This window comes from Nelumbo nucifera, chromosome 1, assembly GCF_055504915.1.
Source record: "Nelumbo nucifera cultivar China Antique chromosome 1, China Antique-T2T, whole genome shotgun sequence".
Classification (NCBI taxonomy): domain Eukaryota; kingdom Viridiplantae; phylum Streptophyta; class Magnoliopsida; order Proteales; family Nelumbonaceae; genus Nelumbo; species Nelumbo nucifera.
Genome location: NC_142649.1, coordinates 37,194,230 through 37,301,796, shown reverse-complemented (window position 1 = coordinate 37,301,796; position 107,567 = coordinate 37,194,230). Strand labels below are relative to the sequence as shown.

General features: G+C 40.8%; 1 protein-coding gene across 1 annotated transcript; it reads left to right on the top strand.

The window, feature by feature from the left end:
• Positions 1-5,172: 5,172 nt before the first annotated feature.
• On the top strand, positions 5,173-88,437 carry LOC104608324 (RING/U-box superfamily protein). The gene is given in 13 exon segments (XM_088896421.1): positions 5,173-5,535; positions 12,773-12,923; positions 21,877-21,974; positions 27,955-28,016; positions 28,115-28,206; positions 28,289-28,412; positions 30,447-30,533; positions 53,173-53,266; positions 58,599-58,706; positions 60,416-60,516; positions 63,238-63,303; positions 63,385-63,472; positions 88,373-88,437. Coding segments are annotated over 13 exon segments (1,194 nt in total). The 5' UTR covers positions 5,173-5,477.
• Positions 88,438-107,567: the final 19,130 nt, after the last annotated feature.

Below are 107,567 nucleotides of genomic sequence, written 5' to 3'. Positions count from 1 at the left end.
CAACATTTTGTCAATCAGAGTTGTAGGTGTATGATGGTCACCTAGACCATGAGAGCACAAAATGCGCTAAACCAAGACCACATGAATGTCTGCAATGAGTTCATAACTCGGCACACATCTACGATGAGCTTGAAACTCGCGTAGACATGTGATGAGCTCATGACTCAAAATGAGTTGCGATGAGCTTAAAGCCATTACACAACCGAGATGAGCTTGAGCTCATCGTAGGTCAGAAACGAGTAAAAGAAACATGTGCGCCACTAAAAACGCGCGTGACGAGATGCCTCACAGGATTAGAGAGGACACACGAGATAAGTAGTGACAACATCCACGCTACATCAGTTTAAGAGGCTCGCAAAAGGAAGTACCACACGTATATTATAAGAATCCTCAAACAAAAGGAAAGTTCATCTTTGAGATATCTCATAAGACACGTGGTGAAACCCTAGTGGTGTTCCGTGACAACTGACATAGAATCCAAGATTCCCTTCCCTAATGGGAATCAAACACTTCTAGCTCATTCCTTTCGGGACCTTGGGATCTCTCCCTATAAATAGGGGTCCAACTCAAATGAGATCATCATTCTATCATTTCATTCACCCTAGCCTTTAGCCTACCTCCTACTCTCAGCTTTCCTTTGTCCTTCAAGGAGAGACCCCCGCACGTAGCCTTATCGCCCTACTCACATTAGAATCTCTGGTTATTCCTTGATCACAGAGGATCGCCGCTCGTAGGATTAACCTCTCCCCTATTACCGAAGAGCATATCAATGAACAAGAAAACATCAACCTGGAGACCGAAGATCAGGTTGGCCCAAAATCGGCTGAACAAGTCGAAATCGAGATACTTTCCAACTAAGTGTATGAGTTTGAGTCCTGTTTCGAACGAATGGAGCATATGTAAAATGAGATGAGGAGCACCTTACAACTACTACTCCATCGGTCATCCGGGACTAAAAGATCCCCTTTCACTCCAGTTGTCCCCTTTGCATCCATTCCTACCAATCACCAGTTTGCTAACCAAAACCTTGTCATTCATGAGTAGCCTCCCAGAGTTGGCCCTGTGCCCATAAAACTAACCTCCCTACTGTCGAATAGCCCCAAGCCACACCACAGACAAACCCGGTAATGGAAACACCATTCAGTCGTGACGAACTAAAAGAGTATGTTCAGGGGCAGATGGTGGAGAACCAAAACAAAGCCTAGGCCTTGCTCATTCTCCAAAAACCTTACTCTGACCGAATCCTATACAAACCATACCCCACTGGCTACGTCCCTCCTCAGTAGTGGCCACAATATGATGGGTAGAAAGGAAGCACACAAGAACATGTGAACAAGTCCAGACCGGCCTACACCTGGTTCGTCAATCTGATCGCGGATAGCATAGACTCGTGGGAAGAGTTGGCGAAGAGGTTCTTATCCAAATGGTTCACACTAGAGCGAAGGCTGACAATGTCGGATTTGTGCAACACAGAGCAACGCACAGGCGAGGACCTCTTGGCCTATGTAATGAGGTTTTAGAAGTTAACTCACTCAGTCTTCGATGAGCATGTCATTGAGAAAAGCTTCGTCGAACAATGCATGCAAGGCATGCAACCCGCTTATTGTATAAGCAACGAAAATATAGAAGTTGAGACTTTTAGTCAGCTGTGGAAGGGCACAGAGAGAACAGCGTGCACCGTTAAGAGCACTACATCCCCATCTACCATCTCTTCGTTGCAATACAAAAAGAATGAGGCTTATGCTGTCAACAGGAAGCCTTGGAACACCAAAGGGCCTAGCTGGGGGCCCTATTACTACAACAACCATAACAGAAGGAACAAGACGTTGCCACCACCCCCTCCTCCTTTTGCTTGCACCAAGGGGGAGGTGATAATGATAATGATGTTAGATAGTGTATGCCCTTAGCTCCAATCAGATTGATGTGCATATACATACATTATTATTTCATGTTGACATTGGTATGTTTATGTGAAATTACCTCTTAAACTAGACATTTATGAGACTTGTGTTACTTTAGAATATTTTCAACCGTTGGATAGACTTGGGGAGTTTATCCTACCAAGGTTAACACTGATGTGCTGCCAAAGAAGTTGGGTTAGCTTATCTCAGCTGCTAGGGTTAGACCCAAAGCACATGTAGTGTGTGTTTGGTTGAAACACTGAATCTGGACCATTTTCCAGTTATGCCCTAGATTAATGGGCAAAACTGAAAAGTTACACATAACCCCTAGACTTGATTATGGTATTGCACTAAGTGTTGGATTGGATTATCTTTGATATGCCAATCAGTGAGATCCATTGAGGGTCAAAATCTGGGTATGTTGAGGCAGTTTAAGAATTCATCTGAGTGGATGATCATAGTGATATGATTGGTCCCTTTGTCAAACAAAGTAAATGATAGGGCTTACACTATCTCTGATGAAAACCTAAACTGTCAGCAGTGGATTTTAATTGTATTTGAGATTTGGTTTTGTAAAATATATTTATATTATATTATATATATATTATGTTTTATGAAAAAATGTTTGCAAAATGTTTTAATTCCTGGGATCCATCCGAGAAAAGAGTGTGACACTGTACCTTGCAACCAGGGGAGAGGTCTGCCATTGTCGAGTAATTTTGATCATTATGGGCCGAGAGGTTAAGTGTAAGAGACCATGAAGGGTTGATTACTTGATGAACTTTATCTTACTTAAGTCCATTATCCTTGGGTCTTAATAGGATGGCTAAATTTAAGGATCATTTAAGTGTAAATGTTGGACCCATATTGAGCCCATAGTGATGTGCTCAAGGGTTCATTGCAGTTAGCAATGAATTTGGCTAAGCCTTTTCACATAGGCTGGGCCGAACCCATGTGGACTTATGTGAGGTCATTGTGGGGTCCCACACCATACAAATCGGGCCTAATTTGGCCATGCAACACCCTTGGGTCGTGAGCCTTATAGCTGATGGTTCTAAGGCCCATGATTAATAAGATTAAGTAAGCATGTGCTTTGGGTTAAATCTTGGTTTGGAAATGGGTATGGAGCACCCATCCTCTTAAGAGGATAATGCTTATCTCTTAATAGAATCCAGATCCAAATTAGATTTGGATAATCTCCTAATTTGATTAGGAGAAGTGCTCTATAAAGAGATAAAAGAAGAAGAGGGTGAACTAGACTAGAACACCACTCTCTCTTGTTTTCTCTTCTTCTCTTTTGTTTTCCAATAAACCCTATCACAACCTAGGCTTTCAAGGACTAATAAAGATCGGTTTTCTTCTGATTTTTGCAAGAAAAATTTGGAGGAACTTTAGGCTCACCTTTCCCGGTTCGATCCAAGTAGTTGGGCTGCAGTTTTGCTGAAAACTATGTTGTTGAATTGGCTTCAGGAATATACTGCGCCATGTTCAGTGGAGGCTGGTTTTAGGACTGATTTGGGTGTGAACTTCCACCTTGGGATCTGTGTTTGTGGTATTTGGTTCAGTGCAAGCATTTCCCATCGATAACTGGGGGGGTTGGAAATTGAACTACTCCTTAACAATCGTCTTTTAACAAGTTACATTCTATCGCGCAACAATGGGGGGCTGAGAACTTCGCCAATTGGTCCAGCACCCTGTCAAAAATGGGGGTGGGGGGGGGGGGGGACTGAATCTAAACAACACAACCAATCCAAAACAACCAACGCCAAATTACAAAGAGCACGAGAGATTAACTCAAAACAACCATCCCCAGTCTCCACCCAAATTGCACCAAGACATAACTAAAAAAAAAAACAATGAATGCTTATTGATAAGCTCACACTTATCAATAAGCAGGGGGCTAATAACCTACCAAAATTAAAATTTCCTATATACACAGCTCGTTACACATTTCATCTAGGAACATGAATGATCACTAGACCCAATACTACAAATACAAAGAATCGAGGTGCCATGACACCTATAGTCCTCATCTCACAGACCTCCAAACCGGACCCAACGACATAGATTGCTTATCAGTAAGCTCCCATTTACTAATAAGCAGGGGCTAATGTAGGTATATGTTGATCGCTACGACTATGGGGGCACAAAAGGTGCTAAAACAATGCCACAAGAATGCCCACGATGAGTCCATGACTCGGCCACATCTGCGATGAGCTCAGAGCTCAGAGCCCGATATGAGTTGTGATGAGCTCAGAACCCGCATAGACATGCGATGAGCTCAAAGTCCGAAACGAGCTACAATGATCTCAGAGCCCAAAATGAGTTGTGATGAGATCAGAACCCGCATAAACTTGCGATGAGCTCAAGTTCATTGCATGTCAGGAGCGAATAAAGAAACATGTGCTTCACTCACACTGCACGTAATAGAGCGCCCATTGAGATTTAAAGACACGTAAGATTAATATTGATATCATTCGTGCCACGCCAGTCTAAGAGACTTGCAAAAGGAAGTAGCACATGTGTATTATGAGAATCCTCAAACGAAAGGAAACTCGTCCTTGAGATATCTTATAAGACACGTGGCGAAACTCTAGCTGTGTTCCCTGACAATTGACATCAAATCGAAGATTCCCTTCCCTAATGGGAATTAAATACTTTTAGCTCATTCTTTTCGGAACCTGGGATCTCTCCCTATAAATAAAGGTCTGATTCATAACGATAACATTATTCTATCATTATACCACTTTATTCACCTTAACCTTTAACCTACCATTTGCTATCGGCTTTCCTTTGTCTTTTAAGGAGACCTTGTACATAGTTTTACCTCCCTACTCACAATAAGGATAGTTTAAAAAAATTACCCAATTCTAAATCGCATTTATCGTTATATGATTATGTGATATATATAATTGACCACTGATTGACCATGACAGACTTTAAAAGTTTTAAAATTTGGAGGCCAAAATGACATTAGGCCAAAGTAAAGGGTTCTTATAAACAGTTTCCCCTTTTGGAAGAGAACGCCCCTAAAGTTCAAGTTCGGGCATCCATCTTTTAACTCAAAAACAAACCTAGATAAACTGTGACGGGATCTGCTCCTCACAAATGGGCGCCTCACAGGCACATCCACTGTGTATTGAGAACATCTCCCGTGAATAATAACTAGGAGATATTCCCAATGCATAATAGGATGTGTGTGTAAGGCGCCAGGTGTGAGGAGCAGATCCGGTCTCAGATAAACTTCAATTTAATGCGTAGCATGCGATTACTTGCTAGTGATAATTTAAAATCAAATGGTCTCCGGTCGATATGATGATGACTGAGGATTCCAAATCCCTTCTAATCCCTGATCTTTGAAAGTAGTGGGCCCTCCACCCATCCATTTTCCGGGGTCGATTGTAGGGCAAAGGTGGGTCCTCCACTCTTCCCGTTCGGCGTTTGGCGGTTGCAAGGATCTTCCCAAACAAGCAACTTGAGTTTTCGCTTTCCACTAATTCCCCGTCTCTCCCTCGCTCGTTTGTGAAACTCTACCATTCAAAAATCAAAATTGTGCCGTCTCTCCTTTCAACAACAATGGAACCTGGAGAATGTTCCGGGGCTAAATGCTCGGACGAACCTTGGGCCAAGCTTAGTAAGTATTTCCTTTCCTCCCCTCGCCCCTTCTGACAATTTTATCAATAAATTTGTTGTGAAATTTATTGCTTGTTTCTGGGTTTAGGATGTATCGTTGTGTGTAGTTCCTTGACCTCCCTTTGCGTTTATTTCTTCTCAGTAAAAGTTTTATAACTATCTCAGCTTCTTTCTTCTTATTATGTTTTTTTATACCGGCTGTGAAAACCCGTTTTGAGCTGAATGTGAATTAGTAGGAAGTTGGCATAGTTACCATAAACATACTTGCAGTTTCAGGGCGCCGCTTTGCATTCTCGCATCCCAAAACTGTTGAAGGTTTTGAGCTATCCAGGTTTCTCTTAGATTCTCTTAGATTCTCTTAGATTAAATTCTGGAAACCCCTCTGAAATGAATTCTAATCGATAGGAAGTTGGCGCAGTTTCCCGTTCACATAAATTTGCAGTCAATGGCTTCCCGTTGTGTTTTTTGTTTCCCACTACTGTAGAAATTTTAGAGCTATCTGGGCTCCTTTACATTCTTTTAAACTAATTGTGGAAGCCCTTTTTGAACTATGTTATTGGGTAGGAAGTTCTCATGGTTTCAAATCATAAAGATTTCCAAGAAAGGATGACTAATGATAGAATGAGGAGTGAACTATGTTACTACTTCTCTATTATACAGTGTTAAGTGTTTTCTTCACTTTCCCACCTGTAATTTATATTGGTAGTTGTTCAATGTTGATGACTTAAAACCAAAGAAGACGAGAAAAGTTGGCATAAATGTTGAGCAGCATCTTAGTTTGAGCACAAGCAAAATTGCTTAGCCATTAGATGATCTTTGTAGTGCAAACAAATAAGTGTTCATTTTATTGGGGCTTCTGACCTTCCAGGTTCTAATTGATGCTTGATATAACATTTTAGGTGTTATCATCAGAAGTTCGCAACAATGTGTTTTCATTTGTAGACTATCTAAGGGCTGTTCTATTTTAGATGGTTCATATTGAGATGTTCAAAGCAATGGGAGATGCTTGTGGGAGTTTCATATTTGTTGATTGTAGAACGATTTCCTGGAGAAACCTCTCTGCGGCTCATATCTTGGTTGAGGTGTGTGAGATTCATTTTTGACCCTTATATATGTTGGAGAGAGCTATGAGGTGAGATTGGTCATTGAAGGTTCCTATCCACGGAGGTGGGTTGAGTCTTTGCTATCGTAAAAGAAGAGGTTTAGGGAGACAACTGAGTCAAGTAAGGCAACTGCAAGTCACCTGAGGGACAGGGAAAAAAAGTCAAAATCCCACCTACTCTCAACTAAAACCAACCCAATAAAAGAAAAAGAGGAAGGACTCCATTGAGGTGCACAAGGGCTGCAATAGTTTAGACAATTTGGGAGGAAGGAAATGTCAGAATCTTTAAGGAGGGGAAGAGAAAGTCAGCAGGTAATCTTTGAATGCATAATGGCTAGGGTAGTGCATTGGGCTATCTATGGTGTTCTTCCCACCTTTTTCTCATGATGGTTTATGGAGAAAGGTTGGGGTGGTGGGGTGGTGGCTGCATCTTCATCCAAGAAACCAAAAATCTGTATTCTATGGAACCACCTGAGGAGGGTTTTGTCAAGCTTAGCTTTGATGGGAGTAGTGTAGCTAATCCGAGTCCATCAGGTGGGAGGGGCTTTTAGAAATGCACAAGGACACATTGTTGCTTTGCTTTCAGGACTAATTGGCTATGGGGACTATGCACCGGTGAAGGAACACTAATTCTTCAAGTTTGCCCAAATCCATCACAGAAACACCTTTCAAAGTGATCGTGCAGCATACACTATGTTTAACTTTGTTTTACTCAATGATTTGAGGTTGATCTTGAGCTAGCTGCTTATAATCTTCCTTCATCGAGTTGCATCTCCATAGGGCTTTGTCGAAACCTTGAATCACAGTTAACCAACTTGTCAATCTTTTATCTATCCTCTTAATATCTAGCTGCCTAGTCTGCAATGATGGTGCTTTACCTCAAATTGGAATGCCTCAATAAGAGAGGAGGATATAGAACATATAGAGTGAAAGGAAAGTCTGGCATATGAGATAGAACTAGTTCTTTACATGCCCCCACTTGTATATTAGTAATCAATTTATGTAAAATGGCCATTCTACAATTTTGGAGTAGGACAAAGATGCAATACTGCCTAATACAAGACAGAATAAACTACTTCTAACACTCTCCCACAAGTTGGAGCCAATGTTATAGAAGTGCAAGGCGCAAAAAAGCGCATGGGGCAAAGCTACACTACTGTCTAGTGCCTACTCCCATCTGCTAAGCACAAAAAGAAGAAAATATGCATAGATTTTCAAAAGGCGCGTGTGCTTGGGCTGTGTTAGAGTCGATAGTATAGGGGTATTTTGGTCTTTTGGTTTATCTAGTTAGAAGTGAAAGGTCTGTTTTATTCAAGTTTAAGTTATGTGTCTCATCACTTGTAAGGGACAATATAGTCTTTTTGTAGCTCAACTTATTCAGTATAAATACGAAGTGGGTCGGCTAGAGAGAGGGACTTTTCCTCTATTGGCCGAACCCTTCTCAGACTTCGAACCTAGGACTGAATATGATTATTTACATGGTATCAGAGCAATAAGAAACCAGTTTTTTGCTTTTCTCATCGCCCTTCTTTTTCCTGAGTTCGCTGCCAGTCGTATCCGTTTTTTTTTTTTCAAATATCTTCTAGACAGATCGGAAGTTCGATAAGGGGCCAAAAAGGAGTGGTCGTTTTTTTGTTCTTGGAGGTAAATATGCCTCCGGTTACTGTGGTGGTGATCGTTGTGGTGGTGTACTAGATACCTTCTATTCGGTGATACGGAGAGGGCTAGTTGTGGACAGGTATGAACAAAAATATCTATTCGCCCAGTAGTGGACTGTGGCTGCTTTCTTTTGGTCTAGATTTCATTTATGTGATAGTGTGAATCGATATAAGCCTCTTTTCCTTTTGTTTATACCTGGATATATGAGTTGAAAGTAGGGCTTTCGAATGCTGAATTCGTGACAGTAGTAGTGTGGTCATAATTATATTCTGTTGAGTAGTGTGTACTGTGGTGCTGAATAGTTGAAGGTGAATACTCTGTTTATAATAGTGATTCCTTTGTGAAGTGAGGTGAATTAGTTAAGATGGCATCAAATGAAGATGAGAGTGACAATAAAACAGGTGTTGTGATTTCTCCAGATTACTTAAATGTTCAAATGACATCTATTAAGTTGAATGGTGAGAACTATGTGGGGAGGTGTTTCTAAAAGCCAAGAAAAAGGTAAAACATGTAAGAGAGGAGAAACCCCTCTCTGATTCTTTAGGGTCAGTGATTGGGAACAGGAGGATGCACAAATCATGACTTGGTTGTGGAATAGCATGGAACCTAAAACCAGTGTGAATTTTATGTTCCTAGATACAACTAAAGAAATTTGTGACTATGCTAAGAAACTTTATTTCGGCCAAGATAATACTACTAGCATATATTAGCTGTGCCAAGTGTACTTTAATTTGAAGAAAGGTAACCAAAGCTTGGAGGAATACTATGCAAGCATGAGAAATATCCGAAATGAGCTTAATGTATATCATCCTCTGACACCGGATGTTCAGGTTCAGCAACAACAACGAGAGCAACTTGATGTGACAAGGTTTCTAGTGGGTCTGAAGTCTGAATATGAACCTGTTTGAGCACAAATACTGAGGGGGGGTCTGCTCTCCCCTCGCTTGAAGAAGTGTTTGCCCGTCTTCGGACAATATCTATTGATTCTATAGAGTCTTCTTCTCTCTTGGACAAATATGGTTTTGTGGTGACTAGAGGGGGAAGTCATGGAAATAGAGGTGGTGGCCGTGGGTTTCTAGGAAACTGAGGTGGTCCTATGTTTAATCGTTCTAGTGGCCGTAGTGGAGGTCGAGAGTCAGGGGGAGGTTGTGGTAGAGGAAGAAGTAATGCACCTAGAAAATGCACATATTGTGGATTAGAGGGGCACATTGTTAATTTTTGCTATGATTTACATGGTCCACCTCACACTTGGGCTAACCATGCTGGTCCACCTCAATGGTCTTACACTTAACCTCTCAGCCCATAATGATCAAACACTGCCTGACAAGAGAGGACCTCTCCCTCGGCTGCAAGGAACAATGTTGCACTCTCTACTCATATGGATCCCGGGAATTAAAACCTTTTGCAAACATTTTGAAACCATAATATATATGTATATCTTTATATAAATATATTTTGCAAAAACAAATTTCAACGATTGAAACGGCTGTTGACAACTTTGGTTTCCATCAGAGAGAGTGCATCCTCGATCATTACCTTCGTTCAACAAAGGGGCTGATCTTGTCACTATGATCACCCACTCTGATGAATTCTCAGACTGTCCCAACATACCCAGGTTTTGACCCCCTCTAAGGATCTCACTGATTGGCATATCAAAGACAACCCAATCCGACACCTAGTGCAGTATCATAATCGAGTCTATGGGTCAGGTGTAACATTCCAGTTTTGCCCACTAATCACCAAGGTCCAGGGCAATACTGGAATTTTAGTCCGGTTCAGGGTTTCAAGTAAACCTACACTGCATGTACCTCGGGTCTCACCCTGGCAGCTGAGACAGGCTACCCCAACCAACTTGGCGACACATCAGTGTCAGCCTTATCAGGATAGATCTCCCCAGATCGATCCATCGGCTGTGAACATTCTAAACTAACACGAGTCTCATATGTGTCCAGTTTAAGGGTATTACACAGAAACACCATAATAACACAAATCAAATATGTATTTTATTCATTTACATTAAATGTCATAAGGTACATCATTCTGATTGGAGCTAAGGGCATACACTGTCTAACACCTGCCCCTCCAATTTAGTCATCGTTGACAGATCCTATGGTTGCACCTCCTCCTTCGGATCTTGATCTTCCTATTGCATTGCGGAAAGGTAAATGTAGTTGTACATCTCATCCTATTTCTCATTATGTTTTTGTTGCTCACCTTTCTGCTTCCCATTGCCATTTTAGATCCTTACTATCATCTGTTTCCACTCCCAAAACTGTCTAGGAAGCTCTTACCTCTCCAGGGTGGCGACAAGCAACAGAAGAGGAATTGTCTGCTTTACAACACAATCACACGTGGGAACTTACTACTCTTCCTTTCGCTAAGCATGTTATTGGGTGTAAGTGGGTCTACACAGTGAAGTGTCTTCTAGATGGCAGTGTGGAATGATTAAAGGCCAGGTTAGTGGCCAAGGGCTATTTTTAGTTGTATGTGTGGACTATATTGGAGACATTTTCTCCTGTGGCTAAAATTGGCTCAGTTCGGGTATTGATTTCATTAGCATCAATGTATGACTAGCCTCTCTTGGAACTTGACATCAAGATTGCCTTCCTGCACAGTGATCTACTTGAGGAGGTATATATTGGAGCAACCACCAGGGTTTATTGCTCAGGGGGAGGATGGTAAGGCGTGTAGACTTAAAAAGGCAATTTATGGGCTAAAACAATCTCCTCGTGCGTGGTTTGGTAGATTTAGTGAAGTAGTGAAGAACTTTGAGATGAAATAGTGTCAGGTAGATCATTCCATGTTCAACCATGTCTCAAAAGATGGGAAAATCTTGCTAGTGGTGTATGTGGACGATATTGTCATAACTGGGAGTGATAGTAATGGGATTAATAGGTTGAAGAACTTCCTATATGATCACTTCAACACGAAAGATTTGGGTAGGCTGAAGTACTTCCTAGGAATAGAAGTTGTAAGGTCAAGGCATGAAATTAACTTATGTTAAAGGAAATATGTCCTTGACCTACTTGAAGAAATAGGGCTGTTAGGTGCCAAACCAGTCGAGACACCTATGGAACCAAATGCTAAGTTGAGTGTTGATGCAGGTGAAGAGTTTGGTGATCCTGGAAGGTACAAGAGGTTGGTGGGAAAATTGAACTATTTGACTAGCACACGACCTGATATTTCATTTACTGTAAGTATGGTGAGTCAGTTTATGCAACATCCTAGGATTCCTCATTGGGAAGCAGTTCTAAGAATTGTTAGGTATCCGAAGGTTGCTAGGTCGTGGTCTATTATACAAAAGTGGAGGAACTCTTGAGATAGAAGGGTATACAGGTGCTGATTGGGCTAGTTTTGTGTCAGACAGGAAGATCAACTACAGGATATTGTACCTTCCTTGGTCGCAATCTGGTAACTTGGAAGAGCAAGAAACAAACAACGGTGGCAAGGAGCAGTGCAGAAGCTGAGTACAGGGCTATGGCTCATACTACATGTGAACTAGTATGGTTAAAGAATTTGTTACAAGAGATGGGGTTCTCAATTGACAGACCCATGAGGTTATACTGTGATAATCAAGTTGCTGTACACATCTCTTCTAATCCAGTCTTCCATGAGAGAACAAAGCATATTGAAGTCGATTGCCACTTTGTAAGAGAAAAAGTGATTAGTAGAGTGATAACTACATCTCATGTGAGCTCAGGAAACCAGTGGGCAGATCTCTTTACAAAGGGGCTGTCTCGGGGTAGAGTAGATTACATATGTGACAAGTTGGGACTATATGACATATACTCTCCAGCTTAAGGGGGAGTGTTAGAGTCGACAGTACAGGGGTATTTTGGTCTTTTGGTTTATTTAGTTAGAAGTGAAAGGTCTGTTTTATTCAAGTTTAAGTTATGTGTCCCATCACTTGTAAGGGACAATACTATTTTTTTGTAACTCAACTTATTCAGTATAAATACAAAGTGGATCAACTAGAGAGAGGGACTTTTCCTCTATTGGCCGAACCCTTCTTCTCTTCTCAGACTTCGAACCTTTTGAAAGTGCTGCACCTGGGACCTAGGCAAGGTGCATACCCTACAATGCTCGTCGCCTGTGTGCGTAGGCATGCTTGAGGCGCGCCTTTTAAATCAATGGTTGGAGCATATATATCATACAACTCTAGCTTGTTAGAAATATTTGTCATTTTAACTTAAATTAATTTTCCATTTCTGTTCACTACTTCACCATTTTTTTAATAGATCCTAAAAGCAAGGAAGATAACCAGTCTTATAGTAATATTTTCCATACTTTTTGCCCTGCTTATGGTAAGAAATATTTAATTTTGATTGATTTGAGGAGTTGTGAGAATATGATGGCTAGGGAAATGGTTGGAACTCACTTCTGTTCTTTTTTTTTTTTTTGATAAATGAAAATCGCTTCTATTGTTTTTGTAAACAAGATATTCATATCTTTTTGGATTTTGTTTGGTTTGTTGCAGTACCATCAGACTCAAGGTACCCAGATGTTGAGATAAGGTATAGTGAAGTTGTAGTATGCTCAGAGATAACATATTCTTCACTAGAAAAACATGGGTGGTGCAAGATAACAAAGAATCCAGATGAATATTCGGCAACGATACAGAATATGAGGTACGATTAGTGACTTTTTTGAAGTGGTTGATTTATAGTAGTTGTTTGGGATTGCCCTTGAAATCAGAAATTTCATCCCAAGAACCATTTCTTGCGAACTCTTGCAAAAGGAATAACTTTGTCCATGATGAGATTTTCTAGTTTGTCTTTTTTTTTTGTTTTAAAAAATAGTTTTAAATAAAGGGTTTGAGAATTGAGCCATATGTTATTCAAAAGCCAAATGAAACTTTAGTGGGTTAATTTTTTCTTCTTTTTTGTAGAACAATGTCTGTATTTCATAGAAAAATGTCTTTATTTCATCAATTACCAAACACTACTAAAATGTGGTGTACACACCTCTCTTTTCTAGGTAGTCACAGGTGGAGCCAGGATTCATGATTTGGGAGGCCACTCTATTAGGATAGGGGCTGTATCCTACCATTCCTTCCACATAAGAAGTACTTTGGTGGGGCCATAGCCCACCTACTACATGGTTTAAAATGCCCATAAATTTCCTAATATTTCCATGAGATATTTCCATTTTGATGGGTACTGGCATGAAACTTTGCCCTCCTAACGGACATAATTACCGCTTTGAGCCGGTTCAATATTCTTTTCAAATATGAGGCTTGTGTAATTTGGTTGATATATTAGAATCATTTGCATTTTTTATGAATTTAAATTTTTCTTGAACTCATTCTATTTTGCAATTTTGACTCTTAGGTTTACAAGGCATGATGACAACATATTATTTTTGTGTATAACCTTAGTTTCTTAGCTATATATAATAATTTGGTACAAGATAATAATTTAAAAATGTTTACCTATGTTTTTTTTTTATTGTTTCATTATCATTCTATATTTTTGCATATTTCATAATGGAGTTAAGCTAGGAGGTGCTGGTAACACCTAGGGCAGTTATAGTTAAACTAGGTGGTACAAACCATCTAGAATGGGCTAATTCTTTGAGAATTGATATTGGTGAATGTAGTAAATTGGGTTATACTGTTATTAGTCAGTTGAAGCTTAATATTTTGGATCCTCAACATCCATGATGGACTTAAGAAAATTACATGAAAATGTTGTGGTTGATCACTGTGGGAGGCCATTCATGAGATCCTTCATCAATTCCTCAGATTGGTCAGGTATGATTTTTGTTCAGGGAACCATGTTAAGTTTTGGGAAGATGCTTGGATTGGTAATGTCCTTCTTAAGGACTTGTTTCCCTCTTTGTATACCATTTTTATGTTAAAAAAGGAGTCTATTTCAAAATCCTTACATTTCCTTTGTTTCCTTCAGGACCTAATTGGGACTTTGGTTTTTGAAGAGGGTTAAGAGATGATGAGTTTCACTCCGTAGTGAGATTGTTGCACACCCTTGAAAAAGTTTGTTTGGATCTTTCCAATTTGGATAGATGAGTTTGGACATTGCTTCTCAAAGGTTTCTTCACTTGTGTATCCTTTTCAAGTTTCTTGTTCAGTCTAGCAACCCTCAGGTTTACCCATCCATTGAAATTTGGTGCAAGTCCATTTCCCCTAAATAGAATTTTTCTTTTTTCTTTTCTCGGAAGTGTACTATGGGAAGATAAATACAATGGATATTGATAAAAAAAAGATAAATACAATGGGTAATTTACAAATGAAGACCGCCTTTCTTGTGCATTTCCTCAAACTAATATATTCTTTGTAAATCTAATGGGGAGAGTTGTTACCACTTACTAGTCTCATGCCCATTTGCTGCAAATATTTGGGATTGGCTTTTCTCTTTGTTTGGGTGCAGGTGGAATTTGCCAACGGAGGTAAGTATGCTCTTTAATTTGGCTATATATGCTTGGCCCAAGAAAAGGGGAAGAATCATGTGGAAGTGTATGAAAGCAGCACTAATTTGGACCATTTCTGAAGAAAGGAATGCAAGGATATTCTTGGAGGAGTGAAGTATGGAAGTGGTGGAAGAATGTGTGATGAGTAGAGTAATACAATACATCAAGTCTATGAATATATTTTATCCTTTCTCATTTGACGATGTTTGGACAAATTAGTATGTGGTGGTGAGTAGTTCATCTAAGAAGGAAAGGGTAAAATTGGTGTGGATGCTCCTAAAGGATTTATAAAATTGAACTTTGATGGGAGAAGTCAAGGTAACTTGGGTGAGTTGGGTTGGGTCCTTCTGGAATTAGAGGGGTTGTTGACTGTTGAGAGATGGACTTATGAAAGCATTATTCTTAGGGCAGTGGGAGTAGGGGTCTCTAATCTCTATTAGGGTGGAGATGCTCAAGGAATAAAGATTGCTAATGAATTGAATGTGAGAAGTTCGGTGATTGAAGGGGATTCAAAACTAGTAGTGGGCTGGCTAAAGGATCCAATGTTAGACAGTGTATGCCCTTAGCTCCAATTATCATGATGTACATTATGACATTTATTGTAAATGAATAAAGTACATATTTGATTCATGTTATTGTGGTGTGTTTCTGTGTAATACCCTTAAATTGGACACATATGAGACTCGTGTTAGTTTAGAATCTTCACAGCCGTTGGATAGATCTGGGGAGATTTATCTTGCCAAGGCTGACACTGATGTGCATCCAAGTTGGTTGGGGTGATTTGTCTCAGCCGTCAGGGTGAGACCTGAGGGACATGCAGTGTGAGTTTTCTTGAAACTTTGAACCGGACCAAAATTCCAGTATTGCTCTGGACCTTGGAGATAGATGGGCAAAACCGAAATGTTACACCTGACCCCTAGACTCGATTATGATACCGCACTAGGTGTTAGATTGGGCTGCCTTTGATATGCCAATCAGTGAGATCCTTAGAGGGGGTCAAAACCTGGGTATGTTGGGACAGTGGGTGATCATAGTGACAGGATCAAACCCTTTGTCGGACAAAGTGAATGATCGGGGATGCATTCTCTCTGATGGAAACTTAAATTGCCGACAGTTGATTTCAACCGTTGAAATTTGTTTTTGCAAAGTATATTTATATAAAGATATAAATATATATATTATGGTTTAAAAATGTTTGCAAAAGGTTTTAATTCCCGGGATCCATGTGAGTAGAGAGTGCAACACTGCACCTTGCAGCCGAGGGAGAGGTCCTCTCTTGTTGGGCAGTGTTTTATCATTATGGGCTGAGAGGTTAAGTGTAAGACCATTGAGGGTAATTCCTGATGGGCTAATCTTGCATCTGCCCACAGCCCTTGGGCCTTCATAAGATGGCTGGACCCAATGACCATTTAGTGTAAATGTTGGGTCCATTAAGAGCCCATTGTGATGGACTCAGGAGTTCACTGTATTCAGCAGTGAATTCGTCCAAGCCTTATAACAGAGGATAGGATGAACCCATGGACTCAGGAGTCCCACACCATACAAAGAGAGCCAAGCTAGCCAGCATTAAAGAGGAAGTGAGCCTGAAAGCTTAGTGGGCCTAAAAGCCCATTTCGAACTGGGTTAATTAGATTAATTAAATAGGGGCGAATCCAAATAAAGATGTAGATCAAAGGAACTCCTAATCTGATTAGGAAGGTTGATCTTTATCTGTAGATAAGATAAGGGATTATCCTTATCACTTAAAGAGTCCAGTTCCAAATAAAGATTTGGATCAGGAAACTCCTAATGAGATTAGGAAGTTGTCTCTTTAAGGCTATAAATAAGAGAGCAGGGCGAACCTTGAAGACACACTCACTCAATACAAAGAGAAGACAACTCAGTTAAACTGATCTTGCCTTCAGATCTTTTTCTTCTTGCTCTTGCCGCCCTACCCTGTTCGATCTCTAGTTCTTGGATTTGATCAAGATTCGATTTTGATATTGTTTCTTGCTAGAAAAAACAATTTAGAAGTTGTGCTCATTATTCTATTCGATTTTTGCTGAAGAATCACAAGTTCTTGGTGAAGCCTGCTGATTCGACCTCATCCTAAGCTGTGTCATCTTCTGTGGAGGGAGGATTTGGTACACTCTTTGGGCGTGAACACCTACGTTGGGAGGAGCATTCTTGCGTGGATTTCGTATCAGGTATATTCCTCCCTAATTTTGGTTTCAGATTTGGTCCGGTTTGGTTACAAGAACGAACCTTGAAAATGCAGTTTTCTAAATTGGGAATAGGATTCCCTGATGGGAGTAAAGAAATTTTTGAAATTTCGCCGAACCTTGCTGCAGGGTTCGGTCATCCATATGATGGATCTCCCATCCCTTCTGTGGTATCAGAGCCAGGTTCAAGTCTTGAACCAAATTAGTGCAAACCTGAATCTGCGCAAATGGGTAGAACCGATTTGTGCAGTTAGCATTTTTTTTTTCTGGGAATGATCAAAAATGGCAAATGGACAATTCGTCAAACTATTGGACGATAACAAGCTTAAGGGCCCAAATTACGTTGACTGGTGTCGTAACCTTTTGCTGGTTCTGACATTCGAGAAATTGGACAAAGTTGCTAAGAACCCTGCTCCGGATCGTCCGGGTGATAGGGCTTCTGAGGCCCACAGGAGGGAATATCAAGAATAGGAAGAGAAAAACTTTCTTGCCCGGTGCTATATCATAGCCTCCTTAGACAATCAGATACAGCGATAGTTCGACCAGATCGAAGTGTCCAAGGATATCTTGGATAGTCTAAGGACAATGTATGAGGAGTAGAATCGTTCTACTCGTCAGAAGGTCCTAAAGCAGTTTATGACCGCACAAATGTCCAAGAACCAGCTAGTTCATGACCATTGTCTTAAGATGATGGGGTACATCAATGAACCTTAGGCTCTTGGATCTGGGCTAGATTATGTCACCAAAGTTGATGTCGTCCTGAACTCTTTGCCTCTTTCCTTCAATCAGTTCATAATGAATTACAATATGAACAAGCTAAATGCTAGCCTTCAGGAACTCAACAATATGTTGCAGAGGGCCGAAGAACTGATAAAGAAGGATGAGCCCATTGCCATGCTTACTGAAGGTGGCAAATCAGGCAAGAAGAAGAGGAAGGCAAAGAAGAAACCTCAGAAGAAAGCTAGCAAGCCTAAAATGCAGAGGAAGGAACTGTCCTCAGTACATGGAGACCAAGAAACAAGGTAATTTCGAATCCTTTGTCATAGAAACCAATATGTTGGTTACTTCTGCTTCCTGGTGTATTGACTCCGGGCTTCTACTTATGAATGTAACACATTGCAGGGGTTCAGGGCAAGCAGAAGACTGAGTGACGGTGAAGTGATTCTTTACTTGGGGTCTTCCGCAAGCGTTGCAGCTACAACTATAGGAACTGTAGAATTGTATTTCAGAGAAGGAATAATTACAATAAAAGATTGTCTTTATGTACCCAATTTGAGAAGAAATTTGATTTCTGTTTCAAAACTGTGTGCGGATGGTTATTCTATTCTCTTTAGTAATGTGATTATTATCAAAAGGAATAACAAATTCCTCGCATATAGAGAACTTGAGAATGGTCTCTATGTTCTCCATCCTTCTTTGGAAACAAATATAACCGAAACTACGTTGGATAATAACCGCAAGAAAAGAACCCGTGATACAGTTAATCCCACTTGCCTATGGCATTACCGACTTGGCCACATTAACGTAGATCGTATCACAAGGTTGGTAAATGATCGTCTTTTGGATTTTCTAACTCTAGAAGATCTCCCAACCTGTGAACCTTGCCTTCAGGTTAAGATGACGAAACGGCCATTTAACGGTAAGCCTGAAAGATCAACATGCACATTTGACCTTATACATACTGATGTATGTGGTCTCATGAATGTTAGGATACGTAACCAACACATTTATTTCATAACATTTACCGATGATCACTCTCGGTATGGTTACATGTACCTAATGAGACACAAGTCTGAATCTTTTGAAAAGTTCAAAGAGTTCAGGCAAGAGGTCGAGAAACAGTTGGGGAAACACATTAAGGCCCTTCGATCAAATCGAGGAGGCGAATATCTTTCTGACGAATTCAGGGACTACTTAAAGGAAAATGGGATAGTATCAACTAGCTCCTCCTGCTACACCACAATTGAACGGTGTGTCAGAGAGGAGGAACCAGACTTTATTGGATATGGTCCAATCACTTCTCGTACACTCAGAATTACCCACATCCTTTTGGGGTTACGCATTGGAGAATGCGATATACGTGCTGAACCGGGTTCCAACCAAATCCGTTCTGAAGACTCCCTATGAGCTTTGGACCAGTAAGAAACCAAGTGTGAGACACTTGAAGATTTGGGGTTGACACATGTTAAAAGAACAAGTGCTAACAAATTGGAATCTAAAACCAGTCGTTATCTATTTGTAGGTTATCCAAAAGGCTCTGTGGGGTATTTATTCTATGACCGAGGAGAACAGAAGGTGTTTTGTAGTCGAAATGCCCATTTCTTAGAGGAAGATTACATCTTGAACAATCATCGTCAGGAAGTTGTTCTTGATGAGAGCTTAGGAGTAGTGGGAGATGTCCCACAAGCTCCAGTTAATAACCAACCTAGGAGATCTACCCGGACATCCGGGCCTCTAGTTCGTTACGACTATGACCAAGAAAGTTACTTGGTGGAAGCCACGACCAGTGAGGAGGATTCCGTGACTTATACGGAAGCTATGTTGGACATAGATTCCTTGAAGTGAGTAGATGTCATGAGAGCTGAGATGGACTCAATGGAGAGCAATGGAGTTTGGATTCTGATAGATCCACCCCCTGGGGTAAAAGCAATTGGTTGCAAATAGATATATAAGAGGAAGAAGGGCCCCGATGGTAAGGTTGAGACCTACAAAGCTCGTCTTGTGGCGAAAGGGTACACTCAGAAAGAAGGAATCGATTATGTGGAAACCTTTTCGCCCGTGGCCATGCTTAAATCCATTAGGATCCTGTTAGCTGTAGCAGCATACCATGACTACGAGATTTGGCAAATGGATGTCAAAACCACGTTCCTGAATGGAGATCTTACTGAAGATATCTATATGCAGCAACCGCAAGGTTTTATAGCTGCAGGTTAGGAACACATGGTATGTAAACTTAATCGATCCATATATGGACTTAAACAAGCATCTAGGAGCTGGAACATCCGGTTTGACTCTACTGTCAAACAGTTTGACTTTGAGTAGAATCCAAATGAGCCTTGTGTTTACAGGAAGACCAGTGGGGATAAGGTTACATTCTTGGTTCTGTATGTATACGACATTCTACTCATTGGGAATGATGTAGGAATGTTGATTACGGTGAAAGTATGGCTTTCGCAACAATTCTCCATAAAAGATCTTGGAAAAGCCTCTTATATCTTGGGACTTCGACTCTGTAGAGATAGATCGAAGAAGATAATAAGATTATCCCAATCTACTTATATTGACAAAATAGTCAAAAGATACAGTATAGAGATAGATTGAGTTGTTCTAGAAAATTGCACTGTTGTGTCTAGGCATGCTTGCAGAACTCAATACCTCTAATCTTCAAGCTGCATTGTTTAAATTGGTTAGGGTAAGAATGGAGAATGTCCCTCGTATGGTTGAAGTGTTGGTGGATAAAATAGCTTACAAAAATTGGAACCTTTTGGCAAGAGGTTGAACTTTGGAAGGGAACAGAGGAAGAAGATGATGATTTGGCACGAAGAATCTTACATGGTGAATGGCCACTGGCTGAAGACAGTAAACGGGCAAATTTTCAAAAAAAAGACAGTAAATGAGCAAATGCAGGGGAAGTCTAGCTTAAAAAAAGTAGGACGGCAAGTTACTATTTCTACTAAGAAAGGAGGAACTTTGGATATAAATTGAAGGGTCCAGTTTAAATCATTTGCAGGGGTTGTGTTAGACCCCTTTACCATCCATCACAAGGAAACCAAGAGGCGGGAAGAGTTGGAGTTGTTACTGAATTGGGTAATCAAATAGTAAGTTCGGAGAACTGGGTTTACCTAGAACCAATGTAGGAGCAGCGCTTCAAATTAAAGATCAGCAATTTGAAGAAAAAACGGAAACTAATCTGGAGTACTATCCCGGCAGCAGTGCTCTGGGCCATTTGGTCTGAGAGAAACAACAGAATATTTAACCAAAAAGTGAAAAGTCCAGAGGAGATAGGGCAGGCGACAGTCAACAAACTGATGTCTTGGATTTCTGTCACTCCAGAATTCAAAAATTTAAGTGTATTCCAGTTGTTGAGATCTCAGTCGATTTGGTGTTTGTAATGGGGGGTGTCCCCATTCCTGCCTTGTCTTTGGCAGGTTTCTGTTTGTATCTCCAAGTTTTTCTAATAAATTTACCTTACCTTTTCAGAACAAAAATCTTTCTGCACTGCTGCAGCATGTCATTTAAGTCATCACGTGACATGCCTAAGCAAGTTGGGGGATGATTACAGGGGTTTGTCATCGTCCTCCTCAGTCTGGCTCCCCTCCCTGTTCATTTTTGTGAAGAAAAAAGTGGTGTCGTCTCCCCTTGTAGACGCTGCTAGCCTGAAATCAAGAAGAAAAGAGGGGGAGCCTAATCTTGTATGCAGACTGGTATTCTCAGAAAACTCCACAACACCTGACAAGCCCAATCCAAGATATTTCAGAGGATCTAGAGAAGATTTGGAGGATTCTAGCGTCTGAGAAGAATTTCAAGGCATTGAGAACAGAGAAGAAGAGGTTAAGCAACCCTTCAACATTGAAAGTGACTCCACAAAGCCTGTAAGAATCTTGAAGAAGAGTGCTTGGGAATTGATCTACTGTTTGAAGAACTTTTAGAGGACAAAACTATCAAGGTGATGGAAATAGGGAGAGAAGAGTGTGGTGCCATCTCCAATTGAGGGAAACATATTGGTGTAACGCAACTCAACTAAGCCTTGTTCCATCTATATGGAGTTGGCTAAATAAATCCTATTCTGCCATTCTTCTCTCTTTGGTCACATAATTTAAAAATTTTATCTAATGCTATTATCCTACCACTTACTTGCATACATGCATAGCATGTGCTCTTACACTAGTTTTCTTAGATTGTCTGTTGATTTCATAGTTTTTCATATGATAAAATTCTTTTTTTACTCATGTAGTTCAAATGCAATACTTGTCGATGAAACAATGCTTCATAAAGATGACACTTTGGTCATTAAATGTGGAAGTGAAATTACTTCAGGACCAGACAGGGAAGGTAAGAACTTGTTAATATGTTACTATTTTTTTTTTTTTATATTCCCAGTTTATTTTTGTTTAAGTTATATTATAGGACGCTGGAGTCAGAGTATAATGTTGTCAACAATTTTAGTTGTGGAACTTGTTTGAAAATTTCATGTTTATTTCCTTCAGTTGAATATGATTTTGTAAGATGATGTCTAAGTTTTAATTGTGCTAGTTTGGAATGAAAAGTGCAATGGAAATATTTGGATCGTTTTTAGTTTTAAGACATTTTCTGCTTTTTAGACTAAATTAAAAGGATAGATATGTTGCTATTAATTTTCTTTTTGTTTAGGTTTGTAATTTTTCTACTTTGGATCTTTTGTTTTGATCAATAACTGAAATTCATTAATAAATAAGCCGAAGGAAGATACAAAAAGGAGATAAACTCTCTTAACTCCTGCAGATAGAAGCCATAAAATGAATTACATTATAGCCCGAAAATTAGAGTTCCTTCCCACCCCTTGTTTAGCTAAAGCATCGGCCATGGAGTTGGCATCTCTCTTAACCCAATTCAGCTTGGCATCCATTCCTTGTGTCAAGTATCTAAATTTCCTTTTCTCGTTCATGAAAGCCCACCACCCCCTCTCCCCCTCTTTTTGAAGCCAGCCAATAACCAGCTTAGAATCCCCTTCAATTAATATCTTAGTAAGGTTAAGCTCTTTGGCTCTCTTGGCTCCTTCCAACACAGCAAGGATTTCCGCTCTTAAAGAGTCCCCAACACCAATGGGAGCAGAGAAAAGAGCCACAATTTTGCCATCTTCATCCCTAAAAACACCTCCAATACCTGAAGGTCTGGGATTTCCTTCACTGCTACCATCAAAATTCAGCTTCATGAAACCATTAGTAGGGGGAGACCAAGTAGGTACAACTAACTCTTTCAATGGCTCAGATACAACCACTTCTCTCCACTTCCTCCTCAAATCTACCTGGGGAATACCATAAAAAAGATTTAGAGTTTTCACCCAATTGATCACCCTAAATGTAATGAGTTCAATTAGAGCATTGAAACTTCTTTCTTTGCCTACTTTTGATCTTCACAAGTATTACTTGCTTTGCACTAAAGGAAGGGATGCCTTTTCTCTATGATGAGTAAAACGGTAAGGGCATTGAGGCTGAAACAGGTTGTTAATGCTATTGATGTTTGGTTAATTATCAAAAAAAAAATGCTATTGATGTTTGGTTATGCCTTGAGAGAAAGAGAAGAAAAAGAGTTTGGCTAGAGAGGGTTGAATAGTTGGACATGGCCTTCTCATTAAGATTTATAATAATTTTGGTAAATTACACAGAAATCCCTGATTGGCATAAAATATAAAGGACAAATATGGCCATTAATCAGAACCTTTCAACACTTGCCTAATTTGCACACGTTGTGACCAAAATACAAAGGACAAGTATGCCTATTAAGTGGGTTATGGCCAATGTCTATGTGCCAAATAGGAATAGGGAGAGAAGAATTTTTGGAGGAGCTATATGATAAAAGGGGTTTGTGGGATTGGATATGGCACTTAGGGGGTGACTTTTGATGTTTTTTTTTTGAAGATGAATAAAGGAAAAACTTTATTAAGAAAGAAGAAAGAGAGCACAAACAGTGTTAAGAAATCATCACAACAGAACAAGCCCATACAAGCATAACCTTGAACACTCCACGCTCGGCTCAACCATCCAAATAGATCACAAGCCGACCCAAAACTTGTCACCCATCTCACCATCTAGAGACCAAACATGTAGAACACTCAATCTGAACCTCTATCATCCCAAAAGAAGCAACACTTACTCACCCAAACCTTCTATTTAAGCATTAGAATCCTTTTTCTTTTTTTTTTGACAACTCTTTTTGTCTTCTTGACCCTCTTGTTGATGGACCCCAAATAGGCTCCCTTTCAGTTTGGTGAAAACCTTTGGAACTGGCATAGATCTGTTGAATTTTTGGTGCCTAAATCTTTTAAACGCATTAGGGTGGCCCTCACAAGACATCTTATCTCCATTTCTTTCATTAACCCTTTCAAGCTCTAAGACTGTGTTCTTCTCAAACACTTCTCTGCTGCCAGCATAGTTTTCAAGGCTCATGGTGAGAGGCTAGGAGGCGACAGGGGGCGCCTAGTCGCCTAGGCGATGGATTTTTTTATGTAGACTAAAGGAAGGGTTAGGTTTAGGGGTGATCATGGGCTAGGCTTTGCACTTATGATATATAGCTTAGGCCCCGGCCCGGCCTGGCCCGGGGTTCCGGGCCTGAAACAAAAGCCCTAGACCAGGTCTATATGTGTTTCATATATATAAAACATTACATATCTATAATCTTTTATATTAAATGACATAACATGCATATAAACTTATTTTATACATTATATAATATAAATTATACACGTCATATTGTAATATTTATATATAAAATAATGTAAAATAACTTGTATACATATGTATACATTATACACAAAATGTGTAAGTTTAAATATATGTGGGCCGGGCTTGAAGTATTAAGCCCAAGCCCGACCCTCAAATTTGCGGGCCTGAACACAAAACCCAAGCCCAAGCCCGGAATTTCCGGGCTGGGCTGGGCCGGGCTGAAATGATCACCCCTAGTTAGGTTCCATCATATGGATGGCCGAACCATGCTAGATGGCTGGGCAAAATTTCAAAATTTTCCTAATCCTTTCGGAAATCGAATTCCCTATGTTTTGAAAAATCGCATTTTTTAGGATCGCTCTTGCACTGAACCGGACCAGATTTGAAACCAGTCAAAGAGGGAGAGGTATACCTGATACGGATACCACAAACGCATATCCCAAGGTGGAAGTTCACGCCCAAATCAGTCTTAAAACCAGCCTCCACTGAACATGGCGCAGTGTACTCCTGAAGCCGGTTTAGCAACGAAATTTTGCTGAAAACTGCAATCCAACTGCTTGGGTCGAGCTTGGGAGGTGGCAAGAAATTCCTTTGGATTTTTCTTGCAAAAACAGAGGAAAAACTGATGTATATCAGTCTCAAATAGCTGAGGTCGAACTGGGAAAAAATAGGGGACAAAAGGGTGCAGAGAGGACTAGAAACTGCAAAAATATGAAGCTGTCTTTGACTGGTTTGAAGGGATGAGAGATCCATCATATGGATGGCCAAACCCTGCAGGTAGGTTGGGCGAAATTTCAAAAATTTCTCTCTCCCATGTGGGAATCACATTCCCTATTTTAGAAAACTACATTTTCAAGGATCAATCTTGAACCCAAACCGAACCAGATCTGAAACCAAAAGGTAGGAGAGGGATATACCTGATACGGAGTAGTAGTAACCCCCAACGAAGGTGTTCACGCCCAAGGAGAATACCAAAGACTGCTCCCACTAAAGATGACACAACGTAGGGTGGAGCAGAATCAGCAGGATGGTTCTTTAGCAAGAATCTGATGGTGGGCGAGTGTGCATGACTTCAGATCACCTTTTTTTCCAAAAGATGATATCAAGAACCTTTCTTGATCGCTCCAAGGGTGGAGATCGAACTGGTTATGGCGGCAATAGCAGGAGAGAACAAGAGCAGAAGATAGGCAGTCCAACTATATGCTATCTTCTCTCTTGAATCAGTAAACTGAAGGATGAACTGGAGGTTCGCCCAACTCCTCTATTTATAGCCTTAAAGAGAGGTTCTCCTAATCCCATTAGAGTTTCTTAATCCAAATCTTGCATTGGATCTTGACTCTTTTTAAGAGATAAGATTAATCCCTTATCTTATTTGCAGATAAAGATCAACCCTCATAATCTAATTAGGAGCTTCCTGATCCAAATCTTTATTTGGATCTGGACTCTCTGAGTGAATAGGGACAATCCCTTATCCTATCTGCTGATCTAAATTCCAGAACCGCCCCTCTTTAATTAATCTAATTAAGCCAGTTCGAATTGGGCTTTAAGCCCATTAAGTCTATGTGCTTACTTATCCTCCAAACTGCTGCCCAGTTGGATATCCTTGTATGGCGTGGGACCCAAACATTGATCTACACATCAGACACATGGGTTCAACCCAACCTCTGTTACAAGGCCTGGCCGAATTCACTGTAGGAGACAGTGAACCCCTTGAGCCCATCACCTCGGGCTCTTAATGAGCCAACATTTACACTAAATGGTTCTTGGGTCAAGTCAACTTATAAAAACCCAAGGACTGTGGGCAGATGCAAGATTAGCCCATCAGGAATTACCCTCAATGGTCTTACACTTAACCTCTCAGCCCATAATATATATAAGTATATCTCTATATAAATATATTTTGCAAAAACATATTTCAACGGTTGAAATCGACTGTCGACAGTTTTGGTTTCCATTAGAGAGAATGCATCCCTGATCATTCACTTTGTCCGACAAAGGGGCTGATCCTGTCACTATGATCACCCACTCAGATGAATTCTCGGACTGTCCCCACATACCCAGGTTTTGACCCCTCTAAGGATCTCACTGATTGGCATATCAAAGATAATCCAATTTGACACCTAGTGCAGTATCATAATTGAGTCTAGGGGTCAGGTGTAACATTCCAGTTTTGCCCATCTATCTCCAAGGTCCAGGGCAATACTGGAATTTTTGTTCGGTTCAGGGTTTCAAGAAAACCCACACTGCATGTACCTCAGGTCTCACCCTGGCAGCTGAGACAAACCACCCCAACCAACTTGGCGGCACATCAGTGTCAACCTTGACAGGATAAATCTCTCCAGATCTATCCAACGGCTATGAAGATTCTAAACTAACACGAGTCTCATATGTGTCCAGTTTAAGGGTATTACACAGAAACACACCATAATAACATGAATCAAGTATGTACTTTATTCATTTACATTAAATGTCATAATGTACATCATTCTGATTGGAGCTAAGGGCATACACTATCTAACATGGTTCGCCCCCTCCTATTTTATAATCTCTAATGGAGTTATCTCTTAATCTAATTAGAGATAGGCCTTATTTTCTTATAAGATTAGGTGCTCCATACCCAGATCCAAACCTAAATTCGCCCCATGTCACATGACAACTTAAGCTATCATGTGATAGCTTAATTAATCATATTAATTATGGGCTTTAGGCCCATCACTTATAAGGCTCACGACCCAAGGGTGTTGCATGGCCAACTTAGATCTGATTTGTATGGCGTGGGACCCTACAATGACCTCACAAAAGTCCACACGGGATCAGCTTAGCCCCTGTGAAAAGGCCTGGCCGAATTCACTACTAAACAATGAACTCCTGAGCACATCACCATGGGCTCAAAATGGGCACAACATTTACACTTAAATGATCATTGAATTCAACCATCCTATGAAGACCATAATGGACTTAAGTAAGACAAAACCCATCAGGTAATCAAACACTGCCTGATAGAGAAGGACCTCTCCCTTGGCTGCAAGGTGCAGTGTCACTCTATCTGCTCAGATGGATCCTAGGAATAGTGTTACCTCTCTCTTTCTCTTTTGAGAAAGGTATAAGCATGAACTTACTATTATAATGGAGGGGGAGATTAGTTTCTTTATTTTTGTTGGTTCATTCAGCATATTTTGGCATTTTATTTAGGATCAGATATCCAACATATTAATGGGGTAAATTCAAGCCACAAAATATTAGTTTTATTCCGTCTTTGCATGAATTTGTCTGTAGATATTATAGGATTGTGAAAAAATGATTTTAGGAATTGTTACATATTCTAAAACTAGTAATATTATATTTAGGCTGTGTTTGATGCGGAAATCAACAAAACCATATATTACCCCTTCCCCAAACAACATGCTCAGTTGCTTACACATCAAGAAGGAGAAAAGAATAAAAAACAGGATCCAACTTGTTCAATTAATGGCTTGGTACCAAACCATTGAATTATCTGAACCTTGCAGGCAGAATGGAGGGGTCAATTCCATTGCTAGTTCAAATTTATCCAAATCACGACCTTAATATTATTATTCTCAGCTTTATCTTATTTTGCTTTTATCTTCTAGGTTACTTGAATTATAGGTTCAAAGTACTGCTGACTCAGGAACAGTGCAAGAAAAAATTGAAGGTTTGCAATCATCTGTATATATTGCATTTTCAAGTGATACCTTTGGTTTATATGCTACTGATATGGGTTACTGGTTATTATGTCTTTGGTTTTGCTAGATATCTTTGGATGTTGAACATATAAAATGCAGCATTTGCTTAAACATATGGCACAATGTTGTAACTGTTGCCCCTTGCCTCCACAACTTCTGGTATGCATTTTATGTTATGCTTTTGTAAGTAGCACATTAGTTTGTTGTGTAATTCACAACCTTATTCTATTGTTGCTTCTAGCAATGGATGCTTCTCAGAGTGGTTAAGAAGGTCCCAACAAAAGCAGTCAGATGTTCTTTGTCCTCAATGCCGAGCAGTAGTTCATTGTGTTGGAAGAAACCATTTCTTGCATAATGTTGAAGAGGTAATGTTCTTATGCTTCATTAAGAAAACTAAGAGTTGCATAAACTATTTATTTATTTGGTTGATTCTTGCTATCAAAACTATTTCCTGTAACAGTAGAAGATCCAGAATTTTCACTGGCCATCTTGAACACCCAAAACCGACCCAAAATAACTCATCAAGAAGGGCTAGTAGTCACAGCATATCAGAAAGTTGCCTCACAACAGGCCTGTACTACTAACAGCAACAATAATACTCAAGCTGTACTGCTAAGGTCAAGAAAAGGAAAGATAAGGCACAACTGAGCTCTTCTCCTTCACCAATCTGATCAGTCGATGCACTACCTATGCCAATAACATTAACATATTTCTAGGAAGATCACATCATTGTTTTAAAGGCTTAAGCCTTGAGGCAAGGTGCAGAGATTTTGCCTCAAGGCTTAAGCCTCACAACTTTGTTAGAGTGAGGCACTAGTCTCAAGCCTCAAGGTGTGAGTCGTAGCTTGAGGTGTAAAAAGGTATAAATCTCAATGTTTGTTTAGTGATTTAATGCAAAAAATATATTTTATGCATTTTTATAGTTCAAAATATATGGAAGAAGCACTTCAATAATTATGCGCCAAATAAATATAAGAGTAAAATGAAAAACCAATAGGGGAAATCAAGTTCTATTAGTTTCTCTTAGTGTTTTAGGAGAGTTCAATGCAAAAAGGGCCAAACAAGTTCTTAGTTTCTCTTGGATATATCAAGTGATTTTTCTTATTGTTCTAAATCTAACATCCCAAGTTTGTTATTTTTCTCATTTCTTTTCCTAATGGATTTATTTTATTTTTATTGATTTTTTTTTGCATGGATCAAATTAACTAGGTTATTTTGTTTCTTCTAAACTATTGAATGACCATAAATCTAATATCCAATTATATTGATGAATCTTCATATTTTTCCTTTCTTCTAAATTGGTCAATTGAATTATTTGAGAATTTTGCATTTTGAAACATGAAATGTAAAATGTTTATAAGTGTTAGTTGATTCGTTATTATTTTATTTAATGCTTAACCGTTGAAACTAATTGCTTATAAATTTTTATTTTATGGATAGTTATACCTTCTATCATTCTAACTTGGTATTTTATATGTTATTTTTATCAATATATAAACTTTAATTAATTTTATTCTTAAGCTTTGAGGCTTAAGCCTTGCAATGCCATGAGGCTTACCACTTACGCCTCACCTTTGTGGGCCATTACGCCTCAACTATGCCGTTAGCCTTTTAAAACCTTGGATCGCACCACCACTAGCATAGCAAAGGGAGATATACAATAAACCTGTTAAGAGTCCTTTCACTGCTACTAATCAGATTGGGAGAGACAAAACATAGGCAGGCAGATCTGTACACACATATCTGATCGGAACATGCAATCCAAAGGATGAAACTCACATCCAGGCACCACTGGAACACCCAACAGCTTTCAGATTGGCTGTAACAGAGTGCATACCACTTGTAACACAAGAACAATCACAAAACTTTCTGATAAAGGACTGTTCACATTACACAGCTCTGAGAATGAATCTGCTTTGGTTATACAACCAAGGACTAAGAATAAATAAGAGAAAAGATGAAAATCTGTGATCAGATCAAGTCTTCCTTGGTTTCTCTGTCCTACAAATGAAGAAACTCAGAAAAACAAGAAGAGAAAGTGCAGAAAAAAGTGTACTTGATCAGATCTAATGCTCTGATACCATCTTGTAGGCTAATCTACAAGGAAAAGTGTAAAAGTCAAAGATACAAGAGAAGAGAATGTTTTGGAGAACCAAAAGTGAGAGGGCGGCAGCCCCTTTTATTATTTACAATAGGGCAGCCATAAAAGAGGGCAAAAACACTAATCTGCCCTTGACACTAAAAACATAACAGAAAACATACATAAACTACATTATACTATTTGAAGTCATTGCCATTTGTCTACTTGCTTTGATTTCTTAAATTTTTATGTGGTATATGGACTTATTGTGTCTCACTGAAATTGGTTGTATGATTGTAACTAATCGATCTGTTTTTAGGAGATACTTCAAAATGATTTGTCATTACAACGCACCGGTGAAGAAGTTGAAAATTTGGATTCATCTGCATCAATTAAGTCAAATCTTGTGAGTTGTTTTGTCCTTTTAAGTATTTGAAAAATCATTTAGTGATAGAGAGCATAGAATTCTCTGTTCAATTAGATGTAAAATGGTTGTCTTTTCTTTTCTTCTTTGACATTAAATCACATGATTTTATCAGTTTGTAATACAGATACCAAGCTTTACAATGTTTCCCTTGTATATGCTTCATAAATAACATTAACATAGTTGATAAGTATTTTTTTTATTGTTTCATTTGGGAGAAAAAGCCTGAATTGGTTTACAAATTAGTTGGTTTAATTTAACTCTACATTAATTAAGGGAGTACAAGGAGGGCAAGCATAGTGAGGCAGTGAACAAGTAGAACTGTAAAATGTACAAATTCTCTCTTGGCAATGCTACAGTTAAATTGGACCAAGAGGGTCATAATTTAGACTTGGTTTGCACCATCCACTGATTTTAGCACTAGCTACAAATTACCATGAAGAGATAATTGTGTCATAAATATATCCTACAGTGGAATCTTTTTGAAACTTCTCCTTGGTAAGAGAGCATTAGTTGGTGTTAAATGAAATAAATAAAATAATGGAAAGGCATCTGTGAATTTTTGGAATCTTTTTCTTGCTAGCATTAGCACTGTTACATAGAGGCTGGTACATAAAAAGCAAGGCCAATTGGTAGCCTTGCTTCAAAATCCAGTGTATGCTCTGAATCTAGGGGTAATTCCATAGAATAGTTTCTAGTTTTCTTCTAGCAGCAAAGAACTACTAGAAAGTAACACAAGAAAGAAAGAACCATGTGTTTCTCTATCACTGCTTTCAAGAGAAGAAAAGTAGTTATAGAGAAGAACGGAAATTAACTCAATTCAATTGTGCTGTTCTGAGCAGATTTACATGTATATATAGGCTACTAAAGCTGTAGTTGACTCCTAATTAGAATCCTAGAACTCTTAAAAGTATATTCAATAAAATAGTTACTTATAACATAGAAACCAGAAAATGGAAACTGCTAAAATAGAAATCTTTCAAAATAGTAGTTGACTAACAGTTTCCTTAACAAGAGAAAAGGAAACTACTAATTGCAGATATTCTAAAAATAGAAGCTATAAATTTAGAAACTGCTGCCAACTTAGTTCGTCTCATTTTTTAGAAGCTTTGGGATGCTGAAATCTTTCCAAAAATTGTTCTGTTGTTATCTCTTGCTCTAGAGGGCTGTACTTCATGACATTGCCTTGTCTGTAATGAAATGGAAGAAACATCTTGGATGATTAGCATGTTTGATTTCGGAAATATCCTAAGGTAGTCCCTGACACAACAAGGAAAAGGATGAAGAAACTGGAATTTGTCAATTAATGAGTCAAAGGATGCTACTTTTGTTCTCTACAGTATGAAGAATTGGGCCAGCTTGAGCTTCATCTCTTTGTATTTAAAAGTAGGGGATTTTATTTGTCTATTTCTGTTTCAGCTACACCATTTCATGAATGGTGTTGTCTATTTCTTTGAAAGATGTAACACGTGATTTACTCCAGAAGAAAAGGCCAAATTGGTGCCTGTCCCCAAATCGGTGCACCCTCTGCAAGGCTAATGGTGAAAGCTCTTACCACTTACTAATTTCTTGTTCTTTTGTTTCTGATTTATGGGAATGGTTTATTTCTTTATTTGGTTGCAGGTGGATCCCTCCACCAGATATACAAAGCTTGTTTGCCACTTCTTTCCTTAGATGGCCTAAGAAAAGGGGTAGGGTTGTGTGGAGGTGTGTGAGGGCTGCCATTTGTTGGATTATATGGGAAGAGTGGAACTCTAGGACCTTTTCTGATAAGGAAAGGAATAAAGAAGGTATCATTGAGGTAATATTGGTTAGGGTGGTGCATTGGCTGGTCTTTGGATATATTTGCTGATGTCTCTACAGTTATGCTACTGAATATCTGGCTGGAAGTGGCAAATTCTGCTCCTCTTTCATCAGTTGCCTCTCCCTTATGGTCCCCACCAGGCCCAGGGTGTGTAAAATTAAATTTTGATGGCAGTAGTGAAGGTAATCCTGGGCCCTCGAGTGTTGGTGGGGTATTCAGAGATGAGAATGGAAAGGTGATTGCTTTGTTTTCAGATCCCATTGGGAATAGTGACTCTCTCAGAGCTGAGATATGTGCTTTAATGCAAGGCTTATGAAAAACAAAGGCGATAAGTATTAATAGGCTAATTGTTGAAGGAGACTCAAAGCTGGTTACAAAAGGACAATGGACTGTGGAAATATGCAAATGAAAGAAGGGAACAAATGTTTTTGGGCTGTATTGTAATCCTCTTTTCTTTTTTCTTTTTTAGAGGTTCAATTTCAATGAGTGAAGAGGATCGCAAATGCTTTTGCAGATACATTGGCGAAACAAGGGGTGGGAAGGGAACAAATATTTTGGGCTGTATTGTAATCCTCTTTTCTTTTTTCTTTTTTGGGAGAGTTAAGCCTCTTTACCTCTACCCGGATTATTGTAACTTTATTATCAGATGGCGGGTGCTGTTCTCAGTTGATCAGAATTCTGATGTAGCTTCAGCAGTAAAACAAAAGAAATAACAGAAGAAGAAGAGAAGAAGAATGTGAAGAAGAAAGGGGCACAGAATAGAATTGGTTTCTGCTGCCCAGAAATTTAATTTATATACTTCTATTAAAACAATAACACAAAGACACCTATGCCCCTGCCACCCAACACACTCCTTAATCAATAATAACAGAAATACTAATAGGTCCAGTAAGGCCCAGAAATACTAATAAACAGAAACAATAATAGGCCCGAAATAATAACCAAGGTTCAAAAAATTGATACGATACGCCTGTTTACAGGTGTTTCGGGACCCCACTATTTTTTAATGATAAATATGGGTATTAAACTACCCAAAAATCAAATCTTGAAAAAAAATAAAAAAAAAAACATATTTCCGCATGGTTCAAAGTACCAATACGCCTCTGCCGATACGCAGAGGCGTATCGATGCTTTGAACCATGATAATAACAAGTAAATAAAAGAAAAGACAACTGATAATGGCAGGGACTTCACTAAAAACTAGTCTATTTCTCCACATTATCCATTAATAAATTGATTTCTGTTATTGATAAAAAAAATACAGTACACAAATATGTATCCAATAGTATTTTTTTTTTTGATAATTATATGTATCCAATAGTATTCTGACACTCCCTCTCAAGTTGGAGCATATATACCATATTACTCCAGCTTGTTGCATATGTTATTCATCTTGATTTTATGCTTTTTGTAAACAAGTCAGCTAACTCTTTACAACCTAGCTGACAAGGAATAATGGGGAGGTTAGTCACTCTGCAGCCAATAATGTCCACCAGCTCTTCAATGTTTTCCATAACGGATTTCTTTTTAAGTAATCGAGTTAGGGGTTCCACTACTAAGGAATTTCAGGAATAACTTACAAGGAGGTGATCATGAAGTCTGTAGGGGATCTTTTGGATTGAATAAGATTGTTAGAAGCATGCCTACTAGTTCAGTTTATCAATTTGGACCCAGAGGAGGAGGTCTCGAAGTGGGTAAATTTCAAGTGGCAAATGATGAATGAAACCCAAGTTAGAAAGCTCAATGTGGATTTTTTTCTTTTTATCCTGAGGAGTAAATAGGAGGCAGATGCTGTACTAAGATGGGGATCTAATCAGATTAGATCACCATAATTAAGATTGGGAAGGTGGAATCCATTGGTTGAGGCGATACGAGTGTTTAGCTTTAGAAACATTGTGTGGTTTAACATTTATGGCATCCCACTTCACACATGGTGTGTAGTCATTCTTAGCTGTGGGTGATGCATGTGGGAGATTCAAATCCTTTATTCTGTGTCAATTTTCTTCATTTTCTTCCAACCATTTAAATGTGGTACGTCCTTGACATCAAGGCTTAAAATGTTGGTGTAGGTGGAAATGCTGGTCATCGGTCATCCAAATATAAGAAGCATGTCAGAAATGTTGGAAATATCATGTGGAAATATTGTAAAAATTATAGGCATGGTGGAAACATTGTAAAATATACAAAGCATAGAATGATTTTTTATGAAATGATAAAAGTTGCATAGTCACACCTTTTTAAATTATTATCTTGCTCCAAATTACTAAACAAAGCTAAGAAACTAATGTTATAGACAAAATAATATGTTTTGAAGTTGCCCTGTAAACCTTAAGATTTAGATCTTCATGATAGAATGAGTTAAAACAAAATTTAAACTCAGAAAATGTAGATGGTTATAATAGATCAGCCAAATAATCTATTGTACAAACAAAAACTAATATTCAACTTCATGTTTGAATTGAATATTGAGCTATCTCAAAGTGGTAATCATGTAAGTTAGGTGGGCAATAACATTGTTACTCCACATATCTACAATATTGTTATCAATTTATGTTATAATACTATCATCTGTATTCCACATAGTACTGGTAATGTTCACTAGGAAATATGTCAATTTCAGTAAAATTTCATGTTACTACCTGTTGAAGCGGAAATGCAAATGTCATGGAAACTCTCTTTTACTCCACATTGCGCTAGTAGTGTTCACTGGGGAATATGTCGATTTTGGTAAAATTTCATGTTACTACCTAATGAAGCGGAAATGTAAATATGTCATGGAAATTCTCTTTTACTCCACATTGTGCTAGTAATGTTCATTGGGGAATATATCGATTCTGGTAAAATTTCATGTTACTACCTATTGAAGCGGAAATGCAAATATGTCATGGAAACTCTCTTTTACTCCACATTGTGCTAGTAGTGTTCATTGGGGAATATAATCCCAGCTTGTTACATATATAGTTCACTCTCCCTAAGCTTAAGCCTTTTGTAAACAAATCTACCCACTGATCACCTGAGCCCACATGTTCTGTGCTTATCTCTCCAATAAGAACCTTCTCCCTCACAAAGTGGCAATCAATCTCTCTGTGCTTTGTTCTCTCATGAAAAACAGGGTTGGATGAGATGTGGAGTGCAGCTTGATTGTCACAGTACAATTTCATAGGTCTATCCATGGAGAACCCGATTTCTTGTAAGAGATTCCTCAGCCATACTAATTCGCATGTAGTGTGTGCCATGGCCCTGTATTTGGCTTCAACACTACTCCTTGCCACAACCGTCTGCTTCTTACTCCTCCATGTCACAAGATTTCCTCCAAGAAATGTGCAGTAACCTGTAATAGATCTTCTATCAGACACAGAACCTGCCCAATCTGCATCTGTATACCCAATTACTTCAAGTTTTCCTCTTGGTTTGTACAATATCCCACAACCTGCAGCTCCCTTCAGGTACCTTACAATTCTAAGAACTGCATCTCAGTGAGGTATTCGAGGGTTCTGCATAAATTGGCTCACCACACTGACTGCAAAGGAGATGTCTGGTCTCGTGATAGTCAAATAGTTCAGCTCCCCCGTATCACTGCTCAACTTAGCATTTGGTTCCATGGGAGTTTCAGCCGGTTTTGCACCTAACAGTCCTGTTTCATCCAGTAGATCAATAACATATTTTCTTTGGCACAGGTTTACACCTTGTCTTGATCTAGCAACTTCTATACCCAAGAAATACTTCAATGTTCCAAGGTCTTTTGTTTGAAAGTGATTTTGCAAAAAGACCTTTAGTTTATTGATCCCCAATTTGTCACTACCAGTTATGACAATATCATCCACATAGACCACTAATAAAATATTTCCGGTTTCTGAATCATAGCTGAACATTGAGCGGTCAACTTGGCATTGTTTCATTCCAAAATTCTTCACCACTTCACTAAACTTCCCAAACCAGGCACGAGGTGATTGTTTCAACCCATAAATTGTCTTTTTCAGTCTGCACACCTTACCATCCTCCCCCTGAGCAACAAACCCAGGTGGTTGCTCCATATATACCTCCTCCATAAGGTCACCATGAAGGAAGGCATTTTTAATGTCAAGTTGAAACAAGGGCCAATCATACATAACTGCCAGGGAAATTATGGCACGGACAAAGCCAATCTTAGCCACTGGAGAGAAAGTCTCCATATAGTCCACCCCATACAATTGTGAATAACCTTTAGCAACAAGTCTGGCCTTCAGACGCTCCACACTGCCATCTGGCAAGTATTTAACAGTATACACCCATTTACAACCCACAACATGCTTACCAGGTGGAAGAGTAGTGAGCTCCCACGTGTGAGTATGCTAAAGGGCAGAGAGTTCCTCTATTGCCTGTCGCCACCCAGGTGAGCTAAGAGCCTCTCGAACATTCTTAGGTATCGAAATAGATGACAATAGTGAAAGAAACTGGCGATGTGAAGCGGAAAGGCGAAATACTAAAACAAAATTGGAAATGGGATGGAGGGTACAACTACGTTTACCTTTTCGTAAAGCAATGGGAAGATCAAGTCCTGAAGGCTCAGGGACAACAGGATCCGCAGACAAGGTAGAAGCTGGAGGAGCCGGTGCCTTTCGATGAGTATACACGTGCCGGATCGGTGGTCGTTCAGTAGGGATCTGCATTGGAGGAGGTGAAGGGTCAACCCCAACTGGAGCACCCGGAACAGGATCACTGACTGGAAGAGGAAGAGGAAGCAAATGTGATGATGCAGATACTTCAGGTCCCGAGAAGAAGGGGACAGACTCAAAAAAGGTGACTGACTCAAAAAAGGTGACATCAAGACAGACATAGCACTTCCGAGTAATGGGATTGTAACACTTGTACCCTTTTTGAGTCCGAGAGTAGCCAAGAAAGACACACTTAATAGAGCGTGCATCCAGCTTGTCTATTCCAGGACTCAGATTGTGAACAAAGCACACAGCCAAAGATACGAGGTGTTAATGGAAAGGGAGACAAGGTGGGGAACAAGATAGAGAAGGGAGACCGACCATGAAGAATGAAGGAGGGCATCCGATTAATAAGGAAACACGCAGTAAGTATAGCATCACTCCAAAAACGATTAGGAACATTCATATGATGAAGAATAGACCGAGAAGTTTCAAGGAGATGACGGTTCTTTCGTTCAGCCACCCCATTTTGTTGAGGAGTGGATGCACATGAAGTTTGACGAATGATGCCATGCTATTCTAAATACTGTTGAAAGGAAGTAAGAAAGTATTCACGACCATTATCTGAACGAAGAACTTTGATTGGAACACCAAATTGTGTACGCATTTCAGCATGGAATTTTTGAAAAATGGAAAATAATTCACTCATTTCTTTCATTAAATAAATCCATGTCATCCTTGAACAATCATCAATAAAAGTGACAAAATACTTGTAACCATTATAAGACTCTATTTTAATCGGGCCCCAAACATCTGAATGAACCAAAGCAAAAGGACTCAACATGCGACTTTCAACTCTAGGACTGAAGGGAACATGACGATGTTTCCCATACTGACACAACTCACACTGTAAAGACAATAAATGACTCAAAGATGGAACCAGTATCTTGAGTACCTTGAGAGATAGATGTCCTAGTCGACAATGCCACTGTAGAGGAGTGAGTGAAGTCTGAAGTGCAACTAACGATCCACCATCGTCAAGGTAATACAATCCACTAGCCTCATGCCCCCCACCAATCTTCTTCCCCGTCTCGAGATCCTGAAAAACACAAAAGGAAGGGAAAAATGTAATAGAGCAATTAAGAGTCTTGGTTAATTTACTAGCATACATAAGATTGAATGGAAACTTGGGGACATGTAGAACAGATGATAAAGAAAGAGAAGCCGTGTCAACATTACCAACACCACAAATGGGAGAAGAGGAACCGTTGGCAAGGGTAACAATTTGAGATGTGGAAGTTTCAGAGAGGGAAGAGAACACACTTGGAGTCCTGGTCATGTGATCAGAGGCTCCAGAGTCAATAATCCAGGGAGAGGGTTTGGATGACAGACACGTTATACCTGAGTGGGCAAGGGTGGCAGTAGTATGCTGTGAAGTAGTCTGGAGGAACCACTCATACTCATCACGCGATACACTCACCATCTCCTTCCGAAAATAGATGTAGATGTGGAAGGAGTTAGACCTGCCTGTTGGTTATCACTGACATCAACCCCACCAGCTACTGCATGATTGGCCCATGTAGAAGGAGGGCCATGAAGATCATAACAGAAATTCACCGAATGTCCGTCCCTGCCACAATGGGTACACTTCCTTGTAGAGTTACTTTTTCCTTTGCCACAGCCTCCCCTTGAGTCACAACCACCACCACGGCCAAATACGGAACCACCACGACCTCCTCGGGAGGCATGTCCTCCCCCTTTAGTACCATGTCCACCACCCCTGGCTATCACAAATGCTGATCTGTCAGACTGTGTGGGTTTCTCTGTAGGCCCCAAAGAAATCCTACGAAGCCGTGCAAACACTTCCTCAAGTGTAGGAAGAGTAGAGCCCCCTAATATTTGGGCCCTAACTGGTTCATATTCTGATTTCAACCCCACTAAGAACCTCATGACATCTAGTTGTTCCCTCTGTTGTTGCTGAACCTTAACATCTGGAGTGAGGGGATGATAGACATTGAGTTCATTTCTAAGGTTCTTCATACTGGCATAGTACTCTTCTAGGGTTTTATTCCCTTGCTACAGATCGAAATACTTCTAGGGTTTTATCCTGCCCAGAATAAAGCTTCTTGGCATGTTCCCATATGTCCTTAGCTGTATCTAAGAACATAAAGTTGGCACTTATTTTGGGTTCCATACTATTCCATAACCATGTCATGATTTGGGCATCTTCCTGTTCCCAATCATCAAACCCTGAAGAGTTAGCAGGCGGTTTATCTTCCTTCACATGCTTCACTTTCCTCTTTGCCTTGAGAAAAACTTCCACTGACTTGGCCCATGGTACATAATTCTCACCACTACGTTTAATTGAAGTCATCTGCACACTCAGATAGTCAGAGGGAATCACCACACTAGGTTTCTGATCACTGCAACCATCTCCAATTGTTGCCATGATGCCCTTCCAATGCTACTTCCTACTCTGAATTCCTGGTAGCCAACTAAGTACTGCTGTCAGGAGTTTGATGTTCCAGACACTACAGTCCCCAAACACAGTTGATAGGTACACAAACTTTTGTTCTTGTTCACACCACTACTGATTTCACAAAATCATGGATCACACTGACATTAATTCAGCAACTCACTGACTGCATACAAGCCCTCTTAAAGCTGCTCAATAGAGATTGAGCATCACAAGCACCACCACACAACCATAGCTGTCACACATGGTACAGGTCTGACTGACCTTTTCAGAGGGCACTACAAGTCCAAAGAAAACAGCAACTACTGCCACTGCAGTAACCTGCCATTCAATTCATGTCACTTGTGACCAACAAGGGCTTCAAAACAACTACTGACCAACAAAAAAAAGGGTCAAACACGCCCTTATACCATTCGGCCACTGTAAACACAGCCTGTTCTTGGACCTTTTTCCAAGAACCAAGGCAACAAAAAACCTAGTTCTCTAGGTTCTGATCAGTCCCCACAGATTTTGAAGGCTTTCAACCCAGAAATACCAATAGCACAAAAAAAAGGAGGTAACCAACCTTCGATGGAGAGCTTCAGTCGACCATCCATTTCTGAAGTTGTTCTCTTGAAAAAAAAAGTCAGGTTCTACGCAGAGAAAGAAGTACTGAGGTGTTCTCAGACCTAGGTCGAATCTGTGTTCTCCATTCTTCAGCCCAGAAAGAAGAAAGAAAAAAAAATGAGGTCACGAACAGAAAAGGAGCAAGTCACGAATCTGTGAGGAGATTTAGAGAGCAACGTCCTGCTCTGATACCATGTTATTTCTGTAGCTACAGTAGTCCGAACCAGGAGAAGAAGATAAACTGGTCATATGGTCTGAAACACCCGAATCTATTACCTAGAATGGTCTAGTGTTACCTGGGACTGAAGCATGACATGCTGTAGCTCTTGTACCTATGTGAGCAAAGGCTGAAGTAGGATGAGCAGATGTGGTAGCTGAAGGCTGGGATGAGGATCCAGAAATACCTGCTTCATTCTCTAGCTGTGTCAATGCAGCCCGGGCAGCAGCTAAGGCATCTAAGGATGTGGTCCTTGTGTTGGAAGTGGATGCACTATCTACAATAGTTGCTACATTAGCACTCCCCTTCTTGTTTCTAAGTTTCACTGGCACTAGGTGATGCAACTTCCAACAAGTGTCCCTGGTGTGTTTAGGCTTCTTGCAATGATCACAAAAAATGTCTTTTTTGTCTTCCTTCTTAATTTCCCTTTTCTTCTCCCCTCCAACCTTAGATTTTGTTGCTGCCAAGGCTGCTTCTATAGGCTAAAATGATAGCATAACCTTCGTCCTACTCTTTTCACTGTGAACCAAAGAGTAGGCTTGAGATAAAGTCACACTCTACCTAGTGAGAAGTTGCTGTCTTATAATGTCAAAATTTGAGTTTCAGACCAGCCAAGAACTCAAACACTCTATTTGTTTTAATAAGTTTTCTATATGCTGCTACATCCCTCTGAATTTCCCACTCAATAGTTTCCAAGTGAATAAGTGATCAATTTCATGCCAAAGGGATTTCAGAGTAGCAAAATACATTGAGACTGCCTTTGTTATGGGCCCGGGCGTAGGATCTCGTCACGGGTCGGTCCACGGGGAGAACCTCTAGCTTCCCCTTGCCCCTCCCTTTGCGTGAAGACCCTATCGTGGTGACCTAAGGGTGATTTGTTCAAGAGATCACCCTAACTCTCCTCAACTCTTTCCTTGACTGAAAAACTGAATGCCTTTATTCTCAATTCGCAGCTCCTTAAATAGGAGATTACAAGAGGTGAGAATCCTCCCTGTAGGAGGACTCCCTGTAGAATTCGACTACTTACAGATAAGGCTAAGATAAATCAAACTTTAAGATCAATCAAACTCCTACTTCTAATAGATAAATCAAACTCTAGAAGATAAGGAAAACTACTAGGAATAAGATAAGATAAGCTGAGAGCTGATAAGATAAGTTGCCGCCTTGTGGGCCCCTCCTCACTGCTGCTGCCGGCGGCTGTACGTCCTCCCCACGAATGCATCCACAACATTACACCCCTCTTGGGCGATGAGCTTGTCCCCAAGCTCGAGATCTGGGTAGATGTCTTGAAGAACGGTCCAGGGGATCCAGGTCGTCCCATTCCACTAGGACTTCGAGAATACCCCGATTGATGTGCGATCGAACCAGAGCCCGAGGCTAGAGAATGGGTCTAGAGAATGGGTCTGTCGTCCCTTAAGGGTGGTAGGGGAGGTACCTCATCAGGAGTACCTGTAAATGGCTTGAGCAAGGACACGTGGAAGGTATCATGGAGTTTGCTGTGCTCTGGTAGCTCAAGCTGATATGCAACTTTCTCGATTCTCCGTAACACCTTGAAGGGTTCGTAAAATTTGGGAGCCAGTTTAGGGGGAGATATGCTTTTGAGAGAGTGCTGCCGATAGGGTTGGAGCTTCAACCACACGAACTGTCCCGGCTCGAAAGTTAATTCTCTGTGGCGCTGATCGTAGACATTCTTCCTGCGTGTCTATGCCTGCTGTAAGCGGAGAGTGACTTCTGCCAGGAGGGCATCGCGATCTTGTAGACCACGATCGATTTCTTCCAGCCGTGTTAAACCGGGTTCGTAGGACAATAGGTGGGGGGGTTCCCGACCATATACGAGCCGGAATGGAGTCATGCCAAGAGAAGAGTGATAGGCCGTGTTGTAGCAGTATTCGGTCCACGGAAGGCAATCCACCCAATGCCATGGCTGGTCACCCACAAAACAACGGAGGTACATCTCTATGGTACGGTTTACTACCTCCGTTTGCCCGTCCGTCTGCGGGTGGTAGTCGGAGGAAAAGGCTAGGGTTGTTCCCTGCAATCGAAATAGCTCCTTCCAGAAGGTGCTAGTAAAAATCGGGTCCCTGTCACTAACGATGGATTCGGGTAGCCCATGCAAACGGAAAATATGTGTGAAGAAGACGTGGGCAAACGAAACTGCGCTGTATGGGTGGGATAAGGGAATGAAATGAGCATACTTGGAGAAATGATCCACCACCACGAATAGGACCGATTTTCCACCGACCTTGGGTAGGCCCTCAATGAAGTCCATGGAGATGTCGGCCCAGATCTGTGTTGGGAGTGAAAGAGGTTGGAGAAGGCCCGCCGAGTGTAAGTTTTCCCATTTTTGTTGTTGGCACATTGAGCAATTCTGGATGAAGTCGTGAATCGAAGCCCGCATACCATGCCAATGGAAATCAGCGTGGACGCGGTGCAATGTCTTTTGAACACCTTCATGTGTGGAGTTATGAATGCTGGAGATGACGGAGGGGATTAATGGACAATCGGCTGGGAGGTATACCCGTCCCTTGTATAGTACTAGCCCGTCGTGAATGGACCAGTTCGAGTTGGTCGCTCCGGACTGTATCTTTTGAACAAGGTCCCTCCACTCTGGTGATTGGGGCCGCATGCTTTTAACGCTTTCCAATAGGGTGACGCGGGGCCGAGAGATTGCACAAAGATGTATAGCATCTTTGTCACGCCTGGACAGTGCATCTGCGGCCCGATTTAAGGTCCCTGCCTTGTTGTCTACCCAGAAGTCAAACCCGAGCAATTTACTCGCCCAGTGTTGTTGAGGTGGAGTGGTAAGCCGCTGCTCCAGTAGATACTTGAGACTGTAGTGGTCTATCTTGACGACGAAGGGTCTTCCCCACAAGTATGGCCTCCAGTGCAATACGCCCTTGGCTAGTCCAATCAACTCGTGCTCGTAGCTGGTAGCTTCAGATGTCGGTCAGCTAATTTGCGGCTAAAGAAGGCTATGGGGTGTCCCTGCTGTTGTAGTACTGCTCCAACGCCTATACCGGAAGCATCACATTCAACCATGAATTCCAGGTCAAAGTTTGGTAACTGCAGCACGGGGGTGGAGGAGAGTGCATCCCTTAAGTTTACGAAGGCGGTGTCTGTTGCTTCATCCCATCGGAACGCGTTCTTCTTTAGCATCTTGGTTAATGGGGCAGACAAGAGTCTGTAATTCTTTACAAACTTGCGGTAGTATCCGGTCAGTCCTAGGAACCCGCAGAGAGCCTTGGTGGACTGAGGTTTGGGCCACTCTTGAATAGCTTGGATTTTGGAGCCATCTACCGAGACACCTTGCCCGTTGATTACATGTCCCAGATAAAGGACCTGGCGCTCCCTGAAGGAACATTTGGCCTGCTTCAGGAAGAGTTTGTGTCGGCGCAGTAGCTCCAGAATAGTTCCTAGGTGACGAACGTGCTCAACCCATGTACTGTAAACCAGGATGTCGTCAAAGAATACTAGGACGAATCTGCGAAGATGGGGTCGAAATACCTCGTTCATCAATGACTGAAATGTGGATAGAGCGTTGGTGAGGCCGAACGGCATGACTAGAAATTCGAAGTGGCCATGATGCGTCCGGAAGACTATTTTTTCCACATCCTCGAGGGCCATCCGGACCTGAAAGTACCCTGATCTGAGATCTAGCTTTGAGAAGTACTCGGACCCGTGGAGTTCATCCAGCAATTCATCTACCACGGGAATTGGAAATTTGTCCTTAACGGTTTTGTTGTTGAGTTCTCTGTAATCCACACAAGACCTCCAGGTATTGTCCTGCTTTGGTACCAATAAAACCGGCGAAGAGAAGGGGGAGCGGCTGGGGCGGATGATTCCTTGTTTCAACATTTCCGCACACTGTTTCTCTACATCATCTTTTTGCAAATGCAGGTAGCGGGATGGCCAGACGACGACGGGTTCTGAACCTGGTATTAAAGGAATCCGATGATCACATGATCGGGCAGGTGGGAGTCCCTTGGGTTCTTGAAACACGTCCGGAAAGTCGGTGAGAAGTCTCTCCATCTCTGCGGTGTGCTTGGTTTCGCCATGGAGAGTATGCACCTGCGGTCTTTTTGCCTTTACCCTGGTTCCCTGCCAGGTGACTTGTTTTCCATATAGGTGGAATGACATGGTTAGGGCACTGAAGTCCCATAGGATAGGGCCTAGAGTGATGAGCCACTTAACTCCAAGCACTATATCAAACTCGTCCAGGGGCAATACAAATAAATCAGCGGAGAAGGGTTTGGATTCGACCTGTATTTGGATGTTCCTGCAGATTCCAGGGCTGTGAACTCTCTCCCCATTTGCGACGGCTACCTGAAGTTGCGGTCTGCTCTCCACCGGTAGTTTCAGTTGAAGTGCCGCTTGCTCGCTGACAAAATTGTGCATGCTTCCCGAGTCCACCAGAATACGTAGTGGTTTCCCTGCCACCTGTGCCCGCAACTGCATGGTTTGAGAGTTCTTTATTCCGGTGATGGCGTGGAGGGAGATCTCGGGTTCTAGTGCTGTGGTTTCCTCCTCGTCCTCCTCCAGTTCGTCTACCGGGAGGCAGAATAGCCGCTTGCATCGGTGCCCGACTGAGTACAGCTCATCGCAGTTGAAGCATTGTCCTCTTGCCCGGTGCTCTGCCATCTCAGCTCTAGATAAGCGTTTGATGGGAGGTGCCGTCATGCTGCTTCCTATGCTGGGTGCCGATCTGGAAGTGCTACCTGTGTGAAGCTTTTGTTCCTTGTTGGCTACCAAAGAAGACCCCCCTCCAGTTGATTTCGGGTTTGTCCATGTAGTCGCTGAACGCCCCATGTGGAAAGATCCTCGGCTGATCTGTAGCTTGCGCTCGAAAGCGCGAGCTAGGTTCATGGCGGTGACCAGGTTGGGAGGGCTCTGCATTTCTACATCGACTCTCAGGGGCTCGGCTAATCCAGCGGTGAACATATCCACCTACTGATCTGGGCGTACTGAGGAGGCTCTGGCAAGAAGGGTTTGAAATTGCCGCTGGTACTCGGCTACGGTCCCGGTTTGGTTGAGGTTAATTAACTCTCCCAAGGGGTTGCTTGTCAATGGGGGCCCGAACCGGAGGAGGCAGTAGGACTTGAATTGGTCCCAACTGAGTCCTAGTTCCTCCTGCTCTACCCGGTAGAACTAGAGTTGTGCTTCTTCTGTCAGATGGAACGCGGCCAGACTAACCTTATCCCTTTCCTCCGTGCGCTGATTGCAAAAGAATTGCTCGCAGCGGTACAGCCATCCTAATGGGTCACCGCTGCCGCTGTATGAGGGAAACTCTAGCCTACTATACTTGGGTATGACCGTTGCTGTTGGGGTGGCGATCTGTCATTCGCCGGCTGCTTCCGCCAAATCTGGTCGGCGGCTGTTGGTGGTGGTCGCCCCTTCAGGGCTCTTCTCCTTGGTGGAGAAATACAACTCGAGTAGGCGACGAAGCTCTCGGACATCTTCCTTGACTTCTCTCACTTCCGTGTGGTTCTCCACGAGTCGGTGTTCCAATTCGTGGACCCTGGATGATAGCTGCTCCATATCGCCCATGACGTTTGGCTCTGATACCAAAATGTTATGGGCCCGGGCGTAGGATCTCGTCACGGGTCAGTCCACGGGGAGAACCTCTAGCTTCCCCTTGCCCCTCCATTTGCGTGAAGACCCTATCGTGGTGACCTAAGGGTGATTTGTTCAAGAGATCACCCTAACTCTCCTCAACTCTTTCCTTGACTGAAAAACTGAATGCCTTTATTCTCAATTCGCAGCTCCTTAAATAGGAGATTACAAGAGGTGAGAATCCTCCCTGTAGAATTCGACTACTTACAGATAAAGCTAAGATAAATCAAACTTTAAGATCAATCAAACTCCTACTTCTAATAGATAAATCAAACTCTAGAAGATAAGGAAAACTACTAGGAATAAGATAAGATAAGCTGATAGCTGATAAGATAAGCTGCCGCCTTGTGGGACCCTCCTCATTGCTGCTGCCGGCGGCTGTACGTCCTCCCCACGAATGCATCCACAACAGCCTTCTCCCCTTGCTTGAGGTTATTCACTTCACACTTCAGCTCATAAGCTCTAGCCACATTAAGAGGTTGAGAATAAGTCTCCTTCATGCTGTCCCAAATCTCCTTGGTAGTTTTTGCCCAAAGGTAGTTTTGGATGATGAGGGGCTGCATAGAGTTTTATAACCAAGTTATCACCAAATAGTTCTCTTGAACCCATTTCGGATGTTGTGAAGTATCTTCTTGGCTGGCTTCTTTGTGTCTCCGGTCACATAACCTAATTTACCTCTACTTCCAATGGCCATCATTGCTGATTGGGCCCACTCCAAGTAATTGGTTCCATCAAACCTAGCAGTGGTAATCTGGAACGAGTTTTCAGTCATGTTACCAGTATAGTTGTCAAGGCGACTAGGTGAGGCTAGGCGACCATGGGGCGCCTAGGCGATGGAATCTATAAATTTAAAATCTATAGATTTTTATACTTCCTAAAGGACCTAAACTATTTTATAAGTTATATTTGTTTACTAGCTACACATTACACTAAGCATAATCAATTCAGCATAGCATACAATCAAGTTTCAGAATTCAGATTTTCAAAATAAAGCATAATGCAAATCAGAAAATTCAGTATTGCAATATTCATGTATTTCCTAAATCCTAAGTAAGCAAGCAACCATAATGCAAATCAGCAAATATTGCAATATACTTATATACAAATAGAAATAAAAAAAAAAAAATCAGCCATACAATCAAAACAAAACTGATAAAAAAATGAAAGAGCATTAGAGTAGTTCAGCCATGTAAAAAAATTAATGAAACAAAATAAAACTCAAACATTTCAAATTTCAGATTACTCAACTCAAGGAGTCAAGGGGCGGACGACAGTTGGACTCATGGCCTCATGGCCCATGGGGCGGAACGGAAGAAGAAGAAGAAGAGTGGAGAGAGGATTGAATACTGAGAGGAATAAAGGGGCTCCGCCCCTGTTTTTTCGAGAAAAAAATGGAAAGGAGGTTTGGCGGAGCCCCTGTTTTTTCAACTGAAGAAGAAGAAGAAGAAGAAGAAGAAGAAGGCGACCATAAAAAACCGCCTAGTCGCCTAGGCGACGCCTTGACAACTATGGCTACCAGTCCCAAAAAATCCTTCCCCTTGTCTTTTTAACTCACTTCCAACCTTCTCCATTCTATGTAGAGCACTAATAGGTCAAAAAACTCCAGGAAGAAGACCAAAAGGAGATTCTTTTCTGCTGAAACACTAAGAAATTTAGAGAAAAAAAAACCCAGATTTTAATCACAACAATGAATAGACACCAAGAATTTGATTTCAGTCGACAGTTTCTTTCCAAGAATGCAATCACAGTCAAAGATCAACTCCCCAGTTCATTAACAATCAAAAAACAGTCCTTGAATCCTCAAAAGAAGGTCGAAGGGTTTTATGCAAAAGAGAGAACAGCAGGGAATACCCAGATTTGTCAGCCACTGCTTAAAAAAGGTCTTGACAACTTCTAACCAAGATCAGCTCAACTAAAAATTGTACCTTTTTCAGAAAAAAACTCTGATCACCTCCTTAGTTTGAAACCCTAATCTTGGTCGCACCTAAAACTCTGATTCTTCCTTTTGTCACCGGGCAATCTCCAAGAGTCTTTCACCTTCTTGAGTAGTCTCCAACACTCCAGCAACCTCCAAGAACCAGGTGCTACTGCAGAAGATCTTGATCTAAAGAATTCTCATGTAGCCGACCAGATCAGGCTCACATGAGAACCCTAGTCTTTTCTCGCGAAGAGCTCTGATACCAACATGAATAAAATAAAATAAAACAGATGTGTTCTGATGTAATTCAAGAAGAAGAAAGAAAAACAATTAGCTTCAAAAGAAGAATAAGAAGATGGAAGAGAGAAGAGAAAAGAAATGGGGTTCGGTTAGATAGTTCTGCCGCCCCATTAGATATTATATATATTAGTGACCTTACAAAGGTAGGAGTTACTCTAATACCCCTACTTAAAATAAAAGACAAATAAATAAAAAATAAACAAGGCCCATCTGACCCAACTGTAATAAAAGGAAATAAATAATAAAATAAGTGTGGGGCTGGAACCACACACACTAAGGGCTATTAACTATCTCTACAGAAGAAAATGAAGAAAAATTCAGATAGAATAAATTTGAGGAATTTTGACATTGGTGTATGGTACAATCTACAATCTACAATGACATGACATCATCAGGTTGGGTTTTGTGTTATCAATGAGTTAGAACCAGGTGTCGTTAGAGGGAGGTTACAACTGGTAGATAGGAAGGGGTAAAAAGTATATTATTTGTTAAGACCAAGAGCTGTGGCAAACCAAGGCCCATACATGGGACAACCAGCCTACATATCAGATTTACAAGAAAAGGAAGAAGCCACATCAGCAAGAGGTTAATCCAAGTGGGCAGACTGTTAAAACAAAGTAACAGTCCTACAACAAACTGTGTAACAAACTGTAACAGTCTTGTAACAAACTGTAAACAACTTACCGGCTATAAAGACCAGAGGAAGAAAGGATCAAACAGAACAATTCCATTCGAACATCCATCTCTCTCTCTCTCTGTCTCTCTGTCTCTCTCCCGGTTCCCCATCCGTTTTCCCCCTTACCTTAGGAGTTTGGTTCACTCAACGAACCCTGAGTTAGGCAGCACCTAATAGTTTGGAATCAGAGCTATGACAAATACTCAAGCTATAGCCATGGAGGCACGGGTTGATCAGGTGGAGGTTGAGCTTCACTGAGTCTCAGGCGATGTGCGAGGAATCAATGATACACTAACATAGATCTTGCAAAGGCTAGAACAGAACCCACTGGTTGAAGACAGAGAAATCGACCAAGATAGGGTTAGCCAAGGGAGTAACCGAAGAAGCAGCTCCACCTTGGAAAGAAACACCAAACTGAGCTTTCCGGTCTTCTCAGGAGGAGACACCATCCCTTGGATATATAGGGTGGAAAAATTCTTTGAGTACAATGAAATGTCCGGACCAGATAGGGTGGCGTTGGTAGCAATGCATCTGGATGGAGATGTGATCCTCTGGTATCAGTGGTATCGTCGAGGGCACCCTTGTATTTCATGGCTCGACTTTACTGATGTCCTATGTATCTGATTTGGGGCTTCCGGTTATGAAGATTTTGATGAGAGTCTTGCGAAGATAAAGCAAGTAGGAAGCGTTTGTGACTACCAATTGGAGTTTTAACGTCTATCGTTAAGAATCCAAGGGTGGCCGGAGAAGGCACTTGTTGGAGCTTTTGTGGGAGGACTCAAGGAAGAAATACAGCTAGAGGTCAAGGTGATGCATCCATCAACTGTGATGGCCGCGACAGCCTTGCCCGCACCCAAGAAGAAAAGATAGCTTAAGCCCGACGTCTGAACCACCCATGGCAGCAGACGAACAAATCTTTTATGGCACCCAGACCGGAAGGGACGAGAGCCAATAAAGAAGGCAGCATCTTAGGCAAACCACCAAGTAACTTAGGCCCAAGTCCCGTTATTCCATTCAAGAAACTAACGTGGGCAGAGATGCATTATCGCCGAGACAAAGGTCCTTGCTACAATTGCGAAGAGAAGTTCGGCCCCGACCATAGATGCAAGTCTCAACAAACCTTCTTATTACAAATTGAGGATGAAGAAGAGGATCGACAATCGGAAGAAGGATCGCCTGTTGGCAAACACTGGGCTGAGACCATACAACCAGAAATCTCGTTATAGGCCCTAGCTGGGTTTTCATCACCCCAAACCATGAGGGTGATGAGTCTAGTTCGGGGTTGCCAAGTGTCTATCCTCATCGAGAGTGGTAGCACCTTAAACTTTGTAACCACAGTTCTAGTCAAACGATTGGGATTACTAGTTCAGCCCACAACCTCTTTTAAGGTCCATGTGGCAAATGGGACCTCACTCCAATGCGATGGAATTTGCACAAATATTGGGTTACACATCCAAGGGCAACAATTTGTGGTTGATCTTTACCCACTGGAGTTAAGTGGGGCTGATATTGTATTGGGAACTCAATGGTTGCAGCAACTTGGACCTGTTCTATGCGACTGGGATTTCACGATAGAAGGAACCGGTGATTTAAGAGGCATGCCTAGGCACACAGGCGAGGCGCATTTCAGGGTATGCGCACGCCTGGTGCGCCCAGGTGTGCGCCTTTTGAAAACTTGGAGCTTTTTTTTTTTTTTTGAACATAACGGCTGGGTTGGGAACCCCAATTTGGTAAAGTTGTTCATTCATTCATCCTAATAAAATGTTTTCTTAAAAAGCAATTAAAACTATAAAATCATTATTTTTTGTGTGAACACTAAGAATTTAAGACCTAATGTGGACTTGTTTGGGCTTGCCTCAAGGGGCATGGCACAAAGGCGGCTCGTAGAATTAGGAATGTAATATTTTTTACATTACATTACCTACCATAGTTTTCAAGGTGTCTAGGTGATTCTGGGCAACATTGGGGCGCCTAATCACCTAGTTGGCTAGGCGTCGCCTAGGCGATAAAAGTTTTATAATATAAAAAACTGACTTTTGGCTAGTTTCCTAGTTTTATATACCATTCAGCATGTATGTTAATTGAAAAAATAGCAATTCTCTTTATTAAGAACATTAAATTTCCTCTAAAAATGTGGCAAATCATCACATCTAAAAGATAAAAATCTTTTACATGTAATTAATTTCATTATTTTAAAAAATAATACTACTATAATAAGTATTTAATAGCGCAAATTCATATTAATTAGCAACTAAAGAAGGTTATTAACTTTATATGATAAATATTCAAGATAGAAAGTAAAATGGAAAAAAAAACAAGGATGGAGTTTCTGTTTTATTTAATTAGAGAGAGAGAATAGAAAAAAAGAACTTTATTATTCTATTCTTTCTTTCCTTCTTTCTTTCTTTCTTTTTCTCTCCTCAAAACCCTTTGATCTTTTAAATTTCAATAGTAAAACATTAAAACAAAGTATAATTGATATATAGCATATAATAAAATGTATTAACACATACATTAATAAGATACGTCAGTATAAATAACTTTATAAAAGGCGCCCGCCTTGTCATTTTTGTCGCCTAGGTGGGTGCCTAGTCGCCTAGAAGGGCGCCTAGTTGCTAAAAGTCAAGGCGTTTGGGTGAGGCGCCCAGCTAAGGGCGCCTAGTCGCCTAGGCGACGCCTTGACAACTATATTACCTACTTGAAGTAATGCAATTGAGTGAAAAAAGAGATTAGAGGTTTTGCATGCTTGAAAATGTTTTATATGTTTGATTTTATTTTTATATTCTCATTTGAATATGCTTTACATCTTATGTTTATGTATTTTAATTTTAGATAATAGGTTTTTAAAACATTATTTTAAAATTTAACTTTATGTTTTTTAGTAATCTTATGTTTAATATATTTTGACTTTTTTTTTGAATTTTTTGGCATTTGTTTTTGAATTTTCTGACATTTTAGTTTTTTTTTTGTATTTTTGTGCCTTGCTTCAAAAAGGCACGCGCCTCGCCTTGGGCCTTAGGCACAAATTGATCCCTACACCTTTTTTGCGCCTTGCGCTTTTAAAACACTAGAAGGAACAATAGTGCATTTACAAGTATTATCGGAGCTTTTGTAGATTTGTACATCAATTGTTGCGCTGTCGTTTTTTCTCTTGCCAGAAAGCCTACATGGATTTCTATCACTCATTGATTTCTCTTTTAATATATTTTATTTTGCTATCAAACAAGAAAAATTACCCTAATACATTGTTTAGTATAACATGTTTTGTCCAGAAAATATTATCTTATATTTGCTAAATAGAAAAAAAGTTACCGCAATATGTGGTGATCTTTTAGTTGAATTTAACCACTGGTATTAACTATCAGAAATTTAACTACTAAAATTCAATCGTAGATTATTAGAAATTAGCTTTTTTGTAAATACTAGCAAAATTGAAAACTTGATAATCTTATCCTCCATAGATGGAAATATTTGTATTATATTATCATGCCTTAAAAATATTTAGGGCCCGTTTGGCGCGTCTTTCTGTGCGGTCTTTTGGCTCTTTACAAGTCGGGAAGACTGATTTTTGGTCTATTTTTGTTTGGCGCGTGGAAGATCTAGCCGCCAAAAGACAGAACGCCGAAAAGACACGAGAAGCCCATTTTGGGCTGATTTCGGGGAGCTCCAAATGAAGCTTATCGCGTCTTTCACGTTTTAATCTCGCGTGGAAAGACGCGGAAAGACACGCGTTAAGTCGCACGTCTGCCTAACATGCTTCGGGCTGCTCAGATCTTCATGCAAAAGCTCAATGCGTCTTTTGCATGTCAGAGCTACCAGAAGATCTTCCCAAAAAGACGCGTCAAACGGGCCCTTAGTATTATATCAGAAGCTTCCTCATCATATTTCCTTAATGAATAGTAGAGTTTGTAATCCCACACTGGTTGTGTACAAGAAAGAGAAGCATAGTACTTGCAATCAATGAGCTTTAAAAATTAGAAGGGCAAAAGGTAGCCTTGTTGCTTCTTATGTGTGTGGATACCTGTGTATATATTTTGAGTCTTTAAAAAATCGGTATGTTTATGAAGGATCTGAAAAAATTCCTATAGCTGTATCTGTGTTGTGTTGTATTGAGAAGAGTATGGTGGTATAAATCAAAGGGTCTGGGTATTTTATCTTTTATTTTTATTTAATCAATATTCATGTCTTTACAGGTTTTTGTTCTGATGTTATTTTCATGCAATATTCAACTTTCTAATTTGGTACTTATGTGATTTTTTTTTTCGAGAAATTACTTAAGTTCATTTCGTTAATTCAATATGAAACATTAAAGTACAGGAGTTACCTCACTGATTGTTAATGGGAGTTTATTATACAATTATATTTGTAACCTATTGCTAGGTTATAAAGACTGGAAAAACTCTTCGACGGAAAAGAAACTATTCATCATGGAATGAGGAAACTAATGTCCTAGAGTTTTCATGCCTTCAATGTGGTAATGATCTAAACCAATCTTTTTGGGAAGTTTTTTTACTGAATTTAATTTTGCACAATGCATGTTGTATATCATATTCTTTTCATTGTCAGGTCATTATATTTGTAATTAGTCTTCTTGCTAATCTGTTCTATTATGAAATGCATCTATGACAGTCATGAAGTTTTGTGATGTTTATGTGAATATTTTGATGAAAGATGAAGTAGAAGAGAAAAGGAGAAGAAAGAAGATTATCAGTGCAAAAGTTTAGTTGGGTGTGTGGTGGCTTTTATTAACTCTGTTTTAAGAGTGGTCGACTTGTTTGGGGTATTATGGTCTCTTCTCTTTACTTTATATAATTATTACTTTACAGATCTGTCTTACCGTCCCCATGTCATGACACTTAATTAGGGGTAGGAATGTCAATCTAACTGCTTTGAGTGAAAAAAACTCTCTTTTTCTCTCATTTGTATTCTTTGTTTTCCTTTTCTTGTTGGGTGCAAAGTTCTCTTTATTTTCCTTGCTCACAACTTGTTTTTTTCCTCAAGTATTGCTTCCACTGGCCATAGACACAAGGGCTGAGCGTTCCATCTCAGTTTTCATAACAACTCTTCTAGATGCCTCGTGCTGAACAATTGAATACATCTCATCAATAGAAGGAATATTACTAGTTCCCAACAACTGCATCCTAGCCTAGAAATTTTAAATTCTGATTTTAGTCCTAAGAAGAACTCAAACACATGATCTTGATTGTTAAGATTTTCATACTGTTCAGCATCATCATCATCTTTCCATGGATTATTCTAATTTAATTCTTCCCTCAAGGCATGTAGGGCATCATAATAGGCTGGTACACTCATCTTCTCTTGTTTAAGATTCACATTTTCCTGCCTAAGCTGGAAAATCTTTATCCTGTTCTTCCTTTGTGAATTTGTTTTGTCTTATTCACTCTTTTCTAATTTGTGCATCAGTACCAAGAAACATGAAGCCTCTACTAATTTGAGGATATGTGAAAGTCCATAACCATAACCTGATAGTCATATTTTCATGTTTCGATATTTCCATCACCTTCAGCCTGCCTTTTTGTCTTTCTAGTCAAGTAGCCTAGTTTGCCCCCGCCATCAATATAGACCTTTACAGACTGAAAATATTCCAAAAAATTAGTACTATCAAGTTTGGTTGGTAGTAATCCGGTATTGATCTCCAAGGCTGGAAACATTCATTCTAGAAGTTGAAAGGTCGTAGACCTTGATTTCACAGAATCTTGGGCCATCTCCAATCAACAGCAATAGTTCAGATCCAGGAAATCAGACTCAACAATACTCAAGTATTCAACCCGAGCAGCACAAAGAAGCAGCCCCAAGTAGAACAAAACTGGAGAGAGAGAGAAGAAACCCAGAAAACCCAGACCAACCTAGCCAGCCCAATGCCAAACTAAATTTAAATCCAACTAGAGAAAATCCCTAAACAAACAACAGTAGAAGACAAGACAAAAAACGATAGAAGAAACCCAGACCAACCTAGCCAGCCCAACGCCCACAATATCTCCAAGCAAGAACCCAACCCCATACTGGAACTCCAAACACCTTAACTCTTCCTCTCAGTTTTTTGAGTACAATCTTCTTGTCGTCTTTTGACTTTTTTTTTTCGGTTTTTTGACAATCTTGTTAGGCCCAACACCAAATAGACCACCTTTTAACCTTGTGAAAACCTTAGAAACTGGGATCTGCTATCGTGTTCTTTTGTTCTTTTCAGTTCTGAATCTTCTGATGCATTTAGAGTTCCCACAGCTTCTTCAGACTTCCCTGCAGACTTCCGACTCCTAACTGAAACCACCGCCCTCTCGACCTCTCCTTCTGGCTCCTTGATTATCTCCCTGCACCTTTCTGCAATCGCTTCCATCTCTTGCATTCTTCAGTTATCCCAATTACAATTGACCACTGGAACTTGTGTACTTTCATTCTTTCTGTTTGCATCTCTCCACAGACCTGAATGCTTCCTTTGCAAATTCTTCCCTTCCTAGGAAAAACAGAACCTGAGTTTTGCTGATTTCCACTTCCCTATTCACCACTTTCTTGATGTCACAAGTCTTTTCTACCATATGGGTCTTATCAATCATTGGTTCAGATTCACTTTCCTCCCCTGATTCCTCTTCCATCCCCTGCTCTCTGTTCTCCTCTAATGGGAATGTTCTATATTTTTTTTCCTTTTATATGTTTTAGTCTTACCTTCTTCACCATCACTTCCCTCTCCCTCAATCCCTAATTCTCTCTTCCCTCCTCTCTCCTCTTCTAAAACTCTATCCCCTTCTCCTCTGTTCCCTCACAGCTCTTCCCTTGCCCCTAATTTCCTTTGCCCCTTTAGTCCCATCCCCCTCAATTCCCTGTCTGTTCTCCCCCCCCCCCCCTTCAGCAATACTACTTACGTTACTTATCGGAAAAATCAGAAAAGTTTCTTCCCCGTTCTCTTCTTCCACCACCATTTCTTGTTCTCCCCTAACTATTTCCTCAATCCTTTCCAAAACTTCTCCCTTACAATCATTGGAATTCAAAAAAGCCTTCCCCATCCTCACCTTTTTCCTGTTGAAGAAAACTAATTTCAGATTCCGCCTGAACATCTTCCTTCTCTTCTACATGCCTTTTTTCACCCGAGTCGGCCTTCTCTAAATTGTTGAACTGTTCTTATCTTTAATGAAAAATCTTGTCATTCTCCAAACAAAATCTTCAGCATCACCAATTGCCTCTACTGTAACCTCCTTCCCTATTGACTGATCTTCAAACACTGGACCAGCTGATCGATCAACGGTACACTGTACACTCGCCATCTTTTGTCATCACTCGGCTCAAAGTTGATCCCTTCGACTCAAAATATTTGCAACCATCAATTTGCTTGACCCAAGAAGACCTCCTAACGTCTTGAGCAAATTCGCTTTCGTTAATGGGGCCCCCTCTTCAGCCCAAAGCTAAAAAACTTGTGTCTCTTGGACTCATCATTACAACCCTGCCCAAAGCCCATCTGTTTCCCACCCAGCTAATCTCCCCCTTTTTCGTTCACGTGCTCCCCAAGAGACCACGTGTTGGGTAGCTAAGGTCATTCCCAACCAATTGTAAAATATCCTCTTTCTTCCAATAAATCCGTTTTCCTTCTTTACCTCACTCCCAACCTCCCCTATCTTGATATCAGCACCACCACAACCTTTTTATATTGAGCATGCAATTTATTCAGCATTGAGCTTTTAACACCAACACCCTTTCAACTTCTCCCTTTCCCCCTCTTCTTCCACTCTGTTTGCGCCATGTGGACTCCACTAAATCCAGTTAAAATCGTCTTCAACCTCTTTCCCTCCATTCCACAGAAATGCTTCATCTTCCATTGCTACCCAGAGTTTCCTCCATCTTCCTTCAGCAAAGAGATCAATTAAACGGAGAATCCTATGCAGATTAGCATCGGTAACTTTAATCTTCACCATGTAGAGATCATCAATACAGATATCTTCCAAAACTCCTCCACATGCCGTTGCTACCTTATTGAAGACATGATCCAGCCACAAGTTGAATGGAAGTCCAAAAACCTTCAACCTCACACTTCCTTCAGGGATTGAAGTCTCATTACAAGGTGTCGAGTTTGCCACAGTGACCGTACCTTCCAGGGTTTCAAGAGTCATGAACTCTGCCTGAAAGTTCCCTAAATCCAGCATCACCTTATTGTTGTCAAATGGGTCAAGCACAGCCGAATCCAAAGTTGGAATTCTAAACGTAACATCATTAAGGATCCTCTTCCAATCTACCACTTTCTTCTTTTTCAACACAACCATCTTTTTACTCCAATCTTCCTTGCATCCTCCTAACACAAGCCTGGGAGTACATACTACTCTACCTGACATCGACTGAAGACTTTGTTTTTGACTGTCTGGTACCTGTATCTGTGACATCTTCTTAGTCCCTAAACTAATTGAATTTTCCTTTTTTAACCAACACCTTTCTACATACTCCTGCAGCACCTTGGCGACCCTGGTCCAGCCCTGACCATTCATCCCGTCTGGCAAACAAATAACCTGTCTCCTACCATCTCCCATTACTTCATCCGGCCTCAGAAAACATCCAGTCTGGATTGCCCCATCAACGAATCCTTTAACCCAACCTTCCACGTCTTGAGACAAGAAAACTGTGTATCTCCGTTTCTCTTCAAACTTCCGTACTTCTCCACCTCCTTTACTTTCTTTGAACAAAAAGCTCTTTTTCTACACCGGAAGTATCTTCTTCCAAACTGATTCTTCACCTAAACCCCAGACTGAATATTCCTATTTTCCACAGAAAAAATGTGAAAAATATTAAATACTCCTGACAAGATTTCTGATTATGCTTAAAAGCCTCCTTAAACCATTCTTGACTAAGGGGTGAAACCCCAACACTGGTAGCTAAACCTCTTGTGATGCCACTGTTATTAATTAAGATGAAGAAGCTGTCAAAATTTGAGCCAAAGACAACACCAGCAGGCCGTAAATCCACTCTGATACCATTTTAGTCAATGACAGATATCTACATGATGATGTAAGAAGAAAAGATGGGAAAATAGCAAATAGGATTGGATACCTTAAGGTCGCCCCACTCGAGTTTATATACGTCATCATTTAAATGAAGAGAGATTACAAAAATACCCTTACATAATTTGTGATGCTTGTAATGTTCAATTTAATGATTAATGAATTCATTTTTACTATTTAAAAAAAAAAGTCCTCACATAAGAAATACGAGGCAACTTTATTTTTCTCACTGTTCCTACAGAGTCCTATGATGCTAGACTGTGATAACCAGGCAGGAATAAACATTGCTCACAATCTAGTGCAACATGATCAGACTAAGCATTTTGAGGTGGATCGATATGCTTTATCACGGAACGTATTGCTAGTGGTGAAGTCTGTTTGCCTTTTATGATCTGTAGATGAACTGAGTGATTCTCTTTGAAAAGGTGTAGCATGGCTGAAGCTTGAGAGCGAGTGTTGATATGGAAATGTCTTTTTGGTCTTTGTAATTGGCTGCTAATGAGGCACCTAATCAGGGATTATTTTGTAACTTGATCATTTAGTATATAAGTTAATGAAAAAGGGATATGGGAACTAAGAATCAAGACAAAACTTCTTCTTGCAATATTTTCTCTCTTTTTTTTTTTTCAAATTTTCTTGCAATATTTCGCAAGTCATTGCATACTTTTACTGTTAAAACTGTTAAATTCTGAATATAGATAAATATCCCTCTTTTGATGTCACTGAAAATTTCTGCCATTTGTATCTTTCCCTTGCCGTCTCTATGGTTACTTGAATTATATATTTAATTGGTTTCTATACCATCTATAGGCACTGCATTAGGTGGGTTTCGATGCAGCCAGACCACTGCTCATCTCTAATGCTATGCATGTGGAGGAATGATGCCATCCAGAAATGATATTAATATACCACAACACTGTAAGTAATATTATCATATATACATACTGTTGAACTCTATTTGCTTGTTGCTTTGGTTTCAGTTGTAAAATTATTATTTATCTTTTTTTACTTCATTCTTGTTTGTCTTTTACCAACACAGTTTATTAGAAGAATGGGAAAAAATGCTCTGGTACAGCTAAACAATGTCAGTTTCTACTGAAGATCCATATCTAGTAACATTAGGACCCTAGCTACAAAAATGTTGTAACCAATACATCAGGTGTTCCATCATCTGAGACAACCCAAATAATAACACCCATGTCCCTACAACCCAAAAAACTAAAAGAATGCTCCCCTTGTAGGTACCCCAAGGGGAATATTTTTTGAACAATGCTAGCATCTCTAAAGTGAGTAGCCTGAAATATGAGTGTAGGGACCATTGCTAGTGTAAGAACACATGTTCAAGTATGTGAACTGTTGATGTTCGGATTGGCCGAGGTACTGTCATTTCACTCCTAAGCCGAGGTGTCCGAGGTGCAAGGTGCCCAAGGCCCGAGGTGTCTGAGGTGGCCGAGGGTAGGTAGGTCGATCCTGCGAGGTGAGAGCACACGTCAGAGGCCCTGGGTTGGTACCCGAGGCGGAGATATCGACGGTCAAGTTAGTATGTCTGTATGAGGTGGCCGAGGCTTGAGGTACGAGGGCTCAGATGAGGCCACAAAGGAGGATACAAAATCTCAAGGAGAGCTCGAGAGTCTTAAGTTCTGGATCCCTACTTTTGAGGGAGGCACCCCCTATTTATACTTGAGGCCGCCGGGTGATGGCAGAGCTCAGGCGGTCGAGATGGAGTCTATATGCGGGGAGCGTGGCCATCCAAGGCCGCCAGGTGACCTCGCGCAATTGGTTCTGAGAGGGCTGCCGAGCTCAGTCCTGCGCACGCCCTGATTGGTTCCGCGAGGCCCGTTGAGCTCGGCTCTGCTTGTGTCCTGATTGGTTCCACCCTGAACCACGCCGACTGGCACTTGTAGGCCTGCCATTGGCCCAGCCGAATGTGCCTACATCATGAACTATCATTTTATGATAAAAATGATGAGGTTTGGTCCCTTTCTAATCCATATCTCCCAATACCTTGGATGTGCAGGATCAAGACCACCATTGGGCAATGTCTGAAATATGAGATTATCAACATATTACATCTGCCAGACCCTGTTCAGCATTTGATCTCTACACTTGAATAGAGTGAAACCCATTATTTTCTCCCGTGGGATTCAGAATTCTTTTTATGAATAATAAGAAATAAGAAAGAAGAGAAGATAGAAAATAAGAGAGGAGTAGAGATCATTGGTCTGGTGATATGACACACCCATTTTTCTGTGTTTAATGAGAAAAATTCTTTATATGGTATCTGAAATCATCTAAATTTACAATAAAACCCCAATTGTGCTAATATTACATTGAAGTGCTTACTATATTTATTTTTCATTAGATATTAACTTGTAGAAAATTAAATACTCTACTAGCCCCACTAGCTACTTTTCCTGGAATAAAAAATAATGTAATCTTGGTAATAGTACTCCAGATCAGGGATGTCAATGATTTAGGTTTAGAATGGGTTTGGCTGAATCTGAAGTCACTAAAACCCTATGTAAACCTGACCTGACTTACTAAAATGGAAACTGTCAGACCAAATTGACCTTGAGTTTTGTCATTATATGAGGATTTCTCTTCTTCTTACTTGAAATTTTCTGCAGGTTTAGGATGTGATAGAGCCTTTTGTGGGGCTTATTGGCAGGCCCAAGGGGTTGTTCAAAGTGATCTTTATGCAGTTTGTATTCCTGGGAACTTCAAACCCGTATGTACATCAAGTTGGTAATTAGTTTTATGGTCATTAATTTGTTTTTTTATTTTTTTTGAACTTTCAATTCCAACATGCATTTCCAGGCTCCACATACTCTTCCAAAAGGCTTTCATTTCCTTTGGGGAAAATGTGATCTAGAGACAAGGAAGGTAGTTCTTTAAGTAAAGAATATGTTTTGCGTTTTTAAGCTTGTTAAGAAAATAAAGTTGCATCTGAGCTTTTACTAGAAAAATTAACTGCATTGTCCTCAACATAGTACTTTGTTGAGTCTTTTTTTCATGCCCCTTGGTTTTGAAGGCCATTTAAGTATCTTCCAGATGAAATTCATTTTTTTTGTTAATTTGTTTATGTATATCTGGATCTATGTATGTAACATTATGTGGTATCCTCCTTGTCAAGTATGTTGGAAATATTGTGCTAACTTATGAAGTTATATAATGCTAGTACAGGGCCCCATGATTTGATAAAATATTGGGCAATCCTTCATTCAACTAAAATGCTTCAATAGTGTATTTAGGCTTTAAAAAATGTATTCATATGTTAAAGTGGTTTTTCCTAGCATTCTAAGATTTAGATGGGTGGATTGGATGTTTCATCCAGTAAACCTTCCTGATCAAACAATTTGACAGGACCATAGCGTAGAGTAGGCTAATTTAAGACCAGTGGCATAGATTGTCTAAATCAATCTGTCTTATATCACTAGGAAGTAGGATAGAATGACTTGATTAATTTTAGTAGTCAGATCAGCACTTGTGTAGTATTGTGTTAGTGGGATGGACGATAGAATTAGAGAAGTCCTAGGTCTGTTTAGGCTTCTAGAGTTGTTATTGGAGTCTTCACAGTCTGCAATACAGATTTGAATCGGATAAGACATAAGAAAAAAAGGAAAAAAGAAAAGAAAAATGTATAATTTTGGTCTGCAAGAACCCAGTTGATTCTGAAAGCTTGCTTGGTATCAACCATCTGACACTGAACCAGGTATTTCAAATTCTATCAAGGGAAAATGAAATTGACATGGTAAAATCAAGGTTGGCCACATCACCCTAGCTGTGATCCTAGAAGCTGATTAAAACCCATTAGGAAATATGTTTTTATCCACTTTCAAAAGCTGATTTTTTGTATAATTTCTTATTATATCACTCCTTAAGCTCTTATCTCTTAACCTAGACTTAATTTAAGCCTTAGGACTAGATATAGGCCAACTTATTCTCGTTTCAACCTTTGAATTTGATTTAAAGATAATCTCTATAACTGTATAATTAGAAGTCTTTCCCCACATTCTACCAGTGATTTAAAAGGTGTGCCTTAGGCGCACCTAGTCTCTCAAGCGAGGCGCACTTTAAGGTACGTGCCTCGCCTAGGTCCTAGGTGCAACATTTTCAAAAGGTGTGCGCCTAATGCCCCTAGGCATGCACCTGGTGTTAGACCCACTCGGCCCCCGGACGGGCTTGAACATACATTTGAGCTCGCGGGCTTGACCTCGGGCCAAAAAGCCCAGCCCACAATAAATTCGAGCCGGGCTCGGGATTTGCCAAAATAGCCCGGCCCGACCTATAGGTTAAACCCAAAAACCCTAATATCCTAAGTAACCCCTCTTCCTCATTCATCTCTTTCGAGTTAGCCGAACTGCCGAACCTCTCTTCTCTTCACAATGACTCACATCACATCCTCACACTCTTAGGCATCCACAGAACCGACGAACACTCACTGACGCAACCAGTAAACTCTGGCAGACCGGCGGTGAGTCTTCTCTTTCTCTCTCTCTCTCTCTCTCTCTCGTTCCTCTTCACACTTCTCTCTCAAATCTCAGACACCGGCGAGGCTGCGAACACAGGCACCAGCAACGGCGGTGAGTCCTCTCTCTCTCTTTCTCTCTCTCTCTCCCTCTCTCTCTCTCAGAGATGCGAACTGACTTCACTTTTCATTGTCAAAATCTCGGCTCACCGGCGAACACAGCCACTGGCAGTGAGTCCTTTGTTAGGTCGGGCTTTGGGCTTTTTATCAGGGCCGGGCTTGGGCCAAGTTGTAGGCCCGTTGGTCGGGCCGGGCTCGAGCCTAACAAAATCCTGTTTATGTAGAGTAAAACCCCAGCCCGGCCCAACCCATGAACAGGTCTACCTGGTGTGCCTTATGCTTCAGCCCCCTAATTTTCTAATGTTGTTATTCATTCATCCTAGTAAAATATCTTCTTAAAAGACAATTAATATTATAAAATTATTTTAAAATCATTTATTTTTGTGTAAGGATTAAGAATGACCAAGAGGGTTTGTGGAGACACTATTAAGGGCAGTAACCACAGTGAAGTTAGATGGAACTAATTATCGAGCATGGTCTCAATTAACTAAGATCCATGTTTGTAATAAAGGGAAGTGGGGGTACGTCACTAGGAGTAAGAAGTAACCCAAGGAGGATGACGCTGACTATTGAAGAAGGATGCAGGATTGTAATGTACAACAAAAAGAATCAAACAAGATTTTAATGTACCTCTAGATGTAGGAATATGCAGATGGCCTAAGTGAATGGCAGGGATCTGAAGGCAGATCTGATTCGTCATTTGATATTCAAATTTTATGGGGTTGTCACACTGCATTAAGATCTTTTCCTTTAGCATATGAAATATATTTTAACGTCATCTCTCTCTCTCTCTCTCTCTTGATGTTCTCTATTTTGGATTTTGTATTGTTTTGTGAATTATGATATTAGGCATCTTTGCAGATTGCAGAACGTGCCATCTCCAGAATTCCATTTTCTGCACATCAAAATAATCAATATGAGCAAGATGTATGAATTCTTCTGTGCTTGGATATTAAACTTTTATGATTTTTCACTCTTTTATCTGACCTAATGTTTTTGGTTTCCCAGATCACAGAAAGATGCATCAGACAGATGGGAAAAACATTACAGGATGTTATATCAGATTGGATCACAAAGCTGAACAACAGAGAAATTGGTAATGTGTAAATGAACTAAGAGAATAAATCTGTAAGATGCTCTGTTTTCTCTTGTTGACATTCTCTTTTTATGTTGACTGTCTCTGAAACTTCTTCTTCCTTAAGTTATTCAAAATTCTCTTCTTTAAGAAAAATGTGCACTAGGAACCCCCTCATTTAGTTTGTCTATAAAATTCATGCAAACTACAACTTCCTATTTTCTTAGATCCATTGGTGGAGAAGAGAGAAAGTGTTCGGAGGATCATAATAAAGAAAGAATGCAATTACCTTAATACCTTTACGGAAAGTAAGACGATTAATAATAACAAATAACAACAGTCCCCTTCAAGATGGGTCCTATATATCATTGAATATCCAACTTGCTATGGTACTCACTATGATGCGAGGTAGACATACATTGGTGAATACATAAGCCAGTTAATCTTTAGAACTAATAGAAGGAAGACACATTTCACCTTTTCAATTTTCTCAGATAAAATGCTTGTTGGTTATGGCCGTTTTTTAACAGCTGAAAATGGTGAACTGAAAAGTTATTGCTTTGTCTTCTAGAGAACAAGATTTTAAGGAGGTTGTCAGCTCAGTAATGGGTGAAACTGAAGTTATGTAGACCATTATATCCTTGAAAATCTTATTATTTAATTATCTTAATAATTAAAAGACAATGGAATAAGTCTTTCAGTTCAGCAACTTAAGCTGTTATCAAACGGCCCCTAAAATGTATTTTATCCTATCATGTGACTTAGGTTATATGCAATGTTTGTAACCATTTCATTGTTATGCTATATAGACATATTTTCCTGTCATAGGAAAACCTAACTCAATTTCCAAACCACAAAACCTCAACAGGTCCAAGTGCCATAGCCCTATACTCAGCTTCAGTACTAGATCAAGCTAATGTTTTAAAACGTGGAGGCGTGACATGAAGCTTTCCACTACCTAGAGGCGTGAGGCATAGTTCAGAATGTAAGAGGCATAAGCCTCCCGAACACAAGGAGGAAGAAGAGGCAGAAGAATCTCATTTTTCCTTATTTTTAATGTAAATCTTTTATATTATAAAGAATGAAGATGCATAGCACTAGTTAAAGGGGGGGGGGGTGATATGATGGTGGTTTTCCCTTCATTGTTCCTTATAGCAGAAGATAGGGATGTGGTGGTGGCAGATCAGTTTGAGTGGCGTGGAAATTCAGGATACTGGTGTCCAAATTTTAGGAGGCATCTCAATGACTGGGAAGTCTTAGATCTGCTAGAGCTGCTCCAACTAATTCAGGATCATCAACTGAATCCAAATCAGCAAGGTTCTAGAATTTGGAAGTGGGCTAGGGATGGGATTTTCTCCGTGAAGTCCTTTTATTTGAAGCTGAGTGCTGGTGAGTCCCAGGATTTTCCATGGAAAGAGACTTGGCTCCCTCATTCCTACTAAAGTCTCCTTGGTCAGGACAGCAGTTCATGGTGAATGTCTTTCTAAGGATCAGTTGAACAGGAGGAGTTTGGTGCTGCCCTCCCTAAGCTGTGTGATGTGCAATGAGGAAGATGCATCTGTGGATCACTTATTTATTCATTGTAAGGCTGCTCATTTGCTCTTCAGCCACTTCTGATCCCTATTAAATATCGGGTGGTGCTTACCCAAATAGGCCCGGTGCTGAGTCTTTTTCTGAGAGCCCTTAGCTGGTCGAACTAGACAGTCTGGAATGATGTGACCATGTTGCTTGCAATAGGTACACACATTCTTCTTCTTACAGGGAGATGCTATATGTCCAAAACCCTTACACTCATAGCACTGGGTTTTGGAGAGGTCCTTGGAGGTTGGCTTCTTACCCCCATGAGCAACAAAGGCTGTTTCAACCCCAACTTCAGCCATCTTCCCATCAAACCTGGCTGCAGTGAGAAGTCTAGTCTCTTCTCTCAGAAGTTCCCCTAAAACAGAATCCATATCTGGAAGTGTTCCCCTACTCAGAATGTTGGACCTGATTATCTCATATTCAGGTCTGAGTCTCATCAAGAACTGAGTCACCTTTCTCTTCTCAAAGTGCTTCTGAAGATATTTTACACACTCCACTGGATCCGAGGGTTCAATGTGAACAAACTCATATTCAGCCCATAAATCAAGAAAACCAAAATAATACTCATGTATCCTCCTATCTCCTTGGCTGTAAGAGAATATTTCCGATTCTATCTGATATTGCTTAGATACATTGGACTGTTGATAAACCTTTTCTAGGTACATATACATCTCATGTGCTGTTTTCATTCTCCTCATGGGAACAGATGTATGATAGTCAATAGAACTCAGAATCCTAGAAACAAGTTTACCATTGTCCAACTTCCGTTGTTGTAAAGCTTTGGCCTCGATCTCAGCTGGTTTGGTGACCGTTCGATTCAGATATCCTTCTAAACCCTTTCCCTCATCATAAAAGTTGAAGTGAAACTTCCACATCCCATAGTTCTGTCCATTCATCATTATAGGGATGATATCACCTCTGTCTGAAGCCATTTCAGCAAGAAAATAGCACAGGTTCGGCTGAAGTTTAAAGAAATTAATCTGAAGCAAAACTTGATCCAAAAACAAGAGAAATAGGCTGTAATCAATCCAAGAGAGTAAAAAAAACTGAGATAGAAACCCCTTACTTTCACCGGAGATTGTTCAAGATCCAAAACGAAGAGAGGCTGAACACACAGTCCAGAAAAGGAAAGTCTGGGCGCAGCAGCCTAGAAGAAGAGTCCAAACCTCTCTCAAAACTTCACGGATCTCTGTGAAAATTTCAGAATATGTTGAGAAGGGTTGGGCGACAACTCCTTTCAATTCTTGCTGTAAACGGAGATCAAATGAGAGAGATCCAATAAAATCTCTCTCTGGGTGCGCAGAAAACAGAAGAGGAGTTCTTGGATAGATCAAAACAGTCCAGGACCACTCGGCAGAGATGTAGGTTTTCAATAGATCACAAGGGAAAGATAGATAAGAGAGAAGGAAGATCAAAGAGCAACCTGCTCTAATACCATGTGAACTGAATTCAGATCTAGAAGAAAACAGATCTAGGGGTGTCCAGAATAGTCGACCCCCACCCCAAAGAGCCTCTTTTATATTAAAGAGATGAAAAGTATGTACAGTTACAAGAATGCCCTTACAGGGCTGAAAGATAAAAAGAACAAATAAAATAATAACTATGACACTGTACAACAAGGACTGCTCTAATAATGTACATCAAGATATATCTTCACACAAAGTGCTCTATCTCCTACCATAAGAGGTCTGTATCCTTACTTTGTACTCGTAATCTAATTTCTCAATTGATATGCATGAGTTACCTTCTGATTCTATGAATATGTTTTTGCAACTCCATCCCAAATCTCTTTAGTAGTATTTTCCTATAAAAAACTCCTACTAATATGGGTAACATAGAGTAACATGGCCAAGTTCCCAAATTCCCATGTGCACCAAGAGCCATACATGCCATCCAATATCAAAGTAATGATTATTTCTACACTTTTGAGGTCACCGACACCTCCCAGAGCCATCCTAGAATCACAAGTTGATTTTTGATCAATCCCACTAGCATCCATGCTACTTCAAACAACCAAAAACACAAAGAAATGATAATAGAAAGCCTCCTAGACCAATCAATTTGCTCCAAAGTCAACATTTGGTAACCTTAGACCAACTTGGGGCAAGAGAAAAGGAAGTTGACAATTCCCAAGCTCTTTTGGGTTTCATAGAAACTATAGGACAGGGTGTCAATCTCACCAGATGCACTAGAAACAACTTTAGGATGACTTGGCCTTAGTAAAAATACACAAAACTGGAAACACCTCAATCACCTCACTTTTAGATTGAAAAACCCTAGCCAAGACCTTGTAGGGCACCTTTTTTAACTGCACTCTACATCAACCTTGATTAAAATCCTGGATGGGGTGGTATTAGACCCATTAAAAGGGGATAAGAGGATTTGGACCTTGTCTCCCTCTGGTGATTTCTCTTGTGCATCTTTCTTTAGAGCTCTCTCATAGTCTTCTATTGGCATAGGGCAATCTTTTCGAGTAAGGGAAGTTTGGGGTTAACCAATTTCCCATAGGATAGGGGCTTTATGTTGGGAAGCTATACTAGAAAGGTTTACATTTGTGACCTTAAGTAATTTGTGTTTATGTTCTCATTGGTTCATTCTTTGTAAAACTAATGGTGAGAGTTGTTGTCACATTAATCGATTGTCCATTTGTTTTCGTGGTTTGGGATTGGTTTCGCTTTATTTGGTTATAGATGGTGTAAGTACATGTTGTTCACCACAACTGCTATTGGTGTGAAGGTATCAAGCTAGAATCATAGAAACACTCACGACAACACATAGGCTGACGTAGGTCCGCGATGAAGTCCATAATGCGCCACGGACTTGTGATGAACCCGTAACCCATCAAACACCTGCAATGAGCTCAAAGCCATCACAGGCATGCAATGGATGAAAACCATCAACTAAAGTCGCTCGTAGTAGGACATCTGACAGGATTAAGCAAGACACATCAGACTAGTCTTGATGTCACACACGCCATGTCTATACAGGAGACCTGTGAAGGGAAGTAGCACACGTGTACTATGAGAATCCTTAGACGAAAGGAAACTTCGTCCTGGAAAGATCTCATGAGACACGTGGTGAATCCCTAGCAGTGTCCCCCTGACAACCGACACTGAATCGAAGATCCCCTTTCCAAATAGGATTCAAACCCTTTTTGGCTCCTTCCCTTCAGGGCCTCGAGATCTCCCCTTATAAAAGGGGGTGTGGATCATAACAAACACACAATTCTGTCAATAGAAGATCGTAGCCTACCTTTGTTACCCCAAACTCCTAGCCTTTCCTTGCCCTTCAAGGAGACCATCGCACTTAGCCTTATCAAATCACTTACATTAGAACCTCTGGTTCGTCCTTGATCGCGGAGGACGGCTACTCGCAAAATCAACCTTTCCCCTGTCCCAGAAGAACAACCCAATAATCTTGACAATGCTAACCTGGAAGTCGAGGACCAGATTGGCCAGGAAACCACCAACCAGATTGATATCGAAATGTTGGCCAACAAGGTGTACGACTTCGAAACTCGTTTTGACCGTCTGGAATAGATGCAAGCCAAAATGAGAAACAACCTGCAATTACTCCTGTAGGAAACAATGAGAACTGAATACTCCCCATTCACTCCTGCCGGCCCTTCTACGCCCGTCCCACTAACCACCCTAGAAGTTTGAACCCTGGAACGACTATGCATCCCTCCGGAGTCAACCTTGCACCTGCAACGCAGTACAGTGGACCTACTTCTCCGCCATCGAACAACCTCGCATAGTCCCTTGGGGTAATGCGATGAGGGAGGCGCCCACCAATCAAATGAAGATAAGGGAATCTGTCCAGGGCCTGGTAGAAAGCCAAAACAGAACCTAGCCCACACCCATACTCCAGAAACCTTACTCTAATAGCATCTTATACAAGCCATATCCCTCTGGTTATATTCCCCCGCAGTAGTGGCCACAATATGATGGACAGAAAGGAAGCCCACAAGAACACGTCAACAAGTTTGAAGATGCACTAGGAGTGTTTGCCTTGGCCACAATATGACTGGCATATTCGTGGTTCGTCAACCTGTTGACAGGGAGCATCGACTCGTGGGCAGAGCTAGCAAAGAAGTTCTTGTCAAAGTGGTTCACTCTCGAGTGGAGGCTGACAATGGCGGACCTATGCAACATAGAACAATGTGCTAGAGAAGACCTTCAGGCATATGTCATGCGATTCCAAAACATAACGCACTCAGTCTCCGAAGAGCACACAACAGAAAAAGGCTTTGTGAAGCAGTGCATCCAGGGGATGCATCCAGCATATAGAATTGGGATTGAGAACGTCGAAGTCGAAACCCTTAGCCAGCTCTATAGAATTGGGATTGAGAACCTCGGCGTCACAACCAATCTCATCAGGGTTGCAATATGCAGTATGGAGGTTTTGATGACAACCAAAACCGGTGAAATGGATTGCTACCGCCACCCCCTCTCCCTGCAGCAAGAGCGAAGTAATCATGATCATGAATAAGCTCGTGGAAGACCGTGTAATCAACTTGCCACCACCACCACCGGCCAGGGTAGACCCTTAGAAGGAAAGACATGGGGGAGATGGTGTAATCATTAGTAGCCAAACCATGACCTGATGGACCACTTCACCCTCCGACGACTCTTCGTACAAAAAGTTGGACTATTTGAGCAGGTAGAAACCAACCCCCTCCTCGTGCACTTGCGAGGAGGCAGTATAAACATGGTCGGATTGTTAGGAAGTGATCACGCGGACATGTTGATACAATGGTTTGAGTAGAACCCGAACTTGCAACAGTTTCTCAACAAACAAGGGGCCAATGCCACAGTGCGATGGCTCGCTATTAGGACACTGGCAGAAGCTTTTAGGAGACCGCTCAAACCTCACTACATAGGCAGGTGCCATGTGGAGTTCACCCCAGATGACATGTTGGCCACAGACCCCCATCACAACCGGCCCCTGTATATCACGACCAAATAGGAGAGTACGAGATGCAACACTCGTTAGTTGATCAAGGAAGTTTCATTAACTTGATCTCCCTCCACACCTTGAAGCACATGAATATACAAAAAGAAACTGTCCGAGGGCTGTCTATGGAGGTCATAGATTTTAAAGAAAACACGTTTGTCACAGAGGGGTCGATCGAATTGCCAGTAGCCATTGGACCTTTCTTCATCAACCAGGAGTTCCAGGTAATCTCTGGAAAAATGGCGTACCATGCCCTTTAGGGCGACCGTTGATACATGGCCTAGCATTAGTCTCGTCCACCTACCACCAGTGCATAAAAGCCAAGCACGAGGTAGCACCATCAGGATCTCAGCCAGTCGCGTCTCATTTGACAGATCAGAGGCCCACCTGCTGGACGCCATATATTACACAGAGCTCACTGAAGAAGGGGAAACTCAGGTAGCGAAAGTAGAAAATGTGACTGCCAAATCTTGTGAACGAGCCTCCGGCAACTTTGGATAGAAAGAAGCGATCCAGGTGTGTGCGGGTGACAAATGAAAATGGAAGAAGCTATTACACCATCGTGGAAGAGTATGAAGAAGTTGACACCCTAGCCACAAAGAAAGTTGTTCCGGAGGTATGATTCGTCTTACCATATTTCGATTTAAATCAGTTAATCATTGTAATCAGTCTACTTTTACAATTAAAAGAAAAAGAGCATATATATGCATTCTGAATCTTGTTTCAGTTAGAACTACTACGTTAAAGACTTAACTATGAAATCACCATGCAAAGATGTTGCGATACTCTCATCGCAAGCAGAACTTGAACATGCACAACAAAACACAACGGTATTGAAGGTCCATGAATTAATATCCTTAAACATCCATTAGTGATAAGAGAAATACTGAGACAATACTAATGACAGGACCATTCTAAGGAAACAATGGAATAATATGATGAAATCCACACACCCCCTAAGCACATGCAAGTCTCAAATGGCACCATGGAAGAACCCTTGGAAGAAGTTGTATGTGTTGCATGTGTTGGCCAAGTTAGACCTTGAAGAGAAGACAAAACTGTTGGATCTCTTAAAAGATACTAAACATCCATCCTAATCGAAAAACTAGAGGGCTTGTCAAGCATGACTAAATTGTTTCTTCTCCCGTTAATAGAATTCCAAGATGTTTTCACCTGGTCGTACGAACAGATGCCTGAACTAGGCTTAGCACTGGTCAAGCATTCGCTCTGCATCAATCTAGAAATAACCCTGAAGATCAAAGAAGTCGAAGGACTCCTGAAAGTAGGCTTCATGAAGCCAGTCGCTCACCCGCAATGGTTAGCGAATGTCGTCCCAATCAAGAAGAAAAATGAGCAGTTAAGTTTAGTATCTAGATTCCAACACACTAGATCATAGCCATTAGTGAGGGTCTAGTGCACTGACTTCCTTTCACTCTTACCCTAGGTGTTGTGTAGACTTCAGAAACTTGAACAAAGTTGCCCTAAGGATGAATTCCCGTTGTTGAATATGGGAATCCTCATTGATGTTACGGTCGGGAACCAACTGTTCTTCTTGGATGCATACAGTGGCTATAATCATATCTACATGGACCCCGTAGATGCACCCCATACGGCATTTCGGACGCCAATAGGGAACTTTTACTACAAGATGATGCCCGGTTTGAAGAATGCTAGGGCCACGTACCAAAGAGCAACGACAAGTGTCTTCCATGATATGATGCACAAAGAGATAGAGTGCTATGTGGACGACATCGTGGTCAAGGCCAAAAAGAGGGAGGATCATTCAGAAGTGTTGAGGAAGTATTCATGCGATGTCGAGCCTTCAACCTGAGGTTTAATCCACTTAAGTGTGCATTTAGAGTGCAATCAGGAAAGTTTTTGGGATATCGAGTCGACCACATTAGAATTCACCCTAGATGAGAATAAAGTGGTGGTAATCTTGGACTTGCCACCCCCGAGCACTGAGTCACTGTTATGGGCATGCCAGCCGGAAGCACACTGCGGCGCAGTCATAAGGGAATAGCACGCACAGCGGGCCGCCCAGCCGCATGCACCGCCTGGCAGCGTGCAACACGCACCTGTTATGGGCCACCGCCCGGCAGCGCGCACCGCACCACACGGCAGCAGCACGTAGTCATAGGCAGCAGCACGCACAGCGGGCCGCCCAGCCGCACGCACCACCCGGCAGCGTGCACCACACCACATGGCAGCAACAGAGGCAGCAATGCGCACTGCACGGCAGCACCGACCGCACACACAGCCGGCACCGCATGGCAGCGGCACCATGAGCCGCGCGCACGCACTGTGCGGCAACGGCACCGCGCACGCGCACCGCGCACGGCACCGCGCACACGCACCGCGCGGCGGCAGCACCATGAGCCGCGCGCACGCATCCAGGCAGCAACAGCAGAGCGGGGCCCACATGACAGCTCATAGGGGTGGGCCCATCCTTATCAGGACACATCAAAGAGAACTCGCCACCAGCCTTCCTTATCTTAACCCTTATCCTTATCTTATCTTATCTTTATCTTATCTTAAGTAAGAGTGAGTTACCAATAGGAGTAGGTAATTAGGAGTTTGAGTTTAATTAGGAATTCCCTTCTGTAATCTCCTATTTAAGGAGCTACGAATTGAAATAAAACATTATTCAGTTTTCCAGTCAAGAAAAAGAGTGAGGAGAGTTTGGGTGATCTCTTGGACAAACACCCTCTTAGGAGAGTTCGGGTGGTCTCTTGGACAAATCACCCATTCAGTTTCCATAATCGGGTCTGCAAGCAAGGGAAGGCGCAAGGGGAAGCAGGGCTTCGTACCGTGGACTGACCCGTGACGGGATCCTACGCTCGGGCCCATAACAATTGGTATCAGAGCCAAACGTCATGGGCGATATGGAGAAGTTGTCTTCCAAGGTCCACGAACTGGAACACCAACTTGCAGAAACCAGCATGGTGGTTCGTGAAGTCAGGGAAGACGTCCGGGAGATGCGACGCCTGCTGGAAGCATTCCTCTCCAATAAAGAAATGAGTCCGGAGGGAATCGCCAACACAAACAGACGCCGTCCGGACTGGTCAGAGGCATGCAGCGAACAACAGATCGCTGCCCCTACAGCCGCAGTTATTTCCAAGGATCAGCGCACGGAGGATGAAACTGTAAAGTCTCCTCTTTTGGCCAGGGACGATGACACGAACATTATAGTAGAACCTGCTGAATGCACTCCTTTGACGAAGGCAGGTGGGCTTGGCAATGTTGTTGGGGCTTTACTGAAGGCCTTGGCTCAGCGTGGACATAAAGTTATGGTTGCGGCACCACCGTATGGTAACTATATAGAAATCCAAGAAACAGGAGTGCGCAAGAGATGTAAGGTGGAGGGGCAGGATATAGAGGTAATTTTCTTCCAAGCTTATATTGATGACATAGATTTTGTGTTCATGGATAGTCCTATGTTTTGTAATATTGAGGAAAGAATATATGGGGAAGGCCGAGAGGATATTTTAAAATGCATGGTCCTCTTCGGTAAGGCCGCTCTGGAGGTCCTCTACTGTAAGCATACCCGGTACAGCATTCTTATGATCCACAATAGAGCACAACGGGGTCGTGGTCCAGTACGTGATTTCTGTTATGTGGACCTTCCACAAAACTACTTCAAACTATATGACCCAGGAGGTAGGGAACACTTCAATGTCCTTGCGGCTGTCCTGAGTGCAGCAGAGCGTATAGTCACTGTAAGCCATGGCTATGCCTGGGAGCGGGAAACAAAAGAAGGTGGCTGGGATCGGCACCAAATAATCCAGCACGACGCACGGAGAGACGGGGCAGTCCCTGTTGTTCATACTATTGGTGGACTGAGAAATTGTGTGCAGCCGTTTGATCCATTTGCAGAATTCCAAGCCATGTATTCAGAACATGAGCTTGAGGACAAGCTCGTAGTCCGGGAGGGGTGTAATGTTATGGGCATGCCAGCCGGAAGCACACTGCGGTGCAGTCATAAGGGAATAGCACGCACAGTGGGCCGCCCAGCCGCACGCACCGCCTGGCAGCGTGCAACACGCACCTGTTATGGGCCACCGCCCGGCAGCGCGCACCACACCACACGACAGCAGCACGTAGTCATAGGCAGCAGCACGCACAGCGGGCCACCCAGCCGCACGCACCGCCCGGCAGCGTGCACCACACCACACGGCAGCAACAGAGGCAGCAGCGCGCACCACACGGCAGCACCGACCGCACACACAGCCGGCACCGCATGGCAGCGGCACCATGAGCCGCGCGCACGCACTGCGCGGCAACAGCACCGCGCACGGCACCGCGCACACGCACCGCGCGGCGGCAGCACCATGAGCCGCGCGCACGCACCCGGGCAGCAACAGCAGAGCGGGGCCCACATGACAGCTCATAGGGGTGGGCCCACCCTTATCAGGACACATCAAAGAGAACTCGCCACCAGCCTTCCTTATCTTAACCCTTATCCTTATCTTATCTTATCTTTATCTTATCTTAAGTAAGAGTGAGTTACCAATAGGAGTAGGTAATTAGGAGTTTGAGTTTAATTAGGAATTCCCTTCTGTAATCTCCTATTTAAGGAGCTACGAATTGAAATAAAACATTATTCAGTTTTCCAGTCAAGAAAAAGAGTGAGGAGAGTTTGGGTGATCTCTTGGACAAACACCCTCTTAGGAGAGTTCGGGTGGTCTCTTGGACAAATCACCCATTCAGTTTCCGTAATCGGGTCTGCAAGCAAGGGAAGGCGCAAGGGGAAGCAGGGCTTCGTACCGTGGACCGACCCGTGACGGGATCCTACGTACGGGACCATAACAGTCACAGTTGGAAACATTCGTAGGAAAGGTCTCCTACCTCAGGAGGTTCATCCCTAGTCTAGCACACGCGACAATGCCTCTCCTTAAGCCCACTAAGATGTCCGCGGAATACAAGTGGTCAACACAACATCAACATGCTTTCGACCAACTAAAGAACACACTAGCTAAAACCCCAACCATGTCCCCTCTGAAGGGCGGTCGAGAATTCAGAATATATATAGCAGTTAACTCAGAAGCCATAGGCTGTCTGTTAGCCTAGGAGAATGACGAAAAAGTCGAGTGCCCTATCTATTATGCTAGTAGAACTTTGAAACAAGCAGAGAAAAATTACTCACACATGGAACAACAGTGTATAGCATTAGTCTTTGCCACACAGAAATTCAGACATTACATTCTAAGCCAGAAGGTGATACTAATAGCAAGAAGTGATTTAATCAGGTACTTCATTGATAGGTCTCCACTCTCTGTAAGATTGGTCAAATGGATGATGCAGCTGAGTGAGTATTAGTATCGAATACACCCAACCTAGGGCAATAAGATGTCAAACGGTTGCAGATCTCTTAGCTGCCTTCCCCAGTAGTAACAACTTCCCCATCTTCGAAGAGATACCTGGAGATCTCCCCCTCATCCTAGCGGTAGAGGAGGCAGAATGGGTCTTAACATATGATGGAAGTAGCACTAATTCCTCTACAGGAGCTGGGGTTACATTGACTTCGCCTACCGGACAGACTTCAGCCTACTCCTTCAAGCTGCAATTGCCCTGCTCGCACAATATCGCAGAATACGAGGCATTGGTGCTAGGTCTAACAGTAGCAAGGGATTTTGGGGCAAAGAAAGTAAAAGTCATAGGAGATTCTAACCAAGTGATTGGATAGATGGGGGGTACCACGACGGTAAAAGAATTAACAATCTTACCGTACAGAACACTGATCCAAAATCTGACCAAAGACTTGGAAGTAACCTACAAACATCAAAATAAGGCCAAGAACAAATACGCTGATGCCCTAGCCACCCTAGAATCTAAGATACAACCAGGTAGCGGACCATTTACCATAACATTTCAGATGCAGTGTGAGCCATCAATTGAGAGATTGGGCACTGGGCTGAGACAAAGGATGATGTTAAGGAGGGTGATTGGAGGTATGGTGTGATAGAAAATCTAAGCAATCCAACGGCGGTGATGCAAGAAGACAAGGTGTTTTTGCAATTCCAACTGGTGAACGGGGTACTGTATGATAAGATGGCAGATGGAGTGTGGGCGAGGTGCCTAGGACCCGTAGAAGTGGCAGTAGTGTTGAAAGAAACCCATGAGGCTTATTGCGAAGACATAATGACGACATTGTATCGGAGGTTGCAAAGGTTGGGGTACTACTAGCCAGAAATGAAGGCAGATTTGGCTAAGGTGCGAAATGACTGTGGAAAGTGCGTAATGGAAGTCAATAAGAAAGAGTGTCTCGTGGTGGGCAACATGGACTGGAGAAACATGTATATAGATTACATCCAAAGTGGTGTTACACAAGTCGACTCGGTGTTACGAAGGAAACTCCTCTCCAAGGTTAATAGATTTTACTTGCAAGACTGGATGCTCTATAGGAAGTCCTACATGGGGAAACCTCTGCGCTGCCTAGCTGGTGACGAAGTGGAAGAAGCGTTGGATGCAGCCCATAGCTTCGAACCAGCCCCACACCAAGGACAGATGGCCTAGCACAACCATATTTTACACTTTGGCTTCTATTGGCCAACCATGCTAGAGGATACCCAAAAACATGTACTCAAGTGTCAGACATGCCAAGTACATGGCTAGCGAATACACCAGCTTGCCAATGACCTCCACCCCGTTATGACACCATGGCCTTTTCATACTTGGGGGTAGACCTGATAGGAAAAATACACCCACCCTCTAGGGAATTTTGTTTCATCGTTGTGGCCACGGATTATTTCACGAAATGGGCGGAGGCCATACCATTGAGGAGGATCTATGCAAAAAATATAGCAAATTTCTTAAGGCAGCACATAGTCCATCGGTTTGGGGTCCCGATGAGGATACTTATAGACAATGGATTATCTATAAAAAATCAAGAAGTCTGAGATTTATTGGGGTAGTAAGGAGCGTGGTTGGGGACATCGACGACTTACTACCTGAAAGGGAACGGGCAGGCAGAGGCGACTAACAAAACATTGTTGAAGATGTTAAGCAAGATGGTGGCCGAAAATCAAAGGGTCTGGGCCGAGAAGTTATCTGAGACACTTTGGGCCTATCACACGACGATTAGGAAGAGTACACAGGCAATTCCATATTCCTTAGTCTATGGCCAAGAAGCAGTCTTACTGGTAGAAATACAGATGGTGTCCGTTAGAGTAGCTTATGTGATGGGAAAGCGTTTCCAGATAGAAGACATGAACTAGTTGCTTAGTGACAAACTAGAATGTATAGAGGAAGCCAGGAAGAAATCATTGCAAAAACAAATAAAATACAAACAACTCAATGATTACATCAGCATCAACAGGCACACCATCCCCATCAAGATCATCATTCCCCTGATGACCATCTAAACTAATGGCCGGAATGCTCACATCACCGGCCTTCTCCCTTGGCAACTCTTCCTCTCTAACTATCAGGTGAAGAGATTTCAAGTCCTCCATCAAACGTTTGATGATGGGTGTCACAGGCACATTGGCCAGGATGACACCAGGCACTCCTTGCGGCAGAAAATAAAAGAGCATGGCATCACAAACACAAATGAAGTAATAGTATAAGAAAACATTGCTGATTTGGTGCAGCTATATATACCTCTTCATTCACAACATCCTCACTTGGTCCTCGCGTGACGACAGGCTCGGGATGACCTTCTTTTACCCCTACCTGTTTCAAAACAGACGACTGCGAATACACATTTAGTCTAGACAAAAAGAAATGAAATTTGAATGATTAATTGAGTCAATTATTGGTACGCTTACCAATGCAGATGACTTCGTCCCCTTTTCATGGACATGAGGGGCTATATTCTTGACACGGCCACCTGTGATCGGGATTGCTATACCGGAAACAGGTGGCAGAGAATCCCTTGTTGATTGCCCAAACCCCACCTTAGTTTGGGTTGTGTTGAGTTGGGCCGATTTCTAGTTATTGGGCCCAGTTATTTAGTTCTTATATTTTTAAATTGTTAAGTTAGGAAGTTGTTGGGCTTTAGGCCCATTAGCTTATGTTTTTAAGTTGTGACTGTTCATCTACTTTAGTAGCCACCCTACTAAGGGCATTCTTGTAATCTCTTATTCTTTTAAGTTAAGTATAAAATATAATGAGGGGTTGGCGGCCAGACCTAATTCAATTCTGGTTGACATCCTACTCTTTCTTTCTTCTCTTTTCTTCTCTACTACTGAAACTCTTCATCTTCTTCTTCTTTCTCTTCACAAAGAATTCATCTAGATTTCCAAACAGTGATTTCTACTTGGTATCAAAGCAGGGCGAAGGTTCCTTGAGTTATTTTCTCATGCGGCCCTAGATTGGCCAACTGCAAGGTGATTTAAGAGGTTGATCAAAGATCTCAGGTAAGCCCAGTTTTTGGATTCTTTGGTGGATCTGTATTGCTTTGTAGCTGGTCTAGGGTTTCCCATCATAATCAGGAAAAATTGGAGAAAGGGGAAGAGTCTTGTTTCTGTTGGACTCTTCAGTTATGACCTAGGAAGTGGCGCCCTAATTTTTTTAGGGTGTCCTTGGAGTTTTCTGTAGGGGGCAGTTCAAGTCCTGCCTAATTTGGAGATCTCTGGAGAGAGCGGCTGCCTCTTCTCTCTCTTTTCCTGTCTCGTAGAAAAGGAATCTTTTGTGGGAGGACCCTCTAGGGCATCAGAAGAGTACCGTTGGTACCAAAAGTGATTTATTTGATATTCTTGCATATTACAGTAATCTTCTATCTCTTTTTTGAGAAGTATGGAGGGTAACGGAGTTGAAAACAAGCCCGAGAGTGAAATGAGACTAGTGGGAGGAGGTGCTAGAGACCCTTTCGGGGTTGGAACCATTATTATAGTCAAGTTGGATGGTTCAAATTACTTGGAGTGGTTACAATCTGCAAAGATGGCCATTGGTGCTCGTGGGAAGTTAGGGTATATCACTGGTGAAGTGAAACCCGAAACTAATAGCTCTCGGTGGGTACAGGAGAACTATATGGTGATGACTTGGCTATGTAATTCCATGCTGCCCCATGTAAGTAAAAACTTTTTGTGGGCAAATATAGCCAAGGAAATATGGGATGGAGTTGCAGAAACCTCTTCACAGAGGGAAAATGTTGCTAGGACATATCAGTTGAGAAATCAGATTATTGCTACAAGGTAGGGAGATAGACCTATTGTTGTTTACTTTTCAACCCTTAAAACCCTGTGGCAGCTGATTGACCATTTGGAGACAATTGTTTGGGAAACCACTAAGAATGCAACTGCTTATCAGAAGCTCCTAGAGAAGTATAGGGTGTTCGAATTTCTTGCTAGCCTTAATCCCGAATATGATATTGCAAGACAACACATTCTTTCCAGGGATAATGTTACTCTCTCCTAGGCATATGTATTTGTGTCAGGGGAAGAGAGCAGCAGAAATGTGATGTTGAAAAATTTTGGGTTTGATCAATCATCCATGGTTAGCATTGTGAGACCTAAACAAGGTGGAGAATGGGGTGGCAGTGAAATCAAGAAGGAAGACAAAGGATTTGATCTGTGACTACTATAAGAAGCCTAAACACAAGAGAGACTTGTTGGAAGCTTCATCCCCATCTTGTGTCGAATAGACTCAAAAATAAGAAGGGAAATGCTCACATGGCAGTCATTGGTGATATTCCAGCCCCTCCTACTACAACTACTCTGGAGTCTATTGCAGCTACTGCAGTAAGGGTCGAACTTGAGAGGTATGGGCAGTTTCTGAACTAGCGGGATACAACCGGTTCTAGTTCAGCAGCAGGTGGACAACCAAGTACAAGTGGTTCTGGTGGAGCACACTCTACTTTCTTTGCTTACACAAGTAGTTCACATGCCACTGCAAATTATGTTTCTACTTCAAGTAAGGAGGGACCTCCTTGGATTATAGATTCTGGAGCCTCAAAGCACATGACCCATAATTCCACTATTTTTTCTTCTTACCAGCTCTGTTCTGGTAGAGACAGGGTCTCCACAACTGATGGATCTCATGTTCCCATTGTTGGGAAGGGGTTTGTCAAGATTAGTGATTCCATTTCCCTTCCCTCTGTCCTTCATGTTCCCAGATTGAGTACTAATCTGTTATTTGTTAGTAGTTTGATTAAGAACTTGAACTGTTCATTAATTTTTTTCTCTTGGTCATTGTATCTTGGAGGATCTGGATTCAAAGAGGACGATTGGGAGTGGTCGTGAAATGAATGGAATCTACCTCCTGGATGTGCTTCCTCCTCATCAGAGTCATCATGTTAGCAGGGATAGTGAGTCAGGGTCTGTGAGTCAGATTATACTTTGGCATAATCATTTAGGTAATTTGCCTTTTTGTTCTTTGAGTCTTTTGTTTCCAAAGCTATTTGAGTCAGTTAGTTTGTCAAGTCTAGAGTGTGAAGGTTGTCAACTTGGAAAGTATTGTAGACATTCCTTTAAAGATAGTAATAAAAGATGTTCATCTCCTTTTGATGTTATTCATTCTAATGTGTGGGGACTTTATCATGTTCCTTCTATGGGTGGTTATTGATATTTTCTCTTATTTGTGGATGATTTCTATCGATATTCTTGGATTTACTTGATGAGATCCCGAGATGAGGTACCATCCTTGGTAAGGCAATTTCATCAAATGGTGCTAACACAGTTTGGAACACGAATAAAGGTGTTCAGATCAGACAATGCCAGGGAATATTTTGAAAAACACCTTGCTTCAGATCTGTTAGAATATGGTGTTGTCCATCAGAGCAGCTATTCCTACAGTCCACAACAGAATGGTGTTGCAGAAAGGAAGAACAGACACATTGTTGAGATTGCAAGAAGCATGATGATCACATCAACAGTTCCAGTTTGGTTTTGGGGTGATGCAGTTCTCACAACAGTATTTTTGATTAATGGGGTGTCGTCCCGTATACTTGGATTCAGTACCCCATTCAGCCCTCTTTTTCCTGAGGGAAAGATGTTCCATATTCCTCTCAGAGTGTTTGGGTGTGTTTGCTTTGCACATATTCTTGGTCATCACCGTTCGAAGCTTGATCCGAAGGCAAAGAAGTGTGTCTTCCTTGGATATGTTGAAAATCATAAAGGGTACTGTTACTATGATCCAGTCTCTAGGAGTCGGTATGTTACTATGGATGTCACCTTTTTTGAGTCCACATACTTCTCGAAGAATCCTTCTCAGGGGGAGTGTTTTGGGGAAGTGAGTGAGCAATCTATCCCTCTTCCAATTCCAGTTCCTGTGTCCACTCCTGTGCCTGATCCTCCTATGTCACCTACCTTACCACTTCCCTTGCATCCTGCTTCTCAGCGTTACTAACGACAGAGACTTCACAAGGAGGTTGATTGCACTGTAGCAGAACTCACATCATTTCTTGCCGGTTCCTTGGAGACTCCAGATTCAACTGATACGGATTCAGGTATTCCTTTTGATCACTCTATTGTTTCAGTTCCCATTGATTCTACCAACCCCATTACAGATAACCTGGACCTTCCTATTGCTCTTAGAAAAGGGAAGAGAAAGTGTACTGCTTATTGTATTTCACAGTACTTATCCTATAGTGGACTTTCTCCTTCCTACTGAGCTTTTCTTTCCTCTCTTGACTCCGTGTTTATACTCAAGGGTGTCAGTGAGGCTCTCTCCAAACCTGAGTGCAAGACAACTATGCAGGAAGAGATGGAAGCTTTAATTAAGAATCAGACATGGGAGATTGTGGACCTACCAGAGGGCAAGGAGACTATTGGATGCAGATGGGTTTACACAGTCAAATATAAGGCAGATGGAAGTATAGAAAGGTATAAGGCCAGACTTGTTGCAAAAGGGTACACACAGATCTATGGCATTGATCACTTAGAGACCTTTGCACCCGTTGCAAAGATGACCTCTCTTCGGATACTTCTTTCTCTTGTTGCCACGTACTCTTGGCCCCTGTTTCAACTTGATGTGAAGAATGCTTTCATAAATGGAGATTTGCAAAAAGTGTATATGGAACTTCCTACTAGTTTCTATAGTGATGTTGAAAAGGGAAAGGTATGTAGACTTAAGAAGTCACTTTATGGCTTAAAGTAGTTTCCCAAAGCATGGTTTGATAGGTTCAGGAAAGCCTTGGTTGCTTTTGGTTACACTTAGACTCAATATGACCATACCTTGTTTGTGAAGCGGAGGGGATCCTTGGTGTCAGTCCTAATTGTTTATGTGAATGATATTGTTGTCACAGGGAATGACCTAAGTGAGATTGATTGTCTGAAGAAGAATCTTCACAGAGAATTTGAAATTAAGGATCTTGGAGAACTCAGATATTTCTTAGGCATTGAAGTTGCAAGATCAAAACATGGAATTTTTATCTCTCAGAGGAAGTATGTGTTGGATCTTCTACAAGAAACATGAAAGCTTGGAACAAAGGCAATTAATACTCCTATTGACCAGAATCACAAAATTAATGCATCAGAAGGTGAGCCAGTAAAGGACATTGGGAGATATCAGAGACTTGTGGGGCGGCTGCTATACTTGTGTATGACAAGACCATTCTTGCTTATCTGAAGGAACACTCGGGCAGATTTATATTGTTTGCTGATCATGGAAAGTTGAAACTAGAGGCTTATACAAATGCAGATTGGCCAGGATGCCTTGATGACAGGAGATCTACTTTAGGAGTATGCACCCTTGTTGGGGGTAACCTTGACAGTGGTGGCAAGATCAAGTGCCGAAGCTGAATACAGGGCCATGATACATGGAGTTTCAGAACTTCTTTGGATCTGTTCCCTATTATGAGAGATTGGTGTACAGGCAGAAGAACCTATGATGTTGTATTGTGATAATTAGACATCAATCAACATTGCCCATAACCCAGTTCAGCATGACTGGACAGAGCACATTGAAGTGGATAGACATTTCATCAGAGAAAGGGTGACTTCTGGGGAAGTTTGTCTCCCATACATTGCTTCTGATCTGCAGCTTGCTGATGTTCTCACAAAAGGTGTTGCAAGGAACAAGCTGGAGCATGATCTACGCAAGTTGGGAATGTGTGACATTTACTCCCAACTTGAGGGAGAGTGTTGAGTTGGGCTGATTTCTAGTTATTGGGCCCAGTTATTTAGTTCTTATATTTTTAAGTTGTTAAGTTAGGAAGTTGTTGGGCTTTAAGCCCATTAGCTTATGTTTTTAAGTTGTGACTGTTCAGCTACTTTAGTAGCCACCCTACTAAGGGCATTCTTGTAATCTCTTATTCTTTTAAGTTAAGTATAAAATATAATGAGGGGTTGGCGGCCAGACCTAATTCTATTATGGTTGACATCCTACTCTTTCTTTCTTCTCTACTGCTAAAACTCTTCATCTTCTTTCTCTTCACAAAGAATTCATCTAGATTTCCAAACAGTGATTTCTACTAGTTGGAATGTCATCTTTGCAAGGTGCATCAACCGGAACCTAGACCGGAACACCCTCAGTGCTGGCTCCACGAACAGGGTCTTGTACCCCAAGTCGAGGGCCCACCACTGGAATACTCATATCCATTGCCCCTGATAGAAAAGCAGGACGGGTCTACCTAACCGAACGGGGCTTCTTGGTGACGAGAGGCTGGCTACTCTCCCCTTCCTCGACCACGACCCGCTTCCCTTTGTGCAATCGCACTTCCATGTCAAGTAGGGCAATTGGAGTAGATGTATGTAGTGGACCCTGCACACCAAACAAACCCACCTTGACATGCTCCACAACATGATCCAGTGGGGGGGCCATTACATGCCTTGGACGAGGCTCCACCACCATGAACATTTGAAATCTACTGATAAATGCGCAAAGATAGTCACGATGGAATGTGCTACAAACTTCAATGCGTTTATACCCCTCCAATGTATGAGGAACTGCAAGCCTAGGCTGTCATAACCAAATTGGTGCAGGAGGCAGTCCAGACGATAAACACTAGATTGAGCCTCCCCTGACCTGTCCAAATAACAGAGGACCCCAGTCCATAGTATCAGACGGGCGTCCCTAACAACAAGATTATCAACACTGATGGCAAGCTACTGGTCACCCCCTTCGGAAACGTCCATTCCCACAGAATGACATGGAATGGACCACATAATCAACGTAGTGGTGAGCCACAAAGCTGTCCAAACTGGCAAATGGAGCTTCTATCTTGTTGGCACCAAAACCCTTGCCCCTCTTTGTATTCAATCATTGCTTCCCTCAACAAATGTCAAAAGAAACCTGTCGAGACTTTGCTTCATCCAGTGTGGCCACATGAACATGAAGAATGAAAGCAGTAGTCAAAACCGCCAATGTTAGGAGCCGGGTGCGCAATCCATAGTCAGGGGCACCGGGGAAGAGGAATCTGGAAGCCACATAAAGAGTGAAAGCAGCCAAGTGACACTGACTGTTCATCTTCCGCACCATGAAGTTACTACCACCATGGTACTTGAACTAGTACTTCATCCACCCGTCAAGCGTTACCTTACCACGAGTAGAGGTAGAGTCCATCTTCAACTTAAAGTGGTCTATCTTGGCCACCAACTCCTTATACATCGGAACCAATTCCCCAGGGATGCTTTTCGGGTGCTAGAGATGACCCATAGATACAATACCAACCAATGGCAACGCCATTAAAGCCATGACATCCTCCATGGTAACACCAAATTCTATGAATGCACCAACAAAGGTGTGGGTACAGCAACACCAATGTGCCACCAACGATTCCATGAAATCTACACCATCACCCCCTTGAAGACCCATGAAACAGTTGACAAACCTCAACAAACCCACATCACGCAGTAGCTTGCAATACATGGGGTTCTCAAAGATAAACGACTCCCACGAAGTATAGCTGGTGGAGACTTCAGGGCCCACGGTCCTAGGCTCTGTGCAACGGTAGACGACTTTGCATGCTTGTCACCCATACAGAAAAAGGAGCTCTTTGCCTTAAACGATGTCAAAGGTGTTGTCCTTACCCATCACCACAGGCACCGGAGGCCAGAACCCCCTCCCAAAATCATCTTCCCTTGTAGACTTGTACTCGGAAAGCAACTTTGTCGTATCTACTTCTCGGACGAAGTTCAGGAGCGGACACACCTCCTTCGCCACTCTTTCTCGTGCACTGGACTTCTCACCTTTGCGAGAACCCTTAGATTGCTTGTGTGGTGCCATTGAATACAAGAATTACAGCAACCCTGAATGGAAAACACAAGAAGTAGAAGGCAATGGGGTCACAAAGTAGTCACAACACTAGCAGAACAATAGCTCAGATGAAAACGAATGAGAATAGACCACCTCCCATTCCGCTTTTAAAGATGATCTTGAAACCATATGGCAACCGAAACAATGTCATATAAAAGTGACAACTGCCAAATTATTCGTCACCTTTCCATTGGGAGATGTACCATCACGTCGATGTCCCAAATAAAAAGGAAGCGAGTTAAAATTTATATAATTCAAAATGTAACTGTCGAGTGTTCATACCTGTAGCCTAAACAATTGCGATTTTAGGTTAAACCTTTCTGTCCAGGGAGTGCTCACCCATCATATTCGTGAACGCCAAGGTACCGTGACAGTCTTCCATTTTAGGATAGGCCCCTCCCACATCGGTCTATGACGCCCTTATCATCTTATGAAACATTCCAACAGATCCAACAACACTTGGATAGTCCAATTTTATGGTGCGTCTCCTCATAACTGAAGGACTCATCTTCATGCTAATGACGGAAGGCCTTTAGAGAGTTCATCATATGAATCTCCCTATCACATGCACTCATATTTCAGGAGGGAACAAAATTACGCCCTAGTTTGATTTAGGTCAAACCAAAGTGGCTCCCACTGACTTTCATAAAGCCAGATTTAGGTGGGTCCTAAACGGATAGGGTTCCGCACGGTTCCTCTTAGGAGAGTTGGGGCCCACCACGAAGGGAGATCATCCAATGATCTTTAGGGACACCATGGCAATGATGTGCATTCAGCCATTGTGTGCGCAAGAGCCACTATCGTATCTGCATGGGCCAAGTACTTATGGCCCATGTACGTTGCACATCACACATCCATACATCACATGCAAGGATAGAATTGATCCAATCAATTAATATTTGTAAAGCCCATTAATAAAGCCCAAAATTATCCATAATATTACTGATCAATATTATCTAGGTATATGGGCTGAATAGCATTAAGCAGTTCGGCCCATATAGCTTTTCTACAGTTGATGGGTTTTAGCAATTTTAGCAGTTTTAACTCCTTAAAACTGAGCCTTACAGGTGTGGGCCGAATTAAGTCTCACAATTAAACATCAATCCCTTGACCCAAAAGTGGGAAATTAGGGTTGAGAACAACCCCCATCGAACCACAGATTCGATCCAACCAGTTTGGTCCAATCTGGTTCAAATGAGTCTAGGGTTTGATTTTTAATTCAAGAAAACGATATGAAATTAATTACTGATCAAAGACAATCAGAAATCAGTAACAGGGTTGTTCGCACACCTCCCAACCTGCAAAACAGATGTTAGATAACAGTTTGCAGTTTCATAAAAGGCAAATCGCAGATAGCGATTTCCTTATCTGCGAATTCTCCTTCTCTTGCCCAGCCATCTTCGATCATGAAATAAAATAAATAGAAAACCCTAATTTTTCTATTAATATTACATCAGATCGAATTCCTATACATTCAGTCTAAAATTTAAAAAATATTAATTATAGACCAAAATTAATAGAACTGCAAACAACAGATATCCTGCGCCAATAAAGAATTCGATCTGCTTTGTACGAACAACCCACAAATCAAGAAATTATAAAGAACAATTCTAAATAAATTTCAGATTTATAAAGAATTAATTTCAGATCATTCGCCCTTGATCTGGGAAACAATTTCTCAGAAAAACCACAATCTGCGCAAATCGGGTAGAACGTCTTCTGCCCATTTGCGCAGGTTCAAATTTGATTTATTTTTGTTCAAGATTTGAACCATGGCTCTGATACCACTGAAGGGATGAGAGATCCATTGTATGGATAGCCGAACCCTGCAGGTAGATAGGGCGAAATTTCAAAAATTTCTCTCCCATGTGGGAATCACATTCCCTGTTTTAGAAAATCTGCATTTTCAAGGATCAATTTTGAACCAAAAACTGGACCAGATCTTTAACCAAAAGGTAGGAGAGGGAGGTACCTGATACGAAGAAACAATATCATGAAGGTGTTCACACCCAAGGAAAACTCTAAAGACTGCTCCCACTGAAGATGACACAGTGTAGGGTGGAGCAGAATCAGCAGGTTCTTCACAAGAACCGAATCCTTCAGCAAGAATTCAATGGAGGGTGTAACATTCTAGTTTTGCCCACTAATCACCAAGGTCCAGGGCAATACTGGAATTCTGTTCCGGTTTAGGGTTTCAAGTAAACATTCACTGCATGTACCTCGAGTCTCACCCTGGTAGCTGAGACAGGCTACCCCAACCAACTTGGCGGTACATCAGTGTCAGCCTTATCAAGATAAATCTCCCAGATCTATCCAACGACTGTGAACATTCTAAACTAACACGAGTCTCATATGTGTCCAGTTTAAGGGTATTACACAGAAACACACCATAATAACATGAATCAAATATGTACTTTATTCATTTACGTTAAATGTCATAAGGTACATCATTTCGATTGGAGCTAAGGGGATACACTGTCTAACCGGATGTACAAATGGCTGATTGAGGACCTGGAAATAAGGCTACAATGGGTAAAGAGGCTCTAATGCCAATTCCTTTGCAGATTCTTTTGTAGATTCACTTGCAAAACAACGGGTGGGCTTTGTTGTAATTGGGCTTTGTTGTAATTGACTCCAACGTGTGGGAGAGTTAAGAGTGCATACTTCTCTCCATGTACCTTATTGTATCTTTTTTATAATTTTATTGAATTTTCCAGTTATTGGTCAGAAAAAAATTCTTCTTGATTTTGGTCTATTATCCAACAACTGGCACTGGATAGCTACCCTCCAAAAAATCCAAGATTGATTTTGGTCTATTTTCTAGTTGGCCGATTGCAAACTTGCATGGAATCTCTCTTTAGGATGCCCTAAAAGAGGCTCTGATGCCAAGTAGAAAATAGAAACAAAGAAAAATAAGAGAAGTGAAGAAAGTAGTAGAAAGTTCTTGAAGGAGGAAGAAGAAGAGAGAAGATAGGAGAAGGGGTACCAAAAAGTGTTCTGGCCACCCCATTCATTAGTATTTATATTAAAAGAATGAAGCTGTTTACAAGGACCATAATGCCCCTAATATAGCAGCTGTAATGGGCCACAGCCCAGGCCCAACATTATACAATAAAAAACAAGAACTGTCAACACTATGTATGCATCAGTTGAAGGCAATTATTCAACTATTGTTATAGGTAATTGGCATTAAATATTTGTTCTTCAGTTTTAACGTTTTTTTTTTTTTTCCTTTTGGCTTTATAGACAGAACAAGGATGCCACTGAATCATGCTGAGATGATAACTGATGCCACACACCTTTGCAAGTAAGTTTCACCTTGTATTTTAGTACTTCTGTTTGGTGAAGTCTTTCTCTAACTAATGGAGATTTCATGTCATCGACAGGACCTTCCCAATCCACATCAATAAATGCCTCCAAATGTCTAGGGTTGGCATGCAAAATCCCTTCCCCAGAATTCCTTTCAAGTAGCTCAAAAACCTTGTGTTCTTTTAGCATAAAAGAAATTTGATGTTATTGATCGTAATATAACTGCTCACTTGGTGTACATGTTTCCTTTATGGCTTTTGTATTAATATTTGAGGAAAAGGCTCCCTGATCAATAGCAATATTTCTAATTGTCTGTTAGGGATTGAGGTTGAAGTTGATGTTTTTAGTAGACTAGTAGGACTGCAATCATTCCTAGATATAATGCACAATAAACAAAGAAAAACACTATTGAGAAAGAGAGAAGAAGAGAAGGAGAAGACGAAGAGGAGAATTCAAAAGAGTGTGGGTTGACTAGAATTGTCGCCCCACTCAGCTATTTATATTAATAATTAAAATGAGGGGAAAAGGCTGAATTACCCCTACTGCTTACATAGGTAAAGAAATAAAAGAAATAACTACCAACTGAAATAACTACCACTAATCATAAATAAACAAACAACAGTGAGGACCACATTAATGTTCTCTACACTCCCCCTCAAGTTGGGAATAGATGTTTGTCATTCCCAACTTGCATAGATCTGCTTCTAAATTTGTTTTTGAAACTGCCATAGTGAAGAGATCTGCAAGTTGCATATTGGAGGTGATATATGGAAGAAACACTTCTTGTGAAGCAACTCTTTCTCTGATAAAGTGTCAGTCCACTTCAATATGCTTAGTTCTGTCATGTTGTACCGGATTACAAGCTATGTTAATAGAAACCTGATTATCATAGTATAGCATTAGGGGCTTCTCATAAGTAATACCCAACTTTTCAAGTAGGGATTTCAACCATAGTACTTCAGCCACACCATTTGCCATGGACCTATATTCAGCTTCAATATTAGAGCGAACAACAACATTTTGTTTCTTACTCCTCCAAGTAACAAGATTACTTCCAAAAGCATAATACCTAGAGGTAAATCTCCTATCATCAACACATCCAGCCCAATCAGCATTTGTGTAAACTTCTATTTTCATGTGACCATTATTTTTGAATAGTATACCTCTGCCTAGACATCTCTTTAAATACGCTAGTATCCTCTCAACTGCAAGTAGGTGAGTACTTCTAGGAGAATGCATATATTGGCTAACAACACTGACTGCATAACTGATATCTAGTCGTGTGAGACGAAAATAGAGAAGTTTTCCAACTAACCGTTGGAACATAACTTTATCTTCAAGGGGCTCTCCACCTTGTGATTTTGTTCAATAGGTGTGTCAGCAGGTTTAACACCCAGTTTCCCTGTTTCTTCCAACAGATCAAGAACATACTTTCTTTGGTAAACAAAAATCCCATGCTTTGACTGAGCTACCTCAATACCCAAGAAATACCGTAGCTCTCTCAGGTCTTTGGCTTTAAATTCTTGGTAAAGGAGTTGCTTAAGAGAGTCAATCTCACGAGTATCACTCCCTATCATCACAATATCATCCACATATACAGCAAGCAGTATTAAGGAAGAATTCACTTTCTTAATAAAAAGAGTGTGATCTGATTGGGCCTGCACATAGCTAAATTTTTCAAGAGCTTATCTAAATCTATCAAACCAGGCTTTGGGAGACTGTTTTAGTCCATATAAGGCTTTATTCAGCCGACAAACCTTCTTTCCTGTTTCTACACTATAAAATCCAGGAGGCAACTGCATGTGCACTTCTTCTTGCAAGTCATCATTGAGGAAGGCATTTTAACATTCATTTGAAACAAAGACCATAAGTAATTGGCTGCAAGAGATAATAAAACTCTGGTAGTGTTCATCTTTGCTACTGGTGCAAAAGTCTCCAAGTAGTCTAGGCCATATTTTTGAGTAAACCCCTTTGCAACTAATCTAGCCTTATACCTTTCAATGGAACCATCAACATTATGCTTCATAGTAAACACCCATCTACATCCAACCGGTTTCTTCCCTTTAGGTTGATCAACTAACTCCCATGTATTGTTCTTCAGAAGGGATTCCATTTCTACCTTCATTGCATCCTTCCACTCAGGTACTGAGGTACAACGGTGTTTGTGATAAGACAAGGCTTCCTGCATTGTTCTGGGAATAGGAATAGCAGCAATGGATGCCAAAAAGGACTTGTAAGATGGAGACAAATGATCATAAGACAAGAACTGGGAAATATGGTGAGTTGTAGATGAGGTACAACGGTGTTTCCCTTTATGGATTGCAATGAAAAGGTTAAGGTCACCCATTGGAGGTGAAGGCTCAACAATGGAAGTTATCTCATCTATAATGGAAGATAAAGGAACTGTGGTACCTGGATCTAGATCCGCAGAAGGAATTGGGGCTGGCCTAGATTGTTGATGACCGAAATCAACCTGCCTCCACTGTTTGTGATAAACTCTCAAATCCCAACACCTCTGACATCCCTCCTCACTACACTCCCCTTCAATGATTGGGACTGGTAAAGGAATTTTTGATGAATGAACCCCCACCTCACTACTCTCCCCCTGAGAAGAAACCCTAGGATGATAGGGTACATCCTCAAAGAAAGTGATATTCATAGAAACAAACCTCCCAGAAGTAGGTTCATAGCAGCAGTTATCCCTTTGAGTTTGTGCATAGCCAAGGAAAATGCATTTTGAAGCTTTAGGATCAAATTTGGAACGATGAGGTCCAAGGGTCTGAATAAAGCAAGTACATCCAAAGGTCTTAAGGGGAATGGTGAACAATTCCTTATCAGGATATAAAAGGGTGAATGGAGCTTTCATGTCTAGAACCCGTGAAGGAACTCGGTTGATGAGATATGCAGCTGTATAGGCACATTGGAGTTAAACATAATGCTTCTAACCACCTTCAATATGTGTCTATTTTTCCTCTCAACAACCCCATTTTGCTGATGTGTATGAGGATAGGTACTCTAATGGATAATCCATGGTCAAGGAAATATGAGGCTAATGGTTTTGCAAAATACTCTTTCGCATTATCGGATCTGAAAATTTTGATTTTGACGCCAGACTAGGTTAAAACCATCTAATGAAATATCCGGGTTAAGGTAGGAATCTCGTCTCGAGAACGCATAAGGTAAACCCAAGAAAAGCGAGTATAGTTATCAACAAACAACAAGAAATATCTATACCCCCCCCCCCCTAGCAGTGATATGATAAGGTCCCCAAACATCGGTATGCACAATTTCAAAATGAATACTACTTTTATTACTCAAGGAATATGTTGTTCTACAATGCTTTGCAAGATCATAGCTTTCACATTTCAAATTGGACATCTGGACAGACTCAAACAAACTAGGAAACAAACTTTTCAAAGACCTAAAAGATAAATGACCTAACTGGTTATGCCAAAGCATAACCTGACCAACAGATTGAGAAACAAAAGACCTCCTAACTTCACTATCTTCCCCACATGAGCTCCCTCCAAGCAGGTAGATTCCATTCGTCTCATAGCCAATCCCAATCACCTTGTCTCCAAATCCTGAAAAACACATCGATAAAAAAAAAGTGTTATTGAACAAGAGATTGGTTTCTATTCTTGCTTAAGGTTATTAACTTCACATTTCAACTCATAGGCCCTAGCAACATTAAGAGGTTGGGAGTAGGTTCCTTTCATGATGTCCTAAATTTTCTTAGCTGTTTTTGCCCACAAGTAGTTTCGGCTAATGTGAGGCTGCATGGAGTTGCACAGCCATGTCATAACCAAATAGTTCTCCTGAACCCATTTGGCATAGGTTAGGTCCTCTTTAGATGGTTCCTTCACATCCCCCAACAAATAATTCAGTTTCCCTCTACCCCCAAAGGCCATCATGGCTGATTGGGCCCATTCCAAGTAATTTGATCCATCAAACTTGATAGTGGTAATCTGAAAAGTGTTCTCAGACATTCTACCAGAACCACCAGCCCCCAAAACACCTTCCCCTTGATTCTTAAACTCCATTCTTGTCAGCCCCTCTCAAGGTATTGGGTCAAAAACAACCTTTTTAGTACTGAAATAGGTGTAATTGCACCCAGAAATTGCTAACAGCTGACCTAGAAGGGTGAAATAGGTTCGAAAACCACCCAGAAATATTGGAGCAGGTCTGTTAGTTTTTCAGAAAGCAAAATCACTCAGTCTTGAATGCTGAAACAGTTCTGTCTATTGCCCCAGAATTGGCAACAGTCAAACTTTAGGGTTTTAATCCTAGAACTGATCTTAGGTCAAGAAAGGAACCCTAAAACTCAGGAGAAAACTAGAAAACTTTCAGCCGCACCTCCCAGATTATTAATCAAAAAAGTTTCTTTTTAGGATAGATCTCAAGAACAAACACCAACTTACTCAGAAAATTCTGGCTGCCACCTTCAAACCAAGGTCTGGATCCTAATCTTGAGATTTCTTCCTTTCTTATGATTCTTCCTGATCGCTGAACACTCTCCAAGGCTCTATGATCCCTTGGGCATCAATTGCACACTGCCAGCAACCTCCAAGAATCAGCCGATGGACTTATCTCTGTTGGAACTTCCAACCCTAGGAAGTTCTCATGTAGTCAGTTTGATTAGACTAACATGAGTAGTCCTAGGTTGGCTCTGATACCAAGTAGACTAGTAGGACTGCAATCAGTCGTAGATATAATGTGCAATAAACAAAGAAAAAGCAGAATTGAGAAAGAGGGAAGGAGAAGACAAAGAGGAGAATTCAAAAGAGTGTGGGTTGACTAGAATTGTCGCCCCACTCAGCTATTTATATCAATAATCAAAATAAGGGGAAAAGGCTGAATTACCCCTACTACTTACATAGGCAAAGAAATAAAAGAAATTACTACCAACTGGAATAACTACCACTAATCATAAATAAACAAACAACAGTGAGGACCACATAAATAACATAGTGGGGACCACATTAATGTTCTCTACATTTTTTTTCTCGGGATGGAAAAGTAAATGAAATTGATTATTATATTTTCAAGGTTAATTTATTTCTAATTTGTGGTTGTTTGTTGTCCATGACTGCAGTGACTGTTATGACAAATTGGTATCATATCTGCTATATTGGTTTCGTGTCACATTGCCTAGTTGTGTAAGTAACTTTATTTTTCCTATTTGAGTTATAAATTTGTCCTTTTTCTGAAATATATGTTTGGCATTTGGCCTGCAAAATGTTAGTATTTTATGATAGATTCCTTTTTTTTCTTTGAAACTCATAATAGATTCTTTTCAGGTTAATTACATTTCCATTTTTTCATCTAGAAAAATGTCACATTTTACTTCAAATACTGAAATTTTGAAAAAGAAACTTGAAACAATGAAACCATCACCATATTGCGTTTGGAATACAATCTAAATGGCATCCTGCTATTTCCAATGTTTCATGTCTGAACTAATATCTAAGAACTGTTGGAAAACGTGGGGTTACTGGTTCAGATATGAAAATAGAATTGTATATATTCCTAGGATTGTGGAAGGATTGGTTTAGAAAGTTTTTTCTTTCTATTTTTGTACTTTCTATTTTCTCTTCTTTCTATTTTTTCTTCTTTCTATTTTCTTTTCTTTCTATTTTTCTTTCTTTCTATTTATTGCAGCAGCCTACTGTATAAATATGTCCATTGGCAATAGAATGAAACATATCAGTATTCTACCATTCCAAAACATGGTATCAGAGCTCTAGGTTTGTCAACCTTGAGATTTTTTTGGCCTTCATTGCCAGTTTTTTGTGTTTTTCTCTTCTGGCCTTCAGTGCTGATCTGTAACCAGATGTGTTCCTTTATTCTCCTTTCCTGTTGGCCTTATTTTTCCTCCATTAACAATGTCCGACATGACTGCAACAAGTGCTCCCGTCCAAACCGATGAAGGAGCAACAAATTCTCATCCTCACACTGGTGATTTGCAGAATATTCAGGCAACATATAGACTGAATGGCCAGAATTACATGAAGTGGTCACAACTAGTGCGTACCTATTTGAAGGGAAAAGGAAAAATTAGTCACCTCCTTGGAACATGACCAAGGTTGGGCGAGCCAAATTTTGATGCTTGGGACGAAGAGGACTCCATGATTATGTCATGGTTGTGGAGTTCAATGACACCCGAGATCAGTGATACTTGTATGTTTCTTCCCTTTGCAAAGGCTATTTGGGATGTTGTCCGACAAACCTATTCCAAAGCCCATGACGCTGCTCGTGTCTATGAGGTCAAAGTGAAGACTGTGGCGGCCAAACAAGGGAGCAGGATTGTTACAGAGTATGCAAATCTGCTGCAAAATTTATGGCATGAGCTTGATCATTATCGGGTTCTTGAGACAAAGTGCGCAGATGATGCTGTGATCTTGAAGAATTTTATTGAAAGAGATAGGGTGTATGATTTTTTGGTCAGACTGAATGCTGAATTTGATCAGGTCCGAATACAAATTCTTGGCAAAGAAGAGGTGCCTCCATTGAATGAAGTCATAGCCCTTGTCAGAGCTGAGGAAAGCCGCCGTGGAATCATGCTTGAGCCTAAAGATCCCAAAGGCTCGGCCATGGTGGCAAGGGGAGGAAGTTACAGTGGTTCAAAGGGTGAGAACAATCACAACTTGGCTTGTGACACAACCACCTGTGACTCTAACGATAACCTCTGGTGCACCTATTGCAAGAAGCCCAGACACACGAAAGATCGGTGCTGGAAACTTCATGGGAAACCTCCCACATCCAGCAAGGAATGGGGAAATCGGGGAGTTTCAAAAGGAGTTCAACAGGCCCATAATGTCTCCACAACCCCACAGCAAGAACACTCAAGTCAGGGACCATTTAATGATGAAGAAATTGAAAGGCTAAGGTGCTTCCTGAAATCCTTGAAACCAGGAAGTGGTTCTACCTCTCTTGCTCTCTCAGGTGAGTCTTTATCTCTAGGATTGCATGCCTCGGCTAGTGTTTTTCCATGGATTCTTGATTCTGGAGCTACTGACCACATGACACCCTCTTCACTACATTTTCTCACCTATACACCCTGTCCTAGTAATAGAAAAATTTTTGTTGCTAATGGTTCTTTCACCACAGTGGCAGGGATTGAGAATATTCAAATTACTCCATCCCTATTACTTAAAAATGTGCTTCATGTTCCTAAGTTATCCACTAGCCTTATCTCTATACATAAACTCACCCAAGATGTGAATTGCAATGTTGTGTTCTTCCCTTCTTACTGCGTATTTCAGGACCAGGTTTCGGGGAAGAAGATTGGACTTGCTAAGGAAAGAGATGGACTCTACTACCTTGAAGCAACCAGCAAATCATCTCACACTGTTATGCATGTCACACACGAGTCATTCTTATCTACCTCCAATAAAGATTTAATTTGGCGTCATCATTTCCGTTTTGGTCATCCTTCATTTCCTATTTTAAAAACAATGCTTCCTTCCTTGTTTAAAGGAATTGATGTTGAAACCTTTCATTGTGATGTTTGTGAACTTGCTAGGCACAAAAGGCTTTCTTTCCCAATCAGCAATAAAATATCTTCAACTCCTTTTTATTTGATTCATTCGGATATATGGGGCCCTTCTCAAATTCCCAACATTACTGGTTCCAGATGGTTCGTCACCTTTATTGATGATTGCACTAGGGTCACATGAATTTTTTTTCTTAAGTCTAAATCTGATGTGGGTACGATTCTTCCCAACTTTCATAACATGGTCCAAACTCAGTTTGGTGTGAGAATTAAAAGGTTTCGATCTGATAATGCTACAAATTATTTTAATCAGAATTTGTCCTCATTTTTTCAGAAAGAAGGCATTGTGCATGAATCCTCCTGTGTTGACACTCCCCAATAGAATGGGGTAACTGAGAGAAAAAATGGCCATCTTTTGCAAACCACCCAAGCCTTTCTCTTTCAAAATCAGGTGCCAAAACATCATTGGGGGGAAGCTATCCTTACTGCTGCCTACACCATAAATAGACTACCATCTAAAGTTCTTGACAACCGAAGCCCAATACAAGTCCTTTCTCAATTTTACCCTGATATTCGAGCCTCAAATAATCTCACACCAAGAATTTTTGGCTGCACTGCCTTTGTTCATGTCCATAATAAGGGAAAATTAGACCCACAAGCAATCATGTGTGTCTTCTTGGGATATTCCCCAACTCAGAAAGGTTATAAATGTTATCATCCAGCCACCAGAAAATTCTACACCTCCATCGATGTCACATTTGAGGAAGGAAAATCTTTTTTCACTTAACCTTATCTTCAGGGGGAGCCCTCATTAATGGAAGACTCGGATCTACTCTCCCTAGATGTATTACCCTCCTCATAGACATTCAATCATCAAGAATCACATCCCTCTGAGTCACATTCCTCTGAGCCCCACATTCCCGAGTCTCAACAAGAGTCAAACAACCCGACCATTGAACCAAATTCGGACATTGTTAACCCCACGAATGATGTGCATGATAATGTGAGATATATGCAGGTTTACTCTAGGAGGAAAAATCCAGATCCTCAACCTGTGCAAGTCCAAGATTCAACTCTTAATCCTGGAACTAAGGGATGCTTAGAACCTGAACCTACACCTTCACAGTCTGAGTATGAGTATGACCTACCTATTGCATTGAGAAAAGGAACCAGAGAATGTACCAAACGCCCATTGTACCCTTTAGCAAAATATGTATCATTCCAAAGATTCTCTAAATCCCATAAAAGTTTTCTAGCCAGCCTTAACACCATTCCAATTCCTAATACTCTAGCTGAGGCACTTTCTAATAAGGAGTGGAGAAATGCCATGAGAGTGGAAATGGAGGCATTAGAAAAAAACAACACATGGGAAGTTGTGGATCATTAGAAAGGTACAAAGCACGCCTGGTAGCCAAGGGATATACACAGACTTATGGAGTAGATTATTAGGAGACTTTTGCCCCAGTAGCTAAAATGAATACAGTAAGGGTGTTATTGTCGTTTGCTGCTAACTATAATTGGGATTTGCAACAGTTTGATGTAAAAAATGCGTTTCTCCATGGTGATCTAAAAGAAGAGATATACATGGACATTCCACCGGGTTTTGGAGAAGGCATTAAAGGGAACAAAGTTTGTCGGTTGAAGAAAGCACTATACGGTCTCAAACAATCTCCGAGAGCATGGTTTGGAAGGTTTACAAAGGTAATGCTGAGTACAGGTTACAAGCAAAGTCAAGGTGACCACACATTGTTTATCAAACACACAGCCTCAGGGGGAGTTACTGCACTATTAGTCTATGTGGATGATATAATCGTTACTGGGAATGATAAAAAGGAGAAGGAAGCATTGAAAAACCGCCTTGCCAGAGAATTTGAGATAAAAGACTTGGGGAGACTAAAGTATTTTCTCGGAATTGAAGTTGCACATTCTAAACAAGGCATCTTTGTCTCTCAACAAAAGTATGTTGTTGATCTTTTGAGAGAAACAGGAAATATGGCATGTAAACCAGCTTCCACGCCTATAGATCCCAATCATAAACTTAGAAAAGCCAACGAGAATGCAAGTGTAGACAAGGAGATGTTCCAAAGACTAGTTGGAAAACTCATTTATCTTGCACATACACGACCGGATATTGCATATGATGTAAGTGTAATAAGTCAATTTATGCATAATCCTAAAGAAGTTCATCTGCAGGCTGTTCATCGAATTCTGCACTATTTGAAAGCCAATCCAGGAAAAGGAATTTTATTCAGAAGAAATGGAGGACTGACTCTTGAAGCATATACAGATGCCGATTATGCAGGATCTCTAGTAGATAGACGGTCCACTTTTGGTTACTGTACCTTCTTAGGAGGAAACTTAGTCACTTGGAGAAGTAAGAAGCAAAATGTAGTGGCTCGGTCAAGTGCAGAGGTAGAATTCAGGGCTATGGCACAAGGAGTGTGTGAATTACTCTGGTTGAAGATAATTTTAGAAGACCTGAAGATTCCACGAGAAGAGCCTATGAAACTATATTGTGACAACAAGTCAGCCATCAATATTGCTCACAAACCTGTTCAACATGACAGGACGAAGCACATCGAAATTGACCAACACTTTATAAAAGAGAAACTGGATAGCAAGTTGATTTGCACTCCCTATGTGTCTACAAAAGGACAACTGGCCGATGTACTTACTAAAGGGCTCAATAGTACAGAGTTTTGGAGAATTATAGCCAAGCTGGGAATGGAGGATCTCTATTCACCAGCTTGAGGGGGAGTGTTGGAAAACGTGGGGTTACTGGTTCAGATATGAAAATAGAATTGTATATATTCCTAGGATTGTGGAAGGATTGATTTAGAAAGTTTTTTCTTTCTATTTCTTTCTTTCTATTTTTGTACTTTCTATTTTCTCTTCTTTCTATTTTTTCTTCTTTCTATTTTTCTTTCTTTTTGTTTATTGCAGCAGCCTACTGTATAAATATGCCCATTGACAATAGAATGAAACATATCAGTATTCTACCATTCCAAAACAAGAACATTATAATAAGAATACAATAATTCTTAAACTATTTAGTATTAAGCTATTTAATTTTGGAGAGTAATATAGTCATTACTTTCAAAACTGTCCTGGCAAATAATTGATTCTAAATGAGCATTAACCTGTACGACTTCTAGTCCTGAGATATTTTAACTGCTTATTGACACATCAAAATATGCTACATTTTTCCATGGGGTTATTCTTTTGAGTTAAAATATTATTATTAATACTTGACACATGGTGAAACAAGTCATCTTTGATAATTCTGTCATATTATTTCACATGTAACCTTTGTGTACACCTTTATTTACTGGTGGTTAGCATTTTACTTTGGGTATATGTGGGGATGCACATGGTCAAGGTTTACATCTGCTACATTCATGACAGTATTACTTGAATGATCATTAGTGGTTATCTTGAAGTGCTATAACTGGTCAATTCTTTGGATGCAGTGCAATCTTATTTGCACTACTACAAATGCATAGGAGTGCAAATTAAAAGATTGCAAATTCTGGTTTAATTTTTGGTTGGGTTTTACTTCAATCTGTTTCAGGTCTTAAAAGAATGCAAATTCTTGTTTATTTGAAACAAAAATAATTCAGAATTTGCACTCAAATCATTTGCACTCTCATAGTTTTGCATCAGTACAAATTTATTTGCATTGCAACCAAACACAACCAATGATCATTTGTTATTTCTTCTGCTGTTCATGTACGCTGGATTAGCTTTTACCACCTGATGCATCTACGAGGGAAGATTGCTGGTATGGTTTTGCATGTCGTACACAGCATCACAATGAAGAACATGCTCGTAAAAGAAATCATGTTTGTCGTCCAACCAGGGGCAACAATGTCTAGTCATGAAAACTAACTTTGTACACATGTTTATCCATCTTATGCATACATGCGTGTGCTTTTAGTTCTATGTAAATATAATACACTTGTTTGCCAAATAACTGCATTTAAATTCATGAAACCTCAGCATCAATCTAATGATAAATTATATTAGAGTTCTGTTAACACTTACCTATTACAATGGATTTGATCAAGGTTCAAAATATCGATATGCCCGATACACTGGTATGGGCGTACCGGGCGAATTGATACTATTTTTTTTAGTTTTTTTTTTTTTTATTTTTGAAACTGGTTCAGGGGGGGCAGTTTAGGTCTCTGTCCCCTGAACCGGTTAGACCCCCGATACATTCACTATAGAGGCATATAGGTGAGGTCCTAGAACGATACGTATCGGTCAATACGGGCCAATACGTGTCGATACTTTGAACCTTGGACTTGATGATTGTGATGATCGAAATCCGCCGATGTTAACACTTACCTATTACAAAGAGAAAAGGGGAGACCAGAGAAAGAGGAAAGAGGAGGCTGCTACTAAATCCACGGCTGCAATGAGTTGTAGTGGCAGTGGTGGCGGAACTAGGGAAGGGGAAGGAGAGTGAAAAAGAAAAAGAGGGAGAAATAACCCAAAAAAAATACAGACAAATTAACGGACGGGAGCTCAGGGAAGAAATTTGCCGCCATTGTTGCTTGGTCGAAAGGATGACAACGAGTGAATACTGTCTCCTCAGATCGATGCAAACCCACTCGATTTTTGATTCACTCGAGGAACTCAGATCAATTGACTCGCACGGCCCCGACACTTGATACTGATATGCTGCTACAACACTGAAGATTGTCATTGGTTGGGTGTTAGAAACTGAAAGGAACAAGCATATTTAGGTGCTCAACGATCAATTGATTCGCACGGCCCTACTCGATTTTTGATTCACTTGGAACAAGCATATATAGGGGAAAACAACTTTGTGCCCAACTTAGCCAACGACGTCAACTAACCTATTTGAATGAAACATCAATCCTACAGGAGCAAGTAAGATACACTATAAATCCACCAAATCTAGGCTTAACCTACAAAAACCCTTTAACATAATGTAACTAAGCTTATAACAATGCTAAACTCAATAATCAGAAAAAATCAACAAAACACACAACATAAACAATTTCACCCCATTAAAAATCTAGCCTAACCAACTCAAAGCAATATAAATAATATACACATTTGTCGATAAAACTAACCTAATCGAATAAAACTTCAACCTTGCAGGAGCACCCAAGGAACACTAGAGATCTAGCAAATCAAGGCCTAATCTACAAAAATCCTCTAGCATAATGTAACTAAGCTTATAACAATGCTAAACGCAATAATCAATAAAAACCCAGCCCAACAAACTATATAAACAACTTCACCCATTAAAAATCTTACCTAACCAACTCAAAACAATATAAATACTGTACAGCTTATGTCGATCCGAACCATACATATTTGACTCACCAAAAATAGCTTGAGAAACAATTAACCTACTCACTTAAATCTATAACAACCAAACCAACGCCATACCTAACTATAAGAAACCTCACCAATTCCCAAAATCCTACATGAACTCCTAAGCACGCAGGAACAAATTTTTCCAAGAATAATCTACCAGGGCGACAAAAGCCCGATAAAGGGAAAACAAACCCAATAATTGTTAATTAACCAAGTTTCTTAGAGCAACAAACAAACCACTCCATTTATAACAATTTATTCTATTTTAAAATCCAATCAAAGTTGTCCACTTGCATTCACCGAAAACAATACTTGCATAAACTCACCTTATTGACCAAAACGTGCCAACCACTTAACCAAATGCATGCGAATGCGAACAAACCAAAGACACTTGGGATCTCTTAAAAGACGCCAAGTCTATAGATGCTACTAAAACCACTTGGAACAAGCATATTTAGGGGAAAACAACTTTGTGCCCACCATAACTGATGAGGTCCAACTAACCTAATCGAATGAAAGTTCAATCCTACAGCAGTAAGTAAGAAACACTATAAATCCACTAAATCTAGGCCTAACCTATCAAAACCCTCTAAAATAATGTAACTAAGCTTATAACAACGCTAAACTCAATCATCAGAATAAATCAACCAAACACACTACATAAACAATTTCACCCCATTAAAAATCTAGCGTACCAAGTTAAAGCAATGTAAATACTATACACATATGTCGATACAACTAACCTAATCAAATAAAACTTCAACCTTACAGGAGAATCTAAGAAATACTAGAAATCTAGCAAATCAAGGCCTAATCTACAAAAATCCTCTAGCATAATTTAACTAAGCTTATAACATTGCTAAACACAATAATCAATGAAAACCCAGCCCAATACACAAGATTAACCACTTCACCCATTAAAAATCCTACCTAACCAACTGAAAACAATATAAATACTGTACAGCTTATGTTGATCTGAATCATACATATTTGACTCACCAAAAATAGCTTGAGAAACAATTAACCTACTCACTTAAATCTAAAACAACCAAACCAACCCCATACCTAACTATAAGAAACCTCACCAATTCCCAAAATCCTACATGAACTACTAAGCATGCAGGAACAAATTTCTCCAAGACTAATCTACCAAGCCGACAAAAACCCGGTAAAGGGAAAAGAAACCCAACAATTGTTAATTAACCAATTTTCTTAGAGCAACAAACAAATCACTCCATTTATAACAATTTATTGCATTTTAAAATCAAGTTAAAGTTGTCCACTTGCATTCTCCAAAAACAATCTTATCTTCTCTACATTCTCTTGATCTAAACTTGTGAAGACCAAATAAATCAAATCAGCACTTTTCATTCAACCCTACTTGCACAAAATCACCTTATTGACCAAGACATGTGTTAGCACCCAATTTTTGCTCTGTCCCTTCACCTCACCTCTTTGTACCCCCCTCTTAGACCCCAAAAACTTAGAAACACAACCAGATCAACTTGAGACTTTTTAAAATCCAAAATGCCCTCTTTTGACGTAATCCACAGGACAAATAAGAACCTTGAGATCAACAATGTCCAATCAAACATCTTCCCCAGACTTGGAAACTACAATTGAGTTAGACATCACTTTTCATGACTAAACTGCAAAGATCCACCATTCATCACACTAACTTCCTTTCTAATGACCCCGATCTATGCGATATTCAAATTCTAACTCCTCCAAAATCAAATCTAACATATCCGTCACCCCAAGATCTTGAGGAAACAATCAACTAGTGAATCTCACCACAAATCTACAATAACCAACCACAAAGACATCGAGACATCATTCTGGTGGCCTTGAATGATTACCAATATCGACCATATCTTTCTTAGATCAGAACCATCAACTTGACTCCTCACCCTAATCCATGCCTACCCACCAAATGGTAGCTTAAAATTCCCTTGTTTGATCCATCATCAAGCCTAAATCCTATTTTAGCAAATCTCATTAATTAGAGCTTACCATCTGTCATTCCAACCTCATATGACCAATCAGAACTTTTCACATTGTTCAGAGACCCAAAAAACCCTACCAAGTCAAATTTCACGACCAAACACCTCCATTTGTTCGTTGAAAAAGTAAGATTCCATTTTAGACCATTTCATTGATTGAAAAACCATAAGCTAAGACCATGATCTGAACTGAAACAATCAATTTACACTTCTGATAAAAAATCCATCACTTCCATTAGACTCAGGACATTCAAAAGTGCCAACCCACCAAATTTCATCCAAAAATTCCCTCGTTTGATTATTCATCAAAGAAAGAATATATTTCAGCAAATCTTATAAATCCGGACTTGTCAACCATAAATCTCCAAAAATGAGGGCCCTTTTCCTCTAAAAAATGGGTGGCGACTCCAACTCTTTGAGCCGGCCATAAGCTTCCCGGAGCTCACAGCTGGCGACTCCACTGGGGATAACTGGAACATTTACTAAGTGTTATTCAGACTCGGTTTCTTTCTTTTTGTTTTGCGTTGGTAAGTTCAAGACTTGCTGGTTTGCGATTCAAAATCGCACCTCAAGAAGGTTGGGCATGATAGACCTTCCCAACGCAATCACCCCAAAGCCATTCCCATGCCAAATTCAAACCCAAAAACTTTCCCCAAAACCATACCTTTGTTGAAATCGCAATCTGGTTCAGTCCCATCGTAGCCCAGAAATCCAAATCACACCTTCATTTCAACTTCATCGTAGCCCAGAAATCCAAATCGCACATTCATTTCAACTTCATCACAACCCAGAAATCCAAATCGCACCTTCATTTCAACTTCATCGCAACCAAAAAATCCAAATCACACCTTCCGTTCAACCTTGTCACAACTCAGATCAACCTCATCGCAACTCAGATCAACCTCATCGCAACTCAGATCAACCTCATCACAACTCAATTCAACCTCATTGCAACTCACTCCAACCTCATCGCAACTCACATTACCCTTATTGCAACCTAGAAGCCCAAAATCACAACTCAGTCTAACCTCCTCGCAGCTCAGATCACCCTTATCGCAACTCAGTCTAACCTTATCGTAACTCAGATAACCCTCATCGCAACCCAGAAGCCCAAAATCGCAACCTAAATCACCCTCATTGCAACCTAGAAGCCCAAAATCGTAACTCAAATCAACCTCATCACAACTCTGTTCAACCTCATCATGACCCAACCTCATTGCGGCTCAGTTCAATCTCATCGCAACTTAGAAGCTGCTCATCGTACCTTCTTCTTACTCGTCGCACCTTGGAACCTACCCATCGCATTGTACTTTAGTCTTATCGCACCTAATTGTACCCGTCTACCCTTCCCATGCCCGGTTATCACATCACACCCTCTGTCGTAGCGCACTAAGTGTTTACCACGATTTCCTTTTGTTTTTTTTTTTGGTATTTTTTTTCTTTTTTTTTCCCCTCCCCTTCTTTTCCTTTGGTAATCTCTCAAAATTTGTAGTTTTTTCTTTCTCTATAACTGAATGTGTTTATCTTAGTTTTGGGTAGCAGTAAATTGCATTTTTTCCCTGTTCTACTCTTTTCTCCTCTTTGTTTTAATTAAAAAGCAGCAAGAGAAATTATCTTCTTTTACATCCCCAAATGTGGCCACCTAGAGACTTGTAGGATTGTTTACAAACTTAAACATGTGGCTGCATTTAACCATTGTTTTTTTTATTGCTTTCATATTCATTTTTCTTGTATGTTTGAACACTCAGAATTCACACACTCTCATGTAAATAGAATTAGAATCCCATTTTACCTATTAGGGGAATGATAGAAAGTGTGTGCCTCTGGACTTTGGTCCTCAAAGGCTCCACCAAAACCTTCAAACTAGCCACCAACCAAAGAAGCCCATTTGTCCATGGGTGGAGGTTTGAAGGCTAGCAACCTTATTGGAACATCAGAATATAGAACCCACCTAACAACTCCATGCATCGCACCTAGAATACCCATATATAGAAGCCTTAGATGAAAGTAGGATAGAAGAACTATAGTGTAATTAGGACTAGGACATTATGAGTGTTGCACTATGTGGTTTCCATCCTTAGAAGTAGGATAAAAAAATGAAGTAGAACTCTTTCAACCCATTAAAAGAACAAACAAAATAATAATAACAACAATAATAATAACAATAATAATAATAATAATAATAAATGCAAAATTCCAAACCAATTAAACAAATCAAAATCAAATCTGCAATCTTCATTCAAGATTCAAACTAAATCAACAAAAAAAAAACAAACAACAAAAAGCAAACAAACAAAGAAGATTTGATTTTCCCTTAAAAGACACCAAAACACCAAAAAAGTCATGGTGCGCTCGGGATGCGTCGTCAAACACCCGTGGCACCAGTTTAGAAATTTGTAAATTTTTCCAATCCTCACGTAACCTTAAACAACGTAGCACATGGTGAGGAAGGGGTTGAACCCACAGGGAAGCAAGAATAAAAGTTATTATTTTCGTTCCAAACAAATAAAAGGAAAATAGATATGGGATTTGCAGAAAATAAGAACATAAAATATATTAATGCTGAAATTAAATGTTCTGAATTGAACAAGGTGATAATTAAAATTCAAAAATTAAAGAACACTGAAATCAACAAAAATAAATAAAAATGATCCAAAATTTGGATCCAATGGCGGTAGTTGTTTGGGAGAAGGAGAAAAGAATTAATCTAAGGGCATCGTCATTGACGTTTTGGATCCTTATAGTGGAACAGATTTCCAGAAGCTCATCTATGTGTTTGTATGGGTCCTCACTCGGGTTCTCATAGAAAGAGGGGAGCATCTGGATTGTGCTTGATTTAATCTCATATTGCAAAGCTTGGGTATCCGGCAACTGTATGCAGGATGAAGGGTTATACTAGGTCAGAGTGAAATACTCCTTCAGCTTTCTGGGCTACTCATCATCGATCCCGACCATTTGGTTGCGTTGCTAGTGATGGAGGTATCTCTCTATCTCAGGTGTGGGTTCTGCTATTTCTCTCCTCAGAGATCTCCTTCCCAACATACAATTCAGAAGTCCCTTTTTCTTCTTTTTTGAAATTTGAAATTTAAATTCAAATTTTGATTTTGAAATTTAAATTCCTAAAATTTAAATTCAAATTTGAATTTTTAAATTTTAAAAAAATGCAAGCATTTCACACACGGCCTAGGGACTGACCTAAGGTTTCCTAAACTAGTGGTTTAACCAATGAGAATCCTCTTAGGTTCACTTGGAATTACACCACTTCCTTTGGTTAGCCAGGTAAGAGGTGGGGATGTGGGAGGCCCCCCTTGCTCTTGCGAGGACCTAATTAAGTAACCACAAAACCTGCTTAGGATTAGCTAGTTAACCTCTTTCCTTAGACACCAACCGCTAGTTATGGAAAGTAATTACAAGCTTCCCTAAAATTCAGCACAATTTTGAACCAAATGTGTGGGGCCTCCTAAAGGATCTTGCTATCCAAATTTTAAATTAAGGTTTAGGGTGAACCGCACGAGAAAGGGTGGTGGTTTTGGGGCCAAGGAAGGGTGATGAAATCCCCACATTATCTTATTTAAATTGGATTGCCCTTAAATGGATTAATGGAAAAACACAACTGTTAATCCTAAAAATGATATCACACCTGCTGAAATCAGAAATAAAAGATAACAGAAATCACTATTCTTAAAACTAAAATCGCACCAAGCAAGAAAAATTAAAGACACAAAAAAAATATAGGAATAATTAATTCTGAAACGAAAAAAAAAACACATGCAAATTCAGAAATAAACAGATAACTAACTAGATCTAAAGATGAAACAAAAGAAAAAATAATCCTAAAAAAATATAGCCAAATCTATTAAGAAATAAAAATAAAAATAAATAACCAAAGATTCGAAAACACTAATCTACCAAGATAAATTCGAAAATAAAAAGAAAAATCAGAAATAAGTTGGGACAACCACACCTGAATCGCTATCCAATATTTTTTTTTTTTTTTGTGCGCAATTCGGCAGTGTTCCGGAGGAAGCAGAACCAAGTCAAGATGATACGGATCAACCCCTTCTTCTTGCGCCAAAGATCTTACCATTTCCGAAGGAACTGGAGTTACATCTCTTTTCCATTTCCATTCAAGAGTTCTTCGCCTTCAGCTACTACGTCTTGCGAAAACAAAGAAGAATTATGAGAGTTTTGTTTCCAAAGATCAAAAAACTAACAAAATAATGTAAACAGATCCAAAACAAAGAAATAAAAATTTTCAATCTGTTGCTTCCTCGGCAAC